The 117,823-nt window shown below is 36.1% G+C and overlaps 1 protein-coding gene across 1 annotated transcript; it reads left to right on the top strand.

Moving 5' to 3' along the window:
* The first annotated feature begins 452 nt into the window (after positions 1-452).
* pacrg (PARK2 co-regulated) lies at positions 453-107,286 on the top strand. Its single transcript, XM_088932424.1, has 5 exons — positions 453-688; positions 22,815-22,949; positions 59,613-59,784; positions 66,515-66,664; positions 106,887-107,286. The coding sequence occupies exons 1-5, from the start codon at positions 593-595 to the stop codon at positions 107,045-107,047; spliced, it is 714 nt and encodes a 237-aa protein (XP_088788550.1). The 5' UTR covers positions 453-592; the 3' UTR covers positions 107,048-107,286.
* Positions 107,287-117,823: the final 10,537 nt, after the last annotated feature.

Below are 117,823 nucleotides of genomic sequence, written 5' to 3' on the forward strand. Positions count from 1 at the left end.
GTGCATGCCGATCTAAAATTATTACCGAAGTGCTAAAATAACGTCTGTATTGACAGACATAGTTGAAAAGTTTAAAGAATCAAATAAATCATGAAATAATTTAACGAATTTACAGATAATAATAATAACAATAATAATAATAATCATTTCGCATTTAATTAATTGCATTACCCTTCCTAACAAAACTCCAGAAGCATTTCCAACTATATTAAGGGAGAGGGACAACAATTTGTAGTACTAATGGTTTTAAAACAGTACGACAGGTCAGAAAGATGGTAACGCACCGAGGGGTAGTATAATAAGACTTTGTAAAATTAATAAATAAAAAAAACGTAAATATATTTCAGACAGATACATTCATTCATTTGTTGCCGGAAAGTGCCCATGGCGACTGAGCCAGCGTCTATCTGTATCTCTATAGCAACTGAGAACATCTGTCTTACGTCGTCTCTATAGCAACCGAGAACGCGTCTACAAGGTAACCCAACGGGAAACATTGTTTCTGGTGCTGGACGAAAAAAACCCCAACAACACACATTTTTAGTACTACAGTTCCGTGTGCCTTTTAGTTGAAATTATATTACCGCAGTCCATGAGCACAAAAATGAGAACTTTAGAAGCCTCTAAAGAAAAAAGTCAGTTGAAGACTGAAGGCTTTACGGTGAAGTCAACCATGAAGAACTCTGTCGTAAGTAAATGGCAAAATGAAGGAAAGGCTTTTTCACCGGCATGGTGTCCTTCCAGTTTGACGATATTTTAAAACCCTCTGTGTGTTCTCTAATTCTGGTACTGTGCAAAATGCCTGTTTACTTTCTGAATGTATTACGGATACATTTATTCCCATAGCATTTTGGGTTCGCGTGTGTTTTGTTCATTCTTCGAAGAAGATATGAGGTAATTACGTTTTGATGAATGGGGTGTTTACAACTAAATCAAATAAATACGCAGGAATAGGCAGACACAACCCGCAGAACAGTCATGTACTCAAAGTGAACTGCACACAGTTGTCTTGCATGTTTATATTCAAAATGCATATGTTCCATTTATAATTTATAAGAAATAAATTAGGGAACAATGTAAGTTATTTATTTATACTGTGTGCTTCCATAAGTTAAGATGGAATAAGAAGTTAAGAAATAATGTCAAAACTGAAATTATAAAAAGAGAGGATCTTTCTTGGATTTTTGTAACATAATGAATTTAAGGAGTTTATATCCTAGGTCTTGGTGGTCAGGGGGCCATAGTTTCAAAGTAAATGTGTAACTGGAGTTGTAAATTGTCATTTCAATCCAGGGTCAGTAACGTTTAATGTGTCCTGATACACACATTTAATCTTGCCTTTTTTATGGCTTGAAGCAAATATGTTTTAAGATGAAAACACATGTGAAAATATAGTTGTGCATACTTCAATTGGATTTCATTTAATTTATTTGCTAACTGTAGCCACAAAGAGGGAAAATAACTTGTTTTGTCATAAAATGTTGATTGTGTCAATATTGAGTTGTACTTATCACTGCTTCCCAAAATGCTTTAAATGAAAAATACTTAAGTTGAGTTTGAGACTAAAACCCAACAGAAATCACTATTTCTCTTTATACTTGAGAGAAAAGTGAGATTTTCATTCTTTAAAAAGTATGACAAACACCCTAGACACAGATGACACAGATCATACAACAAATAAATAAATGCTTAAATTAGTTAGCATTTTGTATCTGAATTGTTCTGGACTACAGTGAGACCGATATAAAAAGTCTAAACTTAGATGTTACACATCTAATTCCTAATACACATGGAATCCCACAATGAACAATAACCTGGACCTCTCTGATCAGCTAAAATAGATTGAAAAGGACATTGCAAGTCTGCTTCATGGTTTCAAAATATTTAAGCCCCAATACAGCCTCCATCTGAGGCTGCAATGAGGTTAATGGTGTGTGGGACTGAACTGTACTGTACATCACACTGATTCCATCCTTTAGCAATAAGATTGAGATCTGGAGGTTGGTCTGTCTAACCCAGGCCATTGCCTGCTGTTTGAAAGAGTCTATCCAATCGATTGATATTTTCTCCAGTGAGAGTAGACATAAGTCCAAATGTGTTGTTTTTTTAATTGCTTTTTATCTTTCCACACATATTCTGACAGACCTCGTAGATTTGCCAAAAAATAGATTTGTGCAGACTTTTTTTCAGATCTGTGGACTGCCTGTTTAAAGCTGTGGATATTCTTATTGAATTAGCCCTACTCAACTCAATATTAATATGCATCTATATTTTAATGTATTCAGACATGTTTTGGCTATCAGTGTTTGTGCAGAACCGGGGAATGTTATGGTTTTTACATCCAAGGTAATCTAGTTCCTGGTTTCCATGGAAGCTGGATCCTGACTGTATTTTAAATAATTTGTTAATATGCTTTTACTTGCTTTTCACTGTTGTGATATGTGAAAGGACTGAAGATATTACGGAAACAAAATGCTGCATATCAGTGGTGATATATTTTATATTGTATATTTTATATCATATTATTTTTTGTCATTATGACCTACTTGATATACAGTAACTAGACTAAGTTCACTACCATCTTGTTGTGATGTTTGTTGTCATTAAGTGTGTAACTAAATGCATACATATCCACTCCTTGCTGGTCTCCATGGGGCAAATGTGGTATATCAAATAATAGGGGATCAGATGAAGACAACCTCATCCCCCTGCCTTCTATTTTCACTTCTATTTAACATTACTATGTGAAGACATATGCCCATAAAAGGGATGCAAATTGCCAGATGTTGTTACTCAGCACCCTGGAAAATTGCCCCTCAAGGAAAGAAATGTCACACTGATGCATTCTCAGTTAGAGCACATCTGGAAAATGCAAGAACCCTCAAAGCCTGTGCTACTATATACGTGATAACCTCTATGTCGGTGTTCAGAGATGTATTACGAGAAGAGAACATCAAAAGTGATGGTGGTCTGACTGTTGAGAACCTTGTGGAGTAGGAGTTCTATCTTATTCACATAGTGGACTCTCTCCAGTGGCACTTTTTTTCTTATCAGCTTTTCTATGAATCTAAATTAATGGCATTTATTACAGTCATTCTTCACCACAGACCTACTTGCACCAGCTATTCATCTCTATTGCTTGAGTCTGAACTGGCCCTTTTGTAACAAGATGCTGTACAATCCTCAGCAGTGATGAAATATTTATGCCATTTTAAACTGTGAGTAATGCTACCAGTCAGATGAGCTCCTAAACTCCTTTGTCTGTTGCTTTTACTGAAGATAAATCAGGTGGAAATGTTAGCTGTCACACACTTCAGTCCTTGTTGGCAGTTGTTATTGATCAGGTCAAATATGCCCTTTTTTCTGTTGCTGGTGAAGCAGGAGGATTGAATTATTAGCCTCAAGATTGTAACGAAAGCGTTCTTTCGGGACCCTATGCAGGCGACACAATCCGGGGATGAGTGAGGAAAACACAGGGGAAAAAAGCATGCAGGAGTCGGGAATGAAAACAGGGGGTGTGTCCATAGTGTGCAGGTGTTCTGAGGGGTGAATCCAAGGCAAACTGTCAAAAAGGGAAATCCAAGACGAGGCAAATGTCCAGAGCCGGGCGGTCCATTAGAGATGAAAACAAACGGGATTAAAAACCGGAGCGGGATCCGGTGGAGGGTCAGGGGGAAAAAGGGGGGAACGGGACCAGGCACTCCAGGTCCCTGACTTGCCAGGTACAGGAACCAATGCAGAGTGCGGAACAGAATAAGTGTCTGGCTTTTAAGGTGGGCTGGATAGGAGGCTGGAACAGGGGGCAGGTGCACAAAATCAAGTCAGAAGTGAAAGAGTCGGAGTGCCCTTAAGGGGGAGGGACTACAATCGTGACAAAGACAAGATACTTTTTATTGCAGTAGACTTTGTGTTTGTGTTTGATGCCTGACACTCATAGGATTCTTTGATCTCAATGGTTGTATTCCATTGTTACATCCAACACTGAATGAGATTTTAAACCAATTATATTCCCCTGCGTCCCTGTCCCTAAAGCGGTAGCACAATGTAAATATATGAACTGTGTTTGTGTAGAGTAAACATTGGGAATATAATTGATTCATATTAAGTAGCAGACCAGCTCCACTAATTAGTGTACAACAAGCTTTAGAAACACTGTGACGTAGATTTGAAACGGGAAGGGCTTTAGGGGGATGCCAAAGGCAATCATTTTTACCTTCATTGAATTTACCTTCAAGAAATGGGTAATTTTCCACTCTTGGGACAAGTGGATGAAAACTTTTACATCACACGAAAAACCAACAAATGAAAAATGATTCTAATTCCAAAAAAGCGTTTCATACAAGTAGTTATGAGGAATTCTTAATAAGTGATTATATGTAATTGGATTTTCTTAACATGACCTTTGGCAATATAATGACAGAAAGTCACGCCTTACACAGCTAAGCACCTTCGTTTGTAGTTCTGAGGAGATCTGTTGTGGTGATGAGGAAGAGTGTGGAGTGTCACAAACTGACAGTGTTGTGGAATGAACATGCAGCTGCAATATGAACTTGACTGCACCGAGTGACATTCTGGACATTGTGGCTTTGGTGACGTAAATGAAGGTGATGCCAGAGACTGAACACAATTAAATCACATTGTAGATATGTTTTGTGCAATAAACAAAAGTGGCATTATGAATTAGATTAGGTCAGTAAAGTTCATGGCATGTGAGTACTCCAAAGCGGGTCAGTTACTATGTCTGCATTTATCTGAAAACAACATTAGCCTTAGTAAAATAGATGTAAATACCTTTACATATAGTGTACAAAGATGTGCTTACATAATGACTTACCTGTATCACTTCATACCAGGACTGTGAGCAATAAGTACTTAAATACATTATTTACCCAGAGTTCACATAACAGTATAATACATGAAGGAAAATGGTGAATTTGCACAAGAGTACCATATGTGAACATTATGTTTACACATCGACCGTCACATGCGATTACTGTACGACCCTCTGCCTCCTCCCTTGTGGTAGCCATTTGTCTGTACTTTATGAATTTAGTTTTTTTTTGCCTTTATTTTCCATAATGTAATTTATTTGGTAGTAATTTGATCTTCTCAACCTTCAGATCATAGCTATATAATCTTGACCCACAATAAATTCTATTTAAGGGGACTGATATTTTCAAGAACATATAAAAAAAAGAACTCTGCCCCAGGCTGTTAACAAACTTAATGTTTCCTTTGTCTTTTCTGTAGAGCAGCAAACCAGAAGTCAGGGATTAAAAACTAAATAAATAGCTTTAACCTCATGACCCAGAGAGGTCCTTTGCTCTGATGGGAAATAGCTTTGACCGCTAAAGCACGTTCTCTACTCAGTATAGCTCTTTTTCCCCCTTGGTGCAAATAATACAAACACAGGCTCTAAAATAGCAAAAACAGAACAGTTGTCTAGAATTGGAAGTACAGTACTTGGTGTTGCTGTCCAAGATATGAACTTGTCTAGGTCTCAAAACCTTCTGAGGTAAGTCCATGGACTTTCAGTTGCTAGCTACATACTGTACATCCAGTTTTGTAATGTCTTGCTAAAACGATGAGTTGAAAACACTATTTCTATGTTTTCTTGGCATTTATACATCAAGTATTTTAATACATTAATTAGTATGGGATTACACAGCATATATTCAGCACAGGCCTTTTATCTTATGTGTAGATCAATTATTTATTAATTCTACTACTGCTTCTGTTTATAATAATGAAGATATTCTGTAATTAAATCCAAGCCTAATATGCTGTACCTTCTTTATGGTTTTCCATTTATGGAACCATTAAGACTTGTATTGCAATTGTTTTACTGTATGTCTAATCATTTTTTATATTGTGGTGTATTTGAGGTCCACTTAAAAAATATATCAAAATTCAACTTGAAAAGCAATGTACATGTACATCAAAAAAGAGCCTTACACAATAATAGGTATGCTGTAGATATGAATTTTGTTAGCATAATTAAACTACTGTTTTGTATTTACATGTAGAATGAACCTTGTAAAACACTCTACCAGTTTCTTATAAATATTGTAAAGTGATTAACCATACAGCTGCCACTGTTTTAAATCCAGTGATAATTTGTTTGAGCTTTACATAGACAGTGGAAACAGTATTCAAACAAAAACAAATTTCTTTCTTAGTTTTACCTAATTGAAAACCTAAAATGTACAAATGTTTTACCATGACAATGTTAAATATTATCAAACAGGCTTTCACATTTCCCACCATTGTTAATATTGATTCGTGTGGTTCATGTATTTTTAGTACACAACCTCTTCAATACATGTCTCTCCATTTAAAAACAATTCAAACCAGTTGATGTGAAAAGTGCAAACAGCTGATAAAATGCTATCAGGCCTTGGAGTCCTGTCATTATTCATTTCTACAAAGACATACTCACTTTTTTGTAGTTACAAACACAACAAATGAATATAGTCTAAAATCCTTCACAGTATATTCATATCTTGTAGAGTCACCTCAGCAATGGTAACGCAGTTCAGGAAAGGAAAGGCTTAATCACAGTCTATTATGTTGCAAGAATGACAGCCATGCAGTGAATACATTACCTGATGTGCCATTTTAAATGTTTTTTCACAGATCTTTTCTGGGAAATGACAGCATTTTTTCTTTCCATATCAAAAAGATTTAAAACATTATTTGAGCGCTATCAACTTTTCAGAGCAACAGAGTAGCGATTCCTAGTTTGATCTTGAGAACTGTATTACTCATTCTTTATTGTCAAGAGGTGCTTTTCAAAATAAGGGGAAAACATAGCAAAGGTAAGAAACCCTGGCAAAATAAACAAGATTTGTTTTCTCTGGGTTCAAGTGGCAGTCATTTCTTGTGAGACAACAATGTCTCTTGTTTCTTTTTTAACTCTCTAAAGAGAAATAATAATGCATTTGTTAATAGGTACAGTACATTGGCTTAGAAATTATCTTATGCAACTCTCCTGCAGTACATCTATTTAAGAATGTTTTCTTTTATACAGATTTAAACAGTATCCTATTTATGTGCTAAATTTAATTGCTTGCCTTTATTGTCTGGTACTCTCTGTGGTGATCCACCTACATTTTCTGAAATTATCCCATAATAATAGATTGCTTTTTATAAACTCCACTGCAAAGTCAAAACGGCTCCAAAATGCTGTGATTCACCACAAACCCTGTTGTTTTATCCCTGAACTTTGTGATTTGTGTAGACATGAATTGAGTTCCACTCATCAATTTTGTGTTCAATTAAGGCAAGTGTTGATTTTGAATTAGAGCACCGACATATTCAGGCTGTGAGAAAAGGCTCACATGTGACAAATTGTCGATTGTAGCTTTTCTTATTCTCTTTATGTTTTGATAATAACTACGTAACAAACATGTATTTTCGGCTTACTGCCGGAAACTGCTGGAAAATATCTCAGCTGGTTAATGCTACAATGTCAGCAGTTCAGCAGCTAAAAAAGATGAATCATTTCAATCACGCCAAGCACTGTTTCAATCACAACATATGAAGCCATCTGTAAAGAAATTAAATTACAACAAAAAAAACAACCAGTTAGGAGATTGGTTGATTTAACAAAATGCAGGTTTTCTAAATTGAGTGAATGCACTTCTTCACTTTACAGACTTGTTCTTTTTCTTTCACAGTGAAAATATGATGTCTAAGCCATCACTGTCAGGAACCTGCTGTGTAGAAAAATATTGTGTGTTCAGTGCAAGAAGCTTTTCAGGGAAAGTAGCATTTCTACTAGAAATAGCCAAGAGATACTCATTTGAACAAAATAATTTTAAGTTAAATAACCAAGCTTTTCTTTTTCTGTAAACTAACTTAAAAGTTTGCAAGAATCAGAACAAAACAATGCAACATTTTGCCCCATATGTTCCCATCCTCCCTCAAAGTTTAAACCAAAGGTCTGTTAAGATACAAGTAGCTACAGTACATTGGATGTTGCATGCAAAAAGGATTTGAACACAGCAGCATTGTAAGCCTCCAGTGTCCCTGCCTTAGCACCACTGAGCCAAGCAATAGGGAGCTCTGTTCCTGTTGAATTGAAAGACCAAGATGAAAGTTGTCATTTAGCAAGAGTATTAGGTGAGGGCAAGGAATATCCTTGTTTAAAATAATTGACAAAGGAAATGTATTTCAAATTTTATGAGCACTCCCAAAACATACATGTCAAGGTAAAGTAGGTGTACATTAGTCCCCCCAGTATACAGTATGTAAGGGACATGTGTTGTGGAGAAAGAATATTTATGTGAATCATCATTGATGATTAGGGGTTTTTGGAAGTTTAATTTATGTTTTCCTAAGTTTTATTTTAGGAAAATGCTTCGTCTTACAAATAGGAACTGTAAAATACTTGTATGAACAAGAAAGCACGAAGAAAGGAAGTTAGTCCCTTAGTTGTGCCAATGAAACCCAACAGATTATCATCATGAGATTGTCGGAAGCAATTCAGCAGATTGTAATTCCAGTTAAGCTTTTAATACTGGACTTCTCATTTGAAACCATTGACTTTATGCTTAACTGAAGGTCACTTTTGCAAAAGCAAAAGTCCTTCCCAGGATAGATGCCTAAAGATCATTTAGACACTTAATAGTCAATGGTTCTTGATTGTTGTTGGCTACAGTGTCCTAAAGTCCTTCAGACTTTAGAGGTTCAGGAATACCATTTAAACACTGTTATGTTTTTCATTTATTCCTCCTTCCGTTGTCAATATAATAGTCTCAGCGATTATATGATGATAACATTGAGTCCTGGTGCATGTAAATGTGAGAAGGTTTGAAATAAGGCTTGTTACGTATACAGTATGTGTAAATGTGGCTATAGAAACTTGATCAATAATAACTTTTTTCTTAGGACCTTTTCAGTATTCAATAAGCTAAAAAGACAAATTTAATGTGAACTTAAAAAAAATGATTTCCCATGGTCATGTGCGCATAAGACAGATTATGAAGGAGTTAAAATGGAAGCAAAATAAATTCTAGAATAATATGGAGACAAAATAATTTTTTCAGACTTTGAGAGGATTGTCTCAAGACTTTTAAAGTGTACTTAAAACAGAAATTAAAGACAATGGGAGAACAACACATGCCCTTACAAAAGAGCGATAAATATGAATGAACTTAAAGTGTCCCTCATGTATTTCTCTTTGCACTGTACAGACAACCTTGTAGTGTAATTTCATACCTATCAGTATGATGCCTATCATTTATACTTAGTTGTGTTTTTAAAATGAATTAATGAATTACGTTCTTGTAAGACAATTGCATATTAGCCTACAATATAGGACCCAAGAAAGAAATGAATTTATAATGCCTTGCTCCCAGATTGCCACCTAGATTGAGCTAGCTATAACACAAGAAAATTAAAGTGATTTGCGATGGATCTCTGTCATCTCCTATTAGGACTGCTGTCAGGTAGAATTTTCCCTCACCAAATTGCTTTGATAAAGACTTTTGTCTTATAAAAAGATTTATCCATTTGTTGCAAGAAAAGAAAAAATGCACCAGTTGGCAAAATAGAAAGGCAGTAATAGAGAGTTTGCTCTAAAACTTCCCTTCTGTAATACAAACGCCTTAAACGCAACAGACAGTTTCCTTAAGCAAGTACTGTACCTGAGAGGAGCAAATCAATATGGCCCAGATTTACTCCTTCAAGGAATACATGTCCTTTTGACCCTAGGTACAGCATCAGTTTGTAGATTGAATTACAGACTGCTGATGAAACATGTTGCAGACCTCATTTACTACAGGCAGGATTAGGGCTGCGCTTGAGTTACTGATGGGATTCAAGACAGAAATGGAAACTTTGCGCTGATGCATGACTTATCCTTCACTACAGTTCTTTATTTTATGATAATCATAATCAGGCATCACAAGAACATATGAAAGGTTGCAAATTATAAATGAGAGGACATCTGGTCCGCCTACTTAATATGGTTACTAGCAGCTAAAGGATCTCGTCCTTTTCTTAACTTAAACACATTCAATGAACACAAAAACTTGCTTGATGACAGACATTATTATTGTATATGCACAGTAATAGATTTCCACTTCAGACCCACCTATGCTCCAATTAAAACTATTGTATCAAAGCATCGTTGACTAGATATTCCAAACAACATTCTGATATAAGCAAATGATGATGATATGGCTTATACATGTTGTAACACATTAACACTGTAATTGTGGGAAATCTGTTACACACCGTCTCCTGGAAACTGCTTATATTTGATGGAAAAATATCTGCATTTTCTGCAACACAGACGGGATGGTCTGTGTTGATTACAGAAAACTAATGGTCTGCTTGATATTGAACTTCAGATTATCTCTAGACATATCATTACCCTATTGCACAACCAAATAACAAAATAAAGTGTATATTATTTTTGTATAAATGGAATGTAGTGTATAAGATCAAGTAGTGAATTGCATATTCATGATTTCATGTTTTAATATTGTGCTCCTACCAGTACCACACTTAGCACTGGTTTTGTATATTTCTGCATTCACCATAACAATGATTTTATTGCACCATTTTAATTGGTAATCCACCTTTAAAAATGATTCGTTTTTTTTTTCAATTTAAAGGCTGCAGTACTTGTAATGTGGTAGTGTGTGCATAAAATAATATCTCTGCTGAGGAAATAATTATTCATAATGCTTAGGAAGAAACTTATAAAGAAATGGGGACAAGATTGTCCTTTGTGAGCCCAGTCTTGAGCTGCTGTGGCTGTGATGGCTGTCAATCACTGCCAATTTCCCTCACAGCACCCTGTGCTCTCTCCCAAACTGGTGACACAGAAAAAGATTCAGCTAAACCACACATTGAGAAAGAGCCTCTGGGAGGTTTTCATGCACAATATTAAAAAGAAAGCAATTAATGTAGAACTTAAAAAGAGAGAAAATGTAATGGATTTCATTAAGATTAGAACTGGATTAACCTCTTGAATGCTAACTTTTTTCTTTTTCTTTTTTTTAAAATCTTTGAGCTTCGGCAATTCTCTCTGTTATTTAGTTAGTCGAAGGAATGATTAGCGTTGTAAGGGACTTGTGTCCGTGATGCACATACTAAGCCTTGCATTAATAATGAATTGTAATTGTAGTTAAATTAAAGCCGCAGAGAAGGTAATGATAACTATAAACAAAGTTCTCCTAATTTAATCCTTTTTTCTCGCATACCAGAGGGAAAAAAACTGTGTTGCCAGTCGTGCCTTTACTGCTAACGAGAAGTCATAGCATCTTGGGATTAAAACACTGGAAATTGAGTAAATCACTATTTGTTCAGTCTCTAATCTGTGAAGCAAAAGATACAATTAAAGAAAAACCTGGAAAAAACTCTTAAACATATTTTTGTCCGAAGAAAAACAGTTATGAGATCAGGAATACTTATGATTACAGCATCAGGCAGTGAATCTTTGCATACTTTAAAACATGTCTTGCCATAAAAATGACAAATATGAAAGATCAGTAGTAGCATGGAATTATTTTTTCTGTGCTATGTTTGAAAACTATAACCAAAGACATAAAGATAAAAGCAAGATCTTGACTGGTGAGATTTGTGGCCTGGCCTGAATTAAGTGAGAATAGCAGTCATGAAATTACTTGCAAGAACTCTGAGATTCTGAGACTCTTCCAGATCCCTAAACTCCTTCTTACCTTGCCTTTTCATTCTATAATCAAAGTTTTATCATGACCACAGGATAGGAAATACAGGAAGGATAGGAAAGTAGATTTCATAGATGGAGAACACTGTCTGATAAGTTAACTCTCGCTTCACAAAAAAGGACTGACAGTACAACAGTACAATCCTCAGTATAACAGATGCTGCACCAATTCACTGACCAACCTTGTGCTCCCCTCAACCATCACTTGTGAACAACACTAAAAGATACTTGAACTTTTACAGTAAAGTTAAAGAATCCACCTTCACCTGAAGAAAGCAATCCATTATTTTTCAGGAGAGAGCCATGACTTGATACTTCACACTTGACAACAAACCACTCTAGTGCACCTTGAAGGTTGTAGTCATATACGGCAAGAAGTCACCACCTACAGAAACCCCCTTGTCAACACCCCCAAATCATCTGCTCCGCATGCTCCTGTTATGCCATGATATCCTGTCCCCACAAAAGGATTGAGACATTAATGTGGTAGAAGGCTTTGCCTGCGCAAATGAGCGTGAGAGCACTCCTGGCAGGGACTCCCTCAGTGAACAGGTCTGAGGCAATAATCCAGATTAAGAAAAATGCACCAAGATAAATCAAACATATGGTTGCAAACACAAGCAAGAGAACCTTTCTGAAACTGGCTCTGAAATTGGTTCTGAAACTCCAAACAGTAAGAGAAAACGTTGCAAAAGTTACCACCCCAGGGATTATATCATCTGTGGCAATGTTTATAAATAGGTAGCTGGATAGATACTTTATTAATCTCGTGAGGGCAATTGCAGTAAATTGTTATTGTTGTTATTTTAGAAATGTCCACTATTGCTTAGAATGGTGCTGACTCCTAACATGACCCATTTCTGGGGGCAAGGCCTGGGATAGGTGTTTTCTGACAAGCATTGTTGGCTGTGTCACACAACAACACTGGTTTGAATCAGCCTGAGAAAGTGATGCACAAAGGCTTGTGGCCGAAGGGTGAGTTTTAAATGTGATGCCAGTATAACAAAAGCAAGGATGGACCCAGACAGAACAGCTCTTGGCAAATCTCATCCCTGTTTACTAGAACTGTAATGCATTTACATTCACCCTAATCATTACTCACTTCAATTATTTTGGTCTGATATTACTTTTAAAAAAATATTTTTAAAAAAATATTGTACTTTACTGATTTGTAAAATTTAAAAAATTGCAATTTTTCAAATGCATGATGGATGATCAAGGCACTAAATGAAGTTATGGCATACCTAAAAATAATAAAAGCAATACCGGATTCAGATTGTAGTGGAATGTTAATGGAAAGGTGTACATTTCCTGCCAAATACACTGCCACTAAGTCAAGTCAATTTCAGAAGTGTGTGTTAAATAAATCCAGTAAGGTATAAGTTATTCTTACCAAGATCTGGCTTCATTGTTTTTATAAATTAAGTTCTTGCACAGATGTATTAGCACATTGGTGTGGGGTGAAACTAGAAAAAAAGGTTAGAAAGCATGCAGGTTAGTATAAATTCCGCAAAGCCGACAGTAAAGCTTTAGTAATGGCACATCACCTTAATCCTGAATACTGTACACATTGGAAGATCTGGCCAGATCATAATTATGAGAAAAGAACTCTATTACTTGCACTGTGTAAATATATAGCTGCTCATTATTTAAATTTAAGCTGTACTTCATAATATGAGGATATGGTAAGGAGCTAACAGTCCTGCCATTCCTGAATTAATAAAATAGCACTGTTCTTAAATTCAATTTCTGAAAAAATATTTAATATTTCAGTAATATTTCAGATCTCTTTCTTCTCAACTACTAGCTATTGGTCTAAGTCACATTTGGTGAACCATTGATTGCTAATCTGGTTCTGAAAAACCCTCAGATAATAATGTTTTTTGTGTTTGTAAAAATTTCAAATGAGACCTCTATCGCAACAAATGATCTTAAGTTATAAACCAATAGAAGAGAAAAGTCAGTGCATGATTTTTGAAGTGACCAGGCTCTGCTGACACGGCAGTGAAAAAAAAAAATATTTTGAACGGAGAAATGCGTGCTACACTCTGAATGAATCACTTCAAAACTTCACTTATGATTGGTTTTAATATTGAAATGTGACGTCCAAAAGTAAAAAAATAAATAAATGGAGTGGAACACCAGAATCTCTGTGAGTAAGTGTCTGGATGCATCATTAAATGGTCAATAGTTTGTGTATCATTAGCTTTAACATGTCAATGACTGCAGTTTTGTAACCTTCATCAAAGAGATGACAACATCAAAAGTCTTGTATTTAACCATTTGAAACTGATAGTTTCTATAGTCACTATAGTTTTTCTATATACCGCAGCTTGTATCACAGGTATAATGCATGTAGAGTTGTATTGAGAGATTCATATGGATCGTGAATTACCTCCATTTCACTTTAAATACCTTTGTAGTTTGTTTATAGGTGGTATTACACTTCTGCTATTACTACTATAACCCTATCACTACTAGCATGTCACTGAAAATATACATTTTCAATAATAATCTTGAGACATTAGGATTGAAAAAGCTTGTTATTTATGTCAGAAGGACATTATTACTTGATTATTAAATATATGCAAATTATTTTTAACAGGCACGAAAAAAGTATTTGATCTCTGTTAGTCTCTATAGTAGTATGTAACATCTACAGTATATGGCATAACTTTTTTATATATACAGTAGCATCTGTATTATACATGTACCCATGAATTATATATATACCACCTGTATGAATTTAATGTCTGTGGACTATATGTGTTTATTCCTGTCTGAGAAGGACAGAGGCTGTTATGATAAGATCATCAATGAGTAGCACACAGTATACTGTACGTATGCTGTATCTACAACTGATGTATCATGATGTACTGGTTTATCAGTCCTTAATCCCGAGGTAAACATAACTTCCATGTCTGCCACATGGCCTGCCCTGGCTCTAGACTGGGAAGAACAAAGATGTTGGTATCTCTGCATTAAGTTCCCCTAAGAGGATTTCTTCAACAACCCTCCTCCCTACCCAACCCTCCCCCACCAGACTAGCTTGGTCGACCGTTGATTTATGCAATATGCTCATCTAAATAAAGAATGGGTAAATGTTTGTCCTTCCACGGCTTGATATGATTTGTCTTACAGCATTACATTTAGCACACGCTTCACTGCCCCGCGGCTCCCCTGTACGATTACATCGCCAGTCTGTGTGTTCCAGTGAGGCTTTAGCATAATGGCAGCTGACAGAGTGAGTGGTGTAAGCCAGGGAAAGAATGACGTAGCCAAATGCACTGCGGAACAGAACAGCACAGATTTCAGCTAGAGCCACCAGCTACTTTGTTACTGTCATGGTTTCATTTTATAACCTTGGGTAGGTGTACTAGTCATTTATTAATGTATATACATTATTTCAGTCAAGGGACACTAAACACAAACGCTCTACATGATAATCCAGGACATTTTCTCCTCCAGTTTGTGGGATTGTCTAATTATCTAAATGCAAATTAAAGCTGCCTTAATGTTAGTAACTCTTACTAAAGCAGTATTAGAGAAATTCCCACTTCACTATGGCATTAATCACCACAAACATTGAATCTTGCCTACCTTTTAGGAATTGGGATTGATTGCAGTAAATTGTCATGCAATGCAATGTTGTCTAAACTGTTCTGGCAGGTCAGAATACACAATGTTTGCTACGCTCATTTACTTAAAGACCGTTGACTTGATATTGATATTTCCACCCAGATATTGAATCTGTTTTTTTCACGAGATTTTGTATTACATAAAAGTGGGTTTGACAGCCTTACATTGTAGTGTGCACTTTGCTGAACATGGTATGAGTGTTTTCTTGACAAAACAAAATTGTTTTGACACAATATTCCTAGTTTTTATATTTTATATTTTATGTTTGTCATATACATGTTGTTAACTGATACTTCTTATGAATTCAGATTAATTTACTGCTATCATTACACATTATTTCCATAGAACATGCGGACATTTCTCCACAACTATGTGACATATCTTAAAGGTGTTATTGTCAAAGTACATTGGACAGTTAAAATACAGATTATCATTGCTCTAAATTTATAAATTGTAAATGTAATAAATTTCTAAGTTATTGAAAATATTTTAATTGTTTGAGACAATACTGAATCTAGAAAATGGATCAGCAAGTGAAATACGTGTGTGTGATTTTTGTTCAGTATAGATTTTCAATTCAGTTGCAAACCACTGTTTCAACAGAGATTCTGTTTTTTTGAATTTATTAGAACACCTTCTCTGATATTGAATCTGAAAATGTCCCTTCATCAAAGCATCAAACTGTGACAGTGAAGACTCATGCAGAATAACCTCTCCAGGATACAAATGAATTTTGCCTTTGACAGAAAGTCTGAATAAAAAACCCACTGTGCTACCAATGTTGATCCTGGAATAAATAAAGAAATAAATAGCAAATGAACCAATGAATAATGGAGATTTTCAGTTTGCTCGTGCTGATGTTGAATTGTATTTGTACTAGTTTGCTATAGAAATGTTTAGCATCGTTTTCTTCATCTTGCTGCTTACTGATTGCCTGTATGAGGATTAGTAAGCAGCAAAATCAGTGGATCCTCTTTAACCAAGATGTTACAATACATCTCTGTGAAGACCGAACAGTATCTTCAAAATATTTCTTGAACCTTAAGTATGCATAGACCAAGAAAAGCTTCAAGCACTATGATACTAAGTTACATTTTATATAGGTTGAGTAATATGAAGTGCTTCATGTGTTTTTATGCAAATGAAAGTAAATTAGCCTAAGGGAAGCTATGAAGAAAGTAAGCTTAATGTTTAGATTATGTGACTATTCAACTATAATAATCCAAACGTCATCATAGGAATAATAACACTATGCCAGTACAGGGCACACATTTATGCTGGGTTTTACTTGTTTTTCTTTGAAAACAATTCAGTTCGTTTCTGTTTATCTTCTGTAAAAAGTGGTATGAAACAGACTATAAGGTAATTTAAAAATATGAGCTATCCCCTGCTATCATACAGAACTTGGAGTCGTAAATAAAACAAGTTAGTAAGAACATGTAGCTTCATCTTTAGTTGACATCTTTCATCATCAAAAAACACAGCATAGTTCAGAGCATGCTGAAATACATAATGAATAGGACGTCTCACAGTGCCAGCTTGTACTTTCAGACTGAGTCCTGTGGTGTGCATGTCAGACCTTCATGAAGTCTGAAGTAGAATTGAAAGAAGTGATAAAATAATAAGAAATAAATTGAAAGGACATACACCTCGAAAAAAGTGGATAGTGATGTGGCAGTATATATGTATATTTCTAAATCTGTAGGCCTACTTGACATAATAATATGCAGCATTACAGTACAGAACTGCCTCCCCACCAAAGAGTACCAAAGAATATTGCTTTTCTGGTACTCTGCTGTGGTTATTCATCTCCATCTAACAGCAGAGCTGTGCTATTTAGCTAGCAATGTATGTTATAAATGTAAGCAATATATTCAAACTTTAATAGTTAACTTCTCTTGCTAGTTGCTAAAGATTTGCAGTGTCTTATTAAAGTCAGCTTGAACTATAAGGCAAACTGATTCCAGCATCATATGACTGTAGCTCTAGTGCACATGGTTAACTCCTTCCTTTCAGAAGGAGTCAGTATGGTTCTCAGTTACTGATGAGGATTCTACCTGGGGGGCCTAAAGAAAAATGAATGGTTATTGCCTGCTCTAAGAATAGAAGAGTAGAAAGTTCATGGTTTTGCCGTACTGTACCAAGAGAGAATTCAGGAAATCTTCAAAGAGTTTATCTGGGTGGCAGCAGATCTGTCTTTGAATGGGCACTGGGTTTCTGTCCACCAGATTTCTAACCTTCAGCTAGTCATGAATTAATCCATTCTTGTGCTTTTACTCCTGCTGCGAACACTCAGCAGAAAGGTTTTTTAAAGGCACTATGTATAATTTTTTCAGTACTGAAACTTAGTTCTTCTGAGATATCTGAACCTTCTGACATTCAATCGAATAGCTCTTAAACTTGTTGATCAGTGACAGGTAAAACCTGTAAGAAACAAAATGCAATTAAATCTGGCCCTATATATTATGTTTTTATGTCTTGCTGGAGGGGTAACATATAATTAGCTGACTGTATGAATGTTTTAGAAATAGCTTTGATTTGGAATTTATCTTACGTTGCTCATGCTTGTTAGGGTAGTAAAAACTGTCGCTAAATTGATACACACTGGTTTTCCAGTGTTTCACTTCAGCTACAGTGCATGTGCATGAAAGTGTAATGTATCTCATTGCATAAAGCAAAGATGAAAATTAATTTTTCAGGGTTTAAGGTCATTTAATTTTAACTGTTGCTGAAAGAATGAGTCACTACTCAGCTTACCTTATTCTAAGAAATAAGTTTTGAAAAAACTGATTTAAAAATGGAAAAATCATATGCAATAAGCTGAGTCTATGTCCAGTGAACTAGAGCTTTGGAAGCAATTAACAAATGATGCACAGGCAGGTTCCTGATAAAGTAATTTTCCCTCTTAGTGATCACTTACTGTATAGTGCTTTTGAGATGTGAATTACTAAAACACACTCAAAATGTAATGTTCTGTATAAAGGACATGGAACATCAGTGATTAGTTTCTGGAAATGAAGTAGGTTTTGAAGGCAAGGTGCCCAAGTTGTATTGACCCCCCAAAGGCCACGAAAAGATACTTCTGGAAATAAAAGAATAATGACGATGACATGCCTAAGCTGTGTTGATATTTACATTTAAGAATGTAAGTATGTAAGGCACAGTGGGTATGTAAGGGCTTCAAAGAATCAGAATGTAATTTTCAAATTTATTTTTCTCCATATGATATAAGGACAGAGGTCCTTAGTAATATGTTACTCTTGATCACTTACAGGCAAAACTGTCTATGAGTCCAAATTGTCCACTATGTCCAAAATTCAGCAGCCAGAATCCTAACCAGGTCTAGTGCAGGTGATCACATTACTCCTATCAAATTTCGTGTCGACTTCAAAATCCTCATGCTCACCTACAGTATAAGGCTCTGCATGGCTTGGCACCTTAAAACCTGTTTGATCTGTTATCACCCTACTCCCCATGTCACAACCTTCGCCCTTCTAATTCTGGTCTGCTAACTTTCCCCCAATCCCCTCTACACTCTATGGGTGACAGGGCCTTCTCCTGTTATGCCCCCAACTCTGGAACTCTCTCCCCAAGGATATCAAAGATTCACCTTCTCTAAACTCCTTCAAATCTAGACTCAAAACCTTCTTCTTTAGAAGAGCCTTTACTTAACTGGTTCCATTCTTTACCCCACTGCTCCTATTGTATTTAGTACCACCACTGTCTCCTCTGCGTAACATTGGTACAAAATCCCATTTTTTCTTTGAGCTGACAAAAGATCTACTGGGTCTTTTCCTTTATTAATTGGCTAACTTCTGTTCCCCCATTTGAAGATTCTGACTTCTGAAAGCAATCACTGTGGTATTGTTAAAATATTGATCTTTTATAATGCTGGAGGAAAACACAATTTCAAATTCAAATGAAGATAGTGTGTTTGCTCATATAATGGTTTGAAGGAAAATAATTGGTATGTGAGGGCTAGAGGCACTAACAAGGAAATGGCTTAATGAATTTTACTTGGTTTCCCTTTGAGGCTCTTGCCCTACTGTTCATATGCATAGGGTGCAGTAGTCATATGTTTTTAATGCAATTATAACCATTTCAGTATCTTGGTCAAAATAAGTCATTTGGATCATTTTTAGAGCTAAATACTACTTTTGCTTTGAGATAGGAGAGGAGAGAAAATCTTTATCTGCCTATATTTTGTTCCTGTGTATTTGTTAACAGTTATAAGTTATATATTATATATAAAATATATACACATACTGCATGATAAATACAGGTCTTCTTTTGTGTTCTGCTTGCTTATTTATCTGTAAATATTACACTAGTTCTTGTTTCCTTGAAATCAATAAGCATTCTTAGAATAATATCACAAAAAATCTCCCATGCTTGGTAAAGAATATCCTGAAAAAGATCATTCTGTTTTTGAAAAACATTTGTTTGGACCGTATTGGGTTTTTTTTGCACAATGCAAATAAATGAAATTATTTTTTGCACGTTCCAGCAGGATCCTTTTACAATGCTATGCAGGCTGACCTTATCAAAAAAAGCTCCCCTTGCCTTTGACTATGGGGTGACTCATTTCTTACAGCCTGAAAGGAAAACCACTTTGAACTGTACTTAATTTATATAACAGTTCAACTGCAAAAAAAAGCCCAGGAGCTTTCTCTGGTGTGCCTGTGCATTCCCCCCACTGGCTTTGTAACAGGCCATGCGATACAACCCAACAAATAACTCTTAGCAAAAGAAAAAAAGAAATGAAAATGCAAGCTTCACAAGGGGTGACAGGAAATTGACAACCCTTTACCAAACATCCATCAAAGGTGTTCATAGCTGCTCTAACGTCTACAGAGACTTGCCTTGCAGTCTGTTTGATGGATCACCTGCATGAGCAAGAAGCCGCACCACACCGAACTTACCATCTGAATTGATGAGCCGCTGATTTTCCCTATCAAAGTTGCGTGTCAGCACATGGATGTACAATAGTAATAGGATTATCTGAGCACTTTGTTGTCATTTAGAAAAAGACACAGGTCTTGGTGGGACTAACTTGCTGGTCTCCTTGGACCTAAAAATCACCTCTATGTGAAGGGGTCAGGAGCTAGCTCAGGGTCCATGAAAAAGGCTATTGATCCTGTAACAAATAGAAAAAGAAACCTGACAGCTAAAAACATGGATCTGCTGCTCCATATGTTCTCCAGATGTTTTCTTTAATAACCAGAGACCTGACTTTCCCTCTATTGCCCATCGTCCCTAAGCTCTGATTTGACCATCAGTGCAGTACAGCAGGAAACCAAGCCGTGTTTTTTCGAAGAGTAGAGCAGCACAGTGTGGATCCATTTGCATTTAAATTATGCCTCTCTTGTCGGTCAGCCTTTGTGAAAACAAACCAGACCAAAAACATATCACACTGTTTCATGGCTTCATAGAAATGACACAGAAACAGAACCTGCTTATAAGATGTTACCACAGCTTCATCTTGAGATATTTGGTTCAGATTGAAACTAAGATATACAGTATGTCTTGCAAGCAGTAGTGTACTTCAGACAGATTTGCATTTAACATTCATAATGTCTGTAGCCTTACATTTGCAAGTGAAGGATTGTTTCAAATAGATTCCTTGGACTCCATTCCATCAGAAAGACTGTAGAAGGCAACCTTAGAGCACTTCCATGAATTCATATTGGTAGCACAAATGAAGGCTAGAATGGAGTGCAATAAATTTTAAGAAAAATCCTAAATGTGATATAAATATTAATGCAAGTATACTCATAATGATAACATTTTTTTAATCAATCTTGTGTACCTACTAAAAGATACAATGATATCTTGGGAGTGTTCTTAGTACATACAGTAGGAGCAAAATGTACTTAAAATGAAACCAGTGTTTGTGCTTGTCTTACTTTCTGCTTAGCATTATAGTGCTGAAAACTCCACCTCAGTTAAACTTTCTATAGTTAATGATTTTTGTGTACCAGCTACAGTGCTTTCCTTGATGAGAAAAAAACAAGTCAAGCAATCACCTGATTTAATCTGACATTGCTGAATATATTAACTAGAAACCTTACCAAGATGTTATACCAAACATTCTAGAAATAGGTAATTGCTACAGTGTTCTGTTAATGATTAGAAAGTAATAAAACATGAAAGTGACAATTTTGTCCTGTTTAAAAACTTTCATGTGATGTAGAAAACAGGGATTGATTAACATTTACTTTGTTGGTTTACTGTTATTTTTCTTTCTGAATATAACAATTTTTGCTTCTCAAATGATAGTGCCCTGTTATGGCTTCCAGATCTTGTTTCAAAACTCTGTATTACAAGAAGTTTTGTATATAATATACTGTAAATAGAAATTTATATTTTTAATGATTTGTATCTTTTGTCCTGTATTCTTTCAACACCTCCCTCACTATTTCACTTCCCACTTTCTGCTCTGGTTGATATTTCAATCCTTCCCAAGAAAACTGCTGATTTTATGTCTCTGGTTTAATTAAATCACATATCTGTAATGTTGAGCCTGAACTGTGAAATAATCTGAAGATTAATTGCAGGATATGAAAAAATACAGTCCTGTCATCTGTGACCAGCTCCAGATGGTTATTGCTGTATGCAATATTGGCAGTGTATCCATTTATTATGGTAAACTGCAGCAAGCTCACCTTATGTGCTTTATCTTAAATGCTTCACTTTTTTTCTTCTTGATTAACATCACTTTTATAGGAAGTATTTATGATTCGTATAATAAATATGGTAATAACTTACTTGCTGTTTGATCAATTTACCATGTCAGTCTGACAAGCGTTAGTCTTAGCTGGTCATACGGTGTGTAGAACTGACTTATTGGTAAATCTACTGCCGTCAGTCACTACAAATGCTTCCTAGTTAGTCATACAGTATTTAGTTGTGTAGTCTATGAAGCTTCAGATAGGAATGACTCATCAACCTTTCTGATTTCTGATGACATGCTAAACTGAATAGCTTTAGGCCTGTTTGATTTTTCCCCCCAAAAGATGGAAAATATCTTCTAGTCTAACATTTCTCAGCTTAGAGGCTTAATTATTATTCTGCTTTCAGATGTATTACAATGTTTATATAAGTAAATGTAAATTAGTATGTATGTCAGTGCTGACAGTATTTGTTAGTGTGTTCATCAATGTGTATTCCCCAGGGAAAAAATAATGTTATTCTAGGTCTGAAATTATTTTTAAAAATTTCACAATTACAAAATTCTGCTAGCTTATGTTCAAAAAGGAGAGAAAAATATTATGTATGCATACCTTGCAAAAAATATTCTTTCTCTACTGTATATGTACAGAGATAGAGTGAAGTATTCATACATTTCTTAAACAACTGTTCAGTGGTATTACATCTTTTGCAAATAATTAAAGCCAAAATTGTGTGAAAACAGTGGTCTTTCACCTTAAAACCTCACTTGAAGTCTTAAATGGGTCATACTTTTTTCCTGTAGGTTGTTGGACCACCTGCAGCTGGAGCTTTTCGAGAGAGACCTGCAAAGCCTACAGCATTTCGCAAATTCTATGAACGAGGAGACTTCCCAATAGCTCTGGAACATGATACAAAGGGAAACAGGATAGCCTGGAAGGTAAAGTACAGACAGAAAGAATGTTATTTTACTCAGTGTACCCAGGAACACTGGAAAAAAATATCACTGGGTTGTTATCCCTAGACTGTATACCTTTTTCAGATGAGTTTGTTTGCTTCTGCCTGGTGGTATGCATACAATCTACAGATATGATGAGGGTCCCCCTAAGGGGACTCCATGAGTTTTAATTAGTCAGGGAATGCCTTTACATGTTACCAGTTCTCACAGTAACACAGAAGCTGACCCTGATGTGCAGCATGATTAACTTCCTTTCATATTTTGTTTAGTGCATGTTTGTGCTTGTATCTGTACATGCATTTGCATGTACATTTATTGTAAGTGTGGAAGAAAAAAGTCCCTGTCCATACACGTCAAGGTTACTGGAAATGTTTCAGATGTGATTACTGAGCTTATGTTGATAATATGCAGAAGAATGTCAAAAATAGTTCAAAGTTAAAAAATAGTATAATTCCAAAGTTCTAATTTAAAAATAAGTGTCTCCCTAATGCAGCTTATGTGGAAAAATACAGTTAAAAACTTTGTTTATATTTTCAAAAGTAAGAATTAAGTCATTTTTGTGCCAAGAAAATGTATTTAAAAAGTTTTACTTTTAAATTGTTTTTCTAGCCATGAAAAAAAACATTGTTCCACATTCACTGAAGAGACCCATTTTAAATGAATATAAGGCAGTCAAAATAAAATCATGATCTATCCAATGGATTAGTAAATCCTTTAAGGTTATTGAAATCTGTCTAAAAATGGTGAATAATCATGTCTGAGACTCACAGGTTTTTCTTGTAACCTGCTGTGCATACTGTACTCTGCTGTAAAAAGAAAAAGAGCAGAAAAGAGCAATGCGTTGCAAAATGAATGAGAAGCCTTTTAAAAAATATCCAAATGAACATTTCATGTTTCTTTCTGCTAAATATTAAGATACATTCACAAAGCATTTCACTCCATGATTCATTTACTATATTTCTTTTTTGCAAAACAGGAAAAAAAGATTTAAACTTTAAAGTATTAATGTATTAAAAAGAAATAGCTAAACTGCCTATGTAGAGTAAGTATGCATCCTAAATTAATTTGATTAAACTTCGAAAAAACTTTGTTGTGTTGCTTTAGTCTTTGAAATGAACAGATACAAACTTGATAGACATGATAGGAGACATATTATGGAATACTACCCATATAACCATGGGTCCTGTTACATTCCAAGGTTCAGTAATTCATCCAAAGACATACTTCACTTTAAGCTCCTGGCAGCATATTCAGCATCTCCTTTTCTGTGCAGCAGAGTGCAGTAGTGCATGCCTGTTCGCTCAGGAGTAAAGGCTTGAGCAATCTGCCTTTACCTCCAGCCTGACATCTTTAGACTGCTTGAATGGGACGGGATAGTTTTGCACATAACATTTAAAGAAAGAGGTCTGCCAAAGAGCCAAGAGGACTTTAGCCTTTCCCAGCCCACTTACTTACTAACTCCAGTCTTTCCTTTACACTACATGCCATATCTTTAATTCAATTTAGCAATTCAGTCTCATAACCCTAATAATTCCCAGTAATGCAAAGTGTTGGATAAATGCTTTAAATTTGAACCAGCTGTCTGTGTAATTATGTCATTTTGCTGGATTATTTATGTGGTTAAAGCACAGAGGGAATTGCCCGTTTTGAAGAAAAATTACAGAACGTTTACCAAATGCACAGGAGGTTTATACAAACTTTATAGGGAAAAACATAGCTATGGACTGTGCAGATAAATTAATCTCTTGTGTATAGTTGTGATTGTGTATCAGTGGAAAGAAGGAAATGTTTTTAGTTTTTATGTATTTTTGATGAGCAATGAGTGTTGCTTTTCAATGCTGAGGCAGTCCATCTGCTTAAGAAGGTTTTTTATCTTCTTTTGGTCTGAAGGCACACCATAGGGCTATCACTGCCAGATTCTGTCAATGTGGTCTTCACCAGGTTGTAAGGTTACTACAACTGTCCGAAACAATTTCCTTTTAAGTTGTTGACGTATAAATTAGACTACTTTTGCACGTGTATGTGTTCAGTGCAGATATGAGCATGCTTCAGGGTCTGCGCATTGGAATCAAATATGATGGGGAAAATAAAATGTTTAATGTGTGAAATACAATCTTGCAAAGATCTTTTGAAGTTTCTCATGGTAGACTTGCACAAGACTTTGTGGTATATCTGAGTCACCAAATAAGAATAACGTCATGTTCGCACTACAATAGGTCAATAAAAATGGAACCTTTCTTTGTTTAAACTGACAGTAATAACCAAGAAGGCAAATTTTGCTGTGAGGATATTCCTTTTTTTGCATAGGGTATCACATGCACATCCTCAGGGGGCTAGGAATCAAGGCAAAAACCTTAGTTAGGCCTATTATGAATGCAGCTCATTTTACCTCATCCTAGTGGGATTGGTGTTTTACACTTGTTAACCGGTCGGCTTGCAGCCTTCTGATTTCTTGCATTGCGATTTAGTGTCGTGTCTTGTGTCCTGTGGTTTATGGAGTTGAAGCGGAATGAAAACATTTTATAGGAATATCAATGCAAACCCAGTTTCTGCCAAACAGCAGCGGGGACGATCAATTAATCTGATCAAGCGCTTTAGGAAATGGAGAGTGTAAGCGCTCCCGTGGGATGGATATCCATCTCCTTGGAATGATTGAATTACGTGTGGGGAGAGATGACGAGGTCAGAGTCGCTATGAAAAAAGCTTTTTACCCCAGCTGCCCATTTCCATTTTTATGTGCTAGATGGACGAATGACTTATTCTGACAATTACATCAAGACGTGTACATAATTTTTCTTAGAAATTAATCCTAAACCTGCTGTGTGAGTCATTTGCTGTCACCACTCCTTGATTGTTTCTGAAGCAGATGAAGAAAATGGGTGACTAAATAAAGGAACAGGTTGAGATTGTTTCTTCATTTTAACTGTGGAAGTCTGATCTTCTGTGCATAGATACAAAACATATTGGTATTTTTTTAACTAGCCTTCTGTGTAGGTACATAATTCAAAATACACTATTCTTCTGTTGTCTTACAGAAATCAAATAGTTATACATTCCAGTTGTGTCCATATTAATGAAGACTAGGTTCAGTTTTTTGTTTAAAAGTTTTAAAAATATAGGGTCCTATGAAGATTGTTTTACATTGTTCATATCAGAAATGAGGCATATTGGTATAAAATAAATTTGTTGAATTCTACTGTTGTCTCCACATATGATATGTAGTGACATTGAACACCAAAATGTGAGAAGAAAAATGTTGGTCAACCATGTTGTTTGTTTGGTAGGCTAGTTGAGGATAAGGAAATAAAACAATACCTGTGGGAATATGGAGAGGGTTGAGTAAAGTAAAGGTTATAAATAGAAACATCGGACATAAATTGACAAAAAAAATAAACACAACACCAAGGTCTGTGCCACTCTCATGGGAGCTGCCCTAGGAAAAACTGTGACGTTTGGATTGCAGTCACTTTGTCTGTGCTACGGATGATAACCACACATAGGGATAATACACATTTTCAACTTCAGGAAACAGCTAGGATGGTTTTCTTTTGTTCTGTTTTTCAGATTATAGGCTACATTGTATTTTATTCTGACTCAACAGCAGCTTCAATAACTGTGTTAATGTTTCCAGCCTTTCAGCAGTTGTAATGAAAATATCTGTTGACAGATTAGAGAAGTTGTTATAGTTGAGACTGAATCTTACCCTGGAAATTGCAAATTATCTTTCTTAAATGCCTGATTTGTTCAGCCCTAGATAAATTAATATTAAGATTTTGGATTATGTTCACATTTTTCATTGAATCCAAAAAAACTCTTAGAGTGGTATACTTTTAAAGAGGTTTAAATATCGACTCAAACATTCTAAACTAACAAAGTCTACAAGGAATACATAGAACTGCCTCAAAAGACATAGCTTGTGAGCAAAAATACTTATATCCTGGAACCTAATTTAAGACAAAAAGGTTTAGTGTTTAGCAGTATTTGCCAGGACAGGCACAAAAGAGTGCTTTCATGCGCTTTTTTCAGGGACTGCCTTCTTCCTCTTTGCTATCCCACAACTATCTATTGTTGGCATCTGGGTGAGATCACCTCCTTGCAGCTGGCAAATGCAACTGCAGATGGCTGGCAACACAAACAGGCGTTCTGTTCAAAAAGTGAAACACAGGCAAGAACTGCATTGAGATTGCCACTACAAATCTTGCATTGTTACACTCAGTGTTGTCACCCTACCTTTAGAACTGAGAGATATATTGATTGGCACTTGGAATGCCACTGGCTCTATTTCCAAATGGAACCTTTAATTAACTAAATGGATGGGGTCACTGCTCTGAATTCAAGTGTGGATTTTAAGCAGAGCTCTGCATCAGCTCCACTCTTTCAATTGGGAGAGAGGGTGATCATGTAATCAGTGCAGTTGAGTCTGCTGCCCCATCTCTCTATGACCCCCTCCCTTTCTCTCTCTGTCTCTGGTGGACAGCTGTCCTCGGTCTTTGAGTTCTCCTCTGTTTCTCTGTCCCCCCCACTCCATCGAAGGTTAATTGGTTTTGAAATGATTAAAATCATTCTAGACACTAATGCTGTTATCTTTGCTTTTGTGGTAGAATCTTTTAAAAAAAATAACACGCATACGTAAGCCTGAAAGCCTTAAAAAATGAAAAGCAATTTAATCTACTGTTTCTCTTTTTCTTTTTTCTCATCCTAGGCCTGTCCCTGCAAGTCTTTAAGTTAAATTATTGCAGAATTTCATTACCTTGAAAGCTTTTCTGCTGTTCCCTCCTTCCCCATTCGAACCCCTAATGTCTTTCTTGTAACCTCAAGGTCAGAATATTAGAATCTTTGTAAGTGCTTAAGGGTCTCTGTGATTAATGCACTGTACAAAGTGCCTTGAGATTATTCTCTACTGATGGATATAAAGATCCTGGACACTGCAGGTTTAAAGGTGCCCTGACAATGTCCTTGTTATGGATAGGCACCTTACAAGGTGATATGCTTGCTGTCTTTTTTTCATCATCAGTGCACTTATTTATACTTTTCTTTTACTTTTTTACTTTCTAATCTTGTTGACCTGACCTCCTTTCTGTTTGTGAATAATATTTTCTCATTTGTCTACAAAACTGTGTGAATAAAAGTGTTTTGGAAAATATAAATGTAGGGTGTCAATGATGTCTCTAAAATATTCCACAAGATTGTCATGGCATTTTCTTATTTTATGCCTGAGCACACTCTGGTAAATTGAAGAGCAGCAGTAGGTGCCAATAAACCCCGTTTGATTGCCAATATAAAATTTAGCACATGATCAAAAATATTTATTAAATCATATCAGGTGAAGAGTATTACTTTTTTAACAGACTCATTTTAGATTTAATTATTCATGTGACTATTCATGTGACTGAATTATATCTGTTTTTATCAATGTCACTAACCTGTGTCATGTTAAACATATTCACTCTGTGCTTGTAGCACTGTCATTCTCAAGCATATTTTGTTTATAGCTCATTGAAGACAAAGAACAAGCCCCTTTTAAGTCCCAAATGTATTTTTATAGCTTTGATTCTACACATTTATATCATTTTAGTTTTTACATTTTGTATCACAAGGATGAAAAATACTGTATTTAAAGATGCTTAGATTTGCCTCAGATGTGAGGTAAATGGAAGATAGTTCAATTGCTATTTTTGCTAATATACCTGTCAATGAACAATCAACAGAAAGACTAAACTTTGGACCATAGAAGCTCAGTATGCTCAGTAAGAGTTACAAAAGCCTGGCAACTTTAGAGTATTGATTATGACTACAGAATCATAACTGGCGGCTTGTGGTAAGACTTTTTTGCTCAGGTACTGTACGTTAAGGTAGGTTATTGCTCAGTTAAGGTATGTTACCCATATGCCACAGTGTAGACAGTAAATTACATGTGAAAAATAGGGGTACATTCACTGCTTTGGATCAAAGCATCAGACAGATAAATTAATAATTTATCAGGGCTTTCAGAGTTTTGCCAAAACTCCCATGGGATAACTATTACTACTGTACATCACATTGACTTGGAATTGGCAAACAAAGACATCATCTTGATTTCAGCAATCAAATCAGTGCAGCCACCAATCTTGGTCAGTTTTTTATATCTCCGTTTAACTTGTATTGAAGTCTAAAGTTTTGCATTGGTGGGTATATAAGATAATACCTAAGTTTGTCCTTTTAATGTTTTGAATTCAGTTCTTGTAGACCTGGTAGAATTATCTCTAAAATAAATTAGGTATGTTTTGTGGTTTTATTCGGTTTGTCTTGTCTACCATTAAATCAGTATCATATCGATTCAAAGTCAACCACGGTTCTGAATTCAGTGGGTGTTTCAGTTTAAGATGTTATCTTTTTTTCAATGAGTTTTAAATAAAGTAGCAGGGACCCTTCATTTTTTTAAACACTGTCATCTTTATTCTCCTAAAAAATGCTGTCATTAGGTCATGATGAGCATGCATCTGACATCATAAAACACTTTTCTAAGGAAACATCACAGGTTGTTATGCCAATTTTACAAATGGCTAGTTATGACTTGCATGTGATGGGATTCCAGAATATGACCCCAAAGGGATTCTCTTGAAAAGAAAGGCTGATGTCTATCATTTCTGTTATTCATTAATTTTTTAAGTACTGTTAAGGTAATAAACTGAAATCTACTAAATGAAATCAGTTGCCTTTTAAGTGGAAAGGTACACAGCAGTAAATCAGAGAAATGTGTTGTTTAATGTTCATCTACAAGTGTAAAGTTTGCAAGAAGAAATTACTCATGTGTGTTTTAAGCACGTTTGTATTTTCCTTGTCGGTGCATTTAGAATATTGAGTCTTGAGGTCACGCTGCTAAAAAGAAACTTTTCCAAAATGGTTATTACACGTTAAAATATATGTAAACTAAAAACAGTGTGAATCTCAATACTTAGCCAAAAAAAATGTAAAATGAAAAACATATTCACAAGAAGCTGAGGCCCTTATAATGCTGGCACAAGCAGTTTGTAATTGGTAAAATACTTAACCCATATTCTGTAACATTGTTTAACTTTCTGTCTTGTCTGCTATATCTATTAATAACAAACAATTAAATTGTTATAGAGCTGTGACTATAAATTAACATTGGTATTCACGATGCCTATGTGTACTACTGAACAGCATCTCGTGGTTATTCATTTGGAAGTTACCTGACAATTATATTCTTCTTGCATCTGTTAAGGAAGATATGCGTGGGCCTGAGGCACAGATTGGAAAATGCAACACTCTTGACTTCTGTAGTCAGTCTTCTATGGGAGTAAGGCAGTAAGAAAAATGAAAAAGATAAACCCAGACACTTACACAGTATAAAAGCAGACAGGCAGCATGCAAATCAACAAAGGTCATTTTACTTTTCTTTCAAAGAAATATAAAAACAAATATACAAATAACATGAAACAGGGCTACATTCTGTGGGAGGAATAAATGGAAGAAAGGCAGCATGAATGCTGTCAAGAAGCAAACAACACTAAAATTTGATTTTTCTTTTCATTTCATTCAAGGGCATTAAGAAGGAAATCTACTGTCCTATGGGCTATCCTAATTTTGTTGGATACTCCCAAAAACAGCATGCAGAGCCAAAGATTTGTTTTTAATATTTACTTGAGTCAGCTTGCTAAATGTCATGTCATGTTACATACATATCTACATTTTAAGTCTTTGATAAGGGAACTGTAGCAGTCACTAACATTTTCCTTCAATCTTTTTTGAAGACATTTTATACATAAAATAACAAAAACATTTATTTTGAATTTTGGAAAAAGTAAGTTCTTTTTAGCAGATGAATTTCAAGAAAAGGGGATAAACCCTGTTTGAAGGCCATGATTTTTTTTTTTTAATTCTGAAGTGCTGTGATTAAATGTAAAGATCTGCACTGCTTTCACTCTTACAATGGGACTGCTAGTACAGTATGAGATGTTTAAAGCGTTGCAGTAGTAATTTAGCGCTCTTGAATGTAACCATATACTTGAAGAAAGAAAAAAGATCAGGTGCGCTTTTTGATACAAGAGTGGGTGCCAATTTGGTGGCTCTTTACTCTCTAAGGGCCTGTCTCAATTACCCTAATGAGTCTGATTGACTCGCTCCCGACTGAAATGCCGTATGAGCATATTTGCCATGCAGAAGGGAGGCAGGTTAGCCAAGTGGCGGACCTTGAGGTTAAACTGAACGCGCCTCTCTCCTAATGAGTGGGAGTTAGCTGACTGCCTGATGTAGAGCATGTCCTCATTTGTTGATGCTTCACAGCAGACGAGGAAAGAGACTGATTAAACCTTGAACTCCTTACAGATTGATTAAACATCAGACTTTTTTTCCACCCTTCCCCGTTTCATTTTCATTCATTCAAATATAATAGGATTGACCCTGGGTATTTTTCTGCAGTTCAACAACAGATGTGTTTTCAGACAAACCTTGTTTTTCCTTTGCCTTTTGCAGATAATCAAAGCACATGCTCACTTTTAGTGCTTTAGAACCAGCAGATGTTTTACAAGAATTTAATATGTTACATACTGAGCATCAAAGGAAGTTAATCATTGTATGTACAAATGTTTTTAGATAAATAAAGGTATAAATGCATATTATGTATTTCGATATTGATTAGATGTTTTTGGCGTCATTTGATTAATTGATTAAGAAATCAAGAAAGAAAAACCTGGAAAGCAATCAATATGCCCAGCTTATCAAGAGAACCACACTTTTGTGCCATCAGTATCTTGGAGGCTGGGCTAAGTCAACACACTATAGCTCACCTTCTTGAGTGTTCATATCCAACAGTTTCTACCCTGGCAAGACATTACAGCCAAACACTGTCTGTCAGTGATAGACCATGATCTGCAAGACACCTTGCCAGGATTAATAAGGAGATCCAAGTGTGATGGTCTAGACAAGATTGTCCTGTTGCTAGAGAATTCCACTTGTAGTGATTGATGGCAACAATGATGCACAGTGCTACATTGATCAAGTATTGTACTGGGACTTGCTGCCCATCCATGACTATGAAGTCATCCTGATCTAACAACATTCTAGTAGGGAAACACAAATCTTCATGTAGCTCATGTAACATTAGCTTTCTAGTGAGATGACAATATAACAATTGTGCTGTTGGATCCCCTACTTGCCAGACTTGAGACTGAATATTTGAGGGGATGAGCTGGGACTCTGTGTGGCAGTTAGGACTCAGAAATAAGTGAATAGGCACGTGCTTTTTCTACCTCACATGATTTTTTCGAGCTTACCCTTTCAGGCCAGTCAGGGTGAATGTGAAATATGTAATAATATAAGAGTGCAAATAATAGTGCTTATACTCGCTTATACTGCACCACAACAGTGAATGTAAAATAACCTACTGTGAAGAACCTCTTTCAGTATCAGTATGCATGCTGTATAGTCTACATTCCATTACTATTGCAACACTAAGCAATCTAACATCTATCTAGTCAACATTTCTATGTGGTAAGAAACATGTATCAGTGTTTTCAGTGATGATTATACTTTTCTTTCAATACAGACACATGTTTTCTGTGTACAGTTAAAAAAACAGAAACTTTGAAGACTGTGCAGATGATTTGTACATTTTTTAATACCAAGAAACACTCTCTATTTAGAGTGCATACCAAACCGTGAATACTTGATAAGTACATTGAAAAAGTTCCAATGTATCCACAAACTTAATAAAATACTTATACATCAGAGGAATTATGGTGTTGTTTCTATATTTTTCACTTGATTAGCACAAAAAATTTAATTAGGTATATGATTTATAATACATGTATGCATTTACTCTGTGTTTATGTAAACATATATACAGTATATGCCAATAATGTGTATATTTATATATTTATGTTTTAATATATAGCATTGGTATATTACTTCAGAAATTAAGTTTAATATTGTATTCTACAAGTATACAATAATATGGGTAAATATTTATTTTTAGCAAATAACAGCCTTTGTCTGGCATTATATTACTTTCAGGAAGAATTTTATTCCTTTAATTTTAATTCCTTTAATTTAATTTATTTCCAACACTTACCATGATATAGGTATAAAATTGAATACTTAAATGTACATTTTCTTCTGATTTGTTTTTGGGGGTAGGATCTGTTCATCCAAAAGTATATATGTTATAAGTATCCATGTACAGTAATTCAAGGTTGAAATGAAATTAACTAACTGATTAACTAAAATAGTATTTTAATGTCATTACATATTCCCTAGAAAATGTGTTTTCATTGGAAAAAAACCCCAAGAAACTGTTTCCTCATTCCTTCTACATCCTGCTCTCTTGCCCCCTCTTTCCTCCTGCAATTTCTGTCATGTGTAAAAAACGGTTTCCATTTAGACAAACTTAATGACCTTTCAAAGTTGAAAGGGAATCTTCATGCCAAATGACCCATAGCTCCTCATCAGATCCCTAATTTATGAGGGAATTTGTTTCAATAGGCTAGTCTGTGTTGAAACATGCTGAGGATATAGCAATCATCCTGGATGTCTTTGTCCATCTGGGTCCTGTTGGCCTGCATGTTGCCTGGCGTTTTACAGATTTAGTCCATGCATGCCTAGGAATTTTCTTTTGTTTGTGATTTATCTGATTGGCACAGGCCTGAAACTGCAATGCCACTTCTCAAATCTATGTGTATAAGCGTCAATAGCTGGAATTAAGTCTAGCTGGAATGTGAATGCAGGCTCCTGTCAGTGCTGACTGAAACCCACTGGCTAGTTTGAATGTGATTAGTCATTCTGGGTGAGTTTTCTAATAACTGTAATGGCTTCTAGTATAAATTATTGCTAGCTTGCCTCTCAGACACAATGTAGCCTCTAAGTCTAGTAAAGGATTTACGCACAGTGACGTTCTTTATTTTTATGTCCATGCATTTTAATTCACCAAGACAAATTGGCAACTAAGCTTGGGAGGTAAGAGAAATTGCACAGTTGCGTTTGCTAATGTAATTAGTGCAGTACTGTAAAACTATTGAATATGTCCTCTTTGCAATAGTTTAATGCAGTTCTTATCTTTCTCCCACTTCCACTGCTACAAACACTCTTAAGGTAAAGGAGCTGTTCTAGGAGATATTGTAGAACTTGGCTTTAAAAAAATGACTACCTACAGTCTTTTAACATGTTGCACATGCTCTGAAGAGTACAGATAAAACAAGCCAGTGTTTTAGTTTCATGCCTCTGTAGCTCCATTGCCAATGATATGGAAAGTACAGTGTTTTTAGTAGTGTGGGACTTTTGTGATATTAATTAGAATAACATAGAATTAGATAGCAACTGTGATTCAATACAAAAGTTATCACAATTAATATTTAATTGTTATTTGTGATACAATTGCAAAAACCATTTTAGTATGTTCAACCATCTTTAGCAAATGCTTCACTCCTACCCACTCAGTTCAATTTCTGGGAATTTTCTAATATAAAAATGATTTTTAATTTTATGTTTCTAAGCCCTGAACCTGATATACATAAAGGTTACCCAGCAAAGGAACAAGCAAAGGTTTATTCCATGCTGAAAAGAGAAGAAAAGAAACACAATGTTTCGGCTGTGGAGCCTTCTTCGTGTGTGACACTTGTCATACCTGAAGAAGGCTCCACAGCTGAAACATTGTTTCTTTTCTTCTCTTTTCAGCATGAAATAAACTTTTACTTATTAATTTGCAGCCTACGAATGCTGATGGAGCTAACTACTTGAACAACTAAAGTTTAGACAGGATTCTACTGCAGTAATTAATAGCTAATATCAGTTTATAGTCTTTTTGTTTTTTGCTCAAGTTCTGAAACACTCAGTGCATTTTTACTCAGGTTGCTAGAAGTGTTCTGTCTGTCTCACCATTGATCCTAAACAAACATCTTTCTCATCCCATTAAAATATTGCAAATGATTTTCTTTGATTTTTATGTTTTGAATTTTTATATAACTGCTAACAAGCATGCAGAACATTAATCACTTATTTCTTGAGAATAGGAAGGCTTATTTAATGCCAGCAGCCATATCACCCTGCAACTCACAACTGGCAATCCACTGAAGCTAAGCAAGTGTGAGCCTGGTCAGTACCTGGATGGGAGACCTCCTGGGAAAAACTAAGGTTGCTGCTGGAAGAGGTGTTAGTGAGGCCAGCAGGGGGTGCTCACCCTACGGTCCAGGTGGGTCCTAATGTCCCAGTATAGTGATGGGGACACTATACTGTAAATAAGCGCTGTCCTTCGGATGAGACGTAAAACCGAGGTCCTGACTCTCTGTGGTCATTAAAAATCCCAGGGTGTAACCCTGGCATCCTGGCCAAATTCCCCATGTCTCCTAATAATCCCCCTCTATGAATTGGCTACATTACTTTGTTCTCCCCCCCCCCCCCACTCCAACGGCAGGCGGAGCAGTTGGGGTATTTCTCGGTCGCAGTTAATGAGTTAATGGCAACGTCAGCTCAAAGATTTGGTTCAAACCACCAAATGGAGACTGGTGTGCCGACAAGCAGACCCTGCTGATGCGGGATTAACGCTAGGAAAGAGAGAGTATGTTTAAAAAATTGAAATAAATACCTTGAATGTTCCCTCTAAATTTAATAGCTGTCAGTTTAAACTTGGAAAGAAAAGAAGGAAAGAGAAAAGCAGGCCTAAAATCTCAACACATTGCCTGCCTCTCTGAGGACTGTTGTAAAAGGGGTTATAAAATATAGTGTCTGCAATCACTAGAGTCATAAATAACTGAGTGAGATGTTACTTACAGGAAACCGCAGTCTTACCAGTACTCCTTATAATTCTGTATTTTAAGTTTCCAGATCACAGCTCTCGCATTGAGCTCAGTAGCCCTTGTAATTAAAATTAATTGTTGCTGCTGCAACTCCCCAGCACTTAATGTCTTTGAACCCAAGGCAATATCTTCAAATCTACAAGCAGGATTTATTTATGAATATGGATATGCAATATATCATGCATAGAAAAAAAGGATATTTAGACTGTAATTGATTTTTTTTGCTATTCAGAAATGAATCTGTAATGCAAATTATTCGTCTTTGCAATTTAATTCTCCAAGATCTAAAGGTTTCAATAAGATGTCAGTTCTGTTTAAAAGTACACAGCTGCTTTTTCTATACCAACTAAAGCTTTCCTGCAAAAGTGCAAGTGTGTTGGCATGCCTCTTGTCATGTCTTTTTATAAGATTTTAAGATTTTGCTTCAGGCTTGCAATAAGATAGTCCAGGTGCCTGGAATGTTAACTGAATACATACAGAACATGAAGAGAAAGTAATTTTTCATAGTGCTTTTAATTAAAAATTAAATGTACACTATTTTCCATTTAGTCTACTTTTTGTTTTTCTTTTGGTACTTTGTCTATAGCAACTTGGGTTTAGTTTTATGAATGATTTTTATATATGACAGGAAGACATTTGAAAGAAGAATTGAAATACTGGCCCCAGCAATTTTGAATTTTTGCAAACTAGACTTTTGGATGTATATATTATGAAGCAATGAATTAAAAAAATACAAATTTTTAAAAATCTATTTGCTATTATTTTATATTGTGATCAGTTCAGACTGGGGCATTTCCGAATTTCTATTTTCCCCGGTATAGGAAGCTGCTTAAAAGCTGTAAAGCAAGGTCCTGTGTAACACTAACTTGAGAGAATACTGGCTTTATTGATTAAGGCCAAGGTTAATTAAGCTTTCATTTTGTGTAAGCCTAAGTGCTAGAACTTCCGAGTGAGACAGTCAGTCATGTTTTTAAACTCAATGAATGGCAGAAATGTTGGCATTAGTTAAAGATAAAATTTGGCTCCTCTTTTAAAAATTAAGTGATACGAACCCCTAAATAGCTTAGCTACACAACATCATCAGTCTACATGTAATCCATGTCAATTCACTTAGAATCTAATTAACAGGAACATCAAAAAAATTAAACGTCAAAAAAATTAAAGATGTAAGAGAACCATTTCATTGCTTTTCATGTTTGAATAATGGAACTAGTTTTATTTTCTTTGGTTTATTTAGGATCATATTTAAATAGATCTTTGACACATCCAACATGAATGTAGAGAACAAACATTTTAGGACATGATACGTTTTCGGAATCTATCCTCAGGGGAAAAACTTTTGCTGGTTGTACTCCATAACACAGCAGTAACACTGAAACTGAGATAATTTAATGCCAGAGTATTGCTTCACTTTCAGAAACTATATGGGTTGAACTGTGCGAAAGATACAACTTGACTTCCAGCTGACCCAAAGAGATAGATATCAAGTAGATGTTGCAAGGAGGAAGATCATCCTGTGGCTGTGACAATATGGGGACATAAGACCCATATAGTGACGAGAGCGGAAAATGTGTATGAAAGACTACTTTTTCCTTTGCGGTCATAGTTTTGTTACCTCTGCTGTGAACAAGTCACTCCAGTTTATCTGGAATCACCCAAGTGAGCTGGGCAAGAGTGTAAAACAATCCAAACCAGAAACCCATGCAAAAAAATCATAAGTTCCTGTCATATAAACTCTGTGTAATTTAGATTTGGGCTTATCTTGCCAATAGGGTTGGATGGCATTGGGCATGATGAGGCTGGTGTTTTGACATATCAACATTTTGGATATGAGCCAATAAAAACAATCAGTATGTCATGTAAATGAATCAGTAAATCAATTGATTATGATGACAGGAGTTACACAATCAATTTGTTTAATGAGAGTAACCTTTTGGAGAGCAGTTTTTCATTTAAAGGCCATGTTCTGGGGTGACTTATAATTGCTACAATAACAGCAAAACAAAGAAGCTAATATGTCTGATTCACAGCAATGACCACACTGCTCTTTTTGTTTACTTGTTCAAAGCAAAGCGTATTTAAAGTGGTTATACATTATTATATATTTTTATGTTATAACAACCAGATCACCATATGACATAAAAATAATGACTCATTATATCATGTATCTCCTAGAAAAATACTTTAGAACAGCATGGATTTTGGTGCTAAAATAGTTTCCAGTCTTATGCACAATACTTCACCTCTTCTCCTCTTAAGATTGCTTTTCCTGTGGTGTAAATATTATTATATTATTATATTATATAACTGCACTTAATGATTTTTTTCTACTTTTACCTCTTTGAATATGTTTAAAAATATATTAAGATCTTCCAATTATGTACAATTATTTTTATCCTTTCAAATTGGAATGATATCACTCCCCCCACAAATACCTCCATCCATTACAGGCTTTCAAAATCTTAAATATTAAGATGAGCCTCTCACTCATTTTTCTGGTATCACTAGTCTAATTTTAACAGTATATCCAACACTAAAGCTGAGCACCCAGCAATTATCCTGGTGCTTATCAACGGAATGCAGATTCCTTTCTGCTTGATCACTTCCAGTCTTATTTTAGGAAATGAGGCCAGACAAGGTACTCCATACAAGGTATCAGTTTAATATACAGTCAAGTAGGGAACAATGATAGGCCTACCTGCATGTAACCACTTGAGTGGAGTGTCTGAAGGGCTTTTCCCAAAAGAATCCTCATTTCTTCTTCGAGTATCAGGAGAATTAGCCATCACAAATATGGGATCTGGCACATCTCCTCTGTTTGACACAAGCCATTAAGAAAAAAACTACTTTTAAACAAAAAGGGAGAGGCAGCCTTGCAAACCCTTATCTTGGAAAAGTTAAGGGTTTCGGTGTTGGGGTTGGGTGGGCCCTACAGGCATGCCTCTCATAAACCCCCTTCTTTCATTGGTTCCTGTCCTCACCACATAGCTTTTGAGCCCACTCAGTGGAAATGGAGATAGTTTATACAGCCAGGAATACTGAAAACACAGGAGACAATTGGCTCGTGCCTTATCACTCTGTGCCTTAGTTGCAGACGCAATTATGCGCAACATTTCTCTGTCAGACCCTCTTGACTTTCAGCATTTTTCTCCTGTTTTTTTCCTTTATTTTGGGACAAGCAATGTCAGACGCCTTCGGATTTTTTCAGAAAGCTCTATATTGCAGGTCAGCTGTGCATTAGCCTCGGCCCATCTCCTAGATTATAGTATAGAGTGAACATAGTATATTATATCTCATCTTCTGGCTGATAGTTTTTAACAATGAAATCCTCTTTTCTCAGGACCGCATAGAAAATTGCCTATGATATCTCTAACCTTCTGCTTTAATAAATCCTTTCAGTGCAAGAAAGAAGGCAAGAAGCACGGAATTTTAGTGCTGTTTGATCACGTATGCAATAGTGGCGCTGTAAAATTTGAATGTCAAATGTAGATAGACTTTAGCAAGATTCTGTAAATCTTTCTTCCAAGATTTTATATGGGCAGTATGCACTAAACCTTTAGAAAAGGTCATTATAAAGAAGTAATAGAAGATATTTTTTCACATAGCCTTCTAAACTGCTTAACATAGGTTTTTGGAACCTTTTACTTCAATGAAAATAAATACAGAAATCACAACATATTGAAAGGGCTATCTGTAGTCATTGTATTTCTTTGCAAAGTAAAACAGGGCTTGAGTAAATCATTCTCTGAACTGACTACATCTACATTTTTGACTACGCTCCAAGCGTAGTATGAAGTATGATACTGAATACAATGCTGTTTGTGGTTTATAATAAATCAGCATATAAAAGATAAAAAGGACATAATTCAATATAAACACAGTACTATTCTGTACAGTTCAAATAAGTATTATTTCATCTTACATTGTCCGAATACATACTGTACCATTAAATCTTTTTAATATTTTTGAGCAAAAATAAATACTTATTTCATAACACTTTTAAGGTGGTTTAAAAGGGAATTTAATTAAATTTTTCTCATATTGGTGTTCAATAGCAAAAGCTGCATGATCTACTTAACAGCAATACAAAAATACATTCATTTAAAACCAACAATTGGCTAAAATACTGTGTGTGAGGGATAGACCACTGTGCTTTTTTCCTGCCAGCTCTTATATTGTGCTATTTGAAATATATGAAATATTATTGAAATTATATGAAAAGGCACAAATAAATTAAACATGAACCTGTTGTCATTTCAGATCATTTTACACTAATATTGCCTATTTGTCTGACCCATTGACCAAGGATTTGCATCATGACAGACCAGAAGAAACAAAGCTTGTATGATTTAATATCTGTGCTCAAATCTGGCATACATTCTTATTACTGCATGTGATATTTTCAACTTAACATCCTGAGAAACCCAACAAGCTAATGCTGTGGTGTGGCTCCAGGAGTGCATTGCCATGTATAGTTCTCCTACCTTGTGTCTGATCTCTGTATGGTAAAAAAAACAAGCTACTGTGCCACGGCAGGGTTCACATTGATGTGAACATTCAGTATGACGGCCTATAGCTGCTATGTCCTTTAGCATCTCCACAGGCCGACATGTAGAAGCTAAAATAAATGGAAGAAATGTTTCATCTCATCGGTGCTCCTGGTTAAAAGTGTTTTTATTGAAACGAAACAGCCTGTTGAGACCCACAGTGTGAGTTGTAAGGTAAAATGCCAGATATAACACTACTTAGAGAGACAGACTTCATTCTTTTGTGGTGGAGCAGGAATCATTTCTCTTATTTCTACCTAGTTGTTGAGGCTTTGACAGGTCTCTACTTTTCTTAAGCAATATGAAAATCTTAAATAAACAAGGTACCATGGTTAAGATGAAAAAAAAGTCTTCTTGAATCTTGTGAATTTTTCTGTAAAATGAAAAATGCTTTCTGAGTAACCGTTCCTGTTGGACACTGCTTTTTCGCATAAGTTGGAATCATGTGCATCAGCAGTAGCAACATTTATCTTAAAGGAAATGGGGCAATTCAGTTGCATTTAATGTGCAAGGTGAGGATGCCAAGAAGAGTCAGCTGTCCTCTGTCCACCTATTCTATTGAGAAACAGAGCTTCGCTTTTCAAAGCTGCTGTGCCTGAGGTAGCAATTCACTGCGGGACTATTGTCTGGTAAAACTGGGTCTTTAAATAGCTGAGTGAGACAATAATCAGCACATATTGCCTCCAACTAGCCTAAAGCTGTGCGCGATAGAGAACTCTTTCCAGTATTTGCCACTATGACGACAAATTACCCCTTGCAAGATAGTCTATTACACAAGTGAAAACCCTGCAGTGATTGAACTACACAGCCAGAGCATCCAGATAAACATGTCAATTCATTCAACTCCAGATTTGACATGATGCAAATATACTCTGTTACTGCAGTATAGTATTTGGCTGCCTTGATAACTTGGGATAACTGCCTTTATGTACAGCATCTGCAACAAGCCTTCTGGCAGCTGCTTATTATTTTATTTTCATGTTTTATCTGAAATCTGAGCAGAGACAGTACTGTCCTTTTATTAAAGTATGCATTTTTTTTCTTTCTAATCATTTTTCCACAAGAATTTTGTTGGGTGTGCTCAGCCATGAATCCTTGATGCAGGACCTGAAACCTTAAATATTATTTTTGCAAATGTAAAGAATTAAATCTTTACATCTATACATATCTATACATATACTTGCCATATTTTTATTAAGAAAATCACAGTAAAATGTTCATTAACAACTATTATTTGAAATCATGTTCAGTAGTTTATTCTATTATTCCTAGCATTTATCTATAAATATTCCTTTTAGAGTAGATCTCTTACCGTGTTCTCTTTTTATTTATGAGTTCCTTCTTTATACCGTAGGGTCAGTCAGCTTATACCCACCTATAGAATTATTTTTCAGATTAATTAATTAGTGCTTTACAGAATTTCCAGGCCATCACCCTGGAATGGCTCACTATCATACAGAACCAAAATTGAAAAAAATGCACAGAGAAAGTTAATAACTTGAAAATGATCACAGTTCCTATTCGATTTGTGTAGGTTCTGGAACTTAATACCAGAAGCAGAGGTAGTACCTGTAAATGTATTCATTCAGTTTTGACTGGAGGTATGAAAAGTGTAGAGCTCAGGCAGGGAAATGCAAAGTGGTTCCCCCAAAATTGTGTATTTTGATCCTCTTACTGTATATTTATTAGCATGACACTGGTGGTACCTTGAAAAGGAGTTTTAAATAAGCCTTAGTTATCTTTAAGCCTGTTGCGCTCTTGAAACACTCCATTCATAATTCAAATGGACTGAAGAGAATATCAGTACTTCAAAGCTAGTTTAACTTTGCTGTGCTCTCATTATAAACTCTCTCCTTGGAAGCCAAGTGTTTTGCTTGATATAACAAGAAGCATATTTTAATGAAGGCGAAATTTAATGGGGGCTTAATGTAGCTCAGATCCAAGGTATAATAGCCTACTATCAAAGATAGTGATGAAATGGAGAGTTCAGTAATCAGAGTCAATAGAAATCTGCAGACAAACATGACTTAGTAAATCCTAGAGTGAAATGGAGGAATGAAACTAAGAGTAAGAATTTGCTGTTAGCAGTAAACACTTAATCTAATGTTTAAATTTCAACACACAAACCTGGCCACACCATATTGAATATGTGTTTTGTAGCTCTGCATTGTTGATCGTGGCGATGGCTCAGTAATAGCCATTTCATCCAGATTAAAGATTGAGGAGAAATTGTTTCAACTGAAAACTTTGAAGAAATATTCTGAAGTATATAGTATAGCAATAAAATAACCAAACACTGATAAAACACTGACAAAACTGAAATAGTGATGAATAGTAAAGTGCTCTGGGAGTGTGCTGTGAATTTTGATTTAATTTGGATTACTTCCCAATTGCTTCATGTTTCACACGTTTAACTATTGTTTATTTATTAGAACAATAATATGAGTTTAACTCTTGTTTATTAGAACAAGGTTATTACTTAAAATGCTCCTTTACCAAAAGCAAAGATGGAAATTGACAGGTAAAATATAGCTCATGCAATATTATGATTATTAAGACGTTTACAGCATTTATAGCTCTGGTTAATGCTAAAGTTATTCTAATATTCAATATGACATCCATTTATGTAATGTGTATACAGCATCAATGTACGTATGTCTTTAAATGGGGGTCACGCACAACTGTACTTGCAAGCAGTGACTGATAATCTAGCATAAATATCTTATTTTCGGATTAATTTCTAATTAATTAGCTTTCTGATAAACATTATGTCCCATTAACTATATCAATTATTTACCTTATCTGTGATTTGTTTGCCTTAATTATGCTCCGACTGTAAATTTCTGATGCATGTTTTAATCAGTTATTTTCCGGACTGTGAACTCTCACTGTGACACCCGGATCTCTTCTTTGAGTTAAACATTAATTTAAACAGCTGTAGATTAAGTACATTGGCATTCCTGCATCAAATGATGAAAAGACATCATTATTATCAATTACAGCCTCTTGAAATTTAAGGACATGTTCATTTCCTTGAAGGGGACATGTCAATTTTGGAAGATTATAAATGGCTAGCCATTACTTTTTTATCTCCTGTTTATTTTTTATAATAAGAAGATTACTTATTTAGTGAGGAAGTGTCTTCTTGTTGAATTAAAAAGATAAAATTAGGAATAATAAGAAATCCTAAAAAAAACTTGTTTTATTATGGATGCTCATTTATTTTGATATTTTAGATCAGGTAGTTAATACAATCCAATGTTAGTGTTACAGCTAATACAAAAGTACAATTTAATTAAATTGTTAATTGAATTGATAACATTAACTTGTTTAATTAATTATTATTTGTAATGAGGGAAACCAAAGACCAATTTCCATTTTTAATGAACAATAAAGTCAATCTAATTGCATTTAAGGCAATTCTGATAGACTTTCTTTGGCATTCTAGAATACTTAAATCTGTTGTGTGTTTTTTAAATAAAAAAGGAGGCAGAAAACTATACTTTTCCCTGTGCTAGGGTGTGTAGCAGCTTCTCAGAAAATATGACTACACACTCCATGTGAAAGGAATTTATTATTTAATTGGGCAAGTGAAGATTAGGAATTACCTCAACTGCCATGTGGCCATGACGCTGCAGTATTCTGAACTGTTTTGCTCTCTTTTTGCACACGCAGTCCTCTTCTCTCCTCAAATAGTTACTAAAAAAGAATTCTAAATTGTTTAAGAAACCCCCCAGCTTACCTTTTTATCCCATTACCACCACATCTCCTCAACGTCATTTATTATCTAAAGCAGCCTCTCACAAGTACATGTGTCTGTCGAGGGGATTAGTTCAATTATTGCCTTCATTTCATTTGTACATTCTGTTTAATTTCATTAGTACTAGACAATGGTTTAAAATATTGCAGCCAAAATGTCCTGCATTCCTAGGAATTGCAAATCTTTAAAAGTTTCTAGCCTTTGTGTTCAAGACGAGACAGAGAAACATGAATTGCATTGTGCAATTTAATGTATTCTTTTATTGTTTTTGTCGCTACAAAAAACTGCAAGAAACAATATGTTTATATAGTATGTTTCATGTTTGCTCATAACGTAAGGAGATAGTATTACCAAAAAGCATCTGCTCTGAACAGAGGATTTCAGGATCCTGTGTCTGAATTTAAGACAGGTTTGATTCAGGGAAAGAAAATTAGGAGACGCATAAATACTTTGCCATGATTTCTCCATGTAAATCCCTAGGAAAACTGAATGAGGCTTAAACATAATTTAATAAATATATGTTCATGTCTTAGCCTGCAGTAAAAAACACAGACTGTATGATGGAGGCATTGCCACTGTCTCAACATGGTTATATACTGTACAAGTCCACTCTGCAGCATAACACAGTCCAGGGATAGCTGAACCTTTTGTTCCATGGTGCTGATGGAGGGAGGCTGACCCTCCATCAGCACCAGCAATTTTAATTTCTTATAAAATTCTAAACTCAGCTTGAAAGATTGCTAGTTTTGCAGACACAGAAAAAAGGTTATCTTGACACTAAGTGGACAGTTGAGAGTTTCAGAGCAGCTGCCATGATTAAGGGGTTAATGAAGAGCAGAGATGCATGGGGAAATGAATTTCATGGCACATTGTCCACAGGGTCGAGTAAACTAGAATCCTTGGGAATTTCAGCACAGATGCTTGCAACCACCATTTTTAATAGGACATATTTTACAGCTTTCAATGTAATCCTGTTTGGGCTCATGCATTTCTTTAAAGATCTGCCTGGGAACTTCACGCTCAGAGCCCACACAACAGGATGAAATCAGAAAATGGGGGAGTGTTGGCAAGGATCCAGAATTGCTCCAGGAGGAATTTTATCATTCCCCTTGGGTACATTGTTGCATTTCATTTTTATTACATCAAAAACAACCTGTATTAAAATTCAGTTCTGTCATGTTTGCCTCAGTATAAAATATGTAATTTAACAAAATGTGCTTTTGGATTAAAATTCAATAATGAATTTCCCTGTTTTGCTGTTTTCTCAATCCTTTACCTACTTTTATGGTGCTTAACTTTTTTATGATTTCAGTTTCTAAAATATTCCCTTAAGTGAGTACTTAATGTTATCTTCACATTCCAGATAATTTATTTCTTGCATTTACATTCTTGCATACTATGCATTTACTGATATATACATTGCTGTTGTTGCAAAGCGTCTTTCAGGACCCTATGCAGACGACACAATCCAGAAGGGAGTGAACACACACAGGGAAGAGACGAGGCACAGGGCTGGTACGAACAGGAGGGGGGGGGGCGTGATCCAGGGCGAACAGTCCAAAAGGGAAATCCGTGGTGAGGCAAATGTCCAGAGCCGGGTGATCAATCCAAGATGAACAAGACAAAGTTAAAAGCCGGAGCGGGATCCGGCGAGGGGTCGTAGACAGACGAGACAAAGTTAAAAACCGGAGTGGGATCCGGCGAAGGGTAGGGGCAAAAAGGGGAACGGAACCAGGCGCTCCAGGTCCCGGACTTGGCTGGTTCAGGAAACCAATGCAGAGCCTGGAACAGTGAGAGTCTGGCTTTTTTAGGGAGGCAGGAACAGGGAGCAGGTGCACAAAATCAACTACAAAGTGAAAGAGCCAGAGCGCCCTTAAGGGGGAGGGACTATGATCGTGACAGCTGTATGCTGTTGTTTCTGCATCAATTTATGCTCAAAGTTTCATGCAAATAAGCTATTATAAGAAAATCTTATGTATGCATTATTTAGTTGAAAGGATTTATCAAAGCCAGGGACTGGAACTGGACATTGCTCTCAGAGACACTAAAAAATGGGATGTTGTGTTATTGCTCAAACGTAGAAAAACATACACAAAAGAACAAACCATACAGTGCAGCGTTTGTGTATGGAGATGCAGCTACAATTGAAAGTGTGTCACTAGTAACCCTTGGCCTCACAGCATGGGTCAGAAACAGCAATACACCTGTTACACACATTCTTTCACCTGCTTCAAAACTGCATTCCCTATTCCACCTCCTTCCCATCTGCCTAGGTGATGCACTCATCTCTCAAAAAGATCTCAGAAAGATCAAAACACACAGAAGACATCCATCTCCTGATAATCTTGCAAGACCACCTTCCTTACTATACAACAAGAGCAAAGAGCAGTGTGGATGATCTTCTTCATAATACATTTGACATCATTATATCAGTTTTCTGAAGCTGTTGTATACTTTAAATATAAAACATTAAGCTCATGAAATGTATTTTTATGTGTTAACAATCATGCAAATATTGTGAGAATGATACATTATAGAGACAGCTTTTTTTTAAAAACTGGCAAAATGTATTTATCTTTAAACCATTGTTTTTTATATAAATCTCTTATTCTATGACTGTTACAACGACAATACTTTTGAGATACTAGCGATGTTCTAATTCAACTTAACAGTCAATTTTCAAGTCCTTAAAATTTTAAACTCTCATAAAATACTCTGCATTAGGGCTAGTGATTTTTCATTCAATAATAAATGACAGTGATCAGATCTGCATACATAATGAGATTTTGATGAAAACCTCTGGATTGTAGCATTCAGGCTCTTTGCTGAGTTATTAAAGTCTTTGTCTAGAAGGCATTACCACTACAGAATAACAACAGAGCACCTAAGAAGTGCATTAGAAATGAGATATACATTGTATTTTGTCCAAAAGATGCAAGGCAGCATACAACTGGAGTGGTCAAATCCAGATTTAACTAGGGGATGTCAGACACCACATTGTTTGTTAAGAACGTTCATTCCATTAATTCCAGCATTCTAAAACATAAACATGCTGCTGTGGGATCTGTTTGGTTGGATTTTACTGTAACCCCTTCCAAAGAAAGATGTCTTTGATGCCGTGATTATTGTTCTATGTACTTCTGGCACAATCATGTAAAAGCACACATCTAGGAACTGCTTGTTTTGTATTTTGGAGTGGTGTAGTGGGGACGTTTTTGATAGAAACACAAGGACTGCAAACATGATGTTTAAGGATAAAGATCTAAAGAGTCTAGTGATAACAAGTGGGTCATAAAACCTGCTAATGCATTTTTTCTCATACAGTCATACAGTGATAATTTGCTTAGGACAGTACTGTTAATATGCATTTCCACATCAGCAGGCCTGTCTCATTTCCATTTTTTAACATTTCTAAGCCTTTATTTAACCAGATAAGCCACGTGAGAACAAGTTCTCTTTTAGACTAACTTTTTTACCCTGTTACTTTCTCAAAGTGACTCTAGATCCAGTGTTGTGAGGGGATCTGTGTGGGGAGCAGTTCTTCCATTTTCTCAGGATAGCTATGATTATGGCTAATTACAGTGATGAATGAGTGTAATGAGGGTACTCAATCAAGTTTTGGATTTCATGCATGATCTCTTCGAATCAAGCTTGGAGATGGGCTTCAGCATGTACCTGAATTTAGGACACTTTAGAGAGGGAATGTTCTGTATCTATAGAATGTTGTACAACATGAAAAGCCATTTTACTTATTAAATACCTTGTCTTTTGAAAATTCACTGAGGAAAGGCTGAGGATCTGTAAAGATCTTAAGTAGGCTACTGTTTTCACTATATAATGTAAAAAAATACCAATCTTGCCTTTCACTCACTTTCACTTAACTTCAATGAATATATTTGTTACTATAGTAAGTTTGGAATCCAAATCTTCATCTTCAGTTCAATGTGGAGTTAATAAATTAACTGGGAAACTTCACAGAATGCTGGCAATTTATTACATATAAACATGCCAAAATATTTTATTTTTTTAATAAAGAGACCTAGGTTGGCTAAAAGATAGTTAAAAAAATAAAACCATTTTTATGTTTGCCAATATGTATTTAATTTTTGTATTTTCTACTTTGTATAACAGCTTAAGAATTAAGAAAATGTGTATATGTAGGGATTCTCTGAAATATCTAAAATGAGAGATATTTGGCAGCTAATCAATGTTTCCTTTTTTAATTCAAGATAATATTTGTATAATTAGAAAGCAAGGATTTTTTCCACTTGCTGTTTGTGATAAATATCAGGAGTAAAGCTGGACCTAAGCTATGCAATTAGTGAGGCCATGCTATTGACTTTCACACTGTGCTCAGAATCCCAATAAACATTGTAATAAATGCTAAAATCTAAAATATACAACATGTAATATGTTTCTCAATTATACTGTGTAAAATCCAGTGATCTATTCAGCTGTTTATAAAGACACAATGTAGCGGACAGCTTCCTCTGCGTTGTATCAAATGAACACCCAGGGACACCAGGTAGAAGTCTGCGATTTTATTTCCATATAGATCATAAAACACGTGGGCGTTAAACACGCTACATGTCTCTCTCTCTCGATTGGCGTCCATAATGCATCTGAGACTCTCCTTATAATCATATTATATAAAATAACAGAATAATAATAATATATAGAATGATATATAATATATAAAATATAAAGAATGATATATAATATATAAAAATAATAGATTACAACAAGAAATGTCTTTGCCATATAACCCGCTGTTTCTGCCCCTGTTCTTGTTTTATTTTCTACAAAAGGAGGCCATCCTCATTTTATCATATTAATTTTTATTTTCTTTTTCGCCACCCTCACCACCACATTTTACTCGGGCTTTCTATGTGCAGTAAACTTCACTATTCCTTCATTATTTACAAAACTTTCCAGAACATACTTGCAAAAAAATGTTATCTCATGTTGGTTTGCCTCTTCTCAGATACAGAAGTAAGGAAATCAACCATGTTTTTTTAAAAAATGTATAGTATGTTGGACAAAAAAGTACATTCAGCACTGATGTTTCATTGTTAAGCTTACTACCCACTATTGTGTCACAAAAAATAAACATTTTTTCTCATTCCAGAGTTTTGTTTATGTAGTTATGTAGTTAATGTCCACCCAAAGGCACATTGGTGTGGTGGAACTGGATCTCGTTTATCTGCTAGCTACAGTATGTGTGCATTCCTCACATGGAGTGAGAGTGCAGGTCCTCCCAGGATGGCATATTCCACAGATACCCTCGACCTTTGACTTTAAAAAGAAGTGGAAAGTTTGCCCCCAGGCTTCCAGCGGCCTGGGCAACCAGTGATCCAGCAGATCATACGATTTTATGCCAACGCAGGAATAGTCATTTATTGTTAGCAGGGCACGTCTGATTTAAAAATGGACTTTTGTTTTAGGTAACCAATGTGTACCTTCATTCAATTCTGTGCCACTGCATTGACAAGAAGGAGATGCGGCCAGCCACTAACTTTAGAGCAGTGTTTCTGCAGGGTCTGTGGAACTGAGGCATGGCTTCATATTCAGCCTGGGGTGGCCCTTTCATATTCCTCTTGCTGAGTGGGTCACTGTAAAGTAAAGGCAGCTAAAAACTGAATGTTGTGTAAGAAACTTTACAGACAAAATTGAATACCTCCAGATGACATTGGACTTTCTTTTTTGGCTCTGAAGAGCAGCCTTCATGGTACTGTGTGAGGTCCCACAGAGCTCAGACTACAACTATCTAGATATCAGCAATAATCTGTCAGAACTCTCATCTAATCCTCAGACGTCTATCTTTTCTAAGTTTACGATCTGAGATCTCTTTCCTTACAGTCCCTTTTCTCTCTCCTATAATAATGTTTTGAAAGATTTGTTTAAAAGTCTCATATTAAGACATTTTTAAGAAAACATTTGAATAAACTACAATTAGAATGCAATTAGAATTTGTATTTTATGTGGAATTAAATCACCAATGTTTCTAGAATGTTCTGACAATCTACTGTGGCCACATTCTACCCAATCACCAGAGTGTGTGTCCATGTTTTACTATAAATTTAGAGGCATTTATAAGGCATTTATTTAATGGTTCATAGGAACTAGCTTTAAATTCATTTTAAGAAATAAAAAAATGCATAAAATATTCTACGGTAATGTATTGTCTAATCCGTGTGACTTTGCTGCCCTACAATGAGATAGTAATCTTATGTGCCTCTGTGTCTTTCTTTTTTAGAAAAAATGCAAGCATAAGGGAATGGAAAACTTAAAAATATCACACATTTTAAAAATAAAATGGCCTTTTCACAGCTCCACATTAAACAGGTTGCAACACTGAGCCCAGTTTTCATAATGAGTTTGACTAATAATGTATTACGTATTTTGCCATTGGAGCTCATAGATTGGAGTCACAATAATGTCTTCTGTAATTACAACTCTTTCAGTTTTTTCATTAGGTCTAAAATTGCATTAAATATCAACATTTTGTAAACTTTAAATGTTTTTTTTTCCTTTAAAAACTAAATGAATCTTGAAAATCATTTTGCAGGAAGTGGAAAACTTAGATCTTTGGTAAGTTTTTGTTAGCAACTTTCAAGCAGTACAGAGATTGCTTTTTAGCTCTCAATTGCACTGGAATGGCAGAAGAAGGATTAAACCCTTATTGAAAAAGCTCTGGCTGCACAAATCTAGAGCTATTCTTGATTTTAGTGATTTTTTTAGCTCGAATAGAATTTTTTTCCACAGCAAACAAGTTTGTCTATTTGATACATTAATTACTAGACTCAAATTACTAAAATGAAATCCCAGCCAGAGAAACAGCACACAGCCAGCATTAATTCTGCAGAAAGCTATTGACTAATTAACCACTCTGAACTGGATTGTTTCAGGGAAATTTGTCTTTTGTCATTACTAGGCTAGTTAATATATGGAATAGTTTGCAAAATATGCCAGCAGAATTGTCCTTTTGTCAGAATGAGACCTCATAAAAAATGCAGAGTTTAGACAGAAAAGCTTTATCCCAACACCTTTTACAGGTCAGTGCTTCTATGATGCTACCCGCCTGAACCATTGCCTGAAATGTTGACCCAACTTCAAAGGCTGCCTGAGTCACCTTTTGGGGAGGAGGCCCCCTTTGCATCCTGACCTACCTTTCAGGCAGAAATATTAACATGTCAGTGTCAGAGAAAAAAGCTACACTGTGTGCTCCATTTGGGTGATGGAAAATCAAGCACTCCCTTTACATACAACTGACAAGTCTTCCGCAACTCTTCACTGAATACCTTATTTCAGATTACTCAGAAGAGCATAGAAGAGTGATTGATTTGAGGATCATTGGATTTAATGTCCATTTACAATGTTTAATTATATACTAGTTTATACGAATTCTAGTTTACATTTCTACATTTCAGTGCCAACCATCAGCTACATTACAAAAATAATTACTTTATTTAGTCTGTGGTTGGAGAATAGCTCTTAATTTCCTAAGTCTTGAGTCTTATGATAAGTCGTGAGTCTACTTAAACTTATTAGAAACACTGAATAATGTATCTGAGTGGGAAACTGCTCTTTATGCTTCAGCACATACTGGGTTTATTTGATTTCTTTGCAAAAGCTCATAATAAAAATTATATAGCTAAAGTAAAATTGTGGCAACAGAAAAAGAGACATTTTCCTAGCATTAGTGGAGGAACTCTGGCTTGTTTTTTGAGTAACTGTCTATTGGTACCACATAAATAAATGAGACATTACCTTAATGATCTGGTAGCAGGCTGTTAATATGTACAAGTACTGTAGGTACAGTAGTTGTGCCAGCATGCATGGGCTGCAAAGGAACAGGTAAAGGTTTATTCCATGCTGAAAGGAGAAGAAAAGAGACACAACGGCTCCACAGCAGAAATTTTGTGTCTCTTTTCTTTTTCTTTCAGCATGGAATAAACCTTTACCTGTTCCTGTTAATATGTAGGGAGATTCAGGAAAAAATTGTGAGAGAGCTTTAGGTCCTTTCCAGGTATGACTAACAAGCAGAGCTAGAGGTTTTGTACATTGCAGAAAATTATATCACCTGGGGTTCATAACAAAAAAGAAAAAAAGGCAACATCAGCAAGATATATTTTGCATACCATTAAATTTGATAAAAGTTTAATTTTTAACAGATTCTGTATTCCTAAAAACAATAGTGTGTTGATCAGTATTAAACAATAAATATGGCAAGAAAACATTTAAACATGAAAATAAATCAATGCTTACATCCCATCCACGGTATTCCCTGCCTTGCCCTCATTGCTTGCCAAGATAGGCTCTGGGTGCCACACAACCTTGAATTGGATGAAGACAGCAGTTAGAACATGGGTGGGTAAATCAAAAAAATCCCTCGGAAACTGACAAAATGGATTCTGACATATTTTGCCAATGTGAGTACCCCCAACCCTTCACTCCCAAGTCCCGTGGAAATAAAATTTGTTTCCCTGTGAAGAAGAATCGTAGTGCTGATCGTCACTGCGTCAACAACCTGTGATGTAGCTTAAAAAACTGTAGCCAAAACCCTGTGTGCTAGAGGCCTTAAAGGAGCCTAAAGCATCAGCCAGAGCTATTTGTGACAAGATGTGGTACAGAGACAGTGTTTTCCATTTGACTTCTTTTTTCTGGTTTCTTTGTAGAGTTAGCTAATGAATTTATCTTCTGCATTCTGTAGAGGGATTGTTTTTTTTTTGTGAGAGCAGGTACACTTTACACCTGGCAAATATTTTGCCATGATTCATTTTTTCATGTTTTCCTTTCAACACGAATTTGAAATGGAAACAAAAAGTCGGGTGGTCAGTGAATGAGCCACAAGGAGGAACAGCCCTGATATTGGCACCGCTCTGTAAGGCTTTGGAAAGATAGATGAGGATTACATGTAATGTAGAAAGTAAGACAAATCTTTCATTGTAGTCCATTCATTGATGGATTTTAACTTGGCCGGCTCTTCACTTTATTAATCAATTGATAATTCAATCAAGTAATTAAGGATTTGGTTTACGAAATAACATTGGAATGTATGCATTAGAGTAGACTTTTAAGGTACTGTTCAAAGGTTTTGTTAAACCTGTTATTTCCATAATTGGCCAACCGTGTTGTACTCCCAGCACAAGAAACTGGGTCCGAGGCTGAAGCTGTTTAAAATGATGATAAAGTTTGACAAGGTATAGAAACAATAATACAGCTGCTACACAAAAACCTAATGGACATAAATACTTGAATGAAATTGTGAGAATCATAGAAATTGCACACATTTAATATGGTGTGCGTGCACAGCAATAATCTACAGTAGCTAACAGTTGGTATGGGTTCATATTTGCAGGTTTACAGGGAATAAGTACAGCAAGTGAATTGCAGTTACATTTTTAACCTTATACATATTGCAGACAGCACTATATGCTGAAACAGTCAATTATCTTATAGAGTACATCTCTTTTCCAGCTGCCACAGGTTTTTAACTTCTGGCCTAATTCCCTCTCCCTATTTTAATCCCCAGTACAATGCACTGCGTAATCTTGTCTTTTTTTTTAGTTTCACCTTTAAAACTGGATCAGTTTCAGGGGAAGTCTCTGGCTCCCAGTGATGCCAGGCTCGGTAGCATGCTTAATTCTTTTCCATTTTTTGACTCATCTTAATTGTGTAAAACATAGAAAGGATAATAAGGACCATTTTTCAGTGCTATTTTGCTATGAAGATAAGGAGGGTTAATATCGGAAGTACATTTCCACAGCTTTCCACAGCTGTTTAAACAGTTACCTACTGCTTGGTAGAGAAGATAAAATATTTCAAAATTAAAAACATACTTTTCCCTGCTTAAAATAAGCACTCCCTTAGTTTGAAGAAGAGCAGTTTGGGTGTGGGATTATAGGCATCTAAATCAAGTTTAGGTACTTACAATCCAGTCTGTTATGTTTTTCAAAATCACCCTGTATATTTCTGCAAAAGAACCCTTTATTTGCTTTTAAGAACATAAAAAAGTTATAAACAAGAGCAAGTCCTTCATTTCATCCAACTGACTTTGTTGCTAGTGTAGCGGAGCTAGTTTGGACACAGTGACGTCATCGCCCTCCCTGCACGTAGCAGGGACCTCAGCCGCCTAGGGTGGGGGAGGTCTCCTTTAGCTCACTCGGCTGGTTCCCGGTTGCATTACGCCGGAGACTCGGGTTCGCGCCCAGGTGTTTCGGGACGAACCCGCGGGGTGGAGCGGCGAGGGTATGACTTAATTTTTTCAGTGATTTCAGCCGTTTCTTGAACAATGTCAGAATTGCATCACTTCATAGTCTCCTCTGTCTGAGACTGGGAGTGTGTCTGCTGGTGTCTCCTCCCAGGATTGGTACCAGAACAGCAATAGAATTTTTGTTTTGTGGTGACTTTAATTGTATTCAAAATTCTAAATATATTATTAATGCATTGTACAATTCTAACATCACATTCCTTTTTTTATTTAATTCTATGCTTTTAACTTCTTTTTATGTCCTAACATTCTGATGGTCTTTTTTGTTGCTTCCCCACATTGTCCAGAAGATGTAAATGATATGTCACGACATCACCACCAATGTCATTTTCATAAGTAACTTCTTCAGGCTTAGTGTTTTCCACTTGAAATGGCTTTTCTATGGCTTTGAAGGAACAAGTAATAGATTTATTCCATGCTGAAAAGAGAAGAAACAAAATGCAAAGTTTTGGCTGTGGAGCCTTCTTCGGGTGTATGGTTTTGTGTGCTATTGTTTACCAGCGCGCAGCTATATGTCTGGTGACCCTTTGCACTGACATTTCTGCCCTCATTACCCCAGTGGTCTCTTTCCTTCCTCCTGAGGCAGGCATGACATTTTCATTCAGCTATGTCAGTGCACATTTTCCTTGGCTTTTTATTCACATGCTCACAGAAGCAAAACATAAAAGAACATCACCACAATCACATCCACTTTAGCAGGTCTGCAAACCATTCTAACTTTTATGTGATACAAAAAAATATGCAAATGACTAAGATGAGTGCTTCATGTTTGGTGTATTGATTGTTCAGAGACAAAGTGGAGGAAACACATTTTACTGATGATTTGTTTCTGTCTTTAGCCAGAGGCTTATTGTTTCTTCCTTTGTAAACACTTGAGTTACATATTTGTTTAACATATCAGCCATTTCTCTTTAATTATTTAAAACTATTAAACAATTAAAGTATGGCCTGAACACAGAATGTGGAAGGCAAAGTCATTTACTGCCGTCATTTATTACTGGTATCTATGTTGAACACATGTGTGGCCTGAGATTAACTAAACAGCTGAGAAGCTAATACAAGTAAATATGAAAATAATACATAATTTAAAATATTTACTTCTAAAACAAATTGTTTGCTTTCTTTTTTTCACATAAACAGTATTGTTTTTAAATGTGTTGCATAACACAGTAACAATGCATAGCAATAGTTGCATAGTAATGGATCCTTCAGTGGGTGAGAGATAATGGGTCCAAACAATTTTTTTTAACATTTCAAGAGCAATAGACAAAGATTTTGTGACAGAGATGGACGGCAAACTTTTTCTTTAGTGCAAAAACTCTCTTGCTGTTGTGAAAGAGTACATGTTAAATGTATTGGTATAATAAGTGTTTTATTTCAACAGTCAGCCTTATATTTACCAGTACTTTAAATGATCTAAATCTTTTACATTGCAGCCTACACATTGACTTAATATGAAATCCATAATGTATTACTTCTGATTTTATTCATTAAATTGCTTTTATCAACAGTAGTCCTGTAATATAAACCATTACATTTGAAAGAATCACTGGTTATTGTTACTGTTCATGGCAACACAAATACGTGATGATGAATCAGGTGAATGTTGTTGTCACAACATTAGCTTAAAACGAGGTAATTTTATTTCATGAGCTGTGCAGTTGTTGCATTGTAGCCCAAGTCCTATAATATCTGTGATATACAGCCCTCACTACTGTAAACTTTGGACACTCTTGTTCTAAACGTTTTCCACTTTCACCACTGAGACATATAATTTCATCCTTCATTGTTCTTTAGTTATTTTAGTCTGCATTGTAAAATTATTTTCTGTTGTTTACGGACTGTGTGGAAACACTCATAACAGCTTCCAATATGCTGAAATTTATTGTATCAGTTAGCTTTTAACGGTGAAGACTTATTTAGAGAGCAATTTTGTAGTGTGACCAATCCTATCATTGTGAACAGGCCTATATATTTATCTGCAAAGGATTCTAAAACACATAAACAAAAATTATTGTAACATGCACATCCTCTTTTATGACATTTTCTACCTTTTTTAAATTAATGTTGAAAATCCTTTTGTTTTATTGCATTATTTTGCTTTATTGTATTTCTTTGGCTGGAGAATCTTTTAACACTGTCCTTGAATTAACCTAAAAGATCCAAGTTTATTGTCAGATCCAACTGGTCCAACAGATCCAACTCTAAACATCAAAATGTGTTTCTAGACTGTGTGTATTTGTGTATATGATTAGTTGTGTGTGGTGGGGGTGTGTGGGCAGGTAGCTTTTCCAATTGCGTTTTTGTGTTAGGGCCTGAACCCCTAAATATCATGCTGTACTCTTGATCTGATGTTAGAAATCCAGTTGCGTCATACTGTAGCTTTATGAAGCATGACTTGCTGTGCTGCCTCACTTACTGCAGACCATTTATAAGCTTGTGTGAAGCTTTTTCCTCTCTTATGATAAAAATAATGTGCCTGACTAATTATAGCAACACTGCATGGAGAGTAAAGGGAATACTGTAGCCTGTTTTAGATTTACTGCCCCCTCCCCTTCATGCCAATTACTGTTATCATCACTGTTACCAAGGCAGATCTGCATACAACATGAACCCATGTCAATGGTGCTGTCGTGTGCTGTTAGTGGCAATACCTTTGTGGTATTGTGAATGTCATGAATGACGACATTCATGATGACTGACATTCGGTGTCTGTTTAACAATGCACATTAAACTCAACAATAAAGAACATGCGTATTAATGCAGATCAGAAATAAATAGTTATCTGTTATAAAACAACTGCAATTCATACAGTATGTGACCTTTATATCTATAATAAACTTTTGAAGATTTAGAGAATTCATACATTACCAGAAAGCTGCTTGTTCTTGATAAAGTTTATGGCAACCTGGACCCCATCCCAGAAGCATAGACCACACAGGATGAGATGTCACTCCATCACTGAGCACACACAAGTACAAGCACACCAACACAATTTAGAAACGCCAAAACTAAGCTAACTAGTATGTCTTTGAAAGGTGTGAGTAAACTGTAGCACCTGCTATGTGCAGCCATGCTAAAACCTATACTATTAAGCTGTCTGATTTGAAGAATCATTTTATACTAGTATACAGTACACAGAGGCCTGATCCTGTCAGGTCACAGAAGTTAAGCAAGGTTAGATGATGGTGGTGGACCAGTAGGTGGCTCTACATGTGTGTAACTTTGAGATCCTTTCACATAACAAATGCTACAGAAATATAAGCAATTAAAGAAATTTCAGTTTGTTGGATTTCTTTTTAATAAGAAAACTACATTTACTTCAGTAATACCAAAGACTGGATTCTTTACCTGTGGTGAAAAACCCATAGAGATATGAAACTATTTGATTTTTTCATTTATCTTGTGGAAATAAATAATGAAATAAGGAAATCAAATTCATGTAATATTACTGGAACTTACAATTACTCTTCCCTACAAGTGTAGAAAAGACTGGCACAGGATTGGCTTTGGTGCTGTTATGGGTGGCTAAACGTTTCACTTAATCTTTTCAAGCATTGATTTAACTGACGTAACTGCTCATCTCTTCTGACTTGTGTCTACAAGGCATTTAGCCTTGAGGTGCAGCTAATTGAATGAGGGTGGCACTGTTTTGTGGTTGAGTCAGCATTGCCAATGTGATGGCAATGTTTTGTTGCAGTCCACTAATTGTTTAGACAGGGAGCCTGGGTGCTCCTGCTTCATTGACTTGAATGCAGATAATAGGAAAGACTTATTATATGCTCTTAAAAAATTAAATCAGTGGGTGATTCTGGATTCTGCTCGTTATCCATCTGCCACCACCTTAGTAAGACTCCTAACCTGTATCAGAGCCCCTAAGAACTCACACAGCCTGAATAACATAGATCCCCATGCATTCATTTACATTTTTAAGTACCATTGTTTTGATTCTCCTATTTTAGATCATTTTAAAATCTGTACTACACATCTGGATAATTTCCTAGATGATGGTTCAACTCTGGAGGCAGACTAATAAATGGTTAGGGCTGAGCCAGTGAAACAAATGTTGGCAGTGTGTTAAGATATACATCCTTTGGAAAGGATACAAATCCTTTGGAAATCCCAAGACAGATTTTCAAAGTTTTTCCTGTACTTTTCCCTTCTTAGGTTCTAGATTTTGGGAGCCAGACTGAAGCTCTAACATTGCATTTTGGTCCGACTACAGTAACATTAAAATGGGTGATTGTCTATAATATGCTAGTGGATTTCATGTTTACAATGTCTGAATTAACACTGTTACCCAAAGTTTAATCTGACAGTGTCAGAATCTGTGGACTTCATATTCCTAACATCAAATATTCTCACCTCTGATGGATTTTCTTTCACAGCATCATGACTTGACCACAGCAAGAGGTCAAGGTTGGAAGAAAATTACCCTCAGTGTAATCAGCTGTACCTGAAAGCTAATGTTATTTACTTGCAAGGGCATTACTGTTTGCCTGCAAATGTGTTTCAGGAGCCTGGTTTTGATGTCTAGTATGAAAGACACTAATGGGGACCCACAAGGTCAAACCTTCAAAGTATCTTCCAGTGGCTCATTGACATTCTCGCTATCAGCAGTGGAATCTGACAGGGTTTTAGTCATGCAACTGTGTTAGAGACCCCTGACTGATCTGCAGTGTTTATCCTTCCTTTGTGAAAATTTCCACTGATTACACACTCACTCATTTCAAAATAAGATGCACTTTATAGCCTCTTCATGTTGGATAGCTGGTGTTTCTAACTTGAACAGTATGGTATACCTCTCTGTAATCACTCTACTGTTCAATCATTTCACTTTGCATGGCTGGTAATTTTTAGAGGGGGCTTATAACAATTGAAATAAATGGACTTGCATGAAACCACATATATACTGTTATTTTACACTCTCTTAAAGCTTTTTCGAATATGTGTGTTTCAAGACTGAAACATTTTTATTTGTAGTTACAAGAAACAATAAGGTAATTAACAAGTAAATATCTAAATTAAATTCTTGAATGCAATAAGACCCTGCAGACAGCTTGTGTAGTATTTTTTTGTGTAAGTATTTTTTTAGACACAAAAAAGAAGTTATACATTTCTCCTCACCGTGCGCAGATAGAAGACTATGATTTATTAACAATATTAACAAAGTTGTTTTTGATAGAATACATTTGGAATTGGAATGCCACAGATAAAGTGGATAAATGCAGGTAATGTATCTTAAGAGCAGTTTGCCATGTCTTTGTCTTTGTCCAGGTGGAGATTGAAAAACTGGACTACCACCACTACCTGCCTTTGTTTTTTGACGGTCTGTGTGAGACAGTGCACCCTTATGAGTTCTTCGCACGACAGGGCGTTCACGATATGCTGGAGCATGGAGGCACCAAGATCCTCCCTGTCATCCCACAGCTGATCATTCCCATCAAGAGTAAGTCTAGTCCGGACAGGGTTACTATGCTCATCCCACAAACAAGAACATATAGAACATATTCTGAATCCTGCACTGATAATTGGTATTTTTCAGATCCATGTTTTTAGTTACCTGTTATTAAGTCTTTCAATAATGCATCCAAGAGAAAGTTTTTCCTTCATAGTCACCGGGAGTTTTTAAAGCTGCATCTGTGAATACCTAAAAGCTGCAATGACCTTCTCTAATAATAATAATAAACTTTATTTTATATAGCGCCTTTAAAGGTGGCTTCTCAAAGTGCTTTACAGAATGACAACAACAATAAATAAAAAGAATACACAAGATAAAACACAATTACAATATATAGAGGAGACCGTGGTGGTACTAAGAAAAGCAGAGGGGTGAAGAATGGAACCAGTTAAGTAAAGGCTTTTCTAAAGAAGAGGGTTTTGAGTCTTGATTTGAAGGAATTTAGAGAAGGTGACTCTCTAAAATATCCTTGGGCAGAGAGTTCCAGAGCTTAGGGGCATAACAGGAGAAGGCCCTGTCACCCATACAATGTAGACAGGCTTGGGGGACAGTAAAGAGAGCAGAACTAGAAGAGCGAAGGTTGCGAGGTGGGGAGTAGGGTGATAATAGTTCAGACAGGTACTGAGCCAAGCCATGTAGAGCCTTATAGGTGAGCATGAGGATTTTAAATTCTTCACGAAATTTGACCGGAAGCCAGTGCAAGGACTCCAGGATAGGAGTAATGTTATCATTTGCACTAGACCTGGTCAGGATTCTGGCTTCTGAATTTTGGACATACTGCAGTTTGTTCAAAGTAGATTTTTATACCCCAGTGAGGAGAGCATTACAGAAGTCAATTCGAGAGAACACAAATGTGTTGATCAGCTTTTCAGCCACAGTTAGTGATAGCATAGGGCGTAGTCTAGCGATATTTCTGAGGTGAAAAAAAAGATGTTTTGACAGTATACTGCACATGTGGGTCGAATGTTAAGCCAGAATCGAATATAACCCCAAGGTTTTTCAATTTAGATTGAAGCTCAAGTACAGAACTGTCTACAGATAGGGTTACAGGACTGGCTTTACGAAGTTGAAGGGGGGTGCCAATAAGCATGACTTCAGTCTTGTCGCAGTTACTCTACCGATCGGAAGCACTTAGTGTTTTGTAATATGAACAGCCAGTCGCTGGTCACATTTTCACGTGGGCAATGAAAATGCCACAATCTTGGTATTGCCCTTCACTGTCTGACCTTCTAAGCTTCCAATGCAAGCAAGACTTCAGACCTTTTACTGCCTTCAGCCAGATGCCTATTTGTGCACACACAGACACAAAGTGCAAACGAAAGGAATTCTGCAAGCCATGCGCTGCATTCTAAGCTCTGTGTCAGTTGTTCTCGCCTGTTGAGTCCATGGCCAGAGCTCAAAATAAACAATCCATTCTTCAGCACCCCCCAGTTAAACACAAAGTGGTGACAGACAACCTCAGCAGCAGGAGTAAGACCACAGGGACAGTGAGGCCATTCCATTAGGGCGCCAGCAGAGGATATAAATAGAAAAGAGAGGAGTGGAAACATTACTAATTCTGTGGCACTACTGAAACTTTACAAAAAGGTATACCTTTTCTTTTAGTTGTTTTTGTTTTCTTTACTTTCACATTATATGCTCTTTTATGCTGTATTAATTATTAATTGCTTTCATTTTTGTGCTTAAGTTCTTCATCCCTCAGTGTACTCAACTGTTTCACTGCTTCAGACACTTATATATGTATTTATCCTAGCTGGTGGCTCTCTGGGTGTGTTGTGCTGCCCGTTTTAACAAGACTGAAACCACATCTTTGGGGCTTTTAAGATTATATTCAAACAGCATCTGAATATGAGATACTTACTTTTTAGAACATCCTCCCGCTCACACAGTGACTGCTAATACCTGGGCTTAGCAAGCACAATCATTTGCCTTCTAAGGCTAGACCAAAGGTAATATTCTTTATGAAAATACACACATAGTTATGATAATGGAATTTTAAATGCATACCGTTATGAGTTTCTTCATTATTAAAAGATGCACATTTCTGACCATGCCGAAACTGCTGGAGCATGTCTCCGTATTGCAGATTAATTGCTTCCAAATGCAGAAAATAAGCCTCTGTAATCTTAAACGCAAAAGTTCTCTAATGTGAGTATAACCACAATCTCATTCCAGCACTTATCAAGTTGAATCAACACTGTTGAACATTTTGAATTTTGATGATACCCTAACTCCCAATACCCTAATGTGAATCCATGATATATCAGTGTGGTTGCATTTGCAGATTGTATTATTGTGATTATTATACTGAATATGTATGGTTCTTTGTTTTCAATGTTTATGTATTTTGGAATTATCTAGAGAATGATATAACACAGTAAAATAAAAAGCCAGTGTGAAATATAAAATTCCAGCTGGGAGAAAATTCAGGGCTGTCCTGTTATTTAGTTCCTTCTGTCTTTGTTTACTTTGCTATTGCTCACCATGCTAGAAAATGAATACTGCCATGAAAAGAGTTTAAAGATCAACCAGACTAAGTCCTGGTCTTAAAGTAATGTCATACACAGACAGGTTAAAAATGTCTCCATCCAAAGTTAACTCCCCTGTACATCACTCCCCTGTACATCACTCTACATGCTGTGGGTTGCACAGTATGAATAAAATGAAGATAGCCTTAGTATCCCACCTGTGTTGGCACAAAGGCTGTAGCAGTGGACTGAGTTGATTAATATTTGTGCCATCAGGAGGTGGGGTATGCATATAATAAAAAATGCAGAGCAGGAACAATTATAATTAATTATTTCAGGTGGGGAGCTGCGTCAGCATGCGTAGGCTGCAAAGAAACAAGTAATAGGTTTATTCCATGCTGAAAAGAGAAGAGAGAAAACACAACGTTTCAGCCGTGGAGCCTTCTTCAGGTGTTTTCTCTCTTCTCTTTGCAGCATGGAAAAAACCTATTACTTGTTCCATAACTAATTATTTCTATAATTAATTATGTATTTTTAAAGCATAATAAAGAAATGGTGCTGGCTTAAATAAACAAATCCTTGTTGTAATTTAGACACTTTAAGACATGCTTTTTAGGAAGCTTACTTCTAACTTTAACATACTTCTAATATATTTCCAGTTATAAGGCTCGAGCCCAGGTATTCAATTTTCATTCTCATTCTCATATTACTTTTGGTTTGTTCTTTTTTTCTTTCATTTCAAGTTCTATTTCAGTATACGGACAAGAGTATGTGATTTGTGATATATATGTAATAAATAATAATGTCCTAGCATAATGGTATTTTATTGGGTTTCTTAATAGGTTTGTACAATAACAAAATCTAGGGTTCTTTCTCATGTATACAGAGTTTAGAGTAACATTTTCACTGTCTTGATTTCAAATTAAACTTTCATAACTGTAAAACCCAAGCTTAAACAAGAATACATTTCATTTCTGCCAAAAAAAATCTTGCAAATGTCACCTACTCCTGACATTTAAGAAACAGGATTTATGAATTTTATGTGCTACCAATCTAATAGGGTTCTATGAATAAATTATTACTTAGTTCATATAAATTCTAGCACAATTGATACCAAACTGATCCAACTGAAGCAGCAGTACCCCAGTCAGCTGGCATGATCAGATAAATAATTAAGTATACCTACAGTCCAAATGCCAAAGTCAAGCAAACAGTTTATGCCCATAATTATTATTTTACTGTGTATCATATATATGCCTGTATACTTCAAATATAGCCCTGTAGTGCTATATGAACATCTATGTACACTAAGAAACTATTTTGAGAAAGGAAAAGAACTGCTCTTTCCCCTCAAGACACAATCCTACAATGCCACAAAACCTAATTACAAAAAAAACAACACTTTATTCTCAGCAGTGTTCTTGTAACTGCAAAATATTTCAAGTACATATAATTGTAACTTAATCATAATGCCAAATGGTATTCTATATTTGGAAACTGAATGTGCATTCAAACGATCAGCTCCTATTAGATACATTTTCTGATGGCTTCAAAGGATCTTTGTAATATCTATTATATGTTTCAGAATGTGTTTTTTTTGCCATTCGTACCCATACTTCTTTAGATGTGAATCCAGTGTAGCACATTAGAGTCCCAATTTACTCTCAAGATAAAAGTGCTATTTGAATGAAAATTTGTTTGCATGCTTTTTGTTTCTTTGTCACTGCTCTGGTGCTGTCATTATTCCAAAACTTGTTTGTGCTGTGGCACATAAGAATAAACTATCCTGTAAGGTGCTGTTTATCTTGTCTGTTGTACTATCATCACTTCCATAATTGTCCTGGTGTAAAAAAATAAATGTGTCATGTACACAAGTGTCACAAAGGTCAAGAGCCACCATATTCTCTGAAAAAACAATTTCTCCCTTTGTATTGGCTAAGTAGGGGATGAATTGAGTGTTAGTGATAAGCAGATGTTTTGAGTCACCTGAGAGCCCCCCCCCTCCAATTCTATGGAAGTGACAGATCTGTCTTAAAGAATCTCCTCACAGCCCCCTGAGGAGGATGTCTGCAGGAGTCTTGGTTAAGTGCTGTCAGCCAAATTGCCCCTGATTGGCTTTCTCTTATTTCCACTCTATAGCTGCATTTAAAAATGTCTGATTGCAGTGGCTATTTAAGCTAAAGCTGTAGAAAATTGATTTTCAGGAGAAAAGGGAACAAAAATGTTTCATTATTATTGCTTAAAGTGGTTGCTTTTTCTTCTTTGTGTGTTGATGTGATCTGTTTTTTTGTGTTCTTCTCAACAGAAAAGTTCTGTTAGGTGAAGGTGTACACAGTGGCTGACTTGACTATTTCATCCTATTTTTTTATTTTTTTGTTTAAAATCCTCTACTGAACATAGAATATGTTCCAAAGATATCTGTGACCATTAGTTATGTGTTCCAAATTAGCTCACTTTTAAAAGTGAGCTAAAACATCTCTATTTCCAAAATGTCCATTTGAGTTCAATGAAGTCATATGCTCTGCTAGAAGTTGGACTTCAATAGGTTTTATGTTAACGCTATGATCCAACTACTAGAGGAGCATTTTACTGGCCAGAGAGTGGGCTTCATGCTTTTATGACTGACCTCACTCCACCTGTTGCTTACTGATTACTTATAAATATGTAGTGCTGCAGCTGTTGTGTCCTCTGCACAATATAAAAGGGCCAAAAATAAAAATAAATAATTGATATTGATCTCAAGTTGTGTATCCGTATCTGTTGAGTTCACTTGTGTGAAGGACTCTTTCTTAATAAGAATGTAGAATGAAGTATGATTCTTATTATATGAAGATACTGAGTTAAAGAGAATAGAAAGATCATGCCCTTAAACAGCCATTTTAAATGGACTTCTTCACCATTCACGGTGTAACAACATAACCTGTGTTGCCAGGAAATATGAGTGATAAAAGCTATTATTTTGTAAAGGTGAGCAACTGAAATAAACATTCTTGTAAAAAAGCAAAAGGTGCTGTGCCTCACATGCATCTTCTTCAGCACTTAAAAGAAACTGAGTGAATGTTACTTATTGCTTCCTTCATACTGTATATTGACAGTGCTGTAGCTGATATTTATTTAAATCATCATTAACTTGAAACTTGGCTGTAAGACCAAAAGACGTGTTTTATGGGTGCCAGAAATATAGTGAGCTTATGTCTTGTTACCATAGCATTATGCAAACCCACTAGAATATGACATTATTCTCAGCCCATTTTTTGTTGATTTAGTTCACTGCATATTTGGTTAGCTTCTCTAATCAATAAATGGGGTTATGTGTAAATGGGAAATAAAAAAAATCTTGTCTGTTGAACACTGCAAAATGAATTAAAAAAGTTCTTAACTGTGCAGTCCTGTATATTACATGTTGCCTACATGACTCACATATGGTTTCCACCAAGTAAAATTGTTAAATTAGGATCTGAACTCAAACTGAAGTAACGAGTATACACAGGCTCTTTCTGAGTTTCTTAAAAATAAATTAAATCCTGCTTAAGAACATCAGCTTTTTTATTAATATCATTTTGCTTAATTTAATGTAGGAGCTGTGAGATGCGGAAGAAAACTAGCAGAACAGACCAAACAGATACTGAAAGGAAAAGCTAAGACATGTTATGTTAGTGTGTTTTAAAACAATCATATCATGTGAAATGAATTTCTGGAGTATAGTGCAGGCCCACTGAGACACAATGATCTCATCAGGGGGTGCAGCTGAACAAAATCTACAGCACAAATTAAAAACGCTGGGAAGATGATGATCTATTGGTCCAATAACTGACCACATTTAAGATCCTTGCATCATCTGTTGTTTTACTTTTTTCAAAGAGTCTTTTGTTCAAAGCATGATTGCTGCTTCTGTTTGGTATTTTGGTTCATCTGTGGATTGGAAAATGTGACATATAACAGCGGAAACATGGAAAATGTGAAGAAAATTGCTTGCAACAAAAATCTGACTTCTAGATAGATGAGCAAGAGTGATAACCAGCAGGTTTCAGATAGAGGATTTTAGAGTTCCAATTTGTCATTTTATTTGTTCTCTCTCTTTCTTACTCCCGGCACTTAGGCGATGTCAAAGGGCAGAATCAGTCAGACATCAAGGGTTATCCAATTGCTAAAATGAGATAACCAAACCTCCACTGATTTTCATTGCTAAAAAATACAGTTGGCTTATGTATTTTAACAGGATGCTCCTGCTGTTCTCTGTGCTGTTGCAGATGCTCTGAACACACGAAACAAGCAAGTGATCTGTACCACGTTGAAGGTCCTGCAGCACCTGGTAGTTTCGGGAGAAATGGTGGGAGAGGCACTGGTGCCTTACTACAGGCAGATCCTTCCCATCCTGAATATCTTCAAGAACATGAACAGTGAGTTCTACCTTATGTTGCTCCAGGTCAAAGCGGTGTCTTGTGCCCTAGCTCCATCGCTGGGGACTTAACATTATGTTGTTATGTTGTTTCTTGCTTTGGGTGATATAAATATCACAATGCAACCATAATTCATAATTCCATTGATTTTGTAATGAATATTACTTTAAAACAATGCCAAAGCTATGTGGCTCTGCAGTAGAGTTAGCCATATAAATGGGTGCTTCTGACTTCATTTGAATGTGTAAATATCCTGGAAATTAGTATTTTCAGTTTTCTTTCTTTAGATGTCAGAATTACTAACAGAACAAAGCACACATACACGCTTACCCTCAGTAGTTAGACATGTTCTGTGGCTTCCATGTGGTGAATAGGGTTATACTCAGTTAAAAAAAATAGCTAAAAAGAACTGTTTGGACTGGAATCTCATTATCTCATTATTGTGTTTTTATGGCCATAGTTTATGGGATATACTGTATGTTAAACACTGATGCCTCCCACTGAATATGATAGAAAGAACCCCAGATTGAGTAACATCCCAAGACTCACATGTGTTTCAGATCTTTTAATAATATAACAATAGTAATGCCAGTAATTGTTACTATTACTCATAATAGGGCATTTATAGATTGAATAAGTGCTACTGCATTTCACATAAACTCCAGAGGAAGATCAAAGTTCTTCTGAGCCAGAGAAGGGCAAGCAACATGTTGCACTGGAAGTGAATCATTTTGAAGCAGGATTAATAAAAGCGCTTGGTGTGCATTCTTTTTTCTTCACATTAATCTATATCCATTTTAATCCCATCGTTTAATACTATTATATTATCTGTTCCACTAAAAAGGACGTGTATTAATCTTTTTCTTGATGTAACTCTTCCCAAATATTAGCTGTCAAATCAATTCCATAGCCATTGAAACTCTGTATTTCATAAATGCAGTAGTTAGCAAGGCTGCCCAGTAGGAATAGTTTATCTTTGGCTGGTAGCTGGCTGTGTACATTAGTTATTTCTTTTCTTTATATCCATTTCCCTGCAATTTGGCTGCTATTGAAATTTGACCTTTTGAAATGAGTTACTGGCACTGTTGAATTGATGAAATCGTAATATAGTGAATTATGCCTTGAAAGAACCTGTTGGGAACACAAACATATTCCCTTGTAATTTAGTGTTTGGTCTGTTGAAGTTTCTAACTATAAATATCTTATGTAAGGGGCTTTTTAAGGGGATAGCCAACAAGAGAATTAATTATAAGAAAAATCCTAGCAGCATGACGTTTGAGCATTACATTTCTACTGTACAATGTGAATATTAATATTTTCAGAGAAGATATTCTGAATTGGTAGCAAAGCTATAGGGCTCTGTTGTAGTACTAATCCACATACATAATTCAAAATGTATAAGCTTCCCTTCAGTTCAAAAGTAGCCTATCCAGTCATTACCTGTCCATCCTGTTTCATAAGAAAGTTTATAAATCAAAATCTTCAGGATTTCACCCACACACTAAACCTTCTAATTTTTCATCCTGGGTTGGCAAATGGTACCTACCATTATTATTATTATTATTATTATTATTATTATTATTATTATTATTATTATTTCAATGTAGAGTTTCTGCTGTTAAGCTTTTCCCTAAATCCTGTGTTTTGTGTATAAACAATGTATAATCCTTCTCATTGGAAAAATAGAGCTGGATCTGTGCTAAACTGATAGCTTACATGCCAGATTGAAAGATTTACTGTCTAGAAACCCTGTGCCCTCATGCTACACACAGAGGACCTTTATATCTTCTGTTGTAGTTGTGTTCTCTACCAGTTCAAGTCATTTCTTTGTTCGGTCCACTGCAAACAGACAACTTTGTTCTGTCCTTCCCCAGATCTTCCACCAATTGAATTCCATGTGCTAGGCACGAAATTTCGAATTCCAATTTACTCTTTGAGCCACATACTGGCAGTGATATAATTTTTGTTTCCCATCTTCAGGTCTATCACTTAGCACTGGTAAATACTGTCTACACAAATTCAGATATTTAAAATCACGTTTAACTTTGGCAGAATTTTGATAATGTTAACGTTTTACGACATGATCTTTTGGTTTTAAGGAACATTTCAGATCAGATTAATTTGGTTCGGTGTGCTTTTCTCATTTTCATTGTTAGATGAAGATTATTCTTAATGAAAGAACAATATTTTAATCAAGGAAATAGTGCACTCTGTATTCTTCAAGGCAATCCTAACACAAAAAGCTTGTGGAAGTCATAGAGAAGTGATTATTCTCATTTTAAGAAAGTGGAAAATAACATGTGTGCCTATCTAAGCACCTGGTCAGCAGCCCTGGAGAGCTGCAGGGTCTTTTTTATTTACATTCCACCTAGGTGTTTGATTACTTAATTCAACCATTTGTTTTCTGAACTGAGCAAACAAAACACTAGAGGTATGAAGGAGATACTACGATTGGGTGTTGAAGTGAGCAATGAACAACATAGAATGTCCAGTACTGTGGGCTCCAGGCAGGCTGTAGCAGGCTCAAAAAATGTTGTTTGGCTCTGCTTATTTTATCATGTCAGGTGACAAAGGCACATTGTAACCCTGGAATGCCACAGGCATTTGGAAGATTGTGTGGTTCCATAAAATACATGGAGCTGAGGGATCTCATCTCAGAAGGAAAGGCAAAGTGGAATTTGCCTTTGGGATCTGCAAAACCAGACACTGTGGTAAATGGTGTTAGTTGTCTAGGGAGACTTATTAACTTGAGAACACCCAGGGCAACACTGCATTATGCGAAGGACAGCTGAGTATGACTGTCTGCGTATGAGCGATAGAGGCCTTGTAATCAACAAGTGCTGCCTCTGGGAGAGAAAGAAATAGCACACCATTCTGTCTTCTGAGGGTCTGGAGGATTAATGGGAAACCTCCTGACTAAGTGTGATATCAGTCCACAGTACAGTGTGGCAGTAGTAAAAACTGCAATGATGTTTAGACCATAAATCTGTGTAAATACACTAACTTTTTGTAAGTTGTGTGATCTGAGTAATTATATTGGCCAATTATAAGCAGTTTACCTTTTTGTTTTATAATATTGTCTTCTCCAGGCTTGAGTGAATTAATTGCCAGGAAACAGCAAAAGGGAGATTTTTACCTGTTTTTTGTCACTGCATGCAACATAAAAGTGCTGTTGGACATCATTCTGTTCCTGTGATGCAATGGAATTGGTTGTAAATCAATGCAGTGTTTACGTTTCTTCATAACAATTAATTTTTGATTAGTCATCTACTTTATTACAGAAGTACGAATGCTCTTTATTTTAATTTATTTTGATTTAGTTTGATTGCACAACGGATATATATATATACTTATATATATACTTAATACCATCGACTTAACATGGTAATGACTATGACCTAAGCAAGAAACTGATCACAGCAGCAGTATTTCTGTCATGTTCAGATCACAGTTTTAATAGAGAACTCTTGACTCTGTCTCATCATTAATGTTGTGTCTTTCTGTTGCAGTTTTAGAATATGAATGAACTCATGCAGTTAAAAATAATTCTGACGTTGTATCTTAGTGACAACTAAAGCAAAATTTCAAATTCCAAAGGAAGAAAAATAATGTTGATGGTGATTAAGCATCCATTTTACTTGTGTCCTATTTGAAATAATGTTTCTTGTTTTGTTTTTTTCTTATCTTTGTAGTGTAGGTCTTTTATATGCTATTCATCACTGCCACCCCTTGTGTGATCTAGCTAATTTTGCCCCTTTTATCTTCCTGCTAGGAATGTGGCCAACATAGATAACATTTTGCAGTGGCTTTCTTCCCTGTCTGTCTGTACAGCACATTTTTTCTCTTGACAAAATTTCAGAAAAGCCTCACTTAGGTCCCCCAAGGAGACAGGTTTCCCACATTACAAAGTGATTAAGTTAAAGACTGACCCTTAAACAGTGAAATATTACTTCTGTTTTGGGATATGCATTGCAAAAATGTAAAAGCATAATTTTTTGCTAATTTATAATCTACTGAGTATAGTATTATTATAATATACTATTATTGACATTTGTTATTAAAAATAGTTCATTAAATTTGTGGATGGTAGTAGTAATAATAGGAATTTGTATTGATATTTTAACTATTCTATTTTTATTTTAAATGAATGGATTTTGAAACCTTTTCAACAGCTTATTACAAAACACTTATTAATGGAAAATATAACCTGCAAGTTAATACCTTACTTAAATACTGTAGAACCATATTTAGTTTTTGCATATTTATTAAATTTAGCTGTCCCTGTACAGTATGTATGCTACTATCATCTCTTGATTCATACCATCTGAAATACAGTTTGTCATGGATCTTTTTGTGCTGTTGTTCCTTATCTTATGTTTTGTGATTTTCTTAATTGATACATTGCTTTGAATTTGTCAGCTGAGGACTTATTGCCTCCTTGTGGGTCTGTAAAACCAAAACCCCTACTGCATGTCAGTGTATATGCCAAAAGCAAAGAAAAATGTTTACTGTGACATCTGTGTCAGCAGTTGAGTGAATTTGTGAAACTCAGAAACAGGTTCAAAAGGCATAAAATAATTTCATTATTATTTGATGTCAAAGCATTTTTTGCAGGCACACGAGCTATCTAGTTTTGTCAGTGTTAATGATTTTGCTTTGGCTTTTCAAAAGTGCACTTAACATGCACATGATTAGGCCAATTTTTATTGACCTTATAGAACAACAAGTATGGATTCTGATTTAACAAGAACCAGACTTGGTAATAATGAGGCTAAAGAAAGGAATAGATTTTTATTGCTCTACTTACATGTTTCAAAAGCATTGTCATGTTATTTTTAGGAATAAAGTTACAGTGATCCTGATGGAATAGGCTCTTGGGTCATTATGATAGTGCTTAATTCTCCTAAAAAACCATTTTGTAAAAGCCCTCAAGGCAGTATATTTCCCATACTGCACTGTTCCCACAGCAGGGTTTCCAGTCACGTCGGCACTTTATCCCCATAGGTATGTAATATTTATCATTTGATCAAATGCGCTATACTATCTGTTATTAAAATACAATGCAGCATGGTTCCAACAGAGCAAAAGGTAATTGCAGTGCTGTTCCTACTCAGCATGCCTGAGAGCACATAATGACTTTTTTGCTTCTCCATGTTTAAGAAAGAAACTATAAATATATATATTAAAATAATTTCCCTTTGGATATGCCTGGTGGTTCTGTTAATTTCTATTGTCAGCAGGTTTGAGCAGGTAGCCAATCAGGCATGCTCCACAAGCCCTGGGCTGAAGTCATTTCTTGCCTTCAATTTAAAGGTCACGAGATAAGGCTGAAGCTCATGCATAATCTGAGGAATTCAGGCAACCGGCATGTCACACTTTCCATTTCTGCTTCGAGAGGCAGTTTTATTTATTTATTTTCATAATTATGTGCTTTGTTCCTGGTGCTTTGCCCCCCCTCCCCAACAAACATACCCAACCCCAATTAAAATTTTATTAATGACTGTACAGGATTCCAAAATCTGTGCATAGGTCTTGCAGTATTGTGGATAGAAGTAGCAAGGACAGCTGCAGTCAGAGCTCTCCACAATGCGAAGTTGTAATGAGCTGTGCATTAACCCTGTGCAAGAAGACAGATGCAGCTTTATGTTGGTTTATTCTTTTTCCAGTTGGCATACCTTCTTGCTTGTTTTCAGTGTAGATTGTTTCTTCTTAGTTCACCAATATCTTCAGTTCTTCATAAAACCACGCAAAACCATTAACACTTTATATGGCTGGCTCATTTTCACTTTTTCATGTGTAGTTTCAGGGGGAAGTATTATTTTAGATATGTTGTCCAGAATTTCTTTCCTGCATTGTTTTTGGAATACTGTAGAGATAAACCTTTTTTTCTATAAACAAAAATAAATGATTTTGTTTACAAGACCAGTGCTGCTTTGCAGTATTTTTCAGTAAAGTGAACATGCTGCCTTTCACCATATCTTTGTTTTGTCTTAAAAGAATTTGGATTAGACAAGTGATTTACTGCAGTGAAGGTGTATATAGTTGGAGATATGCTGTTAATATCCTGCATTAGATTTGTTCCATTCAGGTTATTGCAGCTGAATCTGTGACAGTATAATACCAGGCAGTGAATTCCCTGCAAGCACACTACTACATCATTGTGTTTGACGTTCCCAGAGGTATGTTTGTACGTTTCCCAGGTATGAATGCAGCCCTTTGTCCAGCCTTATTTGAATCACAATCTTACAGCAAGATAACCTGTTATGTGGCATGTGTGCATGTTATATTGTTTTACACCACCCGAAACACAGTTATAGTTTACAAACACTGGAGTTTTTCCTTGTTGTCACAGAATTTCCTTTCAATGAGGAAATGCATTCTTAAACACTTGGCGTATTTCATTCATACATAAGAGAAACTTTGATTAGACTCCACCTGCTGTCCGTCGGTACCAAAAGTAACCAGATCTTTCTTGTTCAGAAGTACAGCGATGCCTAAATCAAGCCCAGGCACTGGTTTTACAGAAGATTATGTGGTGACACATGGTCACTGCAGATAGTGGCTGTCACTTAATATCTTTTTAAAGTGTCATCCTATAGTTTTTCCATCTAACCATTTAGAGCCTGCTGTGTCACAGAGGCCCCTGTTTTCACAGAGCCAGTTGTCCTATCTTCTTCCATAACTCTCTTGCCTCTGAAAGTAGATCCACTCAAGCAGATGTTGCCATATTGTATTAGCAACAAGAGCAGGAAATCTGCTCTATTCAATCACTCAGAAGGTCTCCTCTATGGGAGGCCACAGAAGGGTGAAGGAGTGTTATTTAATATATATATATGTTATACATAAGAAAAAAGGAGTCTGACAACTGTTGTTACCACCTGGTTTGTAGTCTGTTGCCATGAATGGAAAATCTTGAGTCTTTAAAATGAAACAAGTCAGTTGTGCCTGGGTGTTGAAGCTCTCTTGAAGCTGGCCTAAACTCTAATGCAAGTGCGCATGTAAGAATGTGTAATATAGTAATTAATGTAGAAATGTAGAAAATAGAGGAAAGGATCACATGCAGGACTGTTGCAATATTTTAATGTAGTTTCTTAGATGAATATAAACAGATTTATTTCTCTTTATATAAATGTATTTATTCTAGTGATCAGTAAGGTATTTCAGATGGACATAAAATATTTTTCTGCTGAATTGTAGGTGAAGTGCAGTTCTGGTAGTGGGAAATTTTAGAAGGAAATGGCCTGAGTGTTAACATGCTACTTCAGGGCTGCACAATTTCCCAAGTCTCCCGTGTTTAGAATCATAGTTAATGTCACAATTAGGCTGGTCTTGTTATTCTTGGTACAGTTTAAATTATTTTTCAAAAATAGTTTACTTAAACATGATATTGTACTTCTAAATCTTATTTAACTCAAAAAAATGAAATCTCCATGAAGTACAAATGTGTTTCTTGGGACGGTTGGTTCTAATGATTTAAAATAGCTTTGTATCCTGTGACTGAGCATGTGCCCTGCATTGTACATACCACACTCATCAGAATAAATGATTCAATGCGCCCATGTATCAAATATTTATATAGTGGATACCTAATTACTCATTCCTATACTATGCTAGCACTATACAAAACAATAAATCATTCACAAAGTACGCGGATGAGTGGAAAAAAGGGTTAGTGGATAACATTTGTCTTGTGGATGATACCAAATCACCTATTTGACTATCATGCTGGTAAAGGCCATTGCAAATACTCTGATTTCTTAGCTCTATATTATCTGTAGACTACAAAAATGACCCAGATTTGATAACTTGCGTAATTGTATTTCAATTTAAAAAAGGCCTAAGTACTTTTAAGATGTGTGTGCATAGAACATTGTTTCATTAATGCCTGCCAATATCCATAGTGCACATTTTTTAACTGTATACCATCGGGCAGAGATAAATTAAACTAGCCCACTAAAATAATCAAACACCGTGTGCAGAAACTAATAGTAATCTCAGGACTTAGTATAAGCACAACACTGGAATGTGATCTATCCATTCTCACATATTGCAGTAATTTTACCCCAGGCATTGCTATTCTGGGGTTGATTATTCATCAAAATGAAAGGAAGTGGGAAATATTTATTATGTAGGATAATTAGCGTTATTCACCCTGCTTCGTTGTTTTTTTATAACATTCTAAAGAACAGATGTGCATGGAAATAAACCTGTTGCATTTGTAAATGACTCAATCATACATGTCTGTGCATTGCACAGGTGTGTTTTCCTATAATGTGGAATAGATAATATCACAACATACACACATTGAGAATTTCCCGTTCCAGTCACTTTATTAATACCCAACAACTCTGAGCATCAGCTTTTGGGAAGGCTTTATGCATGTTTTATGGCCAGCAGCCATATCACTCTGCAACTCATAACTTGCAACCCACTGAAGCTAAGCAGGTGTGAGCCTGGTCAGTACCTGGATGGGAGACCTCCTGGGAAAAACTAAGGTTGCTGCAGGAAGAGCTGTTAGTGGGGCCAGCAGGGGGACCTCACCCTGCGGTCCATGTGGGTCCTAATGCCCCAGTATAGTGACGGGGACACTATACTGTAAACAAGCACCGTAAGTGTAAGCAATTATTATTATTATCTTTTCATGGCTACTGGACGCCTAAACACATCCACAGTATCCTAAGGGCCCAGCTGTTATTAAAGACCTGTAATGAATGAAGCCTATCAACAGTGCACAAGCCACTAATCTCTGCAGGCTTTATTATTGATCACCAATAAAAAACATTCAGTAGAAACACATTCCAATCCATAGCAACTGCTGAGTACAGAGTTTCACCAGGAAGGCAAGTGTGGCAAGTCACTGTGACTGAGCCATTAACAGACTTGCCCACATGCTGTACCTCATCAGACCTACTCACACTAAAACCAATACCAGTCCTTAAGGCTGTCTCCCCTATGTAGTTCCTTTGTATAAAGGCCAGAGATGTCATATAAATATTTAAACTGAGTTTTTACAAACGTCTCTAGTGATTGAAAAACTTCTTCCTTTCTTTTGACATTTCTAGAGCTCATAGCTAATGTCCAGTGGAAGGTTAGCTAAACCTTTTCTACCTATTGCAATGTTATCATCACATCACTGTGAATATAAATCTGTCTCCTGTGATCACTTCTAAGTGATTCGCCTCACTTCACTGTATTAGGATGGCCAGATACACCAATCGTATAGCCAAGTATCAGATGTTTAGCCATGTGGGTAAAATCAAAAACATTGCAGACACATTTACTTTATACAGGGCCTTTCTGTAACATTTCTGTTTTTTCTATTCCTTTCTGTTTTAACACACACAATGATACAGCACACTCCACACTCTCAAATTAAAGTTTAGAGTATTGTTCCAGTCTGAGCCTTGGGTCATAAGTCAGTGAGATCATAGCAGAGAGTGAAACGTGATCCCTTTTTACAACACTCTTATGTAACTTATACCACAATGCCCAAAACTGACCCATGAAGACATTACCAGATCAGTTTGCAAAAGGGGCAAAAATAATAACTAGATTGAAAAATGATATTAAAGCCCGTTTTATGTGTCTGGATATATCTGATTAATCTGCATATAATTTAACAAATAAATAGTGGCATCTATAGAATTAAAGACTCATAAATTAAAGATTTTCGTCCAAATGTATTAGCCTCTGGGGACTAAAACAGTTTTACTGTGAGAAAATTTTGTTGCGTTTTAAAAAATTTAAAGAAAATACAAAACTTACATAACATTACCTTTAACACTCTAAATCTTTTATGTAAGATCCTCTAAAATCAGTAGCAGAACTCCGCCCTTCCATTGTCTACCCACCATGGCACCATGCATCCTACCAGTCCAGAGCTCCTGATAAAATAATATCAAGTTAGGCCAGGGTACTCTGATGCCAGGAAATGGAATGCACTCAGGCCATGATTCAAATAAAATCCCAAACGAAAGGATAGAACAAGGGATAAACAAAAAGAGACCTGTCTCCAGATCAGCTTGAAACAAAGTTCTATTAGCCCGTCATGGATTTTACACAAGCAAGAATCAGAGGAAGAAATCAAAGAGTCGATTTGAAGCTGTCCTTGGCTTCTGTGGCTCCTTTAGGATGTTATTGTAGTGAACATATGGCCAAATCTTTTTAAAAAACATACTGCAACAATGCAGGCCGCTGCAAACATTTTCTTTATCTCTTTCATGTTTAGCTTTACCAGCTGTTTCTTTTAAACGTTTAAAAAGTCACGATTTCTGTAACTATTATCTCCTGTAGATACAGTATCCCTTTAACTGAAAGGTGCATAATTCTTTTACATTCAAATTAAACTTGAAATGTCATAAGTTTATCTCTTACATTTCTTAAAGAAGTTGCACTTTGGAAAGAAGTGGAAAGAAGTTGCTCTTGTGTTACAAAGAATTTGAAGAAACTGTTTTAACTTAACAGTTGCTAGGAAAAAATGATTTCTAGGTCATACAAATAATACATACAACCTTCATCCATCAATCCGTTTCCTAACTGCTTCATCTGATTTAGGTTTCTAGGAAAGCCAGAACCTATCCAGGCAAACAATAAGCATAAAGTGGAATACAGCCTGGATGGGGTGCCAGTTACATACTTTTTCTTTGTAAACCATATGTATACAGATGTTTGTTTTTCTTGTCAAATGTAACACTAGCATTGATTTATTTAATCTAGCCAAATTAATTTAGTTATAAAAACTTTGCTGCTGATTCCCTTGTATCCAATTTGCTTTAACAATTGCTTTTGCAAATATGGGAAAACCTTTGGAGACAACTACAGTTCCGTGCTTAAAGCAGTCTTTCAACTTTGTGGTTAATGGGAGACTTTCTTCACTTTGTCGTGTTCTGGATTAAGGGACCCACCTGGCCCTCTCAGGATCTGACAATTGCCCTCTATCCTAGAAATAAAAAATTACCATAGCAACTAAGCAATTAGTTTTTAATTCACATTGGGGGTTAAAATGATAAAATATGTTTGGGTTCTAAAAACTGTGTGGTGCACTCTTTGCTCTTGTTGTAAAACCCTGGGTCCAAAGGTAAAGAAAGCACATTCTCAACAGTAGTTTTGCCAAGCACTGCATTTAATTACAATTCCCTGATGTATATGCAAACATGCTGTTAGAGGCTTTTTATATATTTTTCCCCCTAGACACTGCAGAACACTGGCTTCTCTGTGTTTTTATTTTACTTTTCTGTTTAACCAAATAGTCTTCAAAGTTTTCATGTCTGGCCTGCCTTTGTGGTTTCATTACAGGAAAGCATTTCCTCAAGGACAGAAACAGAGATAGGTATACACTGAACAAGTCAATCCTTTTAAAAGGTTTGATTCACGGACTTCAGAAACTGATCTTTGACTTTCACTGTAACAGACGGGAAAAAAATAAGCCTCTTTTATTTACCAACCAAAAGGAATTTGGGTGCAATGCCTTTGAATTTGAGAATACTGTGACCAGTAATCAGTGCGGATTCATTCTGGAGGTAAAGGCTTCTTGTTTGAGGGTCAAAACTAAAAGCACCAGTAACAGCATTCCTGTGCCACTACTCAGAACTTTCTGAATGTGATACAAAACTTCGAGGACCCTGTGAACACCCTGCTGTATCACAGAACTATCAGACAATGGCAGGTTTTATTTGGCAATCCATTTATCCCTTTTGCTCTGATAGACATAATGGACCATGGATGGTGTGAGGAGGTTAATTAAACCTCACAATACTGTTGTGACCTTTTCTGCCTTAATGTAAATCATTTCAGCTTCATTTTGGACATTTTTAAATGAAAGCCTTTAATAATTTAGCTGACTTATTTCCTAGGAGGCTCTTCATTAGTGTGTGCCCATGACATTTTATTGGAGTGTGTAACATAATCTTAATAATATCATTGTCAATTTCAGTTGTATGACAGAAGCCCTTACTTTTTTAGAATGTTTGCATTAAATATTGAAGTGCCCTGTTAGTGAAGTGATTGCCTATCAGGCCCCATGAAATATCTATCTGGCACTAGAATCTAGTGTTTAGGTTAGAGCTCCAAAGCAGAAAATCCATAGTTTGTGAAATGTATTGATTTTCCGATTTTTTCATCTATTTTCTTAAATAGGACTCAGAAAAAGAGTGAGACACCAGACTCAAGGGATATTTCTAGATTCTGCAGCTCTTGTGGTCATGAATGAAAGGATCAATGGAATCTCACTAGTTGTGAATAAAACAGAATATCTTACCAAAGTAATGGTGGACATGGTTGGACAGTATGTTAGCTATCTTGTGAGATCTAGATGAGAAAGATGACACTTTATAAACCAAGCATGTCAAACTCACGAAGGATAACTACACTTGAGTCTCAGTTAATTTGTGTAATTGCTGGCTGAACTGCATGTGTTTATTGATTTTTCAAGGTATTCCAACTAGATGATTTGAAAGATACACAAAGTTATGGCTCAGTATCTGTAAAAGTTTAAGACCTAAACAAAACCATTGATGTCTGTATTGTTAGGGAATCTATTGCCCATCATTGGGTTAAATTGATCAACAGAAAGCACATACCATGTTCTCTTTTACACACATTGACTACAATATTGGGAACCACCACTGAATAACATGTTTGGCATCTGTCAGTAGCAACAACAGTATGAATAGGAAGAGCAAAGTATTCTGCGTTTTGAAAAATGTACTATCCAATGCCATCTCATTCTCCCAGCTCTATAGCCTTCAGCTGACATTGTACTAACAGTAGTGGACTGTGGAGCTGAACTGCAAATTACACCTCTTCTACTATATCAATAGAATTAAGATCTAGTGAGTGTTCTGACCAGGGTAATCCATGAAAGTACATTGTTTGCATTTCAAGCCAACCTCACTTTGCCTGCCTCTGGAGTCCACAAATTTGATTGGAAGTTACTAATATTTTGTCAATGGCAGAGTATAGAAATTATCCTTAAACAATGTAAACTATAGTGCTCTGACTAATGAATGACATCCATTCTGTTCTGAATCCTTCATATATGTTCAACATGATCAAATTTACTACAGGATATAGCTATGAAGTATGAGGTACAGATATTAAAACATGAAAGATATATTGTAATTTGCTGGATGTTACCTTTTTTACATAACAATTCTTCATATGAAGGACCCAGTCCACACTAGGTATTTAGTATCGGTGCTACACAAATTGTAAAAGCTACACCCTTATCTTGGTGGTGGCTTCAAATCATAATGTTGACTCCTATTTCACACCTGTTTTATTAGAAATTACATTATTTCCACCACTGATTAGTATGTATGGATAAGTGCCCAATTATGAATTCATTGCTTAGGTGGCTTTTTATTTGTCTCAGCTCCACATGGAATATATTGCTCAAATATAAAGTGATGTCTTCAAAGTTTAACTGCTACCACTTGGGCCATGAATGCAGAAATGGAACTTGGAAGTCATTACAAATAAGGGTTTAAAATAATGGAGTTTGTTTTTATGTTTTTTCAGACTGGATTGAAATATAAATATTAATTTTTGTCCTCTGAAGACAGAATGTGGCTATGATGGACATCCATGTGTTTTGTACATCTTTAGAAATTAAACATTTCATAATTAGAATTCTGTTGGAAAAAATCTGGGATTTCTTCACTTTTTCAGCATTGCTGTGCAACCTTCCTGCAACACATTGAAGCTCAGAATCCTCTCACTTCCCTTCGGCCGTGATCTATAGTGGTTTGAGGTTTTATTTGTGATAATTGGCTGTTTGCTGTGAATACTGTGAATCTGTATGACTCTAAAACCCTTTTCAGATAATATTTATATGAGGGCTCTGTGGGCCCAATTTGATAAGTTTAGTCTACAAACGATAGTGAAGAAGGAAGAACCCATGCATATTTTCTAAATGCTAACTTTGTATTTTAGACTTAAAGCTTGTTGTGAGCCCTGAAGTTATTTTTTTCTGTGGCCTGCTTCCTCATATATATTTGGAAGGAGAGGTGTTGTAAAGTTTTATAGCAAATTGAGCCCCTTGTGTTTAGTTCCATCTAGTTAAACTTTTACAACACTCAATTGGAGGCTGAGCCCAGGGTAGGTGAAGCTTCTGTGCTGCAGCAATGTTAACTGTGGGCTAATTAGTTCAGCTGAATATAGTGTGGTGGCTCCCAAGATGAGGTTTATATTAGGTTTTCATTTCTATTGTTAAATTTAGCATCTGCTTGATTAAAGCATTAATGTGGTGATCTAATATATATTCATGTAGAAACAGTGAGGAGTAGTATGAATATTTAATTTGGATCATAATTTTGAAAATGGTTGCCTTTTTTAAATTCTTTGTGCTTTGGTATACATTATTATTTATTAATGAGTAAATATATTTTGCTCTTGCACAGGTTCAGTTTTTTGCAGACTAGGATGATGAAACAGAACCCACAATGATCCTGTCTAGAGAGTACAGAGGTTTTATTGAAGCAGCAACATATTTTTCACACAGTTATAAAAAACAGCTGACTGGAGCAAGTAGCACTATGATATGATTGGAAGTAACTGGCTCATTAGGTCATACAGAGCATTGCAGTGGTGGGTCTTTTTTATTTCTCCTGAACAACTAATCACTTGAATATTCAAGAAGAGAACCCAACATCTTCAGTTTGCCACATTTAAGCCCAGAGATGGGTTTCTGTAGTGTAAAAGGCACCTTTACCAAACAAAAGCATACAAAATATGATGGTAAGCTTTTTTTTCCAAATGAGTTACTGGCCTGTAATTGTTTGCACATGCAGTATGCGACAGAAATTGTATCTAATGCAACAAAACTGCTAAAGTATTTAAAGCTGTTGATGAAAACAGAAGCTAAAATATTTCTACCCACATGCAAACATTTAAAGTGCTATGCTTTTTGTATTAGTGGGTAGACTGATAATTATTTGGCCAGGTACTGGACCCTATTGTGCTTCTTTCTGAATCTAGAGGTAAGGCAATGCAACAGGATTGTTGCAAAATATCTAAAAATGTAAAAGGCATTAAAATAAGAATAAGTTCAACTGTCGGTCTACCTTCCACAGCAATCTTTTCATTTCCTGTTTTTATGCTGAGACCAGTGGTTATTTGGTATAAGACGGGTGTTTTGTGATTAAACTTGTTTATGATTCATACTGGGCTCCAAGAGAAAATGTTTTCCCAGATTCTGTTTTCACAGTTCGGTGAAATTGGAACATGTGACTTAAGGTGTTCTATTTCTCCTGGCAAATCACAAGAAAAGCGTTACAGTGACCAATTAGATTTGGATCAGTGTGTGCCTAGGTAAACATAAGAAATAGAACAGTTAAAAAGCAGAAGAAGTGAAAGAGGTGGATTTTTTTCATTCTGTCACAGCTAGCTTTAAAGCACTGATGCATAACTTTCATGCTAAACAGTATATTTTATTTATTGTAAAATATTGTGTTGTTATTGAAAAAGACAGCACCTCTGGCAAAGAAAGGTTATATTTAAGCAGCTGCAAAAAGTTTTTTTTTTTAATTTCTCAGTTTTAATCATGTTTTTATACCAAAAGCAGTCCATAATCAATGTGGGTCCTTACTTTCCTTCTGGAAGCCAATATGCATTGTTTGTAGAATTTAATAAAACAAATTCAATAAATAACCAGACCCTGCAGTCTTTTCGGAACCTTTAAGCATAAGCGCTGGGAAACACACCGGGAAAAATTGTTAGTTTTATATCATTCTGGCATTATCACTAATGATATGGTGAGGCAATGCTTCTGTCATGCCTATATGTGTGTAGTATGTTTCACAAAAATTAAAAAGGAAGAAAATTCAGAAAGCCCATTCAATAACTTGAGATCTAGTAGTAACCTAACAAGTATATTTTGACCTAAGAGACATTAGTGTATCTACCTTAAAAATCAGTGAAGATAGGAGTGATGGCATAAAGCTTGGGGCAAATCCTTTAGCTCTTTACGGATACTGCTTCACCACTGCAAGAAGGCTCATAATTTAGTCTCTGTCTTCCAGCTTTTTTTGCCTTACAGGAGCTAATCTGAGGCCTGCCGGGAGTGTGGCCCAATATGTCAAAATCCTTCTGCTATCCAATCTCTCAGCCGCATGTCTTTCACAGCACCATCTGAGTCTAGCATTTGCATTTCAGCTCAGATTGAATCTGTGAGATCCTGTAAAATTTATAAGGATGCTTCTGAGAGCCAGGCTTTTTCCACACACTGAAAACCAGAAATGCCTTTCCATTTTGTGCTCGAGTACAAACTCATCAACAACACCTCCTCCCTGCTTGTGCTCTCTCTCCCTCCCTTACATTAACTGTTTAGTAGAAAATGAACCAGCCAGCCTGCAGCCGAATGTTTCAAAGGTTTAAGTAAATGAATACAGTAGACAATGAGACTTTTTTTCTTTACAAAGACTTAACTTCTTTCTTATGTATAGATGCTAGTTTTCTGTTTATTCTGTTAATTCTTTCTACTGGTCAAAGATTCAATTGCACCACATTTTAATTTTCAACAAATAAATTTTCAACAGTAAAAAACAACAATTTACAGTTTAACATTAAATTGGTATTTGGTAACAGTTGAATCCTGTCATATATTTCCCTGGGCACTGGTCTTGCTAAATGCTTCACACATTTGTTTTCTGTTTTTGCTTTATTCAGTGGGATTTAGGTTTGCACATAACAGCTGTTTTTCATGATACTGGGTGTGAAGAGAAGACAACACCAAAAATGAAAAGAAGCTAGCAAGAAAAGTTTGTTCCATAGCAATGTGTTGATTTATGTTGCTTGCAGTACAGTGCTGTGTTCAGGTACTGTACATGAGTGATGTCTCCCAGATGGCTGACTATCCAAGCGGCTGATCAGTGCCTCCGAAGCCTTGAAGTAGCTCGTCTTTTGGGAGGAATGATTAACAAATGTTCTTCCTTCCCTCCCATCCAGCCAAAGCAGTGTCCTTGGATGTTCCGTGGGAGCCCTGGCAGACAAGGGCACACTCCTCCGCTGGGATCATGCTTAATTGGGCTGCTGTCTGTTTTTGGCTGTCTTTCCCTCTGCACACAAGCAACTCTGTATATCCCGCACATTCTTCTCCTAATCCTCCCTCGAACGTTCTAGAGATCTTATTTTTATAGAGAACAATAAAGTGACTGATGGTGCTTGTGTTTCAGATAGGGTATTTATTGGTACATGCTTAAGATGCCACCCAAAGGTTGAACAGCTGTTTGCTCAATTTACAGAATTGGCACCACATTTTCATAGAAATGAAATGGACACATTTAAAATGATAAGCAAAAGTCTTTTTTAAACCACCTTGGCATGCAAAAGTCTTGATTTTTGCTTTCTGTAGAAATTACTTTGAATTACAGTGCATGGACAATACCAAGACAATACTTAAGCTTCTTCTTAAGCTACAGAAACCTAAATGTGAGTCTGTTTAAAGTTATGGGTAGGGATCAGCCTCTTGGTAGATTCTGTCTATCTAGGTTCTGTATCTAGGTTCTGTAATCTCAGTGGACAAAAAATATTAAATACACAAAGACATGAATGTCATAATGTTTGATATATATATTGTTAAATGAAAACTCAGAATGCATTAAATGTCTGATGAGATATAGTTTAAGTTTAAAAAGTGCATTCCATATCTGCTTATGATGAAGTCACTTTCACTGAAGTCTACACTCTTCAGAGACTTGTATATTTGGTGTTGAATTACTCAAAATGAAACGTTTCTCAAGTACCCAGTAACAGGTTTTGGATGTGCTACAGACAAAAGAATTATAAAAAACCAAAAAGTGAGTTTTATTAATTGGTTGGACTGTCATAGATGGTAATATGGTAACAGGAAAATGCCTTCTTTTCTTAAGTGAACATAAGCCTCCTGGAAATAAAAAGCAGAACAATGTTTTTTCATTAATGTTTCATCATGAAGCCATGCAAAATGCAGACTATATCCTTTGTGCTAATGTATACACTTAAATATATACAAACCAAAATTATGTCTTTAGACCCCACCACCACCAAAAATACCCACACAACTATAAAAATTATATGAATAATGAAACCTTTCATTTTGCTTACTCAAGGCGCAGCAGTCTAAGCACGAGGCATTATGAATTTAATTTTTTCTGAAAACTAGAGGTGATCTTCATTGAGGCAGGCTGTGGAAATGATAAATAGCCTCCATCACATTTTGTTCAGAATTAGCAAGGTGCTTCAAAAAGAAGTGATCTGCTAAATATCCAGATCAAAATCATTAAATGGAGACAAAAAAATAAACAGTTATGCATAGATTAGCTTTAGAATAGATCTTTGGACACAATAATTACAAACTTTAAATAGCTTAAATCTATTTAAATCTGTCAATATTTTCTTGCCGGGTTAACTTGCAAATTTAATATTCCTATAGAAGGTCCATAAACATATTCAACTCTCTTTTTTTATAATGTATTTTATAACTAACCTACAGAACTTGTTCTATTGGGCATTTCATGAAACTGTGGACCAATTTCTTGTGAAGTAATTGTAGCAGTAAAACTAAAAGAAAATTATTTTGGTGCTGTAGGTGCTACAAGTAAACCTATTAGAATATTGAAGGACTTATTTTCTTACAATAGGAATATTTTTATTGAAATTTCAAATCGTGAAATCGCCAGATGAAGATCTTGAGTAAAGAAATCTTAATCCTTTTGGGGAACATTCCTTATCAAATGTCCCTGTGCTTACTGCACTGCAAACAGTGAAACATCCGACCACCCAAGTCCTTCCCAGCTTAGTTGTATTTTTATAGTAACAAAAAGGCAAACACTACCTTGACACATCAGGAGCTTTCTACAGTACATTAAGATTCAGAATGCTGCATGCATTTTTGCACTATGTTTGCACAAACTATTTTCCCCAGCTCTAAGTCGAAATGCACAAACCTTGGGATTTTTTTTTAATTTGTTTTCTCTGCACTGTCAGAATTTGCCACAAGCAATCCTTAGTCACATTCATACATAAGTGACTAAGGATTAAGTTAAGAACAATTAAAATATTCCTGTTTATAAGAATGAGTTCCTTCATTTGCTTAAACTTTTCAATATATCCCCCCAAGGTGTTATAGAGCTTTCAGCATCTTAATCAAACAGGGAAACTCCCAATGCCACTAATTTCATCTCTGTGTCTGAAACGTTTGCACTGTTATTGTATTTATGTGTGGGATTGTCTTCTTATTGGTTATTTTTCTACTTTTGTAATGTGTTTAGAGGCCCTAAGGCATTTGGTGAGACTGGTTTATGATGAGGAAGAGCATTATAATATAAACTTTACAACCAATGCTGTTTTATGTCATTGCTTTTTAAAATGGAAATTTGCATGGCAGCACAGAACAGTGATGTCACAGCTTGGTCAAATTGTACCCTTGAAGCCAGTGTGGTGTAGTGACATAATTTGATTATGGCTTACCAAAAAGTTGAATATATGGTATATATTTATACATACACACACCTCTGTTTCATTCCCATCACCAGGCCTATCCCTCCCCTGTGGAGGATAATAAATATTCTGACTGCTGAGAACAATGATGTGCTTGTTACTCACAGCTGGTGCGCTAGAGCTGGCTGTGCGAACATAACCATCATTACTGTACTGTCTCATGCTGCGCAACCAAGTGGAAAAGAAACATGAAGGACATACAGACACGGAAAAGGAATTTGCTGAAATTCACTGAAAGGGAATAAAGGATTACTCTAGTTTTTTTTTCAGTTTGTTAGTTTTGAATGTTTCTTCCGATGGTTGGCCATGTGAAGAAAGGTTAAAATTTGATTTGCACTATCCAGCACAAATACAGCTGTTGGAAATCTTATTATTATAGATCACATGATGGGGCATCAGAATGAACCAGAAATATCACACATAGAAGGAGCAGTTTAATAACTAGCAACGAGAAATCAAAATGCTGGTCACTAATGCTATTTAGAGATTTGCTTGTCTGGTCCTGAAGAGTCAAGCCCTGCAGGTTTCTTGGGGGACTCAATTTCCACAATTCCCAAAGGTAATTTAAAACAGTAAATAGGAAATCAACAAATAATGTCAATAATAGTCAATAATTGATTTAATTAAGTGCTGAACAGCTCAAGTTGGAATGAAAACAAGAAGACCTTGTATCTTCCAAGACTAATGATTACAGGACTAAGTAATTATTATTATTATTATTATTATTATTATTATTATTATTATTATTATTATTCACAAAAGACACAAGCATAACTTGCATAAGATTTTGCCTGCTAAAGCAGAGACTCAGTGGTGGCTGGAAGTTGCATTGTTGGGTAGTGATAGTTGGGCAACATCCAGACTGTTTTGATTTTGCACACCCGATAAAAGGCAGAGCTGTTTTCTGTAATGTGCATTGTACGTGATTCTCTAGTATTTGTCTGGAATGAAGCCAAATTCTGCAACTTGTGGAGCTGTTTGTTAACTTTAATTAGTTGGATCCTTGCAACTGCCAAACATACTGTGTGGAACTGCACATGTTTGGCTCTGGAATCAAATACCTGTGGGTGGTTACCTAGATAAATTTCTATAAGCTTATTTTTGCGTGGTAGGTGAAAGCTATTTACTTAAAGTGGCTATACATTTACTTTAAAATTATATTTGGTGGGCTTTAACAAAGGTGGTAGGAAATGCATCATAATCCTTTTCTTATTTGTTACTCATTGAAGCTTTGAAAATCAAGCCAGGAACTTTGGTTATGAAAAGCAGAATGGAAAAGCCTTATTATCCATCATGATAAGAACAATCATGGTTGCAACAAGCTGCTTTTCTAAACCTACAGATTCTATATGTCTTCTTAGATATTGCTGTACTAGAGCTTTGGAAATGTGTAATTATAAGTGCAGGACCTTCAGAATCACTGTCAAAGACATTTCTTTCCTTTGTTTTTGTCTTGGAAGACTTTTTCCCTGCTCTTAAAAGCATGAAAAACAATACATAGCACTTGCATTGACTCAGATTGGTTTGTAGTTGATAAGTTGTCATGTAGTTAACGTTTTTTACTTTTGCCATTATTCTTATCTTCTTATCTCTTCAATGATCACTCGAGAAGAATTAGTGAAGAATTTGTTTTTATGTCTTTCATAGGCCTCAGTGTTTATAGATTTTATTATTCTTATTCCAGATCTCAATGCCTGTAAAGCTATAACAAAACACAAGTATCCCTTCTAAACACTTCAATGGAGCAGGGCAATGTGTGCAAGGCATTACTTCTTTTCTTATTTCTTCTGTGAAATGACTTAAAATGATGTGCTGAAGTACAATAACAAGTACCTACCCCAAACTCAATTAATATCACTTGGACTGACTAACTGCTTTCTAATAGATTATATTTTAGGACAGTTAATTAAAATAAAATGTTTCTACTTTCTTATCTATTCCTGGGTCACATGGGAAGTATTAGTGGAGGATTTATTTATTTAATTTACTAAGTTGAAATTGTACATTTTAATCTATATACTGTACTTCATTCCTTAGATTCAGCCTTTATTGTGCTATAGATTTTAATGCCCTCACATAAGCAATAATCCTTTATTTAAACAGATAAATCAATTGAGATTAAATTTCCATCTACAATGACAACCTGAAGAGTACACATTTATACAGCAGGATGTTTTTTCAACTGAAGCAATAGGAGCGAAATGCATTGCTCAATGGTACCCCAGCAGTGTCCCACCTGGGATTTGAACCCACAACCATCCGGTCTGGCAGCTAGAGCCTCAACCACTATTCCACACTTCTATCTGGATTGCATTTGTATAGAGCTGCCCAAACATTATTAAAATCAACAGCTCAGAGCTTGGTCTTAAATGCCACTTTGTTAAACAATACACAAGGAGCTACTTATTGGGTCAGACTTGACCTTGCATGCTGTTTTCCTTCCACTGGAATGTTGAGAAACAGCTTATACTCCCTGGTAACGTCTTCCCATGCATTCTCAAAAGTTTTATTTGGAAATGGATTTGACAGGATTATTCACGGGTGCGTCTTTCCTTCCTTTTTATGCTGGCTCATTTGGGCCAGACAAGTTTCTCTCCCTACCAGCTGATGAATAGTGTGCCTTGTGTGGAGAGTGACCTGGTTAAATTCCAGTGTAAGGCCGCAGAATCCCACACACATCACATGACTGCAATCTAAATGGTTGCAGTAAAACTCAGCTGTCCAGTGACACTTGATGTGCTGCTCTAAGAGAAAGCAAGGTTTCCTTCTATGTTCTGCATGGGGAGTCAGAACATCAGAATTTATTCCATACTAATAAATAATTAATTTGAACGAGTTTGTTAACAAGTTAATATGGGAGTGTTGATTGCTTTGACTCCAAACCAATGGTCAAAAACTGGTTTATGTAAATGTATTATGTATCCCCCAACTGTGGAACATCAGGTTAGAGGGTTTGGGCAGGTTGGAGGCACTGTTGGTTGTTCATTTAGCCTTATGACTTGAGCATGTATCATGTGAATAGTAGGTGATTTAATAATAGAAAACTGGATGCTTAAGCAGGCATATTTCTCTCTGTAATTTTAATCAGGTGGCCACAAGATCCATTATCACTTTTGCAGAGCTGTGACATAACATGAATAAAAACTGGTAGTCTACTTCTGTTCATGTCTTTCTTCTTGATGGTTCATGCACTTACTGTGATATCCAATTTTGTTAACAGTCATTTTGATTGTTGCACAGATGTAAGCCCCCATGTAGTCCGTCATGGTTCATTAATCACAGCTGACCTAGGCTGGGTCAATAATGGGGATCTCCAGTCACCTGGCAGTGCTTCTAGTATCTGGTTATGCTCAATGGACCCTGAATGCCCTAGTGATGTCATGTTGCAATATCTGTGCCAGTAACTCTCCCAGAGCATGCCTTTTCTTTTTCATTCAGATGCTGTATAATTGCAGTTTAATTGAAACATACAGAACTGTGTGCTTTTAATATTTGCAAACTCGGTCACTCATACTTTGCATCTGTAAACTCGAAAGTACACAATTGTTTCTACACATGTGTTGTCATTTCATATACATAAGGAAGGAAAAATCAGGGAATGTAAGGTCTTCACTGTCTACAGGTACTGTACATAACCTCTCATAATATGATTCTCAAAACAGGTTAATCAGTTGGCATTATTAATAAACGTGATAAAAATACTAGTTGCAAGTGTTTTTGTATATTATATATGTGATATATATTATATATGTGATCGTGTTGGATCCGACACGATCCTGAGTACTGGCAGAGCGCTTCTTAATTCTTTGCGGTGTGCCGATGTGTAGTCATCTGCAGAGCTCTGCGGGCACGTGGGGATCTTAAAGCTCAGCCCTGATTAGCCTCCGGTGCAGTAGCTGCGCTTTCCCACACGCCGCGGAGTGGGAAGTGCAGTAGGAGGTGTGGTCCACTGTCACATATAACATATTATTTTTATTGCAGTATTGAATACCAGCATTGTCCTTCCATTCACTTTCTTACCATTCCTTTTCTAACTGCTTCATCCAATTCAGGGTCAAAGGGAAGCCAGAGGCACAAATGGGGTAGACCCTGGATGGGATACCAGTCCATCACAGAAAGGTTACAGACAGACCCAAACACGCACACATTCACATCAGGGCAAATTAACCTACGAGGAAGTCTTTGGACTGTGGAAGAAAGCCAGAGCACCCAGAGGAAACCCAGGTGAACATGGGGAGAACATACAAACTGCATGAAGACAGCACCGCAGGTCCACAATTGTACCCAGGACCCAAGCACTACAAGGCAGCAATGCTAACCCCTGCGTCACCATGCCACCCTGGCAACAATGTCATATACCTTAAAAGATAATCAGACTGTTGCGCTGGATAACTCTGTAGTTATTGTTCTTTTTTGTACTCTTTCACATACCAGGAGTGACATTTTCGACCATTGCCTTGCACTTTTATCTTCTTTCATGCTTGCTGGTCAAGGCCATCATCATTATAAGAAAAAAATTAAGTAAACAGACTCTAGTTAAGCATTTTGTTATATGTTGTTTAGTAGGTTAAGTTGCCAGGTCATTTCACAGAATACAAATTAAATTCATTAGGGTTTTCTCACAGTGTAACAGTTCATTTTTTAGTACCAATCCTCACTATACACATACAAGAACTATGGTATTTTAGAAGGTTTTCAAACGTGAAAGAAAATAAATGAAAACAATGCCAAAACAGTGGGCATTACAGTCAGCTTCCTTACCATCTGACATTTCTCTAATCAATTTTGTATTACAGTGCTATTGCTGCTAAACATTGGAGGATTTAATTTTATAAAAGCTGTTCTATACATTATATGAGAAATCACATCCAGCATAAAAATACTAATAGTATTTTTGATAAGTAATTATGACAGATATGTTATTCAACTGTGATACAACATTAAACACTTGAGTATATTGATTTTGAGTGCAAAACAGCAATAATCATGAAAGGATTAAGATTATTTTGTACTGTTGAAATATAACTCTACATATTTACATTGGACTTAAAAGTACAATAGTGTATAAATATACAGTGTATAGTAGTGTATACAAATACTGTGTAAATGTTCAGTATCAGAAAAGATGCTGTAACATATTTTTGTGCTGAGGATAATGGAGGTCAAGCAAATATAGTATTACTCAATTAACTACCCCCACACCAACATGCCAAATGGTTTAATTTTAATTATAATATAATATATAATATATAAATATATAGACCGGAATGAATGTGTATTAGAGAGCTTTTTCATAAAATGTTAAGATAATATTACAGTTTGCCTGGAACAGTGTGATGGAGTTTCCTAGAAAGTATCTCACTGAGCTGATTTCTGCATAGATGGATTCACAACCTAGCTGGATAAGAAGCAATCTTATAATCCAGTCTGGTTTGAAACTGATACAAAACTAGATACAATGGATTATACTCCCATATCCCCATCACTGGTTTAGCAGGCAAGGCTCATTGTAATGTACCCTCTTCATTTCATAAATCACATCCACAGGTGCTATAAATTGAGCCTCCTGGCAGTGCCCAGTGCTGTCTTTCTTCATTGTAATCTCTCCAGCCCTGCCCCAGTTTGCCAGCCAAGCAGGCAGCCCATCTGAAATGCAATAACTCATTTTGCACTGCATTACATGGAAAGACTAACACAAAAATGCTACCTAATAGAGGAAAAAAAGTAAAACCAAAATACTAATAGCAGCAATTTGTACATGGTTCCACTGAGGAAATTCACTGGAAAGATTGATTGGAAAAACAATATTTCATTAAGGAAAAACTCACACAGGCTAATACTTCATAGTCCTATGATCGCTGTGTTGTAGTGAAAGAAGAAAATTGGCCTCATGATTTAAATTATTTCCAATTGCCCTCTGAAATGACCTTGTAAGTCATAAGCAGAAATCAGTGTTTTACAGATTGTCAAGTTTGGACTGACACAAATAACAAAGTACTGGTTTACCTCTAATGAATATTACCAGGTTCTATCTAACAATTTAGTAAAGATTGTGCAGCCATACTAGCTACTCAGCTGATATTAAACAGAAATGAAAGAAGTGAGGAGTTAATAATTAGAATAAACAATGATAACTTCAGTATACTTATGTAAATGAACCTGCTGCTGAAACTTTAACATTTGCTTCTGAGAGTTTTTCTTTCTAATTTGAAAGCAATTCAAAAGCAAGGAGTGTCGAAGCAGTTACAAAAAGAGAAAGACAAAAAGCTGGGGGAAATCAATCCCTGGGGAGTCGTGGGAAAAATGAAGAGTTTAAAGCCAAATCCCCATCATCACCATTGTTTATTAATCTTTTATTAATGAGTGCAAAGCTGCCTGTGAGGCAAACCCATTCTAACGGTGTGTGGTAGCTTGTGAGCTTGGTCCATGGCTGGTGGTGGGCAAAAACTCCCTTTATTATACATACATGTGGTGTGCAAGGAAGCGCAGTGCCCACCTGGGTGAGGCACAGCAGTCACATTGCACAGCTAACTGGACGAAAAGTGAGAAACTACTTTTTGAGAAACTACTACCAGTCGAATTAAGGGGGAAGTTTAGGTAGGACCGAAGTGTAAGCACAGTGTAGAATTAATCCCGGACACAGTGGTTAAGACTGCTACTCTTTTGAAAAATGTCATGTGATCTGTAATGATCAAGCACTCAAGATCTTGGTTTAATTTCTTATTTGGAGGACAGGGCCTACTACTGTACAGTGTCCCTGGTTCCCAAACTGGGGCATTGGTTTGGAAGTTGTGATCCAGAAGGAAGAGTTCTTCCTACTGGTCAACCAACAGTATTTAACACTACTTATGGAAGGAATGTGGCGTTCCCTAGTGATCTTTCATCCCACTACTGACCAGGCCCAACCTTGCATAGCTTCTGACATCTGACAAAATCAGACTACAAGGCGGTAAAATAGATCAGCATTTATTTAAATTAAATATCTCTGTTTTAAAAAAGTAATCTATAATACTACTCAAGCAAAGTTTCTCCCTTTATATGTGTTCAAATAAAAACATGAGCAAGACTGAACCTGCAGACTACGAGAGCACCACAAGTACAAGAAATATGTATTTTGCATGCATTTTTTCCTCAAGATTTCATCTCTCTCCTTAAAATGGTATCACATGCTGGAGAAATGTATTAACTGAAACAAAACATGGGAAAAGACAAGCAGAGGCAAGGAATGATACAGAGAAGAAAAATGAAACACAAAAGTAGTTTTGAGCTATAGAGCAAGGAAGGAAAATGAGGTCCTAGATTAAGAGAGAAAAGAGGAACCGACAAGAGAGGGAAGAAAAAGAGAGTAAATTAGTAATTGGGATATGGGAGGGGTGACTGTTAACATCTCTCCACTGTTCACCAAGAGTAAATGCTGGAATTCTCCACAGTAATGATGTGGAGTGCCTTTGCCCTTGACACCTTGTTGTTAATTACATTTTTTTCCTATTTAGCACACACATCTCATCCATGATACAAAACCCACTTTGAATTAAGAATGCTACCATTAACTCCAGAGGACAGCAAAACCTCTTTTAATGCATGGATAGATATTATACATCTACATGCATAGGCATATTTTAATAATTTTATGAATATGATCTTTGGTCTTATGGGAAATAAACAATCATAAAAGTAATATATGGCCCACATTGATAAACTGCAAGTGTTTCTTTTGTTTTTTAATACATAATTAAACACTGCCACTATTAACACATCGGGGTGTAAATGAGTTCAGCTCTATATCAGTGATGACAGATACTGATAATTAGCCCAGGGGAGATATTAAGGAGGATCCCATTAGAGGTAGTTTTTAATAAACATGATGTAAAAATATTTTTAATTAAAAAAGTGCAGTAATAATCTGTATCCAACTGTCAAGAAGAGGCCATAAAAGGTGTATTTACTGCACTTAGTATCAAAGAGACAAACTGTCTAATGTCCTTTTGTAATCTCCTTTATGTATTAATAAAATCTTAACCATACTTAATAGAGTATTTTGTATTGCACAGTAGAATGCGGGCTACCTGAAGGGAATATTAAGTAGGACATGTGAGGTCCCGCTGTAACGACACTAGATCATCTGGTTGCAATTGTTCATAGATATATATGCACAAATAGGACACAAATTCTTCAATGGAAATAGAACTGAATATTTAATTAACATATTACAGAATACTGTAAAACAAACATTTACATGCAAGCGACACATTTTAGCAAAATTATCACTAACACGTTTGTCAGATTCAGAATCCATGAAACTAATGTGCCGTGAAATATATTATTCATAAAATACACGTGCCATGCATTATGGAAAAAAGCACAAACATTTATTGGTACAAAAATATATCTTGAAGGCAATTAGTATAGTATACGTTGACCCTAGAAAATTCTGTTTTACATTAGCATTAGTGACATTACAGTCAGCTCATAGCAGTGTGTTACAGAAAGGGCATTGCTTAACTGTATTGATAATGATTGGCAGCAAAATAGGTTACTTTGAAACTCATAGAAGTGTGATGGCCTTATGCATGTCTGTATCCATACTGTAACTAGTTTAGACTTGTCCTGCTCTTAGCTAATCCAGACTGAGTGAACCTGCTGCAGAGTCATATGTGCCAGAGTTGAGTGACAATTCGCTCACTAAAGTTCTGGCTGAGTGGAGGTTATAGCCTCTGACAGTTTATTAGAAGTGTAGGGAATAAAGTAAAACACCTTCACAAAAACACACTCATTTCCTATCCAGGTTGTATCTACAGTAATACCAGGGGAGACCACACTGACTTATTTGTTTCAGAAAGTCTTTTATCCTGTGTTTTATTTTCACCATGTGTCATGTTATCTTTTTTTGAAAATGCTAATTTAGTGAGGCACATGAGAATGGGCTTCAGTAAAAATTTGTCTGTAATTATGTCAGTTTGCTGTTGACAGTAACAGATAGGAGACAAGTTTATATCATTCAGTATGCAGTGAATTACATGTTTTCTGTGGTTTTGCCATTAATTTTCCCAGAGCGTTGTAAAATCCTCATAAATGTGCACTACCTCTCTTCTGTAGAAATTGTTTTTGCTTGCTTGGTTCCTTTTTGGAATAGTTTGAGCTTTTACTAAATCAAAGACCGTAGCATAAACAGAAATGTAGCTGCTTTCCATTTGTTTTTAATGAGAAAAAATTACCCAGGAGGTCATTAAAGATACTTCTTTAACTTCTGAACTTTATACTTCTGAAACATTGAGTGCTGTCAATACTGCAGAAGAAAAAAGGTAAAAGTCTGTATAGGCAGAATTCAGTCCAGTACTATACATTCAGCATAGTCTTATGTCTTGTGCACAGGATTTCAAAATATTATCCAAAAATAGTATTATATTTAGTTTAGGAAATGACTCAAAATGATTCTCAAATTAATTTGAAACGTTTTGTGTAAAATTGTTTAAAGGTGTGAGGAGGTATGAAAAGCATTCATGGAGGGCATTTTTACAACTTTCAAGCTTAAAAATGAAATATGTACTTCTTCCATGCTTCCCTTCTTATTTGACTCTTCTCTTATCCTTCTCTGCCATGCCGTGTGCTATTTAAGGGTTTCGTTTCATTGTTTCCTTGCACCGTGTTCTTCGGTTCTCTCTTCTGTGCTGTCTCTCTCCTTTGTCTCTCTTCTCTTTTCTTGTGTCCAGCTGTTGAAATGCTTAATTAATCCTTCTTGATTTCTCTTCTTTTTGGCACTGCCACCTGCAAGAGCCCTGCTTACAAGATTAGTCTGTATGGGCATAGTGGACACATCTTTTACTGCTGCTATTTGGCTGCATATTACACCGTAGAGCTTGTACTAATTTTAAAAATGGATTACGAATGAATAGGCCTTGTTAAATCTCAGCGAAGAGCTTTCGAAATCCAGTTTTCATCTTAATGGAATGCAAATTATTTCTACCGTACATGACTAGTAAAATGAAACATCTCTTGCTGATTGAAAAAAAACAAGCAGGTCTGCTAATTAATTTGATGCATGTTCACAATCATATTGAAAAATCAAAACCAAGACAGCTTTGGATAAACAAGCGGATCACTGTGCTTTTGAGCAGCATTTAGATGCAAGGCTAAAACAAACCACATTTTCCATCCTGGTCTTTATAGATTATTATTTTGTGTGTACAAGATTTGCTATCATGCGGTAAGTAGGTGGAAAGCTGTTAATAACTATCGACAGTGTTATGAATTGAATTGTGCAATTATTTTTTAATAATCTTTCTGGGATTATGCATTCTTTAATTACAATATGCTGTTATACAGTACATGGATGTTATTTATGGATTTCTCTGATTGCAGAAATGAACTGTTCTACTTACTCTATCTCTTGTACACAAATATCTTCACATCTTTAAATAGATTACCACTCATAATTAAAAAAAAAACATGTGCAAAGTTTTAATATGCAATTTTAAACAAAACTTAAGCAGGCCATAACCATGCCGTCTATAGAATGCTATTCTATAAAACACATTTTAGCATCATCAGATGAATGTAGCAGTCAATATTTTGCTTACTGCGTATTTTTAAAAATCATTTGGGACTTCCATGATATGCATTCCTATACAACTCATTGCAGCACAATCATGTAAGTAAATACAATGTTTCAGGATCAACAGTAAAACATGAATCAATAAAGTAAAAAAGGAAGGTACAGGTAAGTTATTTTAAAACCAAGAACAGGAGGCAATTTTTATGAAGGGGATTCTGGGAATCTAGAACAACCTATCCAACTATATAGCTGAATATAGTAAATTCAACTATATACCTTTGTGTGGTTACCTTTCATATGTTTTACAATATGAATTTTGTACAATACAATAAGTTAGACTTTATTTTTCCTTCTTTGTTGTAGTGTATTTTTTCTTCTTAAATGCAATGTATTCTCACAATCCAATTTATATAAACATTACTAGACAAAAAAAAAGATCATTATCCCAGGGAGGACTTGATTTCTGTTAAAGGCTACTTAACTAAAATGATAAATAGCAAGATTCCCCACAATCTCTTTTAAAAGGTATGGAAACAAGGCTTAGTTGATCTCCATTACCTTTTCCTCACTGACAGACCCCACCCATCCCATTCCAAACACTTAATGCTGTCAACAACAGTTTTGTCCAGCACTCTCATTAGCCCACACCCACTCCTTTTCGTGCAGACAGACAGCTGCGGTAGAGTCGAAGGTTTTAACTTGAAACTGTGTTCCACATGCCCCTTCCCCCAGCAACCCCATCAGCCGATCTCTAACCCCCCCCACCCCATAGACAATGTGAGCTCTGCATGCCTGATCTCATACTGAGAGCTCCACTCCGAGCAAACAAAGGGCATCTGTCCCCCTCCTGGAATCTTGTTTCCCAGCAAACCCTCCCCCACCACAACCCCCTCCACCAGGCTTTGTCAGCCTCTTAAATACCCACAACCCGAGCTCCAGACATTCTTCTACTGGAAATAAAATTAAGTGCTTTTTTGCTAGTTTCTTCATTTTTGTTTTTTATCAGATGTCTATTGCAGAGTGTGTAGAAAATGCCATTGTAAACTTTTTGTTACCATGGGAGGCAGTGGTCCCCCACAATTAAAGAGTAGCCTTGGGGATGCTGTTGTAATTAGCAAAACCCAGGCACTTTTATTCAGACCTGACAGAACTGATGATATCCTGCCAGCCGTGGTACACTAAGAAGCTCACTAAGAGTGCTGTGAGTTAATTGATATAATTCCTTACAGTTACTAGCATTTTTATTATTTTTTTAAATCTAGTGCAAAAAATGGAGGCTTTATATGGAAATTTACAATAGGTGGGTTATTCTTATTCTTCAAGACTGCATAGAAAAACAATTAGCATTACCCCTAGAGAAATGGATTGTAACAGGCTTGGAAATGGACAGTGGTTCAGAGCTTGCTATATTAAAACACATTTTGTCTCAATTAAAGCAGTGGAAGTTATATGTGTACATGATTATTTTTATAAGGTTCATGAATTTCTGTGCATATCTATTACATTTTTTTAAATGTTAATGACATAAGAAAGCTTCTAGTCTGTATAAAGAATTCCACATTGCAAAATGGTTGAGCTTGTGCCTTTGGTTCTCAAATAACATAATGCAGTTTGTGTTGCTTTTAATTGCAGAGCTTCTACAGTATGTGCAAGACTGTGAAAAATTAAAATTACTCATTGAAGCAGATGTCTTTTTACTGTTAGCACTAATGTTCCACAGTTAAGATGTATGGTCTTCATATAATTTAAGTTTAGCAAATGAAGCAAAATTAAAGTTAATTAAAGCATTGCCCAGAAGACATATTTTCAGAATTATTTTTTCTATACCTTTTATCACTTGTCCCCCAATCCTTAAACAAATTAGTGATGCTCTATAGGTTTTCTTTCTGTGATTATGTATAATTTAGGTTATCATCTCATCACATTTATAGATGTTATTTGAATTAACTGTACAACATTTTGCCAGAATTTACAATATCTAGTGGTAAAAAAACTTTTTTTTTAAACTGTTACAATTCTACACATTGATTGAGGTAATTTCTGCTCATATGGACCTTATGAGTTTATATCTTTTCAGAAAAGTCTTTTCTTCTTTTGTGAAGTAAGAAAATTCTTAATTAGAAAAGCAGGTAAATTCATAGCTTCATTCAACAATGTTGAAAAAAAATAATCCTCCTACCTGAAACACTTTTTTGCCCTAAAGATCTGTAATACTTTAGGTGTTAACACAGCAGTAATATTTAACTTACTCTGAGAAACATCTATAATTAACCTGTGATTCTGTCCACTATACATCCCTTGTTGAGTATGTACTATATGAATGTTTGCACACAGCTGGTTGCATATCTTAAAATGTCAGTTTCTTATTCTTATTTCTTATTTCAAGTTTCTTATTTTCTCTCATGTATCTAGTGACTACCCACCAAAACATTCTTGTTTGTATGAGCAAAGAGGTTATTGGAATAAAGCGCTATGCTGTTACTGATCAAATAAAAAAATGGAAATGAACAGAAAGACAGTCCCGGTTGGGGCAGCATCTGACTGGATGCCAGTGGCCTGTCTTTTTGTGTATCCTAGTGCAGTCACAGCTGTGGTGTCCATCTTTCTGCTGAGTTGAGGAATGAGAAGGGGGGGAGGTTAGGAATTTAAGAGGGACTTCTCTCACACCACCCTGCCAAAACGCTTCATGCTGGGTACTTATTTATTTCACTTTACCCTTTACGAGAGTATCATAGTCCTGGAGCACAGTACACAGTGTTTTTAATTAGAGGCCTGCAGAGGTTCTTGGAGATAGGCTCCTAGCTCATTCTGTCTCCCCACTTTCAACATACTGTTAACGGAAACAGATCTTCATATGATGTCTTTGGTCTTCAGGTTTTTAGGTACTAAATTCCAGCTTTTTTTCACTCTGCTCACACCTCTTCTTCGGAAGCAAACTTTTCTCCCTGCTGTGGTTCAAGGTTCTTTTGACTTAAATTATTTTTTAAGAATTCAATTTATTTTTAATGAATTACTCTTCACTTTGTTCTTTGGAAAGCAGCAACATTTTCTGGAGATTCAAACAAATTTATTGTTTGATTATGTTTGTGAACAGTAATGAATCAATTAATCAATGAAAATCTATTGTCAGGTTGTCAAGATAATTACATTTGTCTGGTTTATTAATGCTATAAATGTGGTCTGAGAGATTTAGGTTAGCACAGTTGAGAAGAATTGAGGAATAGAGTGGGCCAACATGCAATCAACAGCACTAGAGTTCAATTTCCTCCCTCACCACCTTTAAGGTGTTGAGCATTGTGCAATGTAAGCATCTCGAACAATCCTTCTGGGTTATGGTCATACTGGACCCATTTCAAACATGAACTGTTTGTACACATCTATCTGTAAAGAAACCAGGTTCACTCAGACAAAGGACAAGAAATGTCTCTTTCTTTGATCCACTGTCAGGACAGAGTTTGTTTCAGTTCAAAACCACATTTCCAAGGCTGCCCAGTACATTTGGACTTAGTTGAGATGTATCATGGTATCTAGAAAGATGACAGGTAGAACTTGTCCTATTTATTCCTACAGTTTTTAAATAAACTGTATGTATATTATGGCTATAAATACAGATGATATAGATAATTCAGATATCCACAATTACATCAGATTTTTGTCTTTAGAGAGTAATGAAACAGAGTTTCTGTGCATTTTGTATCATTGATGCATTTAATCCCTAAAAGACCCATGGGCAAAATGCTTACTTCCAAATCAGTGTTTACAACTTGTTGTTCACATTATCATTTGATTGTTTGACTTGCCAAGCAAAAAGCAAAGACCACCTGTTATGGTTAATCCTGTATGCTTTGTTGCCTAAGTGGCCTTTGTTGTTCACACTTTATACCAAACATATTGAGTCAAAACAAGCAAGGATCAAACCCTCCAAGAATGCCAGTGTAAGCATAAGCCACAGATTATACCACAGGAGGCAGAGCATGATGCCCAGATAGCTCTAACTGTGTCTAATACCATGCGCTTTGTTTTAGTATGTCTAGAGTGGAAATTGCATGCCAGTTTTGAATCAGAGATTTTTGTATTCTGCAGCTGTGTAGTCTTCAGCCCTTCCCCCAGACCAGTCGAGTTTTTGGTAGTGGGGGCGTCCTTGGATTATGTGAAGATCAGAAGAAGTTTTAGACTGACACAGCAAGCTTTCCAGCAGGTGGTAGTCTAAAGAGAAGAAGTAGTGCTGCTGCATCTGAGGAAAGTCAACAGAAAGTTTAGCACAACTGGTTAGAACAACAGAAACTTAAGAAAAAAACACAAGTACACGTTTATTACAAGTCTGATTTGCTGTTCTTTTTTTACAAAAGGATAATTGATGTTGTTGAACTTTTTTACATACAAAGTTTTACTTTTTACTGTTAATTGTCAAAACAGTGTATAACAAAGCAGTGATTTTCAACTGTAGTACATTAATTCTTTTATTATAGAGATGTTCTGGATTCTGTAAATCCTTTTTAGTGCATTTAAAAAAAATACTAAAAATTCACAGCATGTCACGCAGAGTCAAACTAATCAAGTAGCTCACTTTATCTCAGAAGACATCCTATTTCTTCCATATCACATTTTTCTTCTTTGACCTGTTCCCAGGAGTATGTCTGCTTCTCTTCCAAACTCCCCATAAAACAGCTTTGGTCCCAGTGGATTGATTTGACTCTTCAGTGTGTCTGTTTCTGATGTTTCCCATCCCCCAGAATCCTAAATCCACCCTTGTCACTTTTATGTGAACTGTGAAATGTTTAGACAAATGTATGTCTCCTCTCTCCTCGTTGTTATTTCCCATAATTTAAAGACAGATGAAGCACAGCTGCCAGTTGACAGGGACATAGTCTGAGGACCCAGGTGAAGAAACAAATGTAGCTCTGACCTCTTCTTAAGCCAGTGGCATGGCACTATTCATTTATGTGCAGAACAATGCTTGGATTCACCAAAAGTTTACTATGTTGACATTATATCAATTTCCCTTCGGGATCAATAAAGTCTTATCTATCTATAACGTTTGCATAAAAAATAATGCTAATTTTTAAAATTATATTCACGATTTAGATGAATATCTGAGGCGAGTGTTATTATGGTGCATTCCTGGAAAGGTTTTTGAGTGTTTCATTTAGGAAGTCTTGGTTTACCTGTGACTTGTTTCTAAGCAGTTATTTGCCAGGCTGGAGCTTCAATAATAAAGCTATTTTGGAGATAAAGATCCTGTATATTTAGATCAACACATTTTTGTTTTTTTTATCACTGCATTTTAAAATCATAATTGTTTTTGCAGGAGGGAAGGCATTTAAATGCATGAATTAGGCAGCTAGATTATTACTGTATAAAAACCTGACAGATTACAAACTTAAGCAGGCACACACAGATGCTCTGTAAATTACATCTTCCTTTTTATGTGGTTCAGGTGCATGTTTATTGCAGTGTTGCTCTTTATTTCCATTCAGTTTTATGTTTTTAATTCAGTTGTGCATCCTATTTAAGATTTAAATAACGTTTGTTTTAAACAGGACCCAGCATGATCCCTTCTGGAAAATGTAAAAACAGAGAGTTTTGTTTGCTACACTGTACGAATGTGGGAATCTAGGGGAACTACAGTACACTGGGGCTTTAGACACTCGCTGCCATCTTCACAGTCACTCTGAGCTGACTGCCACACAGAGACTGCTGTATATCTGTGGAGGGGTGAACTGTAGCTGATTGTTCGCAGATTTACTCAGGAGCCAGCCTGCAAAATGAGTGTGTTTCATTGCCATATGAGAAACACACATTGTGGTTTCTCTATTTAAAAGCAGGTGTCCATTCACAGGAATTAAAGCCACCTGTTCATCTGAGGTCAGTCAAGCCTAAACCACAAGAGACATTTAGTGTGCCTTGCAAATCTTTATTTAGACCCTAGCACAGATTTCACATTTTGTTGCTTTAAACTTTGCAGACATTATACTGAATTAGCAATTAATTATTAATTAGATACACAGCCTACTCCACACATTCAAGGCAAAAAACAAAAAGAAAAAAGTTTATATTAAAAACATGGATAAGTCATAATTTAATAAATATTCAAACTATTTGCTGCAACAAAACCAAATTAATTTATGTGCAAAAATGTATCTTAACGAGTCGCTCAATTAATAGAGTAGCCTATGTCTATGTACAATAATATTGGTTCTCATTATTTTAGAATAAAAATGCCTGTCTCTGTGGGGTTCAGTGCTTAGGAAGTGAATCTCAAGCAAAGACTCAACCATGAAGACTAAAGAACTCTCAAAACAAGTCGGGGATAAAGTCAATGAAAAGCACAGATCAGAATTAGGGTACAGAATAATATTCGTCAGAGCACAATTTATTCAATATCATGAAATGGAAGATGCATTTCACCTCATAGACATTAGATCAAGCCTTCAAAGTGAGCAGCCAGGCAAGAAGGACTCTGGTGAGGGATTCTATTATGATCCAAGAACAACTTTGGAAAAGCTACAGAGTTCAATGACTGAAATCAAAGAAAATATGCAGGAATCAAAGCTGGCCTGTATAGCAGAGAGGTGGAAAGAAAGCAATTAGTGAAAAAAATCTCATATCCTGTACAAAGTTTGCAACAAAGCATTTAAGGGTTACTGCAAATTTTGATTTGTGGTCAGGTGACACAATCTAAACATTTTGATCTCAATACAAAATGTTACATCTAGTGCAGACAAGACAGTGCATCACTCAGTCAACACTATCCCTACTTTTAAGCATGGTGGACACAGCATTATGTTATGAGGTTGCTCATAAGCAGGAACAGACATGTTTGCCAAGACTTAGGGGAAAATTGAAGGAGCAAAGTACAGTATAGGTACATCTTAGAAGAAAACCTGCTGCTTTCTGATAAAGACTTAAAACTGGGACAAAAAATCGCCTTTCAGTATAAGAATGACCAAAAACACAAAAAGAACAAAGCTAAAGGTATACCATGGCTAAAGAACAAGAAAGTAAATGTCCCTGAGTTGCTTGAAGTCCTGAATTGTATCCCATTGAGAATATGTGGAGATTATTGAAAACTCTATCTAAAGGTGGAGCATATTCAGAGAAGTTAAGAAAATCGGCCAGGATAAATGGGCAAAAAGTGCATCAAGACTGTTTGCATATTTGTGAGATATTTACCCAAAAATGTTTGTGGCTGTCACTGCTGCCAAAGTGCTTTCAACATATGCTGTATTTAGGTCACAGGTCTGAATACTTATACCATCAACATATTTTAGTTTTTTCTCTTTAGTTTTTGCTGACATTTCCATCCATCCATTTTGTAACCATTTTATCCAGTTCAGGATCACAAGTGAGCAGGTGTCTATTCCAGCAAGTAATGGGGCAAGGCAAGGTACACCCTGGATGGGATGCCAGTCCATTGCTGGGCACACAGAGACACAGACACATTGGTCCTCACACAAGGGCCAATTTTCTTACCAAAGTCAATTAACTTATCAGTATGTGTTAGGATGGTGGGAGGAAATGAAAGTCCTTGCAGGAAACCTAGGAAACATGGGGAGAACATACAAACTCCACACAGATAGCACCCCAAGTCTGGAATTGAGCCCAGGGCACCAACATAGCTCAGCTAAATTTCTAGTCTTCAGTTAGTGCATTCATGTTTTGAATACATTTTAATTTAATTTACAGGTTTAAAAAATCTGTATATATGTAATTTTATGTAAAGACAGGACTAAAAAGGAAAGCATCGTATATACATAAAGTATGTATAGTGTACATAAATAATTAGAAAGGTAGTGTGATTTGTTAATGATGAAAGTTAACCTTCAAGGGAAAAAAAAACTAAGGGACGTTTTTTATACTTAGTTTAGGCAGATTAGTATACTTTTCATTTACCTGTATTGATTATTGTAAAAAAATCTGTGTCTAGTGAAAATAACAATTTTTCAATTATTCTATTTGAAAAATAAAGTTAAATGTAGTCAAGCAATCCAATTTAAAATTAAATTAGATGCCAATGCCATTTGAATCCAAAAGCTTACCAATGTACTATTTATCATGTTCTCTGTAATACACAGAAGCAAATGTTGTGTATCAATAAACTAGAAATAATTTATATTATATATAAAGAAAATCAATTTTGGTGAAACTAGGAAGATTTTACATTTTTTTTAATGAAAAAAAAGATACAACCAAACTATCCTGTTAATTGCTAGTCTGTAAGATTTTATAAGTAAAGAAAAAATAAGAAGAGATATCTTGAAAACAAGTGTAATTGTATTTTATTAAAGCAGGAATCTGTAATATACAGTTTACATGAGGAGAGACAGAATGTGTCTACATCAGTGTTATTTTTGTTTTACAAATAGTTTTAGAGGACACACATATTGCCATTTCAAGAGAGGTATTGAGCATTGAGGCCTGTGATTCACTGATAAAATTACCCATTACTTCACCTCACACTTTTGAACAGTCTTAGAAGAATTTGTGCTGGAATAGTTCCAAAGGCAGATGACAATCAAAGCAGCAATATTGATTCACTACAATCAAGAATCATACAGAACAACACAATTGGAAACCATGTCTGAAAAAAAGCAAAAACAACTTATGGGAACAGTGTCTTTGAAACAGCAAAATTAAATGAAATTTAAGATATGTGTACTATGCTTTAAACCGGTTTCTATTTTTTTAAAGAGTTTCAACCAGTAAAATGCAGTTCAGTCAGCAGCCTTGACTGATCATACTGAACCAAGTGTGAAAAGGTGTCAAAGAATACCAGGCAGCTTCTTCAGCTAATACAGTACATTTACTCACAGTAATGGTCTCATGTGAAGTGCGTATTGCTTTAGTTTTATCTACCACAAGGTCATGATGTTAGTATTTGCATGTCCTGAATCATAAATCATCTGTCTGCTACCACTTTTCCCTGTGAGGAGAAGACTCCCGAGTATAAAGACTACCACATCTAATAGACACAACTGAGGAACTTTGTACAAAAGTGATCCTATTTTGTTCTTAGTCCTTCGTTAGTTCTTAGTGCTCCTTTAGATTTGCTATGGAAGGCAGGGACTCTATGGTTGTCTTCAGTGACACGATCCATGTGGCAGTAAAATACGTTTTGATTTATAATAATTAATATTTTATTAAAATTATCATGGCAATTAAAGCATTTGTTGATGGTGGGGGGTGGGGTGGGATATTAACAGATTTCAGATGCTCAGTACAGTTTAAGAAATGAAAAGGGCAGAGGATTTGAATGTTAAGTGGGCTAAACTCAACAGAAATCTAAAATCTATTTGAAAAATTGGCCACGCTTGATTTATTTAGTTTATGACACTTCACTTGCAGAAGTGTACACATTAGTAGGTTGCCTGGGCAATAAGTGTCCCTTTCCTTTGTGTTGTCTGGGGAGTGTGGTGTGATATGCAGGCAGATTGGACAGCGATGTAACTTATACTGTGTAGTACAAGAAAATTCAGGGAATGCCACAAACGTAAGAGACATGAATCACTTTACCGGGGTGACACCACGTCTTGGTCCTGTTACTGATTTGATAGAGTTTGATTGATTTGATTCCATCTGACCGCCCTGTTGTGTATTCTCCCAACTCTAGGATGTACACTCTTACAGCAATAATTTGTTGCATTTATATGGCATTTTTATTCCCAAAGAATGCTATAGTACTTTACATACAGAAAGGTATCCACATCACTCTCCACTGAAGTGCAGCAGCTCCGTTGCATATCATAGTAGGTACAGCGCAGTGTGCAGTTTAGAATAGAGTTGAGAAATGAACAGTGAAATAGTGGGGAATGTGTTGGGTATAACTAAGGCTTTACAAGCTTTGTTTCTTAGAAGAAATGAATTAAGAAACTGATCTTTAACAATTCTCACAGTTATTTCAATTTTTAATGAATCAGTTGATATATAGAATAAAAGAGATGTTACACATCATACACATAACGTATTGTTGCTATTTGACAAAGTGCACTTAATCAGCTGAGATAGTTGTTGGGCAGTCATTTGTGGGTGATGTGCATTTTTGTACCTTCGTTTGTCTGAGGAAAGTGTTTTGTTGAAATATTACAAATTCTTCCTGAATAATCTTTTCTTTATACACAAGTTCACCTTTTTGTTGTTCCTTCTTTCTTTCACACTCAGCCTCATTCCCTGTCCTGTTGTTTCATCCTTGTTTAGTAAATTCTGGAGATGGGATTGACTACAGCCAACAGAAGAGAGAAAACATCGGGGATCTGATCCAGGAGACGCTGGAGGTGTTTGAGCGCTACGGGGGCGAAGACGCCTTCATCAATATCAAATATATGGTCCCCACGTACGAGTCCTGCATGCTGAATTGAGAGGAGGTCAGCACACACTCCCAGAACTCAGCCTCTGACCCTAACACAGCACCACATGCTTTCATTAGACTGAAACTCCCCTTTGTAAATGATTAAATACCTAACAGCATTCTTTATTTCTGTTGTTTGAAATACCTGTTCATATTTCCCAATCCTGTTAAACACCTTTGGAAAGCACATTTTTTTTCTTTTGAAAAAAAGATTAATTATCCTTCATTAAAGCAACATTTTTTTCAATCATTTTGCTATAATTTTTTCAGATTTTTTCTCCTGATAGGTGGAGTGCTGGGTTATTGGAGAAAAACTAGTATTTCTCATGTTGTAATCCACTTCAGGTTCTTGGATAGCATTAGGATACAACTAACTAGGTTTCATTCCGGTGTAAAGATGAAAATATTTTTTAACAGATGTTAAAATAAAGAAAGGGATTGTGTGTTTTAATTATGAAACATTCTACTTAAAGGAGGGCTTTAAATCTGAATTTCATAAGTATGTCTTTTGTAGGCAGTATACAGTAAATAATTTTAGTGCACTAAATGTTTGCAAGATTCTTTATTTGAAATAATGTCCTTTATATAATTAAGCTGTTGTCCTTAGAAAACAGTGTTGTTGTGATATACTTAGTTCTGTACAGTCCCTGTTTCCCTTTAAACGGTTGTGATTTTATCCACCTACAGTACGTAGGGGCATGCCGGACTGGAATGCATCATGCCAACCAAATTTTCTGAATTTTTAACAACAATTAAATTATGCTTCTTAAATCTTTTAATTTCTCTACCAGCTCTGCAATGCCCACTCAAAAGATAGGGCTCAAGAACATTGTTATGTAGCTGTTTGTATCACTGCACTACATGTTTCTAAAGTTTTGAGTGATGACATTTCTTTCAATTTTCATTCAGTTTGTGTAGAACCTTCTGCCCATCCTTTGCATTGTATTAATTTATTAATCTGACAATTCCAATACGGGAACTTCCTCCTAGGGATATTGCATTTCAGCTCATCACACATGGAGTAAGCCAAGTAGGCCTGCTGTCTATCAGCTGTGTAAAAGAGTCTATAGTGTGATGAGTTCATATAGAAGAGGGGGCTTAGTAAAACCAAGTATAGGGGATCTTCCCAAGGAATGACACCAGTGTACTGCAGATGTAGCTGAGAGTTGCCCCAATGCTGTCCCTCTGAACTTTAAGAGTCTCCGGCCTGGGTGGGTGAGGTATCAACAACTCAGCCTCCATATATGAGTGAAGTCTTTGACTGATCCCCCTCACCCCTACCACCAGCACCTACAGTACCAAGAGAGAATTTAATTTTCCTTTTATTTTGCGACATGAAAAGCTGCTACCTTGCAATTTCTACACAATACCTTTGACTCCTCTTATGTACCAGGAGATGTTTAAAATTAAAATTGAAATTTACAAGAAGGTTATTATTGTAGAGGGAGAGCAGAGCAAACAAGCTTGAGTGCCCCATATGTCTTTAAGAAAATTGTAGCTCCCTTAAGTATTGTTTGCTGTATCATGCCTGTGCATGCTCAGAAATGCCCATCGGAATGATGAAAAGCTGCATTCCTGTGTGGTTTCATTTGCTGCTGCAGATATCAGTAACCCACTCTGTTGGATCCTAATCATATTAACCTGGGAAAAAAATGGATATTACTGAATTTGGCTGAGATGTGGGGAACTGTAGGCCTAACATTGGCAAGGGTTAGTTTAGCCACAGATTTCTTCACATAGGGGAGCAAAGAGATTAAAACTAAAGTCTGTTTTAGTCTAGACAGGTCTTTTATTCTGTGAAGACAATAATTAAATGAGCTGTAACCCTGCTTGTTCAGAAGGATGAATAATCCTGGTTCTCCTCAAGGTAATGAAACATTATGAGAAAATGTATAGTAGCTCGATAATAGGTGCGTTTTATTAAATTGAGGATTTTTTTTGTAAGTACATTTATTTTTATCATAAATACTTCAGCATTTGCAGGCATTTTTGCATAGCTTTGGTTGCTGATGTTATTCCTTTACACACACTTTTTTTTACATTTCCCCAGTTTTTGATTTTTATTGTAATCAAGGTCAACCCAAACCCAAGTTAGACATCTCCAAAAAGCCACCTTAGCCTCCTCTTTATAAACTGCAGCAGCTCGGTCTGTTTCTTAATAAGTGAATAATAAGGAATAAGTGAACATCGCCCCATTACGAAACCTTTCAGCAAACCAGCACTTCCTGTCCTTCTCTTGTCCCGAAGCAACTTTGCTTGTGCGCATATGGTGCTAGACCTCCACTTGCTGAGTGTGTGAATCATCAGAAGGCACTGCCTGTTGGAAAAACGTATGGAGAAACAAAACAACTGAATTTGCAGGATTAAAAAAAAAACAGAAAAAAATATAAACAAAGAAACATCTCTCCACTCACACAAAGGTACTTTAGTATACTTACTCCTGCTTTTAAACACTAAAAGTGCAATGTAGCTTTCCCTTTTCCTGATGTTTTAAGCCAGATAATTTAATCCCACAATTCATTAATATTTGTACAGCAAGACAAAAAAAGGAAGAAAATCTTGGCAACAGATAATTTAGTGGGTAGTTCCAGGAAAAGCCCTGGGGCCCATTGGAGACCCTCTGAATCAGGCCAAAATTAAGAGATGGTGGATCAGAATTTCTTAGAAAGAAAAATAAGTAGAACATCTGTGCTGGATACTAGGTCTTCCCTTAGGAATTTCAGGTTTGAGAATATGCCTTCGATTTGCATGGACGAATCACTGCATAATTAGGATTTCTTCGACAAAACAAAACATGTAAAAAGCCGTAGTCTGGTTCTCTCAAGAATGATCAATGCTTATAAACACCTTACATTCAATCTCTTCTTTCATGTTAAGGTTGAAATATATCTTCTGATGTGCTCAGTTAGGTTATATCATTGAAGTTAATCAGCATAAAATGCGATTTATGCTTTTACTTTCAGGATTTGATCAATGCAAATGCACATGGCAAAAGTTACCAAGCTATGAACAAAAGGTCCCCTGAGGCCTGAGATTACCAGCTTGTTTTTGAGCCGCTCAGTTAGAACAATTTAAGAAACAAAAAAGGCAGAACATTTGCATTGCTAATGAGCAAGTTAAGCCCAACAAAAAATTTTAACAAAAAATATATACATTTTATGGAGAATTGTATGAGTCTTCATTTTAAACAATATTGACCATATTTGATTTATTCTTCTCTGAAGTAATGCTTCTTGAGATTTAATTTTCCCAGATTCTAAATGGCAATGCTTGGAAATCTCCTTAAATAACAGATGAATAAGTAAATTAGTGATTTACTTATTACTTAGAAGTAAATTAGCACGGAAGAACAAAATTTGCCTTCTTTAGCTGTGAGATCTGTGAAATGCTTCCTTTCTCTGTTTAAACCCATGAAGTTAAAAAAGTTTATCACTGTTAGGAAAACAAAAAGGCTGTTATGGCGATCTCTTGTGCTAGAGTGATTTTTAGGTGGTGTGTTGATAGAGCAGTGATTCCTATTCAATACGATTTCTGAGTTGTGCTCTAGTGGAACAAGCTCTTTGACTTACAGGTTGGCACTGATTCAGAGGAAGTGATTTCCATATTGTCCTGTTGTGTAAGATTAAGGGATTTCATTACCTAATCATATACTTGAAACCATAAATCTAAGATATATTGTACTGATTACCAATCAAGATTCAGTCTCCTATGGTTCTGCATCCTCTGATCTGACTGAATTTGCAGTTGGTGCTGGAGGTGGTTTCCAAATAAATCCAATAATATTTTTTTATTCACAATACAGACAAACTCTAAAAGAGCTATGTAGTCTTTATCTGATTTAGACACTTATTCAAGGTCAGCTAGCACATTTTCACAGTAAGCACTAACTTACTGAAAATTATTTCTTTATGAGAAGGAAAATGCTTGAAAAGGAATTTACCATTTTGATGGATTTGATTCAATTTTACATTTAGAAAGACAATAAGTTGTGGTTCACTAAATCAATGCTCTTCATTGTAATTACCTTTATTTTATATAGTTGACAAACAGATTCTATGTAAATTATGCAACATTATATCATCATCTGTGTCTGTTCATATTTCTTCCCATATGATGCAGAATATCTAATCCACACTATCGCTATTTTATTTAGGCTTGTTTATTGCAGTGTTTGTTGTTGTGTCCCAGATATATTTCTTAACAAGTTATGACATGTTAAGGTCTCAAATCTTAATTAAAATTTATATATATGAGCTTATTTCACCTCCTTCCTTGCGCTATTCCCTTTGGATTTCGGAATACAATTTGAAATACTGCTGCTCACCATTATGGGATTTAACAGTTTGGCTCCTGACTATGTCAGTGAAATGTTAACTCCCTATACACCTACATGTCATTTGTGTTTTCTGGACTCTGGCTTTCTTTGAGTTTCCAAAATGAGGCACTGAGAGCCCATATTAGATCTTGAAAGTCATTCAGCACTTTCAAATCTTGTCTCATTTTATGATTTTTAATTATAAAATACTGATCAGTATTAATTTGTGTATTCCTGACAATAGTTTTATTGGAACTTGCCTTGAGATGATGTATCATGAAAGTTGCTATATAAAATTAATAATAATTATTGAATAATACAAGTAAAAAATATTAAGTTCTAGTTTTAATTCATTTACAAAAATGCATTGCAAATTAATTTCTGGAGCTTCATACCTGGATGTACATACTGATTTGGCTCCTGCGTTGCGGTGGCTCTGTGGCTAAGGATCTGCGCCTGTGGCTGGAAGGTTGCCGGTTTGTATCCCGCAGCCAGCAGAGGATTCCTACTCTGTTGGAGCCCCTGAGCAAGGCCCTTAACCCCAACTGCTCCAGGAGCGCCGTATAAATGGCTGACCGTGCGCTCTGACCCCAAGCCACTCTCCCCGTCTGTGTGTCTCATGGAGAGCACTTTGGGGTATGCGAAAAGACAAATTCCTAATACAAGAAATTATATGGCCAATAAAGTGATCTCTCTCTGATTTAATCAGAAGTATAGGGCACAATTCATCACACTAAATATAGACCCATGTCTAAAATGGCTTTGAATTATATATGAATGAATAGAGGTGGAAGCTTTTGCATATTTACTTTATAAAAATATTTGAGTGTCTTGTTAATCATTAGGTTAATCATTTGAAAAACATTTGCTTAAGTATTACATAGCAAAACTGTTTTTCTTGAATACGTGGTATTCATAACAGATTTTTCCTGTCATAATGACTTTAAGTGTTTGGCTAATACAAAGTCAGTGAAATAAAACTTGTTAGCTCTAAACCCAAGTGTATCTCATAATCTTTTGTGCTGCATTTCTCCAGCTGTAGCTCCGTCTTTCCTGGGAAACACAAGCTGAAAGACATAACAATGTTAAAAAAAGGAAAGAACAAATTTAACTGTTCAGGGGACGGGTGGAAGCAGAGAGTGTGACTCCTTTTGTTTTACAAATCAAAGTGAGGTGCAGAATTAAAACTTCAGACAAGTGGAACTTTTGTTCTTCAGTACCTTGAAAATGCCTATTTGAGAGCATGCTTGTTTATATGTGTGTGCACGTGCACTACATTGACTTCTATGTGAGTGTGTGTGCATGTATCTGCACGTGCACTATGATGACTTCTATAGCCACCTTGTGTATGCAGGACAAATTGTGCCAGAATGGAGCAATAATGGGCTTCAGGCTTTGCTTACATGCAGTTTATGCATTGGCAGGATTGTCAATTCTACTTTGAAAAGGCAAATTGTTAGAAGCAACAATAAAGAAAGAGAGGACAGCACAATGGCAGCAAATAGCCCTTTGGGAACAATTTGTCTTGTTGAAGTCGAATCCTACACAGTCTGGACCCAGCTGCTAGCAACTGAGCATGTGCAAACTCAAAGACAGATTCCTTTATTCAGGCATTATACATTTAGAACCACTCACCAAGTTCAAATCAGTCGCGTACAGTATAACATACGAACATCAAAAATCTTATTTGTGAGCATCCCTTTCTTTTCCATTTCTTATATACAGGCAATGGGGCAGATGACAGAGTTTGTCTGATTTTGTGACGTGGACTTTCTTTTTCTTGGGTTTCAGCTTACGAACACCAAATTCATACTGCTTGGGACAGGAGCTGGATTTTAGCCTTGACGGCAAAAAATGCACCTCGTTAATGTCAAGAAAATACTGTGGTCAATAACATTGACTGGTTTGTCTTCAAAAGGCTAAACAAAAGTAAAGGCTAAAGTAATTTTAACTTTTGATAAATAAGTAAACTTCCCATTAAAAATGAACCTGTGAGAGGAACAGGTCGCCACTGGATGTTCTGACTTCTGACTTTGACATAAATCCCCTCCCCAGCAGAGGTGCCTATAAATTATTCAGCCTCAGCTATTGTCTGGAAGCCGTTAGTAAGCAGCAAAGTCAGTGTCAGCTCTTATCTTTTCTGGCAAAACAGACCAGCTAAGGGGCATCCCTTGACATGCGTGGAGTATACCTGCACTCAGCGGTGTGTCAGCTGGAGAATAACCGCAGTGCCGCTTTGGTCCTGTGGGAACAAAAGCACATTACCGCTGGGTGGCTTGACGCTGCAGTGGCATGGGATCAAGGTTCGATTAGATTACACTACTTGAAAGAAAACCCACCATCAATCATGTGGTACCAGGAGCCACTGACTGGATTAGAGGAGTAATCCACCATGTGAGAGCGGAAAGCTGCGTTTAGCTCTTGGACCCTGAACTTGGGAGAGCAAGGGGATGCCTGGGCAAGCACCTTTCTGACTTTCCTCTGCTCCGCTGTGTCACAGCTGCGCAGAAATCAGGCATTTTCAGGAAAAGGAGGCAAATGCAGACCCTGACAGGCATGCTTTATCACTTTCAGTGGTCAAAAGCTTCCAGGCCCACACGAAACACTTTCAGGAAGTACAAGGGTGTAAGGCAATATCTTAAGCGACAAAAATAGCAAGCAACTGCTTGGCTGTGCAGGACACGCTGAAACTGTCGTTCTGATTCTTTTGTCTGCCTGGATTCTCCGTGCAGTGGATTCTAGGCTGAGGCATGCAGAGTTGCTCTACTTAGAGCACAGGAGCAGGCTTGAACCTAGGCAGATGGGGGTAGAATAAAAAAAGAAGGATGTTCTATGTTCTATTCTTCTAGGGCCCTAACAGAGCCCTATGCTGTCAGTACACTGACAGAAGGGGCATACAGCAGCAATCTAACCTCTTCTATTATGGTAAAAAGAAAAAAGTGTTACTGGTGCGTCCACTCTATAGACCATATTAATAATAGCACTTTAGGTTTCTAGGCTTCTAAAACCATGTCTGCAGCTGACACTTCAAAATGGTTATGTCCCTCAGAATTTGGGAGAAACAATGAGAGTGAAACACCCTGCTTTCATTTTAGCTAACCACCAAAGGAGGGCAAAGGAAATGTGCTTGAAAATGAACCTACTGTATGTTGAAGGTTGTAACTTTTTCCATGTGGCTCTTACATCCCCCACCTGTACTGTAACCCTGTATCACATCCTACAGTATCTGCCCTCCAGGTTCTGACCTGCCCCGGTTGATTCCCACCTCTGTGGGCACTTGAAAGACAGGTCAAAGATTCCCCAGAGACTATTAAGTTCAACAAACTGCTAATTCTGCTTCACACAACAACTAAGAGGCTTTTATCACCACCTGAATAAAAATCCCGACTCTTCCAAATGCATGTGTTCCACATAGATTGACTACGTGAAGAGCCGTGATTCTTCTAAAGACTGATCACTTGCTTGTTAGATGAATAACTTTAATTTTGGGGTTATATATACAATAACCAGTATCCATTAACACTAAAATTAAGGATAACATGTTTATTAAAATATTCCTGGGACACAGTTTTTAATGTGGTTGACCCCAATACACACACATGATCAAATTACTGTCCAGACAAGATTTTCCTCCACGCCATCCAGGGGGATCCTCTTCTAATCCACTACAATGCACAATGTTGCCACAGCCAATTATGTTTTTAATTGTTAATTAGCAGGACCAATATAACAATTAAGGTGCTGGTTGTATCAAAACACTGCAGTGGAGATGCCTTGAAGAGGCACAGATTGCGATCCCCTCCTGTGCACTGTCCATTTCCCTTGATGCAGTATTATTTTAACATATACTGTAGGTGGGTAGCTGAGTCTCTTAAATAAATATCCAGTGCTCTTTGTAGAAGAAATTGCATTTTGAATGTCATCCTCCATGATAGAGGATAGTGGATAATCTATGTATAATTTGCTTCTGAACTGTTATGAAATTCATTGTTTCTTAGATCTGTGCTCTTAAAAGAGACTAAAATGCATATTAAATTATTGTCAGCAATTCTTTTTAATGGGATTAATTGCTAGGATCTCTGCCATTAAAAGAAAATAGGAAAATGTGAACCATACCATACCAGCTGGGTACAAATTTCCATCTGGAGTAAGACCAGAACTAACCTGCTTCAAAAGGCTTTGAAACAAGTCCATGTTTCCTGATGCTGAAGTCTTCACATTTTCATTGTTGGTATTCATGGAAAAATATGAAATGTCACCCATGTGAGTAATTTAGCTGCCTTTGCAACACAGGCTGTAAGTGTGAGTGTTTTTTCTGCTTTTCTTCAGACATATCTGTTATGAAATATTATCCCAGCCAAGCGTAGCTGGTTAGACATTGCTGTGAGCAAAATCCAGATTACGTCTGACATCTCTTTACTCCACCTGCAGAGGTCCAGTTTCTCTTCAGAGCATCACTCAATTTGCCTTTTACTCTGGATTTCTTTGGAGAGCTCTGTTTACTAACTACATGGTTACAGAATTGTGGGGAGAATGTTGACATATTTCAAGATCTGCCTGTGCTCGGAAGGATTATAAATATTTAAAAGGTACTTGATAACCTTTGCCAGCAGAGGAGACTCCTGAACAGCGTAGAGTGATGTTCACTAATTGTTCTTTTTTGACGCATTGGGTAGTTATAGCTTGCAATGCAGAGTTAATTAAAGTACAGAACTGGCATACACGTGGTATTGAACACATTAACCATTCTCCGCAGTAACTAAAAGTCACTTTTCAGTCCCATGATAACTTCAGACCTGTGTGGCTATTTGGTATCTAAGGAATTCTATAAAACATTTATCTAAGCAGAGTGGCAGGTCCCTGCTTAGTGCTATGGAAGTGCTGAGAAGTCTTGACTTTCTTTCAAAAAGGGCATTAGTGGGGGAAGGCATCGGAGTAAGGGGTATTGAAATAGTGTCTAAAATCAAATGACCACCTTCTAAAGCCTTTTTATACTTCGGGCATACCAGATATTACATTGCAGATAGAAGACCTGTTGGTTCCTTTGATAAGGAGCCACCCTTCATCAAATCAAGTGTGAAAAACAACCAAAAATAAAAAAAACAAGAGTTTGATGATAACTTACAGCAGGCTTATCTACCCAATGGGCCATAGCCTTTTTCTATTCCAGTATAGTGCTTCATGACTTCAGTTATTGACAAAGCCTTATTCATTCAATTGGATCAATTTAAAAGCTTCTCATAGGTTTTCATGTGCTGGTGCGTTAAGAAAGACCTAGAAAACCTAAGGACTCCTGAGCCCTTCATGATCCCCTGGATACCCTTGACCTATAGTAAAAACAAAGACACTCTGTAGAAACTAAGTAAACATTCATTAGAATTCTACATATCCTGGTAACACTTCTGTGCTACAAATTAAGTGTCTGGTTATTTTCTGTGGGGAAGGAACTTCCCCGGATTCATAAAGGTGAAATTCACAGAACAAGGTTTTGAAGTTTCCGATGCGGGGTAGATAGGAATTATGTTGTGATTGTTTCATCCTCGGGTTAGTGTGCAATGGCCACCCAGTATCTTGAAAAATCTAGCAAGAGATTCCTTGCACATTCCATTCTTTACATACTGTATAAAACCGCAAACGTGGCTAATGTCTCTGTTAAGGTAGATGAAGCTTGCTTTAAACACTGTCATTTTAATTTCCTTTTGTTTTGGAACAGCATAGAAAAGAACAGTGTTGAGGCCACTTAGAAGGTCAATAAATGTACATGAGTAATTATAAATTTCCAGAGTGGGAGCAGTTGAATGTCACAAGGGTGTTAGCAACTCTGCTGGTGTAGCGCATTGTCAAATACTGTAGCTATAATTAATTGTAGCTTCTTGTTTATTAGTGTTTGACACTGCTTTTCTTTGTTTTATTTGCCTGCTTGCGTTGTGACATTACCTACTGTAACAGATAAATAAAGAGGTATTTCACTGTCTGCAATGGAAGAGGTCACCAGCTGACCTGATACTAGCCTGGTGAATTCAGAAAGGAAGTGACAAAGTCAATCCACTGGTCTATTTCTGGATCAACAATGAGGCCCGAGGACACCAGTGGGAAAAAGAGAGGAAGTGCAACTTTACAACTTCAAATACTACTTTTTTCACAATTGTCTGCTACAACTGAGAAATGGCTGGAAGAGATCCTTTGATCATCCAACTATACTGCCAACCAAACAAGTAAGATGGTCCAAATGGGGTATTCTTGTTTGTGACCTTTCACATGTCCTCATCACTAAATAATAAATGCCCTAGTTAATGTACCATGTGCACCTTGTGGTCTTTATCACACATCAGTTTATAGAATGTATGTATAAGACGTCAATAAGTAATGATTACAATATGCTATAACGGAGGCCTTTTCCTTATTCAGTACTGCTATACAAATCCTTCTGAATCTGTGACTGCAAACTGAAAACGTCCAGGGATCCCAGAC

The sequence above is a fragment of the Atractosteus spatula genome, chromosome 14 (genome assembly GCF_055471065.1).
Source record: "Atractosteus spatula isolate fAtrSpa1 chromosome 14, fAtrSpa1.hap1, whole genome shotgun sequence".
Lineage (NCBI taxonomy): Eukaryota > Metazoa > Chordata > Actinopteri > Semionotiformes > Lepisosteidae > Atractosteus > Atractosteus spatula.

Bases quoted from the DNA above. Each gene is read 5' to 3' on its own strand.
- pacrg (XM_088932424.1), top strand. From the start codon at position 593: ATGAGCACAAAAATGAGAACTTTAGAAGCCTCTAAAGAAAAAAGTCAG. The intron at 59,785-66,514 runs GTAAGTCTAGTC...GTGCTGTTGCAG, and splicing joins GCTGATCATTCCCATCAAGA to ATGCTCTGAACACACGAAAC. The intron at 66,665-106,886 runs GTGAGTTCTACC...ATCCTTGTTTAG, and splicing joins TATCTTCAAGAACATGAACA to TAAATTCTGGAGATGGGATT.